The sequence below is a fragment of the Ziziphus jujuba genome, chromosome 4 (assembly GCF_031755915.1).
Source record: "Ziziphus jujuba cultivar Dongzao chromosome 4, ASM3175591v1".
In the NCBI taxonomy this organism is placed as follows: Eukaryota; Viridiplantae; Streptophyta; class Magnoliopsida; order Rosales; family Rhamnaceae; genus Ziziphus; species Ziziphus jujuba.
The window spans coordinates 28,063,710-28,205,193 of record NC_083382.1 but is presented as its reverse complement, the minus strand read 5'-3'; the positions used below and the strand labels follow the sequence as shown (position 1 = coordinate 28,205,193).

The following is a 141,484-nucleotide window of genomic DNA, read 5'->3' as shown; positions in this document are numbered from 1 at the left end:
TTTGTCCATTTGTAATTTATGTTTTTTGTTCTTGTATAGGATTGTCCAGCTGGTGATTCTACAAGCAAAACATAGCCCCTCAATATTGTCCCTTTCGAAAATAGGAAAAGTGAGGAGATCAAATTTATGAACTTAAAATTTGCGAAATACAAAACTTAATTTGTTATGCCTTTATTTACTTATCTACTTATTTTTCGGGACAAGGTGAGCTATCTGTAGATAAAGTAAAATGCTATGTACAAAGGTGTTCAGAGGTCACAGTAGGACAAAACAAAACAAAGCAAAATAAAAAATAAAAAAAAAAGTCTCTAATCAATAACTTTCCTAGAAGTTTTCATTCTTCCTCCCCTATATATAACAAGTTGATCATCACAAGACAAAGATCAAAAGCTTTTTGGTAATCAAAATGGAGAACTCACCACCATCAACACCAGTGCCCTCTTCAACATAGACTTCTGTTTGATGTTGACAAACCAGATACTAGAAAAGGTAGCTCCAAAGGGCTCCAATTTTGCGGCCTCTCCTTATATCCCTATATGTTATGCTAAGCTTGATTGCTGCAGGCTCAAAAGGCCAAACTCTGCAACAGCTTCTTCACTTTTTAGGATCAAGCAATGTTAGTGATTTAAATCTGTTGTCTTCGAAGATTCTCAGCACTGTTGCATCCCCAGATGAGAACCTCGAAGGTGGTCCACTTCTGTCCTTTGTCAATGGTGCTTGGCTAGATCAAAAAGACTAATCAAACATCTCCTCCCAATTGGATACTTCAAAACTGTGCTTGTTCTTGCCTATGCACTCTATTTTAAAGGAGCATGGGATCAGAAATTCGATCCCTCATAGCGTCTCAACTTCGAGAATTTCCTCTTCTAAATGGGAAAACTGTAAGATATATATATCCTCCACGGATCATTTGATGGTTACAAAGTTGTTCAAGTTCCTTACCAAAGTGGTCAATATGGCCAAAAAAATTTCCATGTACTTTTTTCCTTCCGGATGAGAATGATGATCTCCTCAACCTAGTCCAGACATTTAGCTCATAGATCCTGATTTTCTAAATCAAATATTTAAGATGTATCAAAAGAATCTCTCTGATTTTTGGATTCCAAAGTTCAAATTCTCATTCGTGTTCAAAGCTTTGAAAAGCATGCAGAAGGAAATGGGGCTAAATACTACCATTTGAGGCAGGGAGCTTACAGAAATGGTAGACAGTCCCAACAGTGATAGACTTCATGTTTCAGATATATTCCACAAAGTCCCATATTGAAGTGAATGAGAAAGGGACTGAAGCCGTTTCTAGCACTATTGCTGTTGAACGTCGTGAAAGAAGAGCCAGAATTCCTACTCCAAGCTTTGTGGTTGATCACGCTTTCTTGTTTATGACAAGAAAAGAGAGTCATTGGATGGCGTTTTTTGTTGGAGCCCAGCTTGACCCTCTCCTGGATGCTTAAGCTCTTTTGTACGCACTTTTGTTTCTTGTTTTGATGTCAAATAAATATATTTATGTATATATATACATATATTTTGTTTTTTTTGGAGATATCTCCCAAATTATCTATGTCGACATATGGGCTCTCCATGGATTGATAGAATAGTGCAGTAATCTTAAGTGAAAATAAAACATGATATGTGTTTATAATGAACAATAATATGTGTAGATATTGAACTAGTAAATAATAATGGAAGTACTTTGTGTTAGATATACATATTCCACAAAAAAATATTTTGTGTTATCAATAATAATAAATGAATTTTTTAATACTCTTTCCCTTCCAAAACAAATTCTTAAACCACCATTGAGCACCATTAACAAAATACAATTAAAAGCAAACGAAACCATTCACTTAAAAAAAATTAGGGATTTATACTCTCTCAAAAATAAATAAATAAAAATCAGGATTCACTTGGCGGGTACATTTCATTAATGAGTAAAACCACGGGGACTTGTTGGCAAAGTTGAACTTTGGAGATTGTAGTTTTTAACGAATTTTTTCCTGGACAGACCACTTCTTGCTTCGTGGCCATCTACATACCCACAGCTAGGAGCTCTTTGATTAGTTCAGGTATTATTGCAAATTAATAAAATATTTTTATCCATTATCAATATAGATATTGAAATAAAGCAAAATGGTAGTGCACACGGCCCATTACAATAGATGCCTAGATTTGCAATGATGTGGAGCAGAGCATGTTTAGAACATGCACATGGTAGGACCTAAATGGAATTGTTGACTAATATGGATGCTGCTGCTAGCTCTGCCCTGTTGGACATCATATTCTTCTGGTTTGATTTTGGTGATTATTGCTTTACAAAGGACTATAACTTTTACTGGAATAAATGTGTCCCAGATGGATCTGATATATTTTGGTACAAAAAGAAATTTAAGAAAAAAAGTTCTCTTTTCTTGCATTAACAAGTTATTATTGAGAACTGAAAATGCTGACAAAGATCATAAGGTCACCAGTAGATTATGCAAGAGGGTGGTTGTCTAGTTGAGGAGATGTCATAAGTTACGTTATGGTTCCCTAGAAGTTTTAGTAGTTTTACGGTGTGGTTTTGGCTAATAGATTAATAGAAAGCATTATAAGTTGGGAAAAAAGACACAATCAAGCATTTCAAAGCTCAAGGTCAGATAGATACCATGGGAAGAGTAGGAGTATATATATATATATATATATAAGTGCCTGTTCAAACAGTCTTATCCGTTATAGCTACGACAAACAACACACTCTAACAGTAACTGAAAGATAGAAAAAAGAGGACACTGCACCAGTTTTCATCCATAAACTACCATCAAAGCCCGTACCGTATAGGTTCTTCCCGTAATATGTTACGAGTTTACAGACCGATTATTTATTATATATAGGACGACAGCTTTTTGCATAAGTAATTGGCTGGTCCCTTCAACTGCCTATGCACAGAATGAATCAGCCGTCTGTCATCCATATGCCTGGCCAATTTTGATGTCCCACTGGTTGATTTTCCTCATCTGTGCCATTCCGAAGACACTCGCGGTTGTGATTTCGGTACTTCTGAAACCAAATATCAATTTTCTATCAGCTTCATGATTCAATAAACTATCATTTTTAAATGCTTACTTTGAATATCATGAAGAGCATCGGAAATCCACAAGTTCATATTTGACGGGAAAACCAATTGGTTCCATGGTGGTCAATAGGATGATGAAATATGGGTGTCAAAAATTTATTAGGAAGCAAAAAGCATTGTGTTTGCTTTTTGTGGATGTTGGTTAATGTGGGAATGCAAAAATAGAAAGCAATCAGACAATACAAAAGAGAAACAGGCCACACAATATATTGAAATCGAGAAAGCACCAATGGCAAGACTGCATATTTTGTACAATTAATCAGAAATTTCTATATGTATCACCTTTCTCTGTATCAAAATCACAATCAGAAGCTTACCTTATCACAGTTGCTTATAAAAACAACATGGATCAGTCAGAAACTTAGTCAAACTTGTCACAACGTTAAGCAAGAGTCAACACAGATCATCAGATGAAATTATGCAATAACCATGCGTTATATCAATTAATCAAATAAAGGAGAACAAATAAAAGTTGGCCATTGAACTAAAAGAGGGGGGGTGGGTGAGAGTCTTCCATTGAATTAATGGAAGGTAAACAAACCTTGTGCGAGGAAAAAGATCAGTTGGGCTAAGTTGTTCATATGAGCAAGTTAACCTTCATAAATAAACTTATTAGTGAAAAAACCTAAGATTAAAAAAAAAAAAAAAATACACTGCTTCCCTTAAGGCCTGAGAAGTACTATTTGGTTTATGCCATAGGAATCTCCCATCCAATCAGTCTATCAAATCGTCCTTTACGTTTTCTCGAGATTAGTCTGCATATCAGTTAATTACCAACATAAGCCTCACCGCAAGTTTATGCTTCAATTATCCGTTCCTAAAATGTATTGCCTGCTCCACTTGCTTATGTAACTAAAGTTTTTATTAGTACAGCTTTCTATAATATTTTAAAAACATATCTATATATATATATATATATATTTAAAAATTAATGAATATTTGATTGTAAATTATAAAAAAAAAAATTTGCGTTAAATGGTTTTTGGATTACCTGCATAACCTAAAAAGGAACTTTTACAAAGAAGTTTAAAATTTAATTTAATTTATTATTTTTTTTTTTTGTTAACTATTTTCAAACATTTAAATTTTTTTAAAAAGAAGAGCTTTTGGGTTAAAAAAAAATAATAAAGAAAAAAAGCCAATCAAACATACGCTAATTTACTTTTCCACGATGAGCAATTCAACTAGCAGATAAAACACCAACCCGATATAAACTTTGATAAAAGATTTTGACAACTTTCAAATAGGAACACCATTTTTTTTTTAACTAGAAAATTTATTTTTTTAACAAAAAAAAAGAAAAAGTAAAAAAAAAAAAATACTTGCTATAGGGAAGAGAAATTCAAATTAATCAACCTGGAGATGGCTTTTCACTTGGTCAGTAGTCAAGCCCTCAATTTGCATTGTCTCTTTAATTTGTTTTGGTGTAGCCACTGCCCAACAACAAAACATAGATATAAATTAAAAAAAAAAAAAAAAGAAAGGAAAAAAACAATATAATAATTTAAAATTAAAATAAAACATTATAACGGAATTGATTATAAGGAGAGAGAGAGAGAGAGAGAACAAAAAAAAAAAAAAAACTAAAAAACACACATATGTGTGATACATTGGAACGTGGCTTCTAATTACACCATCAGAAACATGCAAATTACCAATTTCTTCATGCATCATTTACATATACTCCAAGTTGTCAACCCAAAAGCTAATTCATGATTACCACCAAAAAAAATAAAAATAAAAAAGAATAATTCATGATAAAATTAGGTTTTCAAATTGTAATTTTACCATATGATCAACAAAAAGAAAAAAATAATAATAATAATAATAATTTTACCTTCAGGACCCCCAAGAATATTCAGAGCGTCCAGGAACCTTGCATGAAGGTCTGGTGTCCAGTATCTCCTAGTAATATTCCTCCAGAGATCAGTAGGCTCTGGCAACATTGGCTCTGCTTGTTGTCTTGGCTCTTGCTGATAATGTGGTTCTTCTGCAGATTCATTTCCCACCAAACTTATACCTTCATGATTATCCGAGGATCCGATTCTCGGATACTTGGTTTTCGTAACCACTGCCACCTCTCTCTCTACCTCCTTTCCCTTTCCATTTTCACCGTAGTTGTACGGCTAAAAAGATTTTGTAACAAAAAAATTTTCAATATTCTTTTTTTAGTTTTCATAGAAATCAAAAAAAAAAAAAAAGGAAAAAAAAAAGTGATTGTTTAGATGATGTTAGAAAAACCTGATCGGTTCTGTTGAGGTCGGGACGATAAGAGTCCCAAGAATTGGCTGCAGACAAAGGATTGACAAGGTATTGTCCATGTCCTTGTTCAACATTAGTATTATTCATTTGTTCATTCTGATTATAATTCTCATAACTCCTTTTGTTCCTTGCCAAAAGCTCAGAAATACGTTTCTGTTCTTCAGCATGTTCTTTTTCCTTCTCAGCCTTCCGGATTTCCACCTTTAACACTTCAATGGCTATACATATATATATATATATATATAAATTATTATCAAAACTTCAAAGAGAACAGTTATTATAACTTTATGAATTAAAAAAATTAATAAAAGGGATTTTGTTTCTTTTTTTTTTTTTTTTAAATATGGTTTTGATTTAGTACCGTCCATGAGGAGCAACATGCACTGAGGGAGTTCACGTTTGAAAACCATAACCCTGGCCAGCTCTTCTTCATGCTCACGCATGTAGTCATTCAGAACTGACCATCTCTGTGAGACATCTTGGACTTTTTGCAGATCATTGAGTAAGTTTGTGATGGATTTGGGGACATAAGACACTTTCAGACTAGCCATTTCTCTCTCTCTCTCTCTCTCTCTCTTGTGTATGATCTGAAACAGTAGTCTTTTTGGCTCTCTCTTTCTAAAACGCCACTATATATATATATATATATATATATATGTATAGATATAGATATCAAGATGAGGTATAGTCTCTGGTAAAGACTGTTTGATTTGGAGGTATAAATAAATATAAAATAAAAAGAAAATAAAAGTAGTATTAAAGTGAGGAGAGGTAGAAAGTGAAGACCAGAATCCGGAATACAAGAAAGAGCTATTAAAAAAGGTGTGTTAGGAAAATCCCATTAAGACAAATTAGATTACATAATATGACAGATTCCCATATGCATTTCCCTCAGATTTTGACAGCCAAGTATGAAATTCTGTTGCTTTTTAAAATGTTAGTTTGGTACGTTAATTATGTAAATAAGTAGAAAAAACCTTTTTTTTTTGAAAATTACAAGTTATTCCATGGATTTTCTTTCCGTTAATGTCAAGGCCATGCCCTTCTTTTGCGGGGAAATATCAATACTTTATATAACTACGTCAACAGAATTTTTCATTTTATAATTTTCTGAGCAATCTTATTCTAGAATATACTACCATATATATTATACATTAATTGCTAACTATTACATATTCCTTTTCAAGAAAAAATTCCATGGATTTTCTTTCCGTTAATGTAAAGGCCATGCCCTCCTTTTGAGGGGAAATATCAATACTTTATATAACTACATCAACAGAATTTTTCATTTTATAATTTCCTGAGCAATCTTACTCTAGAATATACTACCATATATATTATATATTAATTGCTAACTATTACATATTCCTTTTCAAAAAAAAAGAAAAAAAGAAACTATTACATATTCTACTACTTACTCTATTAATCATGCTTTGAAATTCTCTCTCTCTCTCTCTCTCTTATATTTTATAAAAAGCCAAAAAAAGAAAAAAAATTTCAAAAATTGTTGATATTTTGTATATTAGTATATGGATACCAATTGTAAATACCGGGATTTTTCACCTTCAAAACCGCTTTTTTTTTTATTCAATTGTTTTCTTTGTCATTATTAAAAAGGGTTTGGAGGTAAGCATTGTTCTAATTAAATGCATGAACAAAGAAACGTCTAACTTTTTTACAGGAATATTCAGCCACGTTGAGATTGTGTCAGTGGCCGTTGCATGCAATTTTCATCCCGATCCCGCCCCCCCCCCCCCCCCCCCCCCCCCCCCCCCCCCCCCTCCCTCTCTCTCTCTCTCTCTCTCTCTCTCTCCCCTCAATTCCAAGAAGGTTTTGCCGTTTTACATTTCTGAAATGAGAAAATTAGCTTTTTTAAGGGAAAAAAAATGAAAAGGAGGACGGTTTTTTTTCCCCTCTATTTTTCTAGACCAACCACATTACAACACTTTGTTTTGATGTTGGCTAAGTAGTTAAAATTGTTTTGATGGTGGCTAAGTAGTTAAAACTTACTCACAGTTGATTTACGTGGTTTGATACCCTGGCTAGAAATGTTGAACATAATCGCCATGAAATAACAAGGTATTAGCCAAGCAAAACGTTGTGGCGAAGAGTAGATATAAGTAAGTGACTGGTGAAATAAAATTAAATTAGTTGGTATGCTCTTATATCCACGTTTATAAAATTGAGAGTCTAAGATATGTATTTTTTTTCCCCCTAAAAAAAAGAATTAAAAAAAAAAAAAGAGCTACTAAAAATTTTTAACCATGTCTAATTTTACTAATTGTTATATCTATAAACTATTTCTCATGGCCAAAATGCTTTTAGCTACAACAATTCATTGTGTCTAAAAAAACGTGTGCTAATTGTCCCTTTTTTTTTTTTTTTTTGGGTGTAAATATAGCCTTCATCAGACCACGATTTTGCACCCTTGTGTGAAACATTATTTCTTAATTTCTTCTCGTTTGTCCTTATTTTCTGATTGAAATCAAAATGCGCGTTTCCTTTTATTAATTACTTTGTATATTTAACCACGAGCATATGTCAAAATAAAAATTAAATTTAAAAAAAAAAAACTATGAGTGTTTGCTTATGTTTTTTGAGAAACCAAGAGATTTGTTTTGCAACTTTCATCAATTTCTCGTAGGTTCCCCCCACCCACTTTTTTAGTTACAAATTTTTTGGTTCCTTTATAGAATTTGAAAATGTTTTTGTCTGTACAAAAATGTGCAGATGCATCACATATATTTCCTTTTGTATATTATATGGCCAAAGTGTAAAATTTTGGAGCTGGGAAATTAATGATAAGACTCTGTTGGAATCTAGTTTAGTGAAAATTTCCTACTTTTGATAGATTTTTAAAGCATCATTCTAGCTGTTTCTTCATCAGGCATGTAGATGCGATTGATGTTTTGCGGGTTCAATTGTGATTATTAAGCTATTCAATGTATGCATTTAGCAAGTAATATCTTTCATATCGGACGTTGTGTGGAAAATTTATATGAAATAACTCCTATCCTTTTAAAAACACATAGGTAAATGCCTTGAAAAATATTTTCTATATTTTGATTTATAATGATAGATTGGAAAAAATTAAAAATGATGTGAATATATAGTTCATTTGTAATAAAAATTAAACGTCTAATCTAAAAGAATAATGTTAAGCTCTTCAAATAGTGATTCAAAATTAAAAGCATATCTAATATTGCAATATACGGATTATTAAAAATTAATAGTACTCTATGTAGGTGTTATAAATATCTAATATATTTATAATCAATTCAAACATTGTTTTTCCAATATTATTATACAAAAAGGCTATTAATCAGTTACATATTTTGTTAACTCTTTGAAATTTTCTTAAATATTAATTTTCAATAAAAGTTTTAGCTTTTTAAAAAAATTAAAATGTCTTGATAAAGCTTTTCAAAATATGCATTCATTTTGATCATGTCTATTTTACATCCATATAATATTTATTTCACATATTAATTTTGATGAGTAATTTTTTTTTTCTTTATGAAAATAATGGAAAATTATGCCTTCGATCAAGCAACCAATCATTGAGGAGCTGAATAGCAGGCAATAAGATCATAACAAATACAATAAGATTAATCACCTCATGGTACCATGGAAGGAAAGAAATGATTCCCAAGTCATCTATAATCAATCATTGGATTGGTCATAACTCCTAGTCTTCTAAATGCATCGAGCAAACTATTCAGCTTCTGCAAGGAATCTGGCTGAATGACAAAGTCACATTCTGTTCAAAATGATAGTTTTCCATGATCAGGAAGAAATGTCATAGTGCCTTAGTAATAACATCGAACAAACAAGTTATATATATATATATATATACACACACTCAGTGAGCAATTTTCAAGTCATATTGCTTATATATACTAAAGAAGATAAATACCACAAGAAAGAAAGAAAGAAAAAAAAAAAAAAAAAAAGAAGGGGGAGGGGGGTTTAACATAGACCTTGCATTTGGTACACAGGACAGGTTCGGATCGGACAGAACAGGTCCGGATTAGACAGGATAGAATAGTGCAGTCCTGTATTTGGTATAGTTCCGGACTAAATGGTAGACTGGTTGTAACACCCCGTCCCAAAGTACAACGGAAATTTTCCAACTTTGGCTGAGGTTGTCCGTTGACCGTTGACTTTGACCATTGACCGTTGATCGAAGGGGTCAAAAGTTGACTTTTTGTCTTGGATGGAATTCCCAGTTGACTGAGGTACCGTTACGAAGTACACATTGGCATGAGTTCGTAGACTAGTAGCACGTCGAAAACGAAGCTACGGTTTGAAAGTTATGGGCAAAACAAGTCGAGATTCAAACTGTCCAAAAGGTGCCAGGAGTTGACTTTTTATGGTTGTAGAATTTTGCTTTGACTTTTGTATGGTTGTAAAGTGCTCGTCGATACGAGTTCATAGACTAGCGGCACGCTTAAATTGGACATCTGGTTAAAAAGTTATGGACGTGTGAAGTTTTCCGGCTACCGTAATATTTTAATATTTTTGAATAGGTGAACAGTGAAATGCCACGTGTCGACATCTGAGAGGTCCACGTGGGTGAACATTGTCACCCACGGTGGTTTTTATTTTGGCAAAACGGGGGGAAGGAGAGAGAGGAGAGAGAGAGCTAGAGAGAGAAACGACCGGCCACCACCGGTTGGCCACTGTCCAGCCACCGGAGGGCCACACGCACTAGCCAAGAAGGAGCGCCTCTCCATTTCCGACCCACCACCCAAATCTCACAGCCAACAGACCGGCGACGCGTCCGGATCCGAGCGTTTTCTGGCGACGGCAATTTTTCCCCTCCACCACCGGCCACCGCCGATTTGCCCAGTTTCCAGGCACCCCAAGCTACACGCGCCTGACCGGTCTCTCACCCGTGCGAATTCCGGCCTACCCACCAAATTTCACGGCTACCGAACCTCCAACGCGTTGGGATCGGAGTATTTTCCGGCGAGGGGCCGAAAATCTTCAAACCAAGATCTATTCGCCGTCCGGCCTCCGTTTGCCTCACCGCCGGTCCCGTTGGAACCCTCTCCCCTCGATCTACAAAACCCCCAAAAAAAATCTCAGCCACCGGGCACCTGACGCGCCGCTGCCGGTGACCGCGGCGGCTCGCTGGAAATCACTGTTCCGGCGAGTACCCAGTTGCATCGCCGGTCCCTCTCCACTAGTTCTGACCCTCTGAATCCAAATCTGGTGTCCTTTTCCTCCAATTCGCGACGGTTTTGGAGAATCGAGGCTCTAAAGGCCGAAAGCTTTCCGGCTAGATTCCGGCCACCTCGGGTCCGATCTCCGGGAAGTAAGACCGGATTCGTAATCCTCGTCACTCAAACTTCGATTCGGTATATAATTTGTCAATTTTGGTTAACGATTGTGTTAGACCCCCCGGGTACCGAGTATTATTTATCCGAATAAAATATTAATTTATTTGAGATGTGTAATGTTGTTGTTTTAGGAGCACGGGTGAGTCGTGGAATTGATCCCATGGAGGATCTTGGATTAATTGCGTGCTTCAGGTGAGTGACCCACCTTTAAAAATATTTTGGGGTAATTAATTATATTTAATTGGTGTTTAATTGATATTTGGAATTATGCTCATGTGGTGCAATTTAATTATAATTGTGGAAAATTATTATTTTATTGTGATCTAATTTATTTATTACGCATGAGCAAGGTATTTTCAGTAATAAATCGTATGTGATTTTAATTTATTTTTTTTTGGGCATAATTGGTTTAAATATTTTAAGAAAAATATTTGTTTAATTGGTGGTTTAAATTTTATAATTATGCCCGTAGAATATTATTTGTTGAACCTCGTGTTACGAGAAAATTTATTTTTATATTGTTATCGATGGTTTCGTACCGGGTATGTTAAAGGAAAATATGTGGGATGGTAAATTTGAAAACTGATATATTTCCCACGGTGATTTTTGAAAATCGGTACGGTTATAATTAATTTAGTAATTATTTTAGATGCACTCATACAGTATTGGTGTTCCGGTGTATATGTGGTTAGCGCGCAAGTTATTATGTCTCCCATGAGTTCCCATTGGACCGAGGGCAGACAAGTTTGATATTGGCCACAGCCGCCCCCCTTCTTGGCCGGGATGACGGTTTCAGCAGCGGTACTGTCGGGATGCTGAAGTGCCGTATGCAAGTTTCTCTCTTTAATCTCCCCGCCAGTCGGTGCTCGGGACGCTGGGTATCGGAGGGCATCACTAGTATATGGTGTGGTGCATCAAGTATAAATTTTGGGATGGAAATTTCAAACCCCAAAGTGTTCAAAAATTATTTATTATATTTTATTACATTTTATTTATATTTGGGGTATTTATCTATTGTTATTAAATTAATTGATCCCTTGGTTTTCGAGAAGTACGAATATCGGGTTTTGTGAAAATGTTTTAAAAGGGGAACATTTCCAACAGAGTGAATAGTGAGGATTTTGAGTGAAATTATTACTTCAATTGTTTATTATTTATTTATTTATTTAATTGTTGGTATTAATTAAATTTCTTTATTTGTTATACTATTAATATTAAAAGTGTTCAGTAGATAGGGTCACTCACTGAGATGATTAGCATCTCGCGTTTTTAAATTCTGTTCCCCTAGGTCCAGGTTGGGTGACGTTGATCGTCCGGGGTGAGCCCAACGTTTCAGTTTATTGCCGAAAGTCCAAGAAGTATTTCTTCCCTTTTTCCTCTCCATCTTGTATTACTTCTTTATCTGTAGTTGTACTAATTCCACATTTATTTGTATAAAGCTCTGTATACTGTCTCAGACATTTATGTATTAATTATGCACTGAATTATTGTTATTCATTTGGAGTGCTGCAAATTTATGGAATCAAACTGTAGTAATGTGGGAGGAATAAGGGGATGTGTATAGAAGTGTGTTTTCAGTGCAGAAAATTTGTGGTAAGTCCAACCCTTAAGGGAGGTTCTGCCGGATTTTCCATTGGAGGGTCCGGTAGGGTTTCCCTGGGATCAGGGCTTGTCTAGGGTTCCGGTGTGGAATTTTGGACGGGTCCTGACAGTTGGTATCAGAGCTCTAGGTTCTAGTATTCCTAAGGGACTGTGCATTGTTGTGCATCCCATCCGCATCTAATCTCTCGTTTTACCCTTCTTAAAGCTTTCTTTCCTTTTGTCTCGAAGCAAATTCGTTGCCCGAGTTTGAATAACTCTAATCTTCGAGGGTGTCAATTAGAATCATCTATCCTAATGGGGAATTCCTATGGCCTAGTCGATGCTCAAGGATTGCCTTTTCTGTTTGAGGATCAAGTAATGGGGGCAGATCGAATTCTGTGAATCTTTTTGGGAATCGAAGTGGTCCTAGATATGCATTGAGTAGTTCTTATGTTTATGGACCGCTAGCATAAAGGGATAAAGTTAAAGTGATTCAGCTTACCTGAAGTGGTGCTTCGTGGAGGAGTTAGGAGGCCTTTGCTGTGGTTAATTTCTATCCTCGTCTCCAAGGAGCTATCAGAGAATGGTTGTTAAGGGTCTATGGCCCAGGTGGTTGATGCCAAAGAGGATGGTGAGCGTTGTAACCGCTAATGGTGGGAAGCAATTCGAAAGCATTTTCCCAGCAAGTTATCTGGATTACGACTGTAAAAAGGATATCGAATCATTATTGAATTGGCTTTGGACATCGATCTATTTCAGTACCGCCATGCCGTGCGACTCCATTAAAGTTAAAGAACTTAAAGGCTTAGCTGCAAGATTTGGTGAATAAAGGTTTCATTAGGTCAAGCTTATCATCGTGAATGGCATTTGTTTCATTCATGAAGAAGAAGGATGATTGCCTAAGGGTGTGTATCGGCTATCAATGATTTAGCAAGGTCACCGCCCATAATCGATACTTGTTGTCGAGTATGGATGTGTATCGATCAACCTCAAGGTGTCAAAATATTTTTTCCGATCGATTATTAAAAAAATTAAATGCTTTTCAAAGTGATATTTGAAATTAAAGGTATTTTATTCAAGTATTTTTTTTGTTTATGTTCGTACATGTATTTGTATGTTATATTGTTTGATATTATACTGCATATATTGCACCATACGGAGGCGGCGAACCAATGTAGTCCATGTAGAGCTAGCCCCATAATCATGTTGCCTACGAGTCCAGGGGATCGAACGGCCAATATAGGCAACCACCCTGGTTTGTATTGGTAGCAGAGTGCCGGCGACAGCTGGAATCATGGATCACGTAGCATGTTAGAAGGTATCGTACGTACCTCCATTACGAGTGTGAATATTTCATTTTATGCTATGGATTTTAAGATATGATTTTATGCATTTATTCATGTTTTTATTATTGTTCCAATGTGGAATTTTAACAATTGCCTATGCAAGTTAAGGTATCTTAAACTAATTAAAATAATTTTTGTATTATTTATTATTTCATTGATTTAATTAGTAAGTTTCATAAATTATATTTTGATTTTTGAAGAAGTTTGGAAATTTAAATTGGGTTGATAAATTGTGTATATTTTATGTTGGTGGTATATTTGAAAAAAATATTTTATTATTTGCTTTATGTTATGGTTTTTCCCAAGAGCGACTTAAGGTTTAAGTGTCGCCAATTAAGAGTCCAAAGTAGGATATCGTTGAGTTCAAAAAGGAGATCCTAAAGGAAGCACGTGATTCAATGTATGCGATACACCCCAAGGGTACAAAGATATATGGAATGCTCACTAGATGACATTATGGTTTGGCACGATAAAGGAAGTTGTAGGATTCGAATAAAGGCACTTAAGTCACCGACAAGTAAAAATGGGGAATAGAAACGTTTGAGGTAGTTTCAATCCTTGCCCATTTCCGTGTCGGGTGGGGAGATGTAAACATGGATTTCGTGCTTAAACTATCGTTCACAAAGAGAAGGTACGACAGTGTTTAGAGAATCAAACAAGATCCGGATAGCGATTAAAGTTCTACTTGGTTGTTAATTTAAGGATGCATGCTTCAGAAGCACTTTATGGTTAGCGTTCGACTATGACCAAGACTTGTAGATCGTGTTCTCGTGGCCTAGTTTGAATATCCTTAATTAGTGGGCATGAGGAGGAAAGTTGCACAAGAGGAAAGTTAAAATTCACTTAGGCGTGATGGTAGTGTAATGATAGTGGAAGAGGTCTCTATTATACTTGCTAAGTTAAGCTGCTCAGGTTCGGAAGAAGAGCTATACAGTTGTGTGTATACAGATACATTTGGAGCGAGACTTAATGACTGCATCACCTTCCACCACAGGTCATTGGACAAGCAAAGTGCAGAATTCACACTCGGAAGTTATGCTGAGACCGTGCATGATGTAATATCGAATGAAGTGGGAATAAGCAATTGTCGTTGATAAGGTCCGTTGTAACATTAGCTACAAAGCGAGCATCGAAATGTCTTCGTACGAAGCTCTATATAAGAGACAACATTGAACTCCACCATGTTGAAGTGAAGTGGGTGAGGAGAAGCACCATACGACGACTAACCTAAATTGGATGCAAACACCTACGGATGACTCTGAATAAGGAAAAGGCCTTCCGAGAGAGTTTGAAAGCTGCTCAGGAATCGACAAATGAGTTAAGCCGGTGTGCATGGAAAAGATCTTGAATTCAAAGTCCGAGATTAAGTTTTTGAGATTATCTCTGTAGAAGAGAGTCGTATGCTTTGGCTGACAAAGAAGGTTAAGTTCTCATTACCTTAGTTTCTACGAGGTTATTGGAAGAATTGGTTTTGTGGTATGCAAGTTAGTATTTTCGGGAAAGCAGACATGGGTATGCAGCGTAATTCACGTATTGTTGCTACGAAAGGACATCAAAGACCTATCATGTAAGGAGCGACCAGTGTAGATTTTTAAGTCATGAAGAATGTGTATGGGTCAATAAGACTATTTTCTCAGATCAAAAGTCTTGTGGTGAATTAATCTAGTCGAGAAAGCGACGTGGAAACTCGAGGCACAAATCCGCAATCAATATTCTTATATGTTTTAGCGACGTAAGAAATTTCGAGGAAGAAATTTTTGTGAGGGGTGAAGATTGTAACACCCCGTCCCAAAGTACAACGGAAATTTTCCAACTTTGGCCGAGGTTGTCCGTTGACCGTTGACTTTGACCGTTGACCGTTGATCGAAGGGGTCAAAAGTTGACTTTTTGACTTGGATGAAATTCTAGGTTGACCGAGTCACCGTTACGAAGTACATGTTGGCACGAGTTCGTAGACTAGTAGCACGTCGAAAACGGAGCTATGGTTTGAAAGCTATGGGCAAAACAAGTCGAGATTCAAACTGTCTAAAAGGTGCCAGGGGTTGACTTTTTATGGTTGTAGAATTTTGCTTTAACTTTTGTATGGTTGTAAAGTGCTTGTCAATACAAGTTAATAGACTAGCGGCATGCTTAAATTGGACATCTGGTTAAAAAATTATGGACGTGTGAAGTTTTCCGGCTACCGTAATATTTTAATGTTTTTGAATAGGTGAATAGTGAAATGCCACGTGTCGACATCTGAGATGTCCATGTGGGCGAACAGTGTCACCCACGGTGGTATTTATTTTGGCAAAACGGGGGGAAGGAGAGAGAGGAGAGAGAGAGCTAGAGAGAGAAACGACCTGCCACCACCGATTGGCCACCGTCCAGCCACCGGAGGGCCACACGCGCTGGCCAGCGGCAGGAGTGCCTCTCCATTTCTGACCCACCACCCAAATCTCACGGCCAACCAACCGGCGACGCGCCCGGATCGGAGCGTTTTCCGGCGACGGCGATTTTTCCCCTCAACCACCGGCCACTGCCAATTTGCCTAGTTTCCGGCCACCCCAAGCTACACGCGCCTGACCGGTCTCTCACCCGTGGGAATTCCGGCCTACCCACCAAATTTCACGGCCATCGGACCTCCGACGCATCGGGATCGGAGTATTTTCCAGCGAGGGGCCGAAAATCTTCAAACCCAGAACTCTTCGCCGTCCGGCCTTCGTTTGCCTCACCGCCGATCCCGTTGGAACCCTCTCCCCTCGATCTACAAAACCCCCAAAAAAAATCTCAGCCGTCGGCCACCGGACGCACCGCTGCCGGCGATGGTTTCCGGTGACCGTGGTGGCTCGCTGGAAATCACTGTTCCGGCGAGTACCCAGTTGCACCGCTGGTCCCTCTCCACTAATTCTGACCCTCTGAATCCAAATCCGGTGTCCTTTTCCTCCAATTTGCGACGGTTTGGGAGAATCGAGTCTCTAAAGGTCGAAAGCTTTCTGGCGAGATTCCGGCCACCTCGGGTCCGATCTCCGGGAAGTAAGACCGGATTCGTAATCCTCGTCACTCAAACTTCGATTCGGTATATAATTTGTCAATTTTGGTTAACGTTTGTGTTAGACCCCCCGGGTACCGGGTATTATTTACCCGAATAAAATATTAATTTATTTCAGATGTGTAATGTTGTTGTTCTAAGAACACGGGTGAGTCATAAAATTGATCCCATGGAGGATCTTGAATTAATTGCGTGCTTCAGGTGAGTGACCCACCGTTAAAAATTTGGGATAATTAATTATATTTAATTGGTGTTTAATTGATATTTGGAATTATGCTCATGTGGTGCAATTTAATTATAATTGTGGAAAATTATTATTTTATTGTGATCTAATTTATTTATTACGCATGAGCAAGGTATTTTCAGTAATAAATCGTATGTGATTTTAATATTTTTTTTTGGGCATAATTGGTTTAAATATTTTAAGAAAAATATTTGTTTAATTGGTGGTTTAAATTTTATAATTATGCCCGTGGAATGTTATTTGTTGAACCTCGTGTTACGAGAAAAATTATTTTTATATTGTTATCGATGGTTTCGTACCGGGTATATTAAAGGAAAATATGTGGGATGGTAAATTTGAAAACTGGTATATTTTCCACGGTGATTTTGGAAAATCAGTACGGTTATAATTAATTTAGTAATTATTTTAGACGCACTCATGCAGTATTGGTGTTCCGGTGTATATGTGGTTAGCACGCAAGTTATTATGTCTCCCGTGAGTTGCCATTGGACTGAGGGCAGACAAGTTTGATATTGGCCACAGCCGCCCCCCTCCTTGGCCGGGATGACGGTTTCAGCAGCGGTACTGTCGGGATGCCGAAGTGCCGTATGCAAGTTTCTCTCTTTAATCTCCCAGCCAGTCGGTGCTCGGGACGCTGGGTATCGGAGGGCATCACTGGTATATGATGTGGTGCGTCAAGTATAAATTTTGGGATGGAAATTTCAAACCCCAAAGTGTTCAAAAATTATTTATTATATTTTATTACATTTTATTTATATTTGGGGTATTTATCTATTGTTTATTAAATTAATTGATCCCTTGGTTTTAGGGAAGTACGAATATCGGGTTTTGTGAAAATGTTTTAAAAGGGGAACATTTCCAACGGAGTGAATAGTGAGGGTTTTGAGTGAAATTATTACTTTAATTGTTTATTATTTATTTATTTATTTAATTGTTGGTATTAATTAAATTCATTTATTTGTTATACTATTAATATTAAAAGTGTTCAGTAGATAGGGTCACTCACTGAGATGATTAGCATCTCCCGTTTTTAAATTCCGTTCCCCTAGGTTCAGGTTGGGAGACGTTGATCGTCCGGGGCGAACCCGATGTTTCAGTTCATTGCCAAAAGTCCAAGAAGTATTTCTTTCCTTTTTCCTCTCCATTTTGTATTACTTCTTTATTTGTCATTGTACTAATTTCACATTTATTTATATGAAGCTCTGTATACTGTCTCGGACATTTATGTATTAATTATGCACTAAATTATTGTTATTCATTTAGAGTGCTGCAAATTTGTGGAATTAAACTGTAGTAATGTGGGAGGAATAAGGGGATGTGTATAGAAGTGTGTTTTCAGTGCAGGAAATTTGTGGTAAGTTCAACCCTTAGGGGAGGTTCTGCCGGATTTTCCATTGGAGGGTCTGGTAGGGTTTCCCTGGGATCAGGGCTTGTCTAGGGTTCCGGTGTGGAATTTTGGACTGGTCCTGACACTGGTTATTCCATATTTGGTACAGGATTAGACTGGATTGGACAATTTTATAATTTTTTTTAGTGAAAAATTATAAAATTCGATTTATAATTATAATAAAAAATAATATACTTAATTAATATTGTAAATTGATATATTTGTATTTACATATAAAATTTCAATTTTTATTACATCCACAAACTATATTAATTTATAATTTTAAAAATAAATAAAAATTAAATTATAACATAATATTTTATAAATAATAATTCATAAAAAATAAAGATAATTAATGAAATTTTGTAATTGTAATTTTTTCTTTACATTGTAATTAAATTGTTATTTTTTTTTTACACCCACAAATTACTTTTAATATATGGTTTTAAAAACTAATTAAATTGATATTATAATATGTTAAATCATATGTACAAATAAAAAAACATAACATCATATTTAATTAAGAACTTGTTAATAACTACGATTTCACATACTTGTCTGCATACAAATGAATATATTTGAGTTTACACCGATAACTAGTTATATGCTAAATAAATAAAAACACACATTGATAATAATCCAAATAAATAGCCGATTATACAACCATTACGCCACTCATTATTCAAGTTGGCACGTGTATGTGCAGTGGTATGTTGTATTGGATTTGCCTTATTTAGATTCCTCATCATTTGTTCTACATACTCAGCATATGCTATTTCAGCTTCTTCGGTTGTATTATAGACTTGATATAAATTATCCTTAAATCCTTAGACTTGTTGATGACATTCAGGCCAAGAATTATATATCCCTGGTTGTCTACCTTTAAACATAACATAAATTCTTCTCCTTACCATTGAATATTCCTGCATATTATATTAAATTATAACATAATATAATAATATAATTAAATAAAATACCAATGCATTAAATCAATCAAGTACATATTAATACACTAAAACATAACACATGCTTCATAAAAGTGTCCTTACATGCATAATTAGATACCAACATCCATTACCATACCACATATGTCCATAAACAACCATACAACATATGTCCATAAAGTTCAAATATAAGTGTTCCTAAGTATCATCCCCTCATACATAGGCTTAAACATATGATCCACAATGATATTTAGTAATTTAAAAATTTCCTAGCAAATTCAATCTTGCCTGCATCCGTCCTAATAATCTTAAACACCTCAACGTTCGATGAATCCAATCTCATTGCCTTAGAGATTTCAAGATTGTCATTAGCAGAGAAGCGCCATAGCTAAGTATTGTGGATAATTGGCTTCAGATTTATCTAACTTTGCAGCCAATTTATCAAATAATTTCTCTGCTACATTGCCAAACCCGCTCACAATATCATCATCCTTCAATCCAGATTTTCTCTTACCTCTTGATTTGGGTCGGGTGGACGGTTCACTATGTATTTCATTCATAGACATTGGAGAACACATATCATTAAATTGTTCATTTCCACTATCCAAATTCAAATCATTGACCATATCAATTGGAGTTTGTACTCCATGTCCTGCTGCCCGATCCTTTCCAAAAATAGTAGCAAGCCTCTCATACATCGGAAACGGTTTACCTCTCCATGCCTTTGCACTTGGATTACTCTAAAATAAAATAAAAAAACAAACTTTTAATTGTAAACAATAGAAAAAAATACTTCATATATCAAGTTAAAAAATTCAGTGAAAGAAGATGTCTAATGTTTCAAAACCTGCACATATGCTTTCCAAACTTTGTCACTATCAACTTCCACACATTTAAAAGAGTCATTCCATCCGAACCCACTTTTGTTTAGCATATCGTATATTATACCGTATTGTTTCTTCCACTTTTTCAATTTTGACTCACTGTGTGGATTTGCTCGCAACCTCGAATTATGACATATCTCAGCCAATCGCCTCTCAATCATAGTACTTGTGCCAGGCTTGAATGATCATGTGTCACACCGCTGCCCACTAGCTACAACTTCATCTAAAATAAGCAGCAAAGCATTTTCCTCCCTTTTACTCCATATTCATCTAGATTCAACCCCTCGAATATCATCACTGCTACCTCCAACCTCCATTTCTATCGAAATTCACATTTTAATGATTTCAATAATACAATAATAGCAAGCAAATAACAGCAAGCAAACAAGCAACAATCATTCACGGTTGATAATAATGGCACAGAATATATATTGGTTTTCATACAAATGATCTAAGATGTTTAACAAATAGTATAAAATAAAACAATTAGAGAAGCATTAAAGACAACAATCGACCACTAATGACCACAACGACATCTCCACTCATCAAACATTTGCTTAGCTAAATCATCTCTCCAGTGGGTCCATTGGTCCGATGAAGAAATCGATCCTATAAAGTCATCCTCGATACTAACGTCAACATTATCATTCCTATCAAACTCAACTTCCCCAGGATCAATTATCATTTCTCTTCTAATAAGATTATGTATAAGGCAACATGCGGTAATTATCTTGATTTGTGTTGCAATAGGATAGAAAGATGGACTTCTTAAATTGCCCATCGCTTTTTAAGAACCCCAAAATATCTTTCTATGACATTCCTAGCAGATGCATGCTTCATGTTGAAATACTCTTCATGATTTATGGGTGCACAACCATCTCTCCACTCAGAAAGGTGATATATTGTTCCTCTATACGGTGCAAGAAACCCTTCACCATTAGTGTAACCAGCATCCACTAAGTAATAACAACCTAAAAAAAGAAAAAAACATATCTCCTATTAGTGTATGCAATGTTGACTACTACAATGTAAAACTTGAGAATTAGTCTTACCGGTTTGTACTTTTAACCCATTTGGCTTACTTAATGCATCTCGGAGTACTCTTGAATCCGAAACAGAACCTTCCCAACCAGGTAATACAAATATAAATTCCATATTTGGATTACATACACCTAAAACATTTGTGGCTATCTCGTCCTTTCTTGTTCGATATCTTGGTTTATCGTTTTCTGGGACATTCACCTTAATATATGTTTCATCTAAAGCTCCCAAACAATTCTACGTCATTAACAAAGTTACTAACATCAAATAATGTTACAAATAATTGAACTATAATATAAATAACCAAACAATTCCACAAACATACCTTAAATACTTTCCATCTATCATCCAAATAATTATCTGATACAGGTTCTGGTTGTCTTAACAAAGTCTTATGTAAGCACAATACTCCATGCAACACAAAATTGAAATATCTACTAACTGTCTCTCCCGATCTAAAAAATCTAGTGATAATTGTACAGTTCTTTGTATGATGAGCAATTATGTGTAGAAATATACACACTTGCTCTTCCAATGTAACAATGCCATCACTTTTAACATATCCATCCTCGCGTAATAACTAACACAAAGTATCAAATGTTCTTCTATCCATCCTAAATTGACTAATACAATTAACATCATTGTCTAACAGACTATTTAGAAATGACATATGCAATTCTGCATTCCTAGGTAGTTGATTCCTATAACCTCTAGCATGTCACCTTATATATGCTCAGTACATATACATAAACAAAAGCAACATAAATGCCATACAAAAAGACTCTAATTGTGAATCATTTGGAAGCAAAAAGAATGTAGCAACTTTTCTTCGATCCATATGTACTTAAAAAAAATAAAAAGAAAAACAAATAAATCGAAAGCACATTATATTTAAGACACATAATTTATTTTGGATGAAATAGAAACAATTATTTCTGGAACTAAGAAAAGATAAAAGAAACATAATCATTTCCAAACTTTTTTGTTTAATTGATTATGGCAATGAGGTAGAATTAAAGATTAACAAAAAAAATATGAACTTCATATTTAATATTTATTTATATTTATGTTCTACTAATATTTTTCTTAACATTTGTTCATTTGTAATCAAATAATATATTTCATAATTGTTATATTTAATACGTATTTTATATATTTTTATTTGTTTATAACATGTTTTAAATAAATAAGGCATCAATTTCATAACCTCATTTCAATAAAGTGGATCGACTCAATAGGATGTGTTTGATTTGTGTCAGAGAGGCGAATTTTTAGGTGACATGGAATTAGTTTTATTAGGCCAATATATATAGATAGTATATTAATATATAAGGAATTTCATAAGAGTGTTGTACAAGGTACAAACAACTAAATCCAATTTCAAATTAATGGCTCGGGTAGCATGCCAATGGAAAACTTCAACTGTAGCCAAACATCATCAATAGCAATCCAATGGAAAATACCAAATGAGCAAACATGAGAGATTTTTCCAAACATAAACTGTAACCAAACATCATCAATGAAAAGTATTAAATGGAATTATTTTCCACATCCAAGGAACAGAGATAGATTTTCTTCAACAAAATACAAAGAAAAAAGACTTGGCAGGAAAACCAACAAAGAGAAAATTAAAACATTTGATCAACGCCACTTTAAATATACACTTTTCGGCTAACCAAACTTTTTTGGCTGTCAGGGACCGAAGTTTCTCAACCACTCATAAGCTACACTGCCTCGTTGTCCAACCGATCCAAATCACAAGATAAGTCTAAACTACAGAAAAAGAAAGGCATTATTAATAACAGATAAGCTCTAAAGTACATAAAAGAAAAAGGTTGTATGCATAAAAGATAAGCTCAAAAATCATAACAATAATAAATGAACAAAAAAAAAATAAAAAATTTAAACTACAAAGGAAAAGAATATCCATCCTAGGATGTATATATAAGAATCCCAAAAAGTTGCAATGACTATAAGAATCCCAAACACAATCATCTCAACATATCCTAAGCCGCCCACCCACTACAATAACAAATGTCCAGCACTTAAATAAAAGTGCCACCAAACAGTTAACTAAAAGCCACTCAAACACCAAGGTAAACCCCAACTTCATCCTGTGATCCACGTGTCAGCTTAAGCATAATTTAGCATGCTAAAACTTAACAATAATGAAATGTCCTATATGTCACAGGCAGCAGTTTCATTTCAAGCATATTGCACATTTGCACTACAGCATATTATAAGTAATAGCTGAAGGCATGAAGTTTATGTAATTGCTGATGCCACGTTGATGTTATCTTAAATATATATATATATATATATTTCAACAGGGCAGGGCAAGGAAGTAAGAGAAGAGGATGAGGAGGGACACTGGGAGAGAATGTAGAAAAGAAATTAGGCTAAAATAAAGATGGACAAATAATTGAAATTACGAACCTGCTCAGATAATTTTTTCCTTACAACATTACGACTAGAAAACTTGCCTAATGCAACAATTAAACTAGTTTTCCAAACACCTGGGTTACCTTCCAATAGAACTGGAATTTATGAGCAAAATTAAGGGAGTCAAATATTGAGATTCAAGAATATATAAGCAGCAAAATTTTGAGCCAATTGAAACCATAGTATATGTTTTATGAACTGAAATAATATAGTAGTTGACATGAACAAAGAAGTAAAATAAAATCAATGGTTTTCTACTTTTTTTTTTTTTTTCTTTTCCTATCTTCTCTATTTAACTTGAAAATTTGCTCTAAAGGGTAAGGAAAATTGTGGGATCATATAATCTGTAAGGTCGAGATTGGACTTTTTTCTTTTGAGGAATGACCATGATTGGACTACGATGGCCAAAAAACATGTATACAGGTTGAGTAATAATAAACCACAAAGATATCCAAAGTGAGTCATACTGCCATATCTATCTTCTAATAAAGATCAGATAATTTTTTTTTTTTTTGTCCCTTTAAACTTCGAATTATCGGATAAAGTGAATTTAATAAACAAAGATTTTCAAACGAAAGAATTTGCAATCAACTCTATGTTAACAAAGATTAGGCTTATGTGCAACAACTGCATACTTAAAACAAAATTCAACCCCAAATAAACGCAAAGAAAAAAAAAGGAAGCAGAGCAAATGCATAAAAAGAGCAAGCCAATGAGAAATTTGCTTGTGAGAAAGCTTAAGCACTCGAACCCTTTTGGCCTGAGAATCATCAGAGCAACCAATAACGGCTAGTATTCCACACATTTTGGTGGTTCAAAAATGATTCCAATAAAATATGAAAATAATAGTTCCAAGTTGTAGAGCAGTGAGAAAAATAAATGGTTAGAGAAAGAAAGAAGGGATTTTTTAGGGTAATAAAAGAAAAAAAGAAAAAAAGATGGAGAGAAACATGCAACAAAAAATTTGTTAAAATTTGTTCCATAGTAATACAAACTACAAAATTGCCCAAATCGAAAGAACTAACATATTGCAAAAGAGTATATCAAACAAATTTTCCCATACCGTAATAAGCAAAAGACCCATATGTTAGAGAAAAAGGACAGATCTAGTAAGATCGATTTTTATTTCAACAAAAAGGACAAGAAGAAAGGTCAAGGAAGAAGAAGAATCTATAGATTCAGATATGCAGAGATGGAGGGTCCTCACCGACCGTGTCTCTTTCTCCCAGAGATGCAGATGTTCGGCGAGCTCCTTCGACTTTCCACCGCATTCCAATGAGGTCCTTCGGCGAGAGAATAGAGTTATTTTCCAGTTCTAGTCAGATCTACCTTCATTTCAACAAATGACAAGAAGAACAGACAAGGAAGAAGAAGACTCAACAAATACAGAGATGCAGAGATGGAGGGGACTCACCAACCATGTTTTTCTCTCCGAGAGATGCAGATGTCTAGCGAGCTCCTTTGATTTTCCACCAAGTTCCAGCAAGCTCCTTCGGGCGAGAGAGTAGATTAGGCTTTCGTTTCAGTTTGGGATAAGAATGACCCGAGGGGGGAGGGGGAGGACGAGTCAAATGAGTCTCAATCGTTTGGGATTAAATCACTGTTTGGGTTAAATTGTCTCAAACTCAAAATTGCAAACAAAACACTATATTTGGGATACAATCCCATCCAGTCCTGGCTGATCCCATGAACCAAACACACCCAGAAAGTATGTTTAGATTAGGACAACGTAGATTCCATTATATGAGATATTCCCATGCATCTCTAAGATTTGACAGTGAAATGTACTATTCCAAATGCACTTCTTAATTTGTTAATTAATGGTTGTATTTGTAAAATAATTGAAAATTTATTTTCTAATATATTGAGCCCTACATAAAAAATTCCTTCCTTCTTAATGTAGAATATACAGTAATCTTTTGCCTTAAAAAATATTAAATTAAATTTGAAATATTATAATTTCGTGAATAAGAGTTGGTAAACTTTGTATAATTTTTAAGTTCATTGATTCATATAATAATCACTGCAATAAATTGGTTAACTGAGATACTTTTAATGTAATAATTTTCTCTGAACAAATATTTTTTGTTTTTTCACTGAAATTTATTAACCAATCTTTTTCTAGAATACACTTACTATATTAATGGCTAGGCATTACAATTTCTCTATTTATATACGCAATACTATATAAATATTATATTTAAAAAATAACAGAAAAAATCTGTTCATCCTTTAAGCATCTCTCTCTCTCTCTCTCTCTCTCTCTCTCTCTCTCTCTCTTTCTTTGGTTAGTCTTTAGAAAAAAAGGTAAATTTTGTAAATAATTGTAACATAGTTAGTTAAATACGGGATGACAAAAATACATAAACAATATATTTATGTATATAAATCATTTTATTTATTTAAAAATCTGACCATAAAATACATAAAGGGAAATTATAAATTTTGGTATGTGCATAATACGTTATAAATTAAAAAATATGGAACAAAATATGGAGGTATCAAACATATATTAGAATTAATTATTTTTAATATATATGATAAAAATAACTATTAGTAAGATAATAATAATTCAATATATTAACAAATAATAAATAATAAATAATTAAAAGAATAAAATAAAAATAAAAAATATTTTTATACATAATTTTTTATGCTGTCATAAAAAATAATGAAATTATTTTTAAAAAAATACAATTTTTTTCATTTGTATGATACGACAATATGTTTATATATGTATTTTAATTTATTTTTTTTCAAAAAAAAGGCATATATTTTCGTACATATTGATTTCAATATTTTTTATTAAATTTGCTAACATAAAGATCCTTTTTTATTATTAGCGCTTGGGGATAGTCGGTGTCATAAGTAGATACATGAATGAAACGCATAGCTTATGCACCGAAACATTCAACCGCACAAAATGTCTCAGTCATCGACCGTTACATACACATTCTCTCATCTTTGCTTTATAAAATACTCTTATTTGCTCCAATTCCAATATGTTTTTACCACATATCCGCCATGACTAAAGCAGGTTTTTATTTTGTTTTATTTTATTTTATTTCAAATTTTAGAAAAATTCCATTTAGGTCTCTTGTGGTTTACCCTAATTATAAGTTTCGAGTATGATTTTAAAATTTCATCACTTAATTCTCTTTGTTTTTCATAATATATCAAATTAGATTTTTTTTTCATAATATATCAAAATAGATTTATATTTCAATTTTACCAATATTAAGAAAGAGGGTAAAATTTAGTATTTATGATTGAATAATATTCAAATACAATTTTAATCTTTTAACTATCAAAATTAATTGGTAAAAAAAAAATAAATGATTTTTTAAAAATAAAAGTTGACATTTAATTAAAATAAAATTGAAGGGTAAGGGTGAGTACGAATTTATCCAAATCGATGAAATCAATCAAATCGAATTGATTTGGTTTATGCTTTAATATTATTTAGTTAAATATATTAATAATACTAAATTAAAATAAGAAAAAATAATAAATATTTTTTTAAAAGAATATTAAAAAGTAATAATTTTGACCAAATTGAACAAGTTGAACTAAGCATGTTTTAGTTTCTCACCATGATTCCATTTAGTTTGCTTTGGAAAAAACGTAAAACATCGATTGAATCAAGCTGACATCCTACCATGGGAGAAAATCTTGGGTACCACGATGGTACCACGTCATATTATACCACGTCAATACATTTATTGCCACATGTCACCTTTTTATTTTCAAATATTAAAATTTTGAAAAAGCTTTCTGCATGTTCTAGAAGAACGGCGGTTTGTGTTCCAATTTAAGTTTCTCCTCCAGAAAATAAAGTTTGGCTCATGAAAAAGCGTGTTTTAAAAAAATGGATTCATTTACCCATTGTTAGCTAGCTATGTTTTAGCGTGAAAGTCTCTTCTTCCAAAATCATCTTGCATCTTCCTTTAACTTGACTTAGGTATTATGCATTCTTCCATTTCTCTTTGGGCATCTTCCAAAACTATCTCATACTATCATTCAATCAACCTGGAAGGTATGATAATATCACTACTCATATAGAATCTTCATTTATATAACCTCCACTGCTTCATTTATGTTTCTTTATTTTAAGTTTTTACTTTTTAAATATTGGATATGCTTTAGGACCTTTGAATTCAAACACCTTTCTTATGTTCATTTTTTTAGCTAAATTGTAAACGATACACTCATTATATCCAATAGTTGTAAGCTTTTTTTTTTTTTTTTAAATATTTAGTTAGGGATGTTGTTTTAATCTGATTTATGTTCCTACATTATAAATCATGTCTATGCATTTTATATAGGATGGATGAGTTTATTGGAGGGATAGATGATGGTGAAGGAAGTGGCAATATACACCACGATGATACTGTCATTTGGACTACAATAAAGGTAGAGCTCATATATGTTACTTTTTAATATTTAATTGATATTATTCTTGTGATAATTAATTTTTTTCTATCATGTGTGATTTATATAATTAATTCAAATATTCAAAATTTTGTACGAAATATACTTTTTTTTTATCATTTTTTACAGGGAGGATTGATGAAAAAGAACTTGATGATGAAGAACTAAAATTGGGAATTGAGGTCTTTTCTGAAGAAGAAGCTTATAATTTATGCAACATGTATGCTTTGAGAAAAGGTTTTAGTATTCGCAAAAGCACCATTCGAAGAGATGCACAAAGGAATATACGACAACGAGAGTTTTTGTGCTCAAAACAAGGACTTCAACATGATGGAGACTTAGGTGAAGTGAAAAAATTAAGAAGATTAGAGACAATGACAGGTTGTAAGGCTTTAATTTGATTCACTATGGATAACAGTATATGGAAAATTACCTATCTTAACCTACAACACAACCATGAGTTTGCTAATTTTGAAGAAAAACAATTTTTGAGATCAGGACGAAGAATACCATAAAGGCATGCATAGGTTATCAGTTCTATGGTTGATGCCGGTATAAGAGCAACAAGATCATATTCATACTTAGCAAATGAAGTTGGTGGCGCTGAAAATGTTGGGTTCACTAAGAAAGATTGCCAGAACTTCTTACAAAAAAGGAAGGAAAAAGTGATAGAAGGAGGGGATGGACAAAGTTTGATAAATCATTTTAAGCATAAGCAAGCTGAAGATCCTAATTTTTTTTACACTGTACAAGTAGATCAACAAAATCGGATGACTAATTTTTTTTGGCGAGATGGTAGATCAAAATTGGATTATGAGTGCTTTGGAGATGTTGTTTGTTTTGACACTACCTTTCGAACCAACAAATATAATTTAATTTGTGCCCCGTTTGTTGGAGTCAATCATCATTGGAAAAATGTTCTATTTGGTTGTGCATTTTTATTGGACGAAAGCATCGACTCATTTGTTTGGTTGTTTGAAACATTTTTAGAAGCAATGGGAAATAAACAACCAAAGACTATCTTTATGGATGAAGATAGATCAATGGCAAGTGCAATTGAAGTTGCACTTCCAAAAGCATGCCATCGGTTATGTACTTGGCATATTGCTAAAAATGCTACTATACATCTTGCTAGCTATTATGGTAATCCAGAGTTCAAGAAGCATTTCAACAAATGCTTTCATGGTTGTTACAATGAAGTTGAATTTCAAGCTGCATGGGATGACATGATTTTGAAATTCAATCTTGATAGTCATCCATGGCTAAAAAAGCTTTATGCACTTCGGCAAAAATGGTGTCAAGCTTTTAGCTTAGATACATTCTCAGCGAATATTAAATCCACCCAAAGAAGTGAGAGCACAAATAATGTCTTCCACCAAATTTCCACGAAAACTATGGATCTTGTGGATTTTGTACACCATTATGAGAATAAAATAGAAGAAATGCGACTAGCTGAGTTGGAAGAAGACTTCCATTGCAAGAATGGCATGCCTCATCTCAGAGTAAAGAGTGGAATTTTTAAGCATGCAGCCAGTGAGTATACAATGAAAATATTTTCATTTTTTTAACAAGAGCTTATAAGTTGTTTTGGAGTGAGGATGACTGAAATTAGTAACAATGGTATTGATTATATTTATGAAGCATTTGAAGAAGGTTGCAAAAGGATCTTTAAAGTTCAGTTTAGCTCTCTTACTTCTACAGTTTCATGTTCATGTAAATTATTTGAATCAATGGGATTATTGTGCTGTCATGCTCTTAAAGTGCTAGATTCAAAAAATTTTACATGTATACCTGAACAATACATAATGAAGAGATGGAGCAAAGGAGCAAAAAAGGGAATTGTGGCTAGTTATGATTTGTCTGACTCACTTGATAAAGAGAAGAAATCTGCACAATCATTGCATTTGAGTGAGTTGATGCATCAAGGAAATTTTGTTTTTAGTGTAGGTTCCCTAAGTGATTTGGGAACAAAGATCGTCAAACAAAAGTTAATGGAAGCCATGAAGATACTTGAAAATGATGAGGAAACTGCAAATGTGATGGGAAACTTGAACAAAAAAGATAACCAGATAAATAATAATGTGTCATCCAATGAGTGTCCGGTGCTTAATCCCCCAATAATAAGAGCTAAAGGTGTGACAAATGCTCGAATAAAAAATAGCTTGGAGAAGAGGAAAAAGAAAAGTGCAAAAGTTGGGAGTTCATCTCAATCTTCAAGGCCTAATACTATGAGTTTTGGTAATTTCATTTTATTACTCGCTTTGATGATTTAGTAGGTATTAATTCTTTGTTAGTTTAATATACACACACATACACACACACACACACACATATATATATATATATATATATTTGCAGGGAGAAACAATCAAGGGATAACTAGTGACGAATTTCAAGCACCCACTAATACTCCAAGTCAATTGCCAACATTTCATCCATTCGGTGTAATTATTATAAAATTTATTTTTGAATTTTTTTCCAAATATTAGTTAAACCTATTTAATTTTTTATTTTTTCTTTTTCTTTTTTTTATTTTATTTTAGAAAACTTCAAATTGGCATGTTGAACATCCTAACCTTCTCTTTATAAGAATGCTTTCAACAACAGATCAAATGCCTTACTTAACTCAGGTATTTATGGGAATTGAATGTATGTATGTTTACATCGTCAAATAGTTCCATATATTATAGAATCATCCATAATGTTAGCTACTATAACATAATTAATTTAAATGATAATGTTGATGTTATTGTGTTGTAGGATCCACATTTCTATGGTGTTCATCATTTTCATGGACAAAAAGATTGAAATTGATCGAAGTTATGCTTGAGGACGTGTTGCTGCAAACAAATTTGTTTTTGATGTACTTAGTGCTTATTTAGATGTTTTCATACTACAGAGGTTGTATGGTATCAACTGCTAGATGTAACACATCCATACTGAGTACTTACACTGAAGCTTTTATTCTTTTGGTTTGAAAGTTTATAGTTAATTTATAAGCTATTGTTATAGCTTTCCTCAACTGTCCCTTTGTGATGGAGGTGCAGAAACACAATAACAGTTTGATGGAGGTGCAGAAACACAACAACGGCAGCACGATATACAGAAACATGCCAACAGCAGCAGCACGGCAGCAATACAGCAACACCAGCAGCACGGCAGCACCAGCAGCAACACAGAAGCACCAACAGCACGGCAGCACCAGCATCAATACAGCAGCACCAGCAGCAACAATGGCAGCAGCAGCAGCAGTAACAGCAAGCTCAAAGAAGCAACAACTTCAGCATGAACAGTAACAGCTGCTAAAACAGGGGAGAACAAAGTGCTACAGTACCAGCCAAATATAACCCAGTTTAAATTTTGTTGCTGTTAGCTTGCATGTGTCAAGGTTTACATGAACCAAAGTACCAACAAACCAAAAACACACCGTTTTAATCTTTCTAGATAATTGTTTAAAGTGCATCGTTTTCATCCTTTCGATTTATATACTTCATTCCTTTGTGCACCTCTTCGAATGGTGGCTTTATATATGAATGCTAAAACCTTTCCTTAAAGCATACATGTTACATAAATTATATGCTTCTTCTTTGAAAAATACCTTAATTAATTCCCAATTTTAATTCCTCATCAATTTCTTTTTCATCAATCTTTCTTGTAAAAATAATAAAAAAGAAATATATTTCATATAAAATTTTTAATATTTGAATTAATTACATAAGTTATATATATAAATATTAAAAATTAACATATATGAGCTTTGCCTTTAGTGTAGTACAAAATGACATTATCATCTTGGTATATATTGCTGCCACCATCATCTATCTCTCCAATAAACTCATCCATTTGTATAATTGAATAATAGTGTGAGATAGTTTTAGAAGAAACCCGAAGAGAAATGAAGAATGCATAGTATCTAAGTCAAGCTGAAGAATAACTTCTCTTAGAGAAGCCAACTAAGCTCCAGAAAAATCGTATTTGCCAAACCAAAAATGTTATTGCTCTTTCTGGGTTAAATGACTTGCAAGATAATTTTGAAAGAAGAGCCGGACACTTCCACGCTAAAATATAGCTAGCTAACAATGGGTAAATGAATCTATTTTTTTTAAGCACGCTTTTTCATGAGCCAAACTTTATTTTCTGGAGGAGAAACTTAAATTGGAACACAAACCGCCGTTCTTCTAGAACATGCAAAAAGCCTTTTCAAAATTTTAATATTTGAAAATAAAATATGACATGTGGCAATAAATATATTGACGTGGTATAATATGATGTGGTACCACCGTAGTACCCAAGATTTTCTCCTACCATGGAGAAAAACTTCAGTGTATCAGTGGTAACTTCCAATGCATTGTTGACATATATTAAAAGAGAATCCTACTATTATTCTCTATCATCATTTAAAATATTAAATATTAAAACATTAAATATGGAGAGAAAAAATATAAAATATAAAAAATAATAGTAAAATATTTTTTTAAGAAACTTCCCCTTAAATCTATGAAGAGAGAAAATTAACTCTTCTTTTTTTTTTAATTGGAAAAAAAAAAGAAAAAATAGAGAAAATTCAAAAAAATTAAGAAAAAATTCAAAAGGCATAAATGTAAATTCGACATACAGAAGCAAACGCAACAAAGAAAAAATTCAGGGGATTTTTTTCTAATTAGGTAAAAATATGAGGACTTGTTTGCAAACTAAATGGAACTTGGGGATTTAGGGCTCCGTGTCAGCGAGTTAAAGTCCTGGAGTAGTAACTCTTGCTTCTTTCTTTGCGGCCTCCATTTGAATATCCGATCATGGTAATTTCCCGATTTCATATTTCATTCGCTTTGTCAATTATTTTATGTTAATTTGTATTCAATTCATTTCTAACACTGAATTTTGAAGTTAGTTTGCATAATAGATTGTTACTCTGTGTTCTGTATCTATAAACGACGAGCTATATCTTTTTTTTAAAAAAAGGAAGTGTTTTTTGAGAGAGTTAAGAGATTGTCGTATTTTATTTGTGGAAATGTTAAAAGTTTAGATCCTTGGCGTTACGAATGTCTGATTCCTTCTTTGAAATTTGATTCACAAATTCCATGTTCCCAATAAATCCAAAACACTTAAATGGATATGTAGTTTTACAAATTAAGATAAAAGGGTTCTTTAAATTTTGTAATTTAAACCCAAACCAAAAAAAAAAAAAAAAAAAAAAAAAAGGGGGTCTTTCTAATATATGCATAAACAAGTTCTTTTGCTTATAAGTGGAGAGGCAATATTTTAACAGTTTTTTTTACTGAAAGATGATATAATTGTTTAGGTTGATTTGGAATGGTATTTGAACTTTATCCCTTTTGGGTTTTGTTTCTTTGACTTTTTCTGACTTTTATAGGCTCCCAAAAAAGGTGGGAAGGCCACTGTTGCTGCAAAGAAGCGTCCCGTAAGTAATACTCTCTCTCACACGCACACAAACATCCTACTTAAAATGTATGTTATTGATACATTTCAAGGTTGTTTACTTGCGAATATTATACTTGTTTTTTGCTTGACATTGTGTTGGGGTGCTTATCAATTTGAGCGATATAGTGTTTCTGATTCTGAATTTTAATGTCATGTGAGCTGTTTCTGAAGTATTTATGTGTTGTTGTTGTATATCCTTTAAATGTGTTAAAAGAGCTGAAGTTATTAGTTGCCTTTCTTTAGTGGAATTGATAGAATCTTTCCCTCGTTGTTTTTGTTTTAACATGGTACTTTATTATGCTTTTAAATTTGTCGTTGTGGTGTATATGCTTTTTCAAATACTTGTAATTTTGTATTTGTTAATGTTTTACATGTTACTCTTTTTTGGTTTGTAGTTTGTAGTTGCAGAATGTCTGCTTTTTCACATAGTAGTAATTTTTTTAATCTGCTTTGTATGATTACAGGAAAAGGTTGTAAACCCCTTGTTTGAGAAGAGAACAAAGCAATTTGGTATTGGTGGTGCACTGCCACCAAAGAAGGATTTGACTAGATTCGTCAAATGGCCTCATGTTGTTCAAATTCAGAGAAAAAGGAGGATTCTCAAGCAGCGTTTGAAGGTTCCTCCAGCTATTAATCAGTTCACAAAAACGCTTGACAAGAACACTGGTGATTATTACATCTTTTTACTGTTTAAGGTCTTCTACATCTGTAATAATTCATATAAACAGTGACACTGTTTTCTTCAGCAGTATATAAGTGCTGCACTGATAAATTTTAGAGTTGTAACCAATCATGTGTCTGAGTTATACAGAGATAAATACATCTGGAAATGTGGTATTTGACTTCTTGTTCTATTGTGTTGCAGCTACAAATCTTTTCAAGTTATTGCTTAAATATAGACCTGAGGACAAGGCTGCTAAGAAAGAAAGACTTCTGAAAAGAGCACAAGCTGAAGCTGATGGGAAGAGTGTAGAGACAAAGAAACCCATCGTTGTGAAATATGGGCTTAATCATGTTACCTACCTCATTGAGCAGGTCTTGATATATTGGCTAGTATATACCTTATTATGTCAGCTCTAATAAAGTTCTTGGATAAGAGTAGTTCATGATTTGCATAATGAGGTATATTTAGTATTAGCTTTCCAAGTTTGGTGTTTCAGCTTGGTGCAAATTAAAACTTACCTATGCCTGTCTCCTTTTAGCACCTTAGTTTATTTGATAAATATGAATATTTTAGCTGTGATTTTGGTACCCATCTTCGTTTCAATTACTTGTTCTATACTTTGAGAAACAGAAGAATTCCATATGGGTACAACTCTTAAATGAAGTAAAAAAAATAAATAAAAATAAAAAATGCTATCTTTGTTCTCTAATAGAGCATAGAGCACACACTAATATGATTTTGCTTTGGATGACTCCATTTTGAATGGCATGCAATGGCATTGTAGTTGTGCGTCTTCTAAAGGGAGTTTATTTTTTCATGCAGAACAAGGCACAGTTAGTGATCATTGCACATGATGTTGACCCAATTGAGCTTGTTGTTTGGTTACCTGCTTTATGCCGAAAAATGGAGGTCCCATATGCAATTGTGAAGGGCAAGTCGCGGCTTGGAGCAGTAAGTTTTGAACATTTTTTTTCCCCTTTAAATATAGAACAACTTACAATTTTTGAAGGTTTGAATACTGACTCCTTACACCTTTTGGGGAATTTTAATAGATTGTCCATAAGAAGACAGCTGCAGCTTTGTGCCTCACTTCAGTTAAGAATGAAGATAAGTTGGAGTTTAGTAGGATTCTGGAGGCAGTTAAGGTAATGATCTTTAAACAACAGTAACACTAGATGTAGACAGTCTATTTAATTTAGACATTAATGCTAAGTTCTGTTGTAATGCTCAATTCTTGTCTTCTCTTTTGTTAAATTTCAGGCTAACTTTAATGACAAGTATGAGGAGCACCGTAAGAAATGGGGAGGTGGCATCATGGGTTCCAAATCCCTGGCCAAGACCAAAGCAAGGGAGAGAGTATTGGCTAAGGAGGCTGCCCAAAGAATGTCTTGAACTCCCAACATTGAAGTAGAAAGATCTATGCATTTGTTTTTGTTTTAGATGCTATTTCAGACAGTATTGGTAGCTTGGATCTTCGCTGTTATAAGCGTGTGTTGTCTTGACCAATGTTCATTTCATATAAATTATTTTTAGTAATAGTATGTTTGATTGGAGAAATGATATTTAATCTTCTTAAAATACGCTGAGATTGATGCCTGATTTATTTTGCGTTGGTCACGCCGGTTAACACTTACAATCATCTTTGATCACATCTGGATTCTGTGCATATGATTGAATATTCTAGCTACTTTTGTTGCTATTGGCACTTTTTCGAAAGTGGGTTTGCCTGAAGAGGCAGGAAAAACACAAAGTGGGTCTACCTGATTGAGGCAGGAAAAAAAAACAAAGTGGGTTGACTCGTAGTCAGCTGTGTACAATATGATATAGGGCGTAAATTTAGTTTACTTGCTGAGATGAATTGAAATCGCTGAGATGATTTAGCAATTTTATATGCACTGTCTTGAGAAGTGTATGAAGTCTAAATTGCTGCAAAGATAAAATAGAGTTAGATGTGTGTGAACTGGTTCCAATGTGTAATTTGTTTTATAAGGTTAAAAGATGCGAAAGTCACCGCTGGAGGTATAGAATTATAGCCCTTAGTTTAGGCCATAAGTTATTCTTTCCTCTCTCAGCGATAACCCAAAAAAAAAAAAAAAAAAAAAAAAGAAAAGAGCTCGTAATCATTTTTCTTATGATAATTATTATTTTTTTATGTTTTAATTAATTAAATTTTGAGTTCCAAACCAAGCAGGAAATGTAATATAGCACATGACAATAATGACTCTACATTATTGTAAGGAAAACTTATCAAGGCCCACCAATTGATCCTTTTTCATCATGAAAATGAAAAAATATGACTCAAAATTGATTTGATTGACTTGTTTTATTTATGCATGGTCACAAGTCTTTCCAAATAATCCAAGCTTTCCTTGCTGTCTCAACTTCTATGTGCTTGATATAAGTTTGACTTAGGTGCCATTTATGGTTGTGAGATTATGGTTAAAATACATTAGATAGGAGAAAATATTATTGTGAATGATAAAAAAGGAATATATGAAATTTCACTTTAAAAAAAAAAAATTCATTTTTTTTTTATTGTTTGAAAGAATTAGAAAGAGGAACAAAACCCCCTAAACCCCAAGAATCGCTTTAACTTACAAGGAAAGCAAAGAACTTTGTACCTCATTCTCTCTTTTGTTCTCTGCTAAGTTGTAAAGCATAGCACTTTTTTTACTTTTTAGTCCATTATCTCTATACCCTATGATATCGTTTCATTTTTACTTTTCTAATTTTCATTTCTCTTTCGTGTCCAAATTCCCTTTATTTTATTTTTGTTCCTCCAGAATCCACCGCCTTGTTACATAATTGACTATCTTTTTCACCGCCTATAAACCTTCTACAAATTGCTATACTTTGCCACATTTCGGTTTTTCATCTCAGCTACGCGAAAAAACAAGCACACAGTGTGAATCTCTGTCTTTTTTTTTTTTTTCTTCATGCACAGAACTTTTCTATCATCGCCATGGCCGAGAGCTTGAACAAACTCGCAGACGCTGTCTTCTCGGATAGCAAGCCCTTGTCGTCTAGCGATCTCCTTCACAGGCTTCGTTCCTCCTCCGATGACTCTATCAGACCGGGCTTAGAGAAGCTTTTTCTGATTCTTAAACACGGTGTTGAACCTGTTGAAGACGGAAAGTTAGGGCTTCAATCATGGAACGGCTCGCAGATTCAAGCAGTTTGTTCGCTATCGTCTGCGATCGCTTCCGCTTCTCGATCTCTATCGGGTACTTCGCTTCGTTTCTTCTCAATCTTTATTCTTGATAATTGAGTTTTCATTTTATGTTTTCGTCTTAAATTTTCTGCTTTTTTTTTCTTATTTGGTTTTTCGAAGCTTGAGAAAGTTTTTCTTAGATTCTAAGCAAGGAAGTCTTAAATTGGAAGTAAATTAGTATGTGAGAAGTAGTTTGTATTGTTAATTTTTAGCTTTGAAATTTCGATTGAGAATTGCGCTTTTTTTAAATGCTAGTGGTATCGATGTTGTTGCTTAATTTTGTGTGTGTTTTTGAATGTGGTTTCTATGGATAGTGGAGCAAGCAGAGGCCATACTCATTGCCGTTGTACAACAGTCACTGGAATTTGCTGTATGTTATTTGGAGAAGTCAGAGTTCAATGCTGATGATTTTAGTAATCAGGTTTGTAGCTCCTTTTGGCAACTTATGCTGGATGATCTTGTTAATTCTTAAACCAGTTTAAAATCTATGGAAAAGACTTTAAATTATTTTCTTCTTCTTCTTCTTTTTCTTCCTCGTCTTTTTCAGATGTAGATTGAAAATTGCATCATTAGCTTGTACTTTTGGCTGTCCCGCGATACCTCATATCTAAGAAATGAAGTTAAATTTTCCTTAAATTGTACTTGCTTGGATTAAGATTATAGTTTAGTTGGAATGTTAGCAATTTTCCATGGTTGGTTTTATTGAAAATGATTTTTTTTTTTTTTTTAGTTTTTTTTTTTTTTAACATGCTTTTAAAGTTAATATGCTTGAAGATTAAACATGTGTATATGCATCTGTAGAGGTCAGAATATCCAGTTGCTGCGTCTTTTCATATACTTTAGTGGTGTGGTTGAACTTTTTTAGATGACAGAAATGCAATTCTTGTTAAATTATCTTGTTCAGTTATTACTTTTTTTTTTCTTTTTTTTTTTGTGAAAAAGATTATTTAATTGTGTACTTGATTGAAGTGCATTACTTATTAAAGTATGGATGCCTGGTTCAATTTTTAATTACAAATTATTTCTCATAGTTATAGTTTTTTTCTCCAAAAGTTTCCCAAATGCTTTTTGAGAGGTTTGATTATTGCATCTAATTTATAGATGCTTGTAGATGCCATGGGCATGAGAATTAGAACACACTGCGTGAGTATGATTGAGGAGTTCAAACTTTCACGTGTTATACAGCAGTAGTGGCAGTTGCATTTTCTTTTAATTACCTGATATTTATGAATTTATGTACTCATTGCTTTTTGTCATGTTTATGATTCTATTTGAATGTCCTAAACAATAAATTTCTACAGCTATTTGTATATGTTTTCTTCCATGTGTCCTATGTTGATATTACTTATATGTGTGGCTTAATCTTTGTTTAATTTTCAGAGTAATGTGGTACACCTTTTGGAGACTGCACTGGTTGATGGATCGGATAAACTATCTGATCCCTTGCAACCTTGTTCTGTAAATAGTCTGGTAGACATTTTACCATCGGTCTCGGGTAATTATGGTGGTATTGATTTTGATAACTGCATTAGATGCAGTCGTCAAGGTATCTTTCTTTTTTCCCTTCTTTCTCTTTCTCTCTCTCTTTTTTTATTTATTTATTTTTTTTAATCTTATTGGATTTTTTGGTGGGGAGGGGAGGGGGTAAAGTGTTGTTCTCTATTGTATTTTTCTCACTTTTCTATTCTGCTAATTACTTTTTGCACTTCTTCCTTGGTAGGAGCCAGTTGCTCACGGGAGGAGAAGCTGGTGGATCGGCTTTTTATAACATTAGCATCTGAGTGCATGCAATCTGATAGGCAGATCCCTGGGTTAAGTGAACCTGCTTTTCCTCAAGATTTGAAGAAATTGATCTTCCTATACCAACACTGGGCAGTTGCTCATGTTGGTTGCATTCGCCATTTGATTTTGGTCTGCAAAGAATTGATTGTACTCCCAGATATTTTTGATGAGAAGATGGCGGGCACAAACTTTCGCAAGAGACTATCCTTCAGTTTGAGGATTTTAAAGTTACTTGGAAGTTTTATGAAGGACATTCCATATATTGAATATGATACTTCATTGGTGCAAGCAGTTGCTTATTTTGCTGATATATTACCATGCTTATTTAGATCTGGATTTGAATTTGTGAATAGCAATTCTGCAATTGACGGTAGTTTTGAGAGCCTTGTGCTGTTGCTAATGGAAGAATTTCTTGAACTTGTCCGAGGTATATTTTGCAACAGCCATATTTTTGTGAATGTTCAAGCTTGCATGGTAGCTTCTATTCTGGACAATTTGGACTCGTCTGTTTGGAGATATAATAAATCTGCTGCTAACCTGAAGCCTCCACTAGCTTACTTTCCCAGGAGTGTTATTCACATGCTAAAAATCCTTCGTGACCTCAAAAGACAAACCAACAGGGTCCTTAATTGGAAGGTTTTGAATACAGAAGTTGGTGGTATTAATGTCGATCAACCTTCATGTCATGTTCATTTTGAGGAAGTTCCTTTGCTTAAAAGGTACACGTTCGAGCAGCTATTGGAGAAGATATTCCCATCCTCTATCCAGTGGGTGGATAATTTGATGCATGCTATCTTTTTCCTTCACTCTGAAGGTGTGAAATTAAGGCCAAAAGTGGAAAGATCATCTTCTAGTGGTGCTAAAACTAGTTGCACCTCTGAGTTGGAAAGTGCAGTTTGCCATGAAGATGAAGCCCTCTTTGGAGATCTTTTCTCTGAAGGCGGTCGCTCTGTTGGATCTACAGATGGGTATGATCAGCCACAAGTGGCTGTTAATTCTAGCTCCAGTCATTCTAATATGCCTATTGAAGCTGCTGCGGAGTTATTAAGCTTTCTCAAAGAGTGCATCTTTTCCCCTGAATGGCATTCTTCTATTTTCGAGGATGGTTGCAAGAAACTTAGCAGAAACCATGTAGATATTTTGTTCTCCTTACTCCTGTGCCAGGGTTGTTGTTATGATGATAAGACTTCTGATAGCTGTTACCCTTTATATGAAGAGAAAAAGGCTGGTCGTGTCCATGGAATCTGCTTTGAACTGTTGCAAGATCTTCTTACACACCGTGCTCTGTCTGATTCACTTGAAGAGTACTTTGTTGAGAAAATTTTGAAAGTTGAAAATGAAATGTTTGTTTACAATGATCAGACCCTTATATTGTTGGCCCACACTCTTTTCTGTAGGGTGGGTATGGCTGGCAGCCAATTGAGAACCCAAATTTTCAAGGGTTTTGTGGGTTACATTCTTGAGAAGGCAAAAGTTGTTTGTTTAAAATGTCCTAGCCTGAAGGAGCTGCTTGCCACCCTTCCTTCTTTATTTCATATTGAGATTCTTCTTATGGCATTTCACCTATCGTCTGAAGGGGAAAAAGCAACATTTGCAGACTTAATATTCTCTTCCCTCAAATCAATTGATGCTCCAACATTGGGTTTTAACAGCTCACATTTGTCATGTTGGGCTTTACTGGTTTCAAGGTTGATTTTGGTGCTTCGTCATATGATATTTTACCAGCATACTTGTCCTTCATCATTGGTTCTACATGTGCGGTCAAAGCTGAGGGAATTCCCACTCTCATCTCCAAGTCTGCCTGACTATGTGAGTGATCATTTGTCATCATGGGCTTCAATTGCAGTGAAGAATGTAATGGGTTCATGGGTTGAGGAAGAGCCTGCCGTGAATAGCTTGATAAATCAACTTATTGACATTTCAGCTCTTCCTGCTTCACTTTCTAGGGATGATATGGCTGTTGACTGCTTGCACTTGAATTGGGATGACATTTGTTCAACCTTTTCATGGATTCTTGGGTTCTGGAAAGGTCAACGAGCTACGGTGGTTGAGGACCTTATTATTGAAAGATACATTTTCCTGCTTTCTTGGGATTTGCCTACCATGGCATCTACATTTGACCAAATGCTTCCCTCCTGGTTGGGCTCAGAGGCTCCTGACAGTTCTAACATGGTACATTTCTTTTACTTCTGCCACTCAATTCTGGGCCATTGTGATGCCCTTGAAAAGGGTTTTAATTATCCAGAATTTGTAGTTACTTTGCTTCAGCTCTTGAATGCTGAGCATATACCTGAGGACATTGATGAACTAGGCTGGGACTTCTTGAGAAATGGGATGTGGCTGTCTTTGGTAGCCTCCTTGCTTAATGTTGGTATATGGAGATATGGCATGAAGAATACAGTCCCTGGAATTGGTTCGACCTGGATTGACAACACGTCTAAGGACAATGAGTATATCACTTTTGCTGAGGGCTTAATTTCATCCACGTTGGAGGCTGGTCAAGTTTCGATGTTGGTGAAGGTGTTGTCAACCATGTTGATTAGATATTTACGAGTTTTTCAAAATTCCTTTTTAGCTGCCTTTGACAATAGCCTGAAGATTGCTAATAGGTTTTCACATTTACTGCTCCTCAAACATTCTGGATTTGAAAAATGCCTTCTGGATGAGATTGAAAAGATTGGGTCTGATTCTGTTCAGCTGGAGTCTGTTTTTGACCTCTTACCTAAATTGGATGCTACAATTGACAAAAGAGCTTCAGGAATATTATCTAAGGCCTCTTTGGAATGTACATTGCATGGTTTCCCCTTTAATCTTCGAGTTCCCACTGGAATCCTTCTTTCATGTGTTATTGGCATAAGAGGGATTATTTCCATTTTGGATGGGCTTCTCAAAATAAAAGATATAAGAGAGAATGTCAGCTTGGATTCTGAGGTACTTCGACAAATTCTTGATGTGGTAATGGCTATCAAGTTTGATAGGATCTTTCATAGCATTCATGATAAATGTGATGCTATTTATCATAGCTTGAGTGAGGGATTAGGAGGATCAGACTATGCTGGATTATTTCTACTGACTCACATGGAGGGATTTTTAAGGGACATGAATGCGAGAGGTGTAAGTCATAACAGTATCCGTGAGTGTGTAATTACCAAGGCTGTTGAGACCATGGATAGCCTCAGGAAAGAGCCTTCAAAGTTTGTTATATTCAAATTTTATCTTGGGTTGGAAGATGTTTCCCAGCAGATGAAGGAGCTTTTTGAGTTGCAACGTGGTGATTTATTGGTTCTGATTGATTCACTAGATGATTGTCACTCTGAATCAGTTAATGTGAAGGTCCTTAATTTCTTTGTTGATCTTTTAGACGGAGAGTTTTGCCCTGATTTAAAACAAAAGATACAAAATAAATTCCTTGGCATGGATTTGGTTAGACTATCAAAATGGTTGGAAAAGAGGCTTCTAGGTTGCATTACGGAAGCTTCTGATGGGGTCAACAGTGGAAAAGGGTGTGCTTCTTCTCTCAGAGAATCAACTATCAATTTTATTATGTGCCTTGTATCCTCACCATCTGAATTGAAAGCAAAAGAACTGAAGAGTCACATTTTTGAAGCTGTGCTGGTTTCGCTTGACCATGCATTTTTGCTATTTGATATTCATGTGGCAAAGTCCTTTATCCATTTTGTTGTTCAACTATCCCAGGGGGAAAATTCAATGAAATTGCTGTTGAAAAGGATTGTGATGCTGATGGAGAAGTTGGCTGGTGATGAACATTTGCTACCAGGGCTGAAGTTTCTTTTTGGCTTTCTTGGATCTATCTTGAGTGATTGTGGCTCTGGTAAGAATAGACCTGAAGGGTCTATCGGGAAGTCTTTGTCTGGCAATATCCTTGGTATGGAATCTATCACTTCCAGGACTGCAGGGTCAACGAAAAATTCTGAAACACTGGTTCTTTCTGCTAATCAAGAAGGGGAATCCACAGCTCTTGAATGTGATGCAACTTCTTTAGATGAGGATGAAGATGATGGAACTTCTGATGGTGAGGTGGCTAGCCTTGATAAGGATGAGGAAGAGGATATTAACAGTGAAAGGGCTTTGGCTTCCAAAGTTTGCACATTTACCTCTAGTGGTAGCAATTTCATGGAACAACACTGGTACTTCTGTTATACATGTGATCTAATTGTCTCAAAAGGCTGTTGCTCTGTGTGTGCAAAGGTTTGTCATCGTGGTCACCGTGTTGTTTATTCTCGTTCAAGTCGATTTTTTTGTGACTGTGGAGCTGGGGGTGTTAGAGGCAGCAGTTGTCAATGCCTAAAGCCACGGAAATTCACTGGAACTAGCAGTGCACCAGTCCGTAGTTCTAGTAGTTTTCAGTCATTTTTGCCATTCACGGAGGATGGGGATCAGCTGCCAGAAAGTGATTCAGACCTTGATGATGATCCTTACGTGGACATAGATAACTCCCTCAGGTTATGCATTCCAAAAGAGCTTCAAGATCAGATCCCACAATTGCTTGAAGAACTCAATGTTGAAGGTCGGGTGCTTGAGCTTTGCTCTTCATTATGGCCTGCTATAACTAGCAAAAGAGACTCTAATCTGTCAAAAGACAATAAAATCATTCTTGGTAAAGACAAGGTTCTTTCATTTGGTGCTGATCTCTTGCAATTGAAGAAGGCATATAAAAGTGGGTCATTAGATTTGAAGATAAAGGCAGATTATTCAAATGTGAAGGAACTTAAATCACATTTAGCTAGTGGGTCTCTTGTCAAATCACTGCTTAGTGTCAGTCCTCGAGGTCGACTGGCTGTTGGAGAAGGTGACAAAGTTGCTATATTTGATGTTGGGCAATTAATTGGACAAGCCACCATAGCACCTGTGACAGCAGACAAGACCAATGTTAAACCACTGTCTAAGAATGTTGTTCGCTTTGAAATTGTGCATCTTACTTTCAATTCAGTGATGGAGAATTATCTTGCTGTAGCAGGTTTCGAGGACTGTCTGGTCCTTACCTTGAATCCTCGTGGTGAGGTGACTGACCGTCTTGCCATTGAACTTGCACTGCAAGGTGCTTATATCAGGCGGATAGACTGGGTTCCAGGTTCTCAGGTTCAGTTAATGGTGGTTACCAACAAGTTTGTTAAAATATATGATCTATCACAGGATAACATCAGTCCAGTGCACTACTTCACCTTGCCTGATGACATGATTGTTGATGCAACACTATTTGTGGCTTCCCAGAGAAGAATGTTTCTTATTGTTCTTTCAGAACATGGAAGTTTATACAAGCTAGAGTTGTCGGTGGAATGTAATGTTGGGGCCACACCATTGAAGGAAATAATTCAGGTACAAGGCAGAGAGATTCATTCGAAGGGCTCATCTTTGCACTATTCATCAACTTATAAATTACTCTTCCTATCCTATCAAGATGGGACTACTTTGGTAGGCCGACTAAGCTCAAATGCCACATCTCTAACTGAGATTTCTATCATAAATGAAGAAGAACAGGATGGTAAATTGCGGCCTGCAGGATTGCACCGTTGGAAAGAGTTGGTGCCTGGTAGTGGTTTATTTGTTTGTTTCTCAAGTGTAAAATCGAATTCTGCACTTGCAATTTCCATGGGAGCTGATGAGTTATTTGCTCAGAACATGAGACAAGCAGTGGGTTCAACCTCTCCTATAGTTGGGGTAACTGCTTACAAGCCTTTATCCAAAGATAAGATTCACTGTCTTGTTTTACATGATGATGGTAGCCTTCAGATATACTCGCATGTCCCAGTGGGAGTTGATGCTGGTGTTAATATCACTGCTGAGAAAGTTAAAAAATTGAATTCTGGTATCCTCAGCAATAAGGCTTATGCTGGTCTCAACCCAGAATTTCCACTAGACTTTTTTGAGAAGACAGTGTGCATTACAGCAGATGTGAAACTAGGTGGTGATGCCATTAGAAATGGTGATTCCGAAGGAGCTAAGCAGAGCTTGGCATCTGAGGATGGCTTTTTAGAAAGCCCCAATCCATCAGGATTTAAGGTATTGTTGCTCAATGGCAATTTACTGGTTTTGCATTCTATTCTTTTGGGTCTAGCTGCTGGTCTTTTAATTCTTATTATCTATGACCAGCCTTCATCTTGTTTTATTTTTTGTTTTACAACTTCTTCTTTTTTCCCTTTTTTTTTAAAAAAAAAAACATTTTTTTAAGAAATATTTTTATGTTTTTGGTGTTTAGCTTTTCTATAATGATTGATTCAGAATAGATTTCACCATTTTGCATTTCAAAAAACAGCTAAAGTTGCTCAGGACCATAATTTACGACCCCGCAACGTTGTCCCCATCTGGACTGTGTTATTATATGCCTGTATAAACACTTTTGTGCATGAATTTATAGCAACTAAAACTTTAGGCAAGGCTGTGAGGATGAAAATTCAGTTTTTCAAAGTTTATCTCTTGAAAACTTGTGTATGCTGGTGTGGATATCTTTGTCAAGTTAAAGCAACTTTTAATGCAGAAAATGAAAAATATTGATAAGAGGATTCATCTCATTAGAAACGATTATTCAATATTAGTTCTGCATAAAATTCAGCTTTTAGAATATTTGTAGTTACTTTCTGAAGCTAATTTTATCAATCTTAGCAATGTAATTCACTTTTAATGTTTGGTTTAGAGATTAGGTGATGGATTATGAATTTTGATGCTACTACTATGGTGGTTTTGCTTTAATAATTGATAAAATTTACTTCAGATGTAGAAGAAACATTTACTAAATCTTTGGATAGTGGTGGAACTGTTCATATTTATTATGGATGCTCATAATCTCTCATCCTTGGTTAATATATGTCATAAATTCTTCTCCTGGATGCACTTTTTCTGGTTTTCACATTTGATCTTTATTACATATCGGGTGCTTGGTAATCATTTTTGTTGATAATCTTGTGTGGCTTCTTGTCTTTAGCCTGAACTTTTCTTTGTGTCTTAATATTTGCAGATATCGGTCTTCAACTCAAACCCTGACATTGTCATGGTTGGTTTTCGTGTGCATGTGGGTAATACATCAGAAAATCATATACCTTCTGAAATTACTATTTTCCAGAGGGCCATTAAATTAGATGATTGCATGCGGTCTTGGTATGACATACCATTTACAGTTGCAGAATCACTTCTTGCTGATGAGGAGTTTACAATTTCTGTTGGACCCACTTTTAATGGCTCTGCTCTGCCTAGAATTGACTCTCTTGAAGTTTATGGTAGGGCAAAGGATGAGTTTGGTTGGAAAGAGAAAATGGATGCAGTGTTGGACATGGAAGCTCGTGTGCTTGGTTGCAATTCCTTGCTTGCTGGATCTGGTAGAAAACGCAGGTCTATGCAGTCTGCTCCTATTCAGGAGCAGGTCATAGCAGATGGTCTTAGGGTCCTATCCAGGCTTTACTCATTATCTAGGTCTCAAGGGAGCTCAAAAGTTGAGGATGTGAACTTGGAGTTGAGAAAATTAAAGTGCAAGCAATTATTAGAAAAAATATTTGAAAGTGACCGAGAACCTTTGTTGCAGACTGCTGCTTGCCATGTGTTGCAGTCTGTGTTTCCCAAAAAGGAAATCTATTACCATGTAATTACCTAAATTGACGGTTTTTATGACACATAAAAACTCTACTTTATGTGCCAATGTATTCATTTTCAAAATGAATTTAAGCAATATTCAGTCACTAAATGGAATCTTCTCATGTAGGTTAAGGACAGTATGCGGCTTCTCGGAGTGGTGAAGTCTACCTCTCAACTCTATTCAAAGGTTGGAGTTGGTGCCAACACTGGAACATGGATAATTGAAGAGTTTACAGCCCAGATGCGTGCAGTTTCTAAGATTGCATTACACCGTAGGTCTAACTTGGCTACCTTTCTTGAGATAAATGGTAATGTTGTTATCCTGATCTGCCCCTTTTTTTTTTTTTTTTTTTAATCTTCATCTTGCACATTCTTTTTTTCTTATTGTAGAGGTAGTTCATCTTCCTAAGGCATCTTCAATTATTCATGAAAATAATTCATAATGGACCATACTCTTTCACTTAATCTCCTGTAATAATAGAGTAAGAATCCGGACTTTAGAGTCCTTTAAAGGTGAAATAGAGGCTTTCTGATAGTTGTGTTTAGGTAACTTTGCCTGTGCTAATATCTTAGGCCAACTCCTGATTCTAAGATGTTATTGTGGAATATTTAATAATTTATTTTTGTTCAATGCATTGATTTTTTCTTTAATTGTCTTGTATATTTACTGAGGTCATTTTTGATAGGTTTTTATATAAAATGTATTGATACTTAGACCTTAACTTTTCTTCCTTTTCCTTTATACTATTGTGCGGGGTTTGATCTTGCTGCAGCAGTTCATTTCATCTTTGGCATTGAAACAACACCTATCTGTTACCTTTTGGATTAAATAAGCTCTGATTCCTATAAATGGTGTAGGTTCGGAAGTGGTTGATGGGCTTATGCGAGTTCTATGGGGAATCTTGGATTTAGAGCAGCCTGACACTCAAACTATGAACAACATTGTTGTCTCCTCTGTAGAACTCATTTATTGTTATGCTGAATGTCTGGCTTTACATGGAAAGGATACAGGAGTACATTCTGTTGGACCTGCTGTTGTATTATTTAAAAAACTTCTGTTTTCTCCCAATGAAGCTGTTCAGACTTCAAGCAGGTAATTACATTTTTTTTCTTCTGTATTGTAATTACAGATTTCTGTTTCTGGGTCTTTGTTAAAATCACATTCCTTTTCCAGCTTGGCTATATCCTCAAGGTTGCTTCAGGTTCCATTTCCAAAGCAAACCATGTTAGCTACAGATGATGCTGTAGATAATGCAGTATCTACCGCTGTTCCTTCTGACTCAACTGGTGGAAATGCTCAAGTTATGATTGAAGAAGATTCTATTACTTCATCCGTACAATACTGTTGTGATGGTTGCTCCACTGTTCCTATACTTAGGCGGAGATGGCATTGTACTGTTTGTCCTGATTTTGATTTATGTGAGGCATGCTATGAAGTACTAGATGCAGACAGGCTTCCTCCACCACACTCAAGAGATCATCCAATGACTGCAATTCCAATTGAAGTGGAATCATTAGGAGGAGATGGCAATGAGTTTCACTTCACACCCGATGATGCAAGTGATTCAAGCATGTTGCCAGCCATGGTTGATTCTAACACCCAAAATTCAGCCCCATCAATTCATATCCTAGAAACCGATGAATCTGGAGAATTTTCTGCCACAGTGAATGACACTGTTTCAATATCTGCTTCAAAACGAGCTGTGAATTCCTTGCTTCTCTCTGAGCTTCTTGAACATTTAAAAGGATGGATGCAATCAACTTCTGGGGTGCGGGCAATCCCTGTTATGCAGCTTTTCTACAGATTATCATCTGCTGTGGGTGGACCTTTCATAGATGTCCCAAAACCTGGAAGCTTAGATTTGGATAAGTTAATTAAATGGTTTTTGGATGAGATTAACCTTGACGAACCTTTTAATGCCAGAGCCCGCTCCTCTTTTGGGGAAGTTGCAATTCTTGTATTTATGTTCTTCACCTTGATGCTTCGAAACTGGCACCAGCCTGGCAGCGATGGGACCATGCCAAAACCCAGTGGAAGTACAGACACACATGATAAAAGCATTACCCATGTCGCACCCGCTTCTACTGCTGCTTCATGCTCCTTAGATGATCAAGAGAAAAATGATTTCGTGTCCCAACTGCTTCGAGCTTGCAATTCTCTTAGGCAACAATCTTTTGTTAATTATCTAATGGATATATTGCAGCAGCTGGTGCATGTTTTCAAGTCCCCTGCTTCTACTTGTGAAAGTGGAGGCACTGGTACTGGTTGTGGGGCTTTACTAACTGTTCGGAGGGATTTGCCTGCTGGTAATTTCTCCCCTTTCTTTTCAGACTCATATGCCAAGGCCCATCGGGCAGATATTTTTATGGACTACCATAGGCTATTGTTGGAGAATACTTTTCGGCTTGCATACACCTTAGTACGACCAGAAAAGCAAGATAAGACTGGGGAGAAGGAGAAGATTTTCAAGATTTCGCCTGGTAAGGATTTGAAACTGGAAGGATATCAGGATGTTCTCTGCAGTTACATCAACAATCCTCACACAACTTTTGTTAGAAGATATGCAAGAAGGCTCTTCCTGCATCTCTGTGGAAGTAAAACTCATTACTACAGTGTTCGTGACTCTTGGCAGTTCTCAAGTGAGATGAAGAAGCTTTCCAAGCATGTAAAAAAATCTGGTGGTTTTCAGAATCCAGTACCATATGAGAGAAGCGTTAAAATAGTGAAGTCCCTCTCTACTATGGCTGAAGTAGCTGCTGCACGGCCTCGGAACTGGCAGAAGTACTGTTTGAGGCATGGAGATGTTTTACCCTTCTTGATGAATGGAGTATTTTATCTTGGAGAAGAGTCTGTTGTTCAGACTCTGAAACTATTAAATCTGGCCTACTATACAGGAAGGGATATAGGCAATTCTTTACAGAAAACTGAAGCTGCAGATACAGGTATAAGTTCAAACAAACTGGGTACGCAATCTCATGACCAGAAAAAGAAGAAGAAAGGTGAAGATGGAACCGAGGCAGGTGCGGAGAAGTCATATCTGGATATGGAGTCAGTTGTAGATATCTTCTCTGAGAAGGGAGGAGATGTCTTAAAACAATTCATTGATTGTTTTCTACTGGAGTGGAATTCAAGCTCTGTCCGTTCAGAGGCCAAGTGTGTTCTTTATGGGGTCTGGTATCATGCAAAGCAGTCATTCAAGGAAACCCTGTTGGTTGCTCTCTTGAAGAAGGTAAAATGTCTCCCAATGTATGGTCAAAATATTGTTGAGTACACTGAACTTGTCACATGGTTGTTGGGTAAAGTACCTGATATCAGCTCAAAGCAACAAAGTGCTGAACTTGTGGACCGTTGCTTGACCTCTGATGTAATTAGGTCCATCTTTGAGACACTTCATTCTCAAAATGAGCTTTTAGCTAATCATCCAAATTCCCGGATATACAACACTTTAAGTGGACTAGTTGAATTTGACGGATATTATCTTGAGAGTGAACCTTGTGTTGCCTGCAGCTCTCCTGAGGTACCCTACAGCAGGATGAAGCTAGAAAGTCTGAAATCTGAAACAAAGTTTACTGACAACCGCATTATAGTGAAATGCACTGGGAGTTACACAATACAGACAGTAACCATGAATGTTCATGATGCTCGTAAGTCTAAATCAGTGAAAGTTTTGAATCTGTATTACAATAATAGGCCTGTGGCTGATTTGTCAGAGCTGAAAAACAATTGGTCTCTTTGGAAGCGTGCTAAGAGTTGTCACCTTGCTTTCAATCAAACCGAATTGAAAGTAGACTTCCCTATTCCAATAACTGCTTGTAACTTCATGATTGAACTGGACTCCTTCTATGAAAATCTTCAGGCTTTGTCTCTTGAACCTTTGCAATGCCCACGATGCAGTCGACCAGTCACTGATAAGCATGGGATATGTAGTAATTGCCATGAGAATGCATACCAGTGTAGGCAGTGTCGCAACATCAATTATGAAAATTTGGATTCTTTCCTATGCAATGAATGTGGATACAGCAAGTATGGTAGGTTTGAGTTTCATTTTATGGCAAAGCCAAGTTTTACATTTGATAATATGGAGAATGATGAAGATATGAAAAGAGGATTGGCTGCTATAGAATCTGAATCAGAAAGTGCCCATAGGAGATATCAGCAACTTCTGGGCTTCAAGAAGCCTCTCCTTAAGATTGTATCAAGTATTGGTGAGAATGAAATTGACTCACAACACAAGGATTCTGTGCAGCAAATGATGGTCTCATTGCCTGGACCTTCATGTAAGATAAACCGTAAAATAGCTCTTCTGGGTGTCCTATATGGTGAGAAGTGCAAAGCAGCTTTTGATTCTGTGAGCAAAAGTGTGCAGACACTACAAGGTCTACGTCGGGTTTTGATGAATTATTTGCATCAAAAGCATTCTGATAATGGAGTGGCTGCTTCCAGATTTGTTATTTCCAGATCTCCAAATAATTGTTATGGCTGTGCAACTACATTTGTCACACAATGTCTTGAGATATTACAGGTGTTGTCGAAGCATCCAAATTCGAAGAAACAACTTGTTGCAGCTGGCATCTTATCGGAGTTGTTTGAAAATAACATCCACCAAGGTCCTAAAACAGCTCGCATCCAAGCTAGGGCAGTTATTTGTGCATTCTCTGAGGGTGATATGAATGCAGTTACTGAGTTGAACAGTTTAATACAGAGGAAAGTCACTTACTGCCTTGAACATCATCGGTCCATGGACATTGCTTTAACCACCCGTGAAGAGTTGTCATTGCTTTCAGAAGTCTGTTCTCTGTCTGATGAATTCTGGGAATCAAGATTGCGCATAGTTTTTCAGCTGTTATTTTCTTCTATAAAATTGGGTGCCAAACATCCTGCCATATCTGAACATATTATTCTTCCTTGCCTGAGGATTGTATCTCAGGCATGTACTCCTCCAAAACCTGATGGAGCGGACAAAGAATCTAGCATTGGAAAATCTACCCCTGCTTCACAGAGCAAGGAGGAAAATAATCCAAATGTGCAGGGATCTTCGGGTGGACATGTCAGTGGGAGCAAGTCTGCTCCAGAACCACCAGAGAAAAACTGGGATGCTTCTCAGAAAACTCAAGATATTCAATTGTTGAGCTATTCAGAGTGGGAAAAGGGAGCATCATATCTTGATTTTGTTAGGAGGCAGTACAAGGTATCCCTGGCAGTCAAAGGTGGTAGTCAAAGAACTCGGCCTCAAAGACAAGACTTCCTGGCTCTCAAATACACACTTAGGTGGAAGCGGCTTGCTAGCAAGACTGCTAAGAATGACTTATCCTCATTTGAACTGGGTTCATGGGTTACTGAACTAGTTCTTAGTGCTTGTTCTCAATCTATAAGGTCAGAAATGTGCATGTTGATAAGTTTACTCTGTGCACAAAGTTCATCAAGAAAATTTAGGTTGTTGAATTTACTTGTGTCATTGTTGCCGGCAACTCTTTCTGCTGGTGAAAGCGCTGCTGAGTATTTTGAGTTGCTTTTCAAAATGATAGAGCCAGAAGATTCTCGTCTATTCTTGACTGTGCGGGGATGTTTGCGTACAATTTGTAAACTCATTACCCAAGAAGTGAGCAATGTTGAGTCACTAGAGAGGAGCCTGCATATAGATATATCACAGGGATTTATCCTTAATAAGCTCATAGAACTCCTTGGTAAATTTTTGGAGGTTCCCAATATTAGATCCAGGTATGAGTGTCACTATTTCCATACATGTTTTCCATTTCGTGATGAACATCTTCTTTTATATCTTACATAATTGATCTTGAATACCAGATTCATGAAAGACAATTTGCTCTCTGAAATTCTTGAGGCTCTTATTGTCATCCGGGGCTTGATAGTGCAGAAGACAAAGTTGATAAGTGATTGCAATCGGCTCCTGAAAGATCTTTTAGATAGCCTTCTGCTTGAAAGCAGTGAAAATAAAAGGCAGTTCATCCGTGCCTGTATCTGTGGTTTGCAAATCCATGGAGAGGAGAGGAAAGGACGAACTAGCCTGGTATGGTTGAGCTGGCTTATATGTTTGTTTGTTTGTTTTTATTTATTATTTATTTATTTTATAACTTCCATCAATTTCTGAAACTTCCCTCTGTAGGATTTGAACTTATGATGGACAAACCATTAAACAATGGTACCCTATTAAGTTTTCTTCAATCCAAAATCTTAAAACGGATAGGAAATGGTTCCAAACATGTACATAAGGTCAACATAAAACAAACTTCAACATATGTTTGTTAGTTGTGCTTTTCATAGCTCCTGCTTTACATTTTTCTTAAATTAACAGTTTGAATCTGCTTTAAAATGTTACATTGTAATGTCAGATTCTTAGCTTCTTGCTGATTAAATGACAAAAAAGCCAAAATTTAATAAATAAAAGCTTAATTTTCAAAAATTAAAAATAAAAAGGCACAGAGCTTAATTTTGGCATTTGTACTTCTTTTATGTGCTCAGAGCTCAAAGAAACCTAATGGTTAGAAGACGTGATTGAATAAGTTACTATTTGTTTTTCTCTGTCTTCATTTTGCGTTTTCTTTCACTTGAAATAAAAGAGCATAATTTTGCCACTTTATTCATTATGGTCTGTTTCAATTTTATGTACAGTTTATCCTAGAGCAGCTCTGCAATCTTATCTGTCCATCAAAACCAGAGCCTGTATATCAATTAGTTTTGAACAAGGCACATACTCAAGAAGAGTTTATCAGGGGATCAATGACAAAGAATCCTTATTCTAGTGCTGAGATTGGCCCATTAATGCGTGATGTTAAGAATAAAATTTGCCATCAGTTGGATCTGTTAGGCCTTCTTGAAGATGACTTTGGAATGGAGTTGCTAGTTGCAGGGAATATTATCTCTCTTGATTTAAGCATAGCTCAAGTTTATGAGCAAGTTTGGAAGAAGTCAAATCAATCTTCAAACTCCCTGTCTAGTACTACTTTGTTATCTTCTAATGCCACTGCATCAGGCAGAGATTGTCCACCCATGACAGTTACTTATAGGCTTCAGGTTTGTTTGGACTGTCATTTAATGACTTTTTAGTGTATAACATACGTAACATTATTTGTCTTCAAGATATTTGTTTCTTTTGTTTGATGTGCTTGGGCTTCCCATTTTGTCTTCGGTGATGATCTTCATTAATATCTTGAAATGAGTCTGTTAAATTTACACTATTCGGTGGTAGACCATTATGGTGGACTTCTGAATTACCTACATCCTTACTCATATATTTTTGAGAAGCAAAATGAGCTTTCTTCATAAAGTTGTCATTCTTATTTTGGTAAATTTGCAGGGACTAGATGGTGAGGCAACTGAACCTATGATTAAAGAATTGGAGGAAGATAGAGAAGAATCACAAGATCCTGAGGTTGAGTTTGCAATTGCAGGTGCAGTGCGTGAATATGGTGGGCTTGAAATTATATTGGGCATGATCCAGGTGTGCGAATAGTAATCTTATTGTTTATTCGAGTGCTTTTACAACTTTAATTTCAATGTTTAGCTATTGGAATATTGGATAACTGAGGAAAATCATGACTATAATAGGATAGTAGGAATGTAACCCTTGATTGCCCATTTTGTTTAAGCAAGTACTTAATAATTGCATGGTCTAGTTGTAGTGTTATCATGTGTTAGTGTCATTCAAGTTATGGAGACCGGTAGTTCCAGTTATGCTTTAGGAAGGCTACTATGGAGTTCTCGTTGTTCTCACCTAACTTAAATCTTACTTTAATTTAAATGTACAGCATTTGCGGGATGATTTTAAGTCCAACCAAGAGCAGTTGGTGGCAGTTCTCAATCTTCTCATGCATTGCTGCAAAATAAGAGAGAACAGACGGGCATTATTGAAGTTGGGAGCTTTAGGTCTACTTCTTGAAACAGCAAGGCATGCTTTTTCAGTAGATGCTATAGAGCCAGCTGAAGGGATTCTTTTGATTGTGGAGAGTTTAACATTAGAAGCAAATGAAAGTGACAACATTAGTATCACACAGAGTGCTCTTACTGTTAGCAGTGAAGAAACAGGTGAACAAGCCAAGAAAATTGTTCTCATGTTCCTGGAAAGGTTGTCCCATCCGTTGGGCTCTAAGAAATCAAACAAACAGCAGAGGAACACTGAGATGGTTGCAAGAATCCTACCCTACTTAACATATGGTGAACCTGCAGCAATGGAAGTACTAATCCAGCATTTTATTCCTTACTTGCAAGACTGGAGTGAGTTTGACAGGTTGCAGAGACGACATGAAGATGATCCAAAAGATGAAAATATTGCTCAACAGGCCACCAAGCAGAGGTTCACACTGGAAAATTTCGTCAGAGTTTCAGAATCTCTTAAAACCAGTTCATGTGGGGAGAGATTGAAAGACATTATCCTTGAAAAAGGAATCACTGGTGGTGCAGTTAGGCATCTGAGGGATAGTTTTGCAGTTTCAGGGCAAGCTGGCTTTAGATCTAGTGCAGAATGGGCATTGGGCCTAAAACTGCCATCAGTTCCACTGATATTGTCTATGCTGCGGGGCTTGTCTATGGGGCATTTGGCCACTCAAAGGAGCATCGACGAGGGAGGAATTTTACCATTGCTCCATGCTCTTGAAGGAGTTGCTGGAGAAAATGAGATTGGGGCGAGGGCTGAAAACTTGTTAGACACACTTTCTAATAAGGAAGGAAAAGGAGATGGTTTCTTGGAGGAGAAGGTGAGGAAGTTGAGACATGCCACCAGGGATGAAATGAGGCGCCTAGCTTTGAGGAAGCGAGAAGAATTGCTACAGGTACTTATCCTTTTCACTTCTTGGTAGTTCAGTTGAGAATTTTCTTTCAAGTTGGAAATGGTAGATTCAAGTAATCTAAATGTTTAAGCAGATAACTTCAATAGCGTAGCTGCATAGAATAATTCTTCATGGGGGTTTAGTGGACATATTGTTTAATAGTCTGCTTGCTCTCTTATTTTTGTAAATTGGTTCTGGTAGTGTACCTTTTAATATGGTAAAAGTTACATAATTGTTGTTATGTTTTGTTTTTTGTTTCTCTGTTTATTTATTTATTTATTTTAGTTTAGTTTTTGTTATTATGAAATTATGAACATTTTGGAAATTTGATTAATGGTCGGAGGTCAAAGCAATATGATAATTAAGAAATATAATGAAGTTAAGGCTTTCTATTTTATGATGGTTATAGTAAGTTAAGATATTCTTTTGCTTGTCATTTTTTTACTGCTTGCATATTCTGTTAAGAAACTATTTTCTGTTTCTAGAACCATAAAACTATTATTTTAAAATAATTCTGTGTTTTAACGGCCATAAACAGTCTTTTAAATACCAGGCAAACAAGGACTAACTCTGACATGTTCTCTACCCTGTTCATCAGCATCTAAGTCTCTTATTACTTTGCCACCAAGGAAAAGAAAGTGTATTGTAACCTGAATACTGATATAACTGCAAAAAGAGGGGAAAAGATTACTCTCTTTAAGTAGTAAAACTGACAATCCTTTTTTTTTTTTTTTTTTTTTGGGTGGTAATTTGGTTCAGGGCCTTGGAATGCGACAGGAGCTAGCTTCAGATGGTGGTGAACGTATTGTGGTTGCTCGACCATTTCTTGAAGGTTTGGAAGATGTGGAAGAAGAGGAGGATGGTTTGGCTTGCATGGTCTGCCGTGAGGGCTATAGTTTGAGGCCCACCGACTTGTTAGGTGTTTACTCGTATAGCAAGCGGGTGAATCTAGGTGCTGGGACATATGGAAGTGCTCGTGGAGAATGTGTTTATACAACAGTTAGTTATTTCAATATTATTCATTTCCAGTGCCATCAGGAGGCCAAAAGAGCAGATGCTGCCTTGAGGAATCCAAAGAAAGAATGGGAGGGAGCCACTCTCAGAAACAATGAATCTCTTTGTAATTCTCTGTTCCCTGTGAGAGGCCCGTCTGTTCCACTAGCACAGTATATTCGCTTTGTCGACCAGTACTGGGACAATCTCAATGCTCTCGGACGAGCTGATGGAAGTCGACTTCGGCTGTTGACTTATGACATTGTTCTGGTCTGATACTATTATCTCTTTTGTCTTTTACACTTTCTGTACAATATTATTGCATTCATTTCATAAGCTTGAATTTATAGAATGACTATTGCCATTAAAAAGTCCTTTTTTCGAGGTTGGATATCTTTTTGAATATATGGAGGGATTATTATTAAATTATAAACTAGTGCAAATGATTCTCACAGTTGATTTATTACTTATTTTAAACAGTGAATAAATCTATTTAATAGATGTCAAGAATAGGTCTACTACCTGTGTTCAATTTCACAAGACCAATGTCGTTTTATAATTTTTACTCACTGGTAGTAATCTAATAAAATACTTGTGATTATCAAAATACTTGTGATTATCTTTTCATCCCATGATTATGAGTTTCTTTGCCGTTGTTATTCTATGGGATGGGGTTAATGACAGCATTTGTGGATTTTATTAATTCCCTCCTCTTCTGTCATGTAGATGCTAGCTCGGTTTGCAACAGGAGCATCATTTAGCGCAGAAAGCAGAGGCGGTGGAAGGGAAAGCAACTCTAGATTTCTGCCTTTCATGATCCAAATGGCTCGTCACCTCCTTGATCAGGGAAGTCCTTCTCAGCGTCATACCATGGCTAAGGCCGTATCAACTTATTTAACATCTACCACTGTCGAGTCCAGACCTTCCACTCCTGGAACACAACCTTCTTTGGGGACTGAAGAAACTGTTCAATTTATGATGGTAAATTCACTTCTCTCCGAGTCCTATGAATCTTGGTTGCAACACCGGCGTGCCTTCTTGCAGCGTGGCATATACCATGCATACATGCAACACACACATGGTCGGTCAGCAGGACGTGCATCTTCTTCAATAGTCAGAATAGATTCAGGAAGTCCCAGCAGAAGCTCTGCTGCAGAAACTGGGGGTTCTGATGAGCTTTTGGGTATTATTCGACCCATGCTTGTCTACACCGGCTTGATCGAGCAGCTGCAACATTTCTTCAAGGTTAAAAAATCAATAAATGTGGTGTCAGCTGGGACAGAAGGAACTTCGTCAGTGTCAGAAGGAGAGGATGACAGTGGAAGATTGGAAGCTTGGGAGGTAGTGATGAAGGAGCGACTGCTAAATGTGAGGGAGATGGTGGGGTTCTCTAAGGAGTTGCACTCATGGCTTGATGAGATGAATTCTGCCAGCGATTTACAGGAGGCTTTTGACATCATCGGCGTATTGGCTGATGTGCTATCTGGTGGGTTGACAAAGTGTGAAGACTTTGTTCACGCTGCAATCAGTGCAGGGAAAAGCTGAGAAGATTAGTCTGATATTAGGAGCATCATGTGTTTTCTGCTTTTACGGATTTTATAGGTTATATAAAGGCTGGGTTTTCTGTCTATGCAGCTATTGATGGACCGCATATGTGAATTTTATTAGGCATGTGCTTGAGACCCCCTTGAACGAATGGGGGGTTTAGAACTTCATGTTATATCCAACCTGAGTCTCTGTTAAACACAAGGCTCCTAATGAAATTCATTTTTTCCCATTAAGGCTTTTCATCGTAGAATGAGTATTTTTTATTTACAAGTTTAGAAGAACAATGACTGCTTTGGTAATTTAGAAGAACAAGAAGTTTAGAAGAACAAGGACTGCTTTGGTAATTTAGAAGAACAATGACCGCGTGTGTGGGATATGCATGTAATGCATATTGCTTGCTAAGAACTTCATAAGGCCCTCAATTTACCAGGAAACTATCAAGACTTGAAAATATATTTGAAGAACACTTTGCAAAATTTGCCAGCATACAATAGAGCTCTCAAGAGTCTGTTCTTAGAATTCTCGAAACATAATTCTATCTGCCACTCATACAAAATAAGAAAATGAAATTATAAATCAGAGTTGGTTTAGAAACCAAACCCTCTCCTCAGTTCATCGCATCATAATCATCCAACCTGTCATTGTACTCGAGCACTTTTCTCTTTATCTTTGATGAATCTACCCATGTGATAAAGTCTTCCATATTCCTTGTTACAAGGAATGCTGGGTCTGTAACTGTCTCTGGACCCACTCGTATGTGACCTTGCTCAATGTATGTGACGGCCTCTTTCAAATGCTCAGCAAACTTCAACTGCACCAAAATAGTAGAAAGCCTTCGTCTACATTGGGGGTGAAGGAAAGAACAAAAGCATGAAAGTTAGTAAACAAGCTTGAAAATCATACAGCACAATTAGCAACAGAATAGAACAACCTTTTAACTGTTACATTACAAATTTAATTTGAATGCAAGGAAGGGGTTGTTGTCCTACAAAACAATTACCTACAGAGGGAAGAGACTTTCAAGCGCTCACACAAAACCAAACTTTTCTTGGAAGGTATCACACCAATATCGTACCTGTCATGAACATAAACTCTTTTTATTAAAAAATAATAATAATAATAATAAAATATAACAATTCAATAAAAATAGATTTAGAGATTTAAAAGCAGATAAAAATGAAAATATTGTTAATTCACACTGTTACACTTATAAGTACACAACAAGAATTCTCCAAGCCAAATGAGATGAATTACCGACCTATGACTATCATTGCCATCACGCTACTAGGGAAAAGTGTCACATTTTCAATCAACTACCAAAGATCAATTACATTCGGAACCAAAACCAGAAATCCTAGGCAAGATCTATAAATTACATGCCTCCAGATATGCTCGCAGAACAAGCTTCAGTACCAGCAGGATATATCATAAGTCCCAAAAGTATATTCATTTCGTATCAAAATAACTTCCAATTACCAGTGGCACATATCATAAACCTATTTTGTCATGTCAAAGTTAATTATACTTAATATCCCACAAGGATCTGCTACAAGGTAGACAGATGTGCATTAGCACCATTCACAATTGAAAGATATACAATGCTATCACCCTGTTCATGCTGTTTCACTTTGAACACATACAAAGAACCCACAATATTCACATTTGACAATAAACAGGCGTAAAGAATAATGTAGTAGCTCCTCCACATCCCCATCACCATACTAGTTCGACCAATTTAGAAACTACACAGTGTAGGACACACTACGATACTTCTTTTATGTACCATCATTTTAACTCTTTTTTCGTAGCTACCTAAATAATAGCCAAACATCCTTCTCATGCAGCACCAATTATATGGCACCAATCAAGTTGTTCACATGCATGCCAAACTCTTGCCTGATGATTCTGACCCACCCTCGGTTATAAGTTAAAAAATGTCATGGATTAAAACTAGCAACCAGTTGAGCTCACTTTTCATAAAGTTTTGATTTTTCTTCTTTTTTTTTTTTTTCCAATAAATTAAAGATCTCTACTACAGTCGTGAGGGACTATTTAAAAAAAAAAAAAAAAACAATTAACCCATTTTCTTATGTTTGCTTTTGTGAATATAATTTCCTCTATTCATCATTAAATAAATAAATAAAATAGCAGTTAAAATAAATGAAACAAAAATAAAATAAAATAAAAAGAGCACTCACAGCTTTTCCAAGAGCATCCTAGTCATGTCAATGCGAAAAGGGTCATTCCCGTCGATCCTCATCAATATGTTCACTAGCTTCTGCACCATCCGGCACAAACCCGAATATCTATTTCCAAATATTTTCCCCAAAAAAAAAAAAAGGAAATTTAGATTTTAAAAAAATAAAATAAGATAAACCCAAATTAACAATTAAAAAACAAAACGAAAAAAAAAAAAAAGAGAAAAGAAATTACTTCTTGTAATCGTCACGACCAGTGACATGGAAGCGTTGCATGACCTGGGCTTCTCTGTGACCTCCTTCCCTCTTCCATTCCAAGAAGTTGACCTTCTTTAACAGCTTCTTTTCGTGAAACTTGAGCTTCCTCATGCTTCACCTTCCCTTTCTTTTTGCAAAAATACTCAGCCAGCCAGCCAAGCCCTACCAACCAGACACCCTTTCGCTCTTCTTCAGCTGATGCTTTAAACCCTCGTCGTTTCTTTGTTTTCTGTGCCTTCTATTGGCTTTTCAATCTAATCTGGGCTGGGCTGCAAAAGCTATAAGCCCAATTTCTCTTTTCTACGTTCTCTGGGCTTGGCCCAAAGTAAGTAAACACTGTATGTCACATGAAGTTTCCGAAATATCCCCCCATCAATTTTAGAAAAATAAAATAAATATATATATATATAATAATACTAAAATATTCAGTACACATCAATCAACAAGCTAAACATGTTCAATAAATCATAATGAGCTTATATTAGCTCAAATATTTTATATTACTGCCACTGGAATTGATGATCACAAAGATTTGAATAATGCTGTTGCAAGTATAACGTGAAATAAAATATTAGAAAGCATAACTTAAAAATTTTAATAATAAACAGGTACATATGGACAAAAATAGGTATGTAAATAGAAACCTCCTTCTTTTTTTAAAATATATATATATATAGATATTATTTATCACTAGTATGATACAATATATATTGTATTTTATATTATATGGTGATTTAATTAGTTTTATTAATTATAAAATTTATTTTTTCATTCTAGCTTTTTAATATTAAAAAAATATAAGAATAAAAATTAAATGCCATCAATCAATAATTGCTGCTAATTTTGATGATATCTGGAGATGTAAAATAAAAGAACCTTTTTTGTTTTTTTTTTTGGGTACTACATCATTTTTATTTAAAGCATAAAAAAGAAGTCCAAAGAGTTGTAAGATGTAACTTTATGAACTAAAATAGCTAATGATTTTTAAAATTTATAATCCAAATAGTTACATTTTCCTGCAACTCCCTATTTGCTTTTCATTTTCTAGATAGGTAATTGTTACACGCACACAAACTGAAAGTTAAAAACAAAAAAAGACTAATGATCTTTCATTTCTCAATATCTATTATTTTATTTTCAACAAATATCAAAAGCATATTTTCATTTGATTGTCTATGTTTTCCATTCAATTTTGTAATTTATACCAAAAGATAGAGTAATAGAAATAGGAAAATATATATATATATATATATATATATATATTTGAAAGATACAATAAAAGGAATGAACACTAAATGAAAGTCTTCCCATTTAAATAAGAAAAGAAAATGCATTGGTAATATCAAACATGGAAATAGAATGAATGTATATTTAAGTTGACAGCTGTGGACATGAATGAAGCTTCCACATCAAGAGAAGTTGGACCTGCAAAATGGGCATGTGAGAGAGAGTAAAGAAACTCTGCAGCCAACAAAAATTAAAAATGGATCATTAACTCTTCCACCAGATCCAAAGCCACAGAGCAGGAGGACCATGAATGATATCACCAATTGTTGGAGATTCCAAATGAAATGAAAAGCCATACTCAACATATACGCATATACATACACATAAAAATAAGCTAAGCTAAGCTAAACTAAGCTAATCTAAGCTAAGGAAACACCATCTATCTTCCTTGTTGTATAGGGAAAGCAACCTTTGGGACTTGTATCATTGTGATTTTATCACAAGCTATCCAAAAAGTCATGCTCTTTCATGAATGCCCTTCAATATTATGTCTACCTAATTCACCTTCTCATGTGCTTCTAACTGCATCAAAGCTTTTGTACCAATATTTTCATGTGGTAAATAAAACATTCTTCTCTTTTTCTTTTTTCTTTTTTTTTTTTTTTCACTTTTTGCTGTTTTTCAGTTTTCTTTAGAAGAACATGAGAATTTATTGTCTGGCCAAGTCTCAAATGAGAGCACCGCTTACTTTTTTGTTATAGTGAAATTGATCAAATACATATGAAGCAAATAAAATGGTCATGTGGGTATTCTATATTTTGGCCATAAAAGTGGCCAGGGAGAATTATATATATGCATCCAATACATGAAGACCTCAAACATCTTGATGTTATTGTATGGTGTGATTTGTAAGATATACAATAGGGGTATACATGCAAGTTAGATCAAACCCTATTAGGAATATAATCAATTACAAAATGAATTCCTAGAAGCAATGCACAACCGTATCCTAAGATTATACAGCATTAAGTCCTATGGTCAATGCCTAATATTATAGACTGTATAAGGCTAACATAGATGTTGCTTAATTGAATCTTTAGAGTCTGCTACTAATATGAACTAGAATTAGAAAATTACATGCTTGTTTCCAAGTATTGCAAATTGCTTAGTCAATAGTGACTATACCTAGAATAATCACGCGCATTTATTACATTTTTAAATTTCAATACTATATATATATATATATATAGGTCCTTTCTTATATCTTGTCCAAAAAAGATAAATTATATTATATAGCAGTCATAATTTGACATTAGATAACATGTATTCTTCAAAAAATCAACACTATTATATTAGCTTTGCTTTTCTTTTCTTTTCTTTTTCTCTGTTTATCTTTTGTTTTCAATTGATTAATTATCTTTTCTAGTACGATGTCCATATGGACGATGGAACACCACTTAAGCCTGATTAGTGCCTTTTAAGACATACCCATCAATGATTAAAAGTTAAGCAAAAAATCTTTTTTCCCAGGCACACCTCCCACTAATAAAATTAAGTAGCTTTGTATACTTCCCTTGCTGTTCGTGAGAGAATTGTGCAATGTTGTAAATATTATGACACAATTATTACAACATTAACAAACAAATTATCAAATACTTTGTAACAAGAAGTTCACGCTACTTCTATACTAGTAGCCATCCAAACTCCAAAGTGCTTATATATATATATATATATATATATATATATAATTATGAAATTTTCTATTAATCATTATGTTCTATTAATTGGGTTTTATGTATGCATTTACATGGATTTTAATGATTGTAGGGAGTGCTGTAGATTGGGATATATGGTGATTGTTTGGTATTGTATTACATTTCAATCAGTGAATCTCAACACATTCAGACGTCTATCACTGTCCAATTCTACCAGCCGACACTATCAAAAATGGGATTAGGAACTTTGAACTCTTCAATATATTTCTAGTACTAATTAAATACATAATGATGTGTAGGAGCATTTTTCTAAACGAGGGAAAATGATACTTTGTATTATTGAATTGAGCACGGATGAACCTATTTAAATCCCAAATCAATCTTTCTAAAAGAAACCCATTACAAGTTCGTCAAGTTTATCTATTATTTATTTAGCGGAATTTAATAAATATGAATCTCATTAAACATATAGAATTTAAAAAATATATTTTTAATATGATTTTAAATAATTGATAGAAATTAATTATGCTCTTTCCATTAGTTTTAATTTTGAAAAAAATGGTTAGATATTTTCTACATCTAACCATTCATCCAATGTGCTGCATTGGTATTTATTTATGAATGTAAAGTTGCAATAATAATTAATGATGAGTATCTCATCAATTCTTAATGCATAGTAACTAACCATATCTTTCCACTTTCGTCCCAAAAAAAAAAAAAAAAATCCATATCTTTCTACCTGCAAACCGTGGGCAAATATATATATATATATTTGAAGATGGGAGGGTTTTACAAGTGAAAAAGAAAACTATAATACCACTCATACTAGCATCCTCATAATTCAGTCACCATAATTTTGGTGCATGTTTAAAATTGAAAGAAAATATATATTATATTTATTTTGAATTATTGGAGAATTCGTATTTGTAAATATTATTCAATGAATTAAAAATTAATGATCTTTTTTTGGACATCGAAGATTAATGATTGTATACACATGTCATATAATTCTTGAAACTTGTGCAAAAATGGTAAAATATATATTTGAATAAAAAATCACAAATTAATAAGGAATCACCGTACTTGACATGCCAATTTTCTTTATAGTTTTTGTTAATTTTTCTAAATTATGATTGTGAATACTCAATTTGTTCAAGAAAAAAAAAAAAGTAATTTAATTTCATTTTGTTTGAATTTAAACTAATATTCCATATGAGTCAAATACAGCACACAATGCAATAGCTATGGTTTTACGATGATACTGAGCCAAAAAAAAAAAAATAACAATAATAATAAATAAATAAATAGTTAGTCGATCATATATAATATCTAAAATCTTTGACTTATAACAGAAAGTTGTAAATTTTTATTTTTAATGTTAAAATCTTATCACTGGATATTATTAGGATAGACTTTAACAATAATATTAATAATAAAGAATTTAAATGTAACAAGGATCCTATGTATTTTATATAATAACTATAAATATACTAAGAAAATAGAAGAGAAAAAAAAAAAAAATCCAAAGTGAAGAGACGGTAACTTTTACGTCTCTTGAACCTTAATTACAGGGCTTTACAGTTTCAGTTTTGCTATTAAAACCCAAGTATCTGTGCCTCTGTTTCTTTCATTCTCTGCCTTCTACACTTGGGTTTTTGGCTTAGAGAGTTGGTTTCTTAGTATTAAGAAAAAATATAGAATATATATATATATATATATTATATGTAAATATAGCTCGCTCATGTCTGCAGAATTTGAAGAAGCATTGTATTCTTCAAGTTCTGAGAGAGAGTTTTTTTCAAACTGCTAAGAGTGGGAATCAGAGGAATGGTGTTTGCGTTTCACAATGTATCTGAGGAAGAGATTGGAATAAAGCTTTTAAGCAAGGGTGAGAAATCAAACACTTGTACAACTAGTTCTCCAAATTCGATGATGAAGATGTGGATGATTCGGGCGGTTACCACTATGGTCATCTGGACTTGTGCTGTCCATCTAATGGCGCTTGGTGAATTATGGAGCCTGAGATTGTTAAAGGGTTGGCCTTCTTGTTTCAATCATCATCAGAATTTGTCCCAGTTGCCTGAACCGTCTTCAATTCCTCCCAAACTTGTTCTCCCGCCAAAGAGTGAGTCTTTCATTGCTTTTTTTCTTTTCATTTCTCTTTTTAATCTTTTCTAACCTGCTGATCATAAAAGAAAACTTTTGGTTTTTATTAATTTTCCATATGATTCTAACTCTTTTTTATCCGTTTCCCTTTATTCATGGGGGTCCAAAATCTATGGAATCCAGAACTTGTTATTCTGTTTTTGACTCATTGGTCATTTAGCTTTTTTGAGTAATTGGGGTTCTCTCTTTTTTTTTTTTTTTTTTTTTTTCCCTCTCTAATGGGTGGTTGAATATGATTTTCAATTCTGAATTTGATGGTGTTTTTCATTTTTTTCAGGGATTTACAAGAATAATGGTTATCTCATGGTTTCTTGCAATGGAGGACTCAATCAAATGCGAGCAGCGGTGAGAAATTTAGCTTAGCAACTCTACTTGCATTACCAATTATATGACACTATTGCCTTCCCCTATCCCTTACCACATGGTTTTTGAAGCTGTCATAATTTTTGAAGCTATTTCTTCTCCGGTTTCACTTAAGTTTCTTTCTGCATTCCTGCAGATCTGTGATATGGTTACCATAGCCAGACACTTAAATGTTACTCTTATTGTTCCTCAGCTCGATAAGAATTCATTTTGGGCTGATAAAAGGTAACTATATTTTTGTATAAAGAATTTCAATATTAAATGGCCTCATTTTTCAATATTTCTTTCTAAGCATATATCCCTTTCATATGGCAGTGAGTTTCAGGACATTTTTGATGTTGATCATTTCATTACATCATTGAGAGATGAGGTTAGGATATTGAAGGAATTGCCTCCAAAGCTCAAGAAAAGAGTTGAATTGGGGAAGTTTTATTCCCTGCCACCTGTTAGTTGGTCTAACGTTTCCTACTACATTAATGAGGTCTGGCGCTAGAACAATAAGTATTTTCAATTTTCTGCTATGTGACAATCCCTGCCAATAATGAAACTAATCCTTAAAAAAATGATTGCTTGTCCAACAGATTCTACCTCTGCTGAAAAAGTACAAAATTGTGCATTTCAACAAAACAGATGCAAGACTAGCTAATAATGGACTGCCTATGGAACTTCAAAGGCTGCGTTGCCGGGTAAATTACAATGGATTAAGATTTACACCACAGATTGAAGAATTGGGTAAGAAGGTCATCAATATTTTGAGAGAAAAGGGTCCTTTTCTAGCCCTCCATCTTAGATATGAAATGGACATGCTGTCTTTCTCTGGCTGCAGCCATGGCTGCAACAATGAAGAAGTAAAAGTGCTTACAAAAATGAGGTAACACTTAGGTCATATAAATATATATATATATATATAATTTCTTTTATCCATTTAATAAACTGGTTGAATAACCTTATGCTAATTACAAGATATCAAAAAATTGTTAGATATGATAACAAATTATGGAAAGACAAAGTTATAAATTCCGAGTTGAAGAGGAAAGAAGGTTCTTGCCCGTTGACACCTGAGGAAACTGCTATATTATTGAGTTCCTTGGGATTGGATCACACTGTTCAAATCTATATTGCTGCTGGAGAAATATATGGTGGACAAAGAAGAATGGCAAATTTGGAGGCTGCTTTTCCTAATCTGGTTAGTTGAATGAAGTTAAAGCAATCTCTAACAACTGCTTTTCCTAATCTGGTTAGTTGAATGTAAGTTAAAGCGATCTTTAAAAATTAATATTCAGTTGAAAATTTGATTTAATATTATATGAACAGGTCAGAAAAGAAACCCTGTTGGATTCCTCAGATTTGAGGTTTTTCCAGAACCACTCCTCCCAAATGGCAGCATTGGATTATCTGGTGTCCCTAGAGAGTGATATGTTTATTCCTACTTATGATGGGAACATGGCCAAAGTTGTTGAAGGCCATCGAAGGTATCAATATTATATACATTTTTAACAACCCAATTCTCACTTCACACAAATTTTAAATTTATGTGTTTGGCTTTTTGTTCATATTTCAGATTCTTGGGTTTCAAGAAGACCATTTTACCAAACAGAAAGCTTCTGATTCGTTTAGTTGATAAATATCAAAATGGGGAACTTCAATGGGATATGTTGTCTCGTTTTGTGAAGGAAGCACATAGAAATCGAATTGGAAGTCCAAAGAAAAGAGTAGCTATTCCGGGTAGACCAAAAGAAGAAGATTATTTCTACTCCAATCCCCATGAGTGTTTGCAATTGCTAGATGATGAACCATTAAGATCTAATGGTTAATTGAATCAAAAATTTTACTTCAGCAGCTGTTTCCTACAACAAGGTGCTTGAAATGCTCTTTTCATATTGAAAATTGCAAATTGTTAATATTTGTTCATAATTTTTAATAATTTTTTTTCATTTAGTAAAATATAATTCTATTTCAATGTCACTAGGAAAGCAGCCACATATGAAGAGTAAATACCTCATTTCTCAATGCTAGAATTCTTGGATAATTTACTTGTCCATGTACTTCGTTTTAGTTTATCTATTTATTATTATTTTTTGGACTGCAACATTATCATTGTACTTGGCAGTCTATATGCCAACTACAAGACAATTTTATTGCAGGTAGAAATACTATATTTTGCAAGTTTAATCTTTATTGGTGGTCCTGGACTACTGTTAGGCACCTGGACAACATAATACCCATAAGCGTCCAAAAGCATTTTCATTGTGGGGTTAACAAACAACAAAATATCATATTTATTAGTTTGTTAGGTGACAATACCTTGCATATCCTCAAGTTTTTCTAGTTGTCATTACATGATGATACATATTATGTTATAAAATGTATATTCTTTTTTTTGGGATGTGAAAAAATTCAAAAAAAAAATAAAATTGTAAAGTTATGATCCCAAAATTATTGCCAAGTGGTATACCATATTTTTTTTGGTATATGCCGTTTGGTATACTCGAAAACGAGCAGATGATATTATTCTATTCAAAGTCCATAATTTTGAAATCCCAAGGTTCTTTTGGTGGGATACAGAGAAAGATGCCAATTAACAAAATAACAATCAGAAAATTGCGGTGGTTGAGAGGTAAAGGTGAATGATCCAAGAGAGCTTTTTTTGACTGATCCAAGAAAATTTTTTTGTTTGTTTGTGGGTGATCCAAGAAAACTCTCGCAATTAAGGAACTAGCTTTTGGGTTGCTAATACTTACCATCTGGGTTAACTACTTTGGGATTCCAAACTTGCTCTCACAGCAAACCACCAATGACACCATTGAAATGGGAGGTTGAAATTTCGAAGTTCTCATGGAGTTTAATTAAAATAGCAAGTTAGTGAAATACTTAAATAATCCCTTTTATGTCTTATGTTACAGAGTTCATATTGTTGTAACTATTAATGTTTAGTGATACTTGTTCAGAAGATAATTGATCGGATTGAGAAAATGTAATGGAATTAAGTAGAATGTCTTCTATGAATTACTCGGTTTTTATACTAATTTTTTCTCCTACTTTAATTTACAAAATTATTAAATTCCAAAGCCATTGTAATGATGCTAAGTTTCAGGCTTTTTTTCACTTTCTTTTTCTATGGGAATAAGTTTCACTAATTGCCATTCTGAACACTAAAATTTTTAACGTCACGCAAATCAAATTTTGATTTATTGTATTAACAAGCAATAATATAATTTTCTTAACCTTATAAGGTGTCCAGCGCCTATTAACCACTACGTTTGAACAATACATTTTTTTATTATTATTTTTTTGTTTTGAAAAGAAAGACAGAAAAAGAAGGAGATCACACGTTTTCCACCATGCCAGAATGCTGCACAGGAAAAGAATGAAAAACAGACTTGAACTATGAACAAAAAAGGGCAAGTGTTTTTATTGGACAATCACCAGCTTCTTGTGTGCATAGCTGGTTTCCTGCCTCTTAAAACTCATTGTGGCAAATGATAAGTTATCGAACTATAAGTTCTGCAAGTACCATTATGCCCTTGCATGCAACTTTCAGCAAGAATGTTGACCAGATGGCTTCTTTCAATTCAGGTCTAGCAAAGCAACCATCATTCTAAAATCTGACATACTGATTGATAACACAGAGAAAGACTCAGAGAACAACAGATCATGGCAAGAAAAATTATTAGGAATGTGAAAGTTGCTTCTCAACATACGCTATGCATGGAGTTCTCTCTCTGAATTTCAGGGTCCAAACAGATGAATAACTGAAACTTTCTTCTAAGATAACCCATTCAGAGCATAAACATGTACAATTAATCAAAGATCTAGTTGTCTGTGGACCATGACATTGAAAAAAAATGACCCACAAAATCTCTCCTCCCCCAGAACCACCCCATATAAAAAAAAAACAAAAAATAATAATAATAGAAAGTAAAATAAATAGACTAGCAGGAAAAATGGGAAACTAGAATAATACACTAGTTTTCTTCTGTTCTGAGCCGCTTATGAGCTTGTTCAAATTGATCACTGGAGCTGGTCACTTGGGTATGCGCCATTACTTGACTGTTCATTGTTTGGTTCACATGATCCTGGACAAACAATAATTAATATATAAGTTCTATCAGATTCGTAAGTCCTAATCTTGAGACCTATGAAAATAGGACAAACTACCAGCATCCTAAATTTCTACTCTCTATATCCCTGCAACATGGAAGGTACATAGGAGAGCTATTATGAAGGAGCTTTTATAAATTCAGTTGAAGATTCTTGAAAAACCTTTGAACTGGATGCCATAGAAGTCACTCCATTATCTGCCCCATTCCCAACATCAATTTGCACTGAGATGCTGGCCTGTGACAAATCCATACCTGAAGATCGCAGCGCTTGTGTCAGGGTATCCAGTATCCTGCTCAACATCATGATAATCATATATTAGCATATAATTCTGCATGGAAAACCATTTTAACCATCCTGAAGAAATTGAACAATAAATTCCTATTCCAAATGTAGGACCACACCATTGCAAAAAATAGTTCAACATTCAAGTTCCTAGGTAAGAATAACTAGTACTTTTGACTCATAAGAAAACAATAATGGGAAAATTGCACCACTGGCAACCCATGTAGAAAAATATTGTAACCTCTTTGCAGATGCTCACCCTTTAGAATAAGCGCTTGAAATGCTAACAGATCTACTTTTCTCCTGAAAATTTGGTGTATTGTTTAAAACAGAACAGTCAGTTGTATGTCTACCCGACCATAACTCAGGCTGTTGGGGTTGCAAATCAATGTTAACAGCATCAGATACAGATTCCTGCAATGGCTGTGTAGGCACACCGCCCCTCCCAATAGAGTCAAAAATTGGCTGCTGCACATTGAGAGGAGCGACCTGACCAGCTGACCCGGGCAGGTGATCCAGTGATTTGTAAACCACTGTAGAGCCCAGCTCAGTTTCAACTAAGTTTGGTGCATTGCAGAGCATTGATGGAGAGACAGAAACATTATTCTGGAGACCAGAATCACTCTTTATAACTTGAGGGTGATCCACAAAACTTTCCGTGGGAGTGGGACCATGTTGATTTCTCTGTTGGAAAAAAAAATAACAAAGCATCAACAAGTTACCATTATAAGGATTATAGTCAATATGCAAACAATCATATTTATTTAGTCAGAGACTTAAAGCTGTATTCTAAATTACATAAAACAGGAAGCACAACCATGCTTCTGTTCTATCAATCCTTTCTAGGAATGTCAAATAACGTGTATGCATTTTCTCAGAAGGTTTCTCAGAAGGGAAATTATTTCCCCTTTTCCCTGTTAGTAAAATCAGAAGCATACTCCTAAAATCTAAACGGGCCCACAAGTCAAGTTACAAATTACAAAAGGTACTTTTTAAAAAGGAAAAGTATAAATAAACCTACTTCTGGACAAAAGTAGTTTATATCAGCAAAGATATGCCAAAGCATTTGCAACAGCCTGTTTCATAGCTGTCAACATGCAAGCTTGCATATACCAAGTACCTGACCTTTGATTCTGAGTCTTCACCATAATTACCAATTTTTCTATATGGAACAAAATCCAATTTGAAATAAACACTCAACCGATATGCAAAGAAGTAAGACAGATAAGTGTTATTTTAATTTATTCACAGGCAATGAAACAGAAAATGTTAAACATTTCATGCTCTAAACAATAACAACTAAAGGTAACTAGCAACATAAATCAGTAAGCAGCGCTATCAAACTTAAATGACTAGATGTTGAAACTACAAGCAAGCATGTATCTTCATGAAAGGTGTCAAACTTAGTTTTGGTCTTAATTTTGGTTATTCTATCTCCCGTCAAACATACCTGCATTAACGGATGACAATCAAACACCTTACGAACATATATATTCTATCCACACATCTCATTTCCAGGTGTCAAAATAATATAGCATTAATATTACAAGCTAAAACTAACATAAAACAATCCAGGCAAAAGGACGAAATCTTCAACGCAATAACATGTGCATGCCACTCTGTACAATAATTACCCATGGTGTCAATTTTGTTGGTTCTGAACTCCATCCTGGGTATGATCCCTCATACATATTTAACTTCTCCTGTAAGAACCGAATGTACTCTATAACCTGCACATATACAAAAAATACATACATATATATTTGTATATAAATAATGGGAATGAAATTCTAGCAATAAACGAGTAGAATATTGGCAGATGAATACCTCCAACAAGAATGAAGCCTTATCTTTTTTTTGATCATCTTGAGGTATGAGATCCCTCAAAATCTGAAATCTGCACAAAGAACGTCAGGTGCTATTAAACAAAAAAAGATGCCCATGGCATATTAAGCAGCAAAGGAGGATACAACAGATTTTAAAACAAAACTTCGATGAAACCAACACTCAAAACTTAATGTGACAACAAATAAGAACTGAAAAAATAATAAAAGCTAGAGGAAAAAAAGATTATAAAATTTATAGTTATAGATACTGTCCCTTCAGATGCATAAAGTCAAATATATGATAAGAATAACAATACTAATTCAGCCCGCTACTTACCCTTCAAAATTTTTTTACAACAAAATTAATAGCATACAGAATTTTAGAAACCAAAGCTAGCGACATACGCTCATATAGGGGGGAAAAAATGACTGAAAACTCTCCAAAATACTGCTGCCCTTGCTTCAACAGCAGGACATTTCTAACTAGAAAAATATCCCAACAGTGTCAAGTACTCTTTACAATGTCAGATAACCATGCAATATATTTCTCCTAGTACTAAAGAAGAAGAACAAAGAGACCACAAGATATAAACATTACAACTCAAGTAACCACCCAAAAAAAATCAAAAACAAAGAAAAATCAAATTTTTGTACAACAAATATCACCATGCCATGCAACAATTTTCAAGTGACGGGTTAACAGATTGGGAAAATCCATTATCAATGTTAAACAACACTTAATAACTTTGAAATTAAGGTTAAAACACTTGGTTCAAAGACAAACAAAATCCAGAATATGCGAGTAACAACAAATAGAAACGATAGTTATAGGTAGAGAGCTCGCCTCTCATTAATTTTGCTTCTTCTACGCTGCTCAGTTTCTGAATGCTTGGAACGATTCTTTTCCCTGTTCTTCCCGTCTACCTTCACTGCCAAATTCCCCCTTATAATAAATTAACATGTTAAAAAATGAAGCAACATTTTTTTATTATTTTTTAAAAAATTTGTTGCTGATTAATAATTAAAAAAACATTTTTTTAAATTTTTTTGCTGATTAATAATCAAAAGAACAATTCAACCCATGAAAAATCAACCATTTTGAAACCCAAGTAGTAACCAGCTCAGAGTTTAGGTTCTCTCACACACATGTATTTTTTGTTTTTTTACGCTCGGTCAGAAACATATATATACACATATATACACATACAAATACAAAACAAACACACACACACACACACACACACACACACACACAAACATGCAAAATACAAAGAGGGCGATAGAGAAAGACCTCTATGAGGCACTTCATCATCGTCTTCTAATTCTTCATGGTGACCTTTCGAAGGCTTCACCATCTCCAGCAGCCACTCTTTAACTGCCAAAAAAAAAAACAATCTTCCATAAAAAAACCAAAAAAACACTTAAAATTGAGCACCAAAGCGATGAGAGAGAAAGAGAGAAACAGTGCTAGTACTTGGAAAACGATGAGAGAGAAAAAGCTGAGAGCTTGATTAGTGATGGTGGAAATGCGAAGCTCCGACGAGGTAGGTCCGAAATGGCTCCGACGGGTCTGGAGAGAGAGAGAGAGAGAAAAAAAACTCTGCTTTTATTTTCTTTTTTTTATTTTTTTCTTTTTTTTTTGGGAGGGGGTTTATAGTTATTTTGTTGGCATTGTTAATGTACAGTTGGACTGCAATGGAGCCCTAGGAGACGAGTTCCTTTTCACTCCTTAATACCCACTTATTATTATTTTATTAATTAATTGTTAATTATGTTTAATAATTAAATTTTTTTAATAATTCTTTTTTCCCCATTATTATTCAATTTCGGTGTTGGTCAATGCTAACATGCGCTTGTATAGTGATCTCCACTAATCTGCACTCACTGCTGTTTTCTCTTTTAATCGTCACGCGACGTTTTTTGTTTGGTTATTCCAGGAATGGTGTGCGGCTTCTATTGGATGCATTATTTATTTATTTATTATTATTACGGAATTCTGATTGGGCCTTTACTACTGGATCTGATAAGAATTTGATTGGGCTTCACCGTCTTTTGAAAAAATAATAATAATAATAAATTACTTTTTTCGTTTTTAATTGTTTAGTTAGAAAGTGAATAATTGAGAATGAATTTATAACTTTTTAAGGACAAAAATTCATTCTTTTTCACTCTTATTCATATGCTTTTATCCGGTGCTTTTGCTATATGAAATAGTTTCTTGCAAAGCAAAGACTAATAAATCTTTTCTGATAGGCATCTTTTTTTTCAAGTTTATCCATTAGAGATAATCTAAAAAATACAAAGTGCTATTATATGCCATTTATCAAATACATTTCTTTTTCATTGACCCAATATTTTTTGATTTGTTGATACATCCCACAAAACAAGCATTAATATATGGAAGGTGCTTTGTTGCGCAAATCTCTGGTCTTCCAGAGCTAACAGTTAGGTTGGTAGTTCATCCAAATGACTAATATGAACAAAGAAAAAGAATTGATTGATATTATTCTGGGGATCAAGAGAGAACATCATTATTGCTCTTCCCTTGACCATTTTACATAAAATTCCAAAGTCAGAACATACATAGGTAGATTAAAGAAGTTTTCTAGAAGAGAATAAACAAATCTATGATTTTCAGAAAAGCACATGTTAGCTGCATCAAAATTGGTTATGGGTGGGTTAAATCATTTTTCTCTTTTTTATTTACCTAAAAAGGGCTGGAACCTAATGGTACATAATACCAAAGCTGATGAATCAGAAAGGCTTAGCTGAAAGCAATCTGAGACACCATGCTATTCTTCCTGTTGAAAGTGAAGCCAGAGGTTCCAAATCTGTCTATAGGAATAAGCAAAGTTAATTTTATCATTGATGAAAGTACCCCTTTTTAGAATTTAGAGACTGACCCTGCAAGTCATTTTAGCTTTCCATTATCTTTCTCCACCCTCAAGCTCTTCTTGATCCTCCAATGGAGCTTCTTCTTTGTTATTCGACTCTACACTTCCACCTTCATCAGTTCCACCATTCCGTTGGAAAAACAATCCAGATGCGGAATCATCTTCGTCAAAATCCTCTTCATTTTCTTTCTCTTTTGACTGCGATATTAAATCATTGTCCATCCAGACGGGGCACCGATGAACAACTTTGAGAGCATCCAGGAGTTGGGAGTGGTTAGAACTTGAAGCATGAGCTGATGTTTCAGCAGAACCACGCCTCATGCAAGAACATTCAGGGAGTGGATGAGATATAAAAGATAGGGGCTTGGATTTTGTTGATGCTTCAATCAATCCATCAACCAATGTCTTTCTCAAATGTCTACGAATTGAAGTTAGCAAAGTATTGTTTGCTTGATAGAGGTGCTCACGTATTTCGCCTAAAAGCTTAGCAACTTCTTTTCTGTGTTGACAAAAATACACCAGAAAAAGAAATATACAGTAAGCAAAAAAAAATACTTTATGCTGACCCAAATTGGCAGGAAACAAATATATTTTACAAACAGCACAAGAAATGCCATAGCAGGAAGCTCCACAACCATTGAAAATCACACATCAAGTAATATTTAAAAGAGAGGAAAAAAAAAAAACTAAAATTGTTTTTGCATTTTGTAAAAGCCTTTAACAAGCCACCATATATGCCAAAAAGCTAAACCATAAAGAAACAACATCCACATATAGAAAATTACCTGTCTGGTCGGTATGTTTTTGATGCAGCCGACTGATATAGCCGGTGCCCCATTACCAAGCTTGCGAAATTTGGATGTCCCTTACCATCACGATCAAATCCTGGGATGAATACATCAGCTTCAATGCATATTATATAGTCAATGGCTTCCCATAGTAATTTATGGGCATTGGTCCTCAATTCCATAACTGTACTCTCAGGCTCATTATCACTCTCAGCCACCCAACCCCACCAACCTTCAATGTTATAGGATTTTGGTCGGGCTGGAGGAGGTGGAAGTGGGCGTGGACGTGGACCTGCAGTTTTCCATGCTTCAAGCTTCATCTCTTTCTCAATTGTAGGTGGAGCAATCTGATGACTGTCTACAAGGTTAGCCTCACATCCATAAAGCCTACTGAGCTCCCAAGGAGTGCTGAGGGAAGTTCTATCCACAACATTCTCAAACATTGCACGAAGAGGAATCAACGTCCTTTGGCCGCCAAAGACTTCACCCCCAGAAACGTATATGATCGTGTCCCATGAATATCCATACACACGAAGAAGAATACCAACCTGTTGCAATCCAAGAGAATCAGATTGAAGGCTCAATTAGTTTCTATTAAGAGATAGTCCTTTTAAGTATTTTCCCTTGCTATAGCTAATGAAAAAAAGGTGCTGATTAGTAATTTCTTATTATAAAAGAGTTTTATCTGTTGGAAATCTATGCTGCCGTTATGGAAGATATCAGAATTAAATTAGTAAAGTTTTCCATCCCCAATGCTTAGATATGATCATAAAAATTCTGTATACAATGTTCAATGGAGGATCAGATGGTGAAATAAGTTCCAAATTACGCAGAGTTCACCCAAGCCTGATTTTCTGTTTTTGCAGTGTAAAGGCTGAACAAGTTGAATTCTAAGTTTAAAGCCTTCGATTCTGTCTTTGTTAAATTAAGAGAACCAGATTTCCACCGCTTCTTGTATTTTCTTTTCTTATTTTATTTAGGAGTCCTCCCACTCTCCAAATTCCATAATGGCTTTCTCTTAATCAAATCACAGAAGAAACCACTTTTAAGTCAGGTATTACTGCACAATATTAACATCATGTAATCTTGTACCTCTTCCGGCATTAGTGGGCATGAACCTTTAAGACGTTGTGCTGCTGTATTCACCGAAAGCTTTCCCTTGACAATTCCACGCTTTATCATCCAAGCTCTTTTGTGCTGAATAAGTTCAGTATGCACATCCTAGGAAATAGATTAAAGGAACAAACAAACATATCAAATGCTGGAAAAAAGTTCCAAAAAGCTAAGGATCAGTTGGGAACTTGGAATCTATTATGGGAAAGGGGAGAAGGAAAAAAAAAATAATATATATATATAACATTTGAGTTCTCATTGTTTGGATAAGTAAACTGTTAGATGAGGCTGACATAACATAAAAATGAGAATAAAATATATATGTTCTATAAGGTTAAAATTCCTCGAAAACATGTAAGATTTTTCTCTCTCCTTTTTCCTACCCCAGTGGATTCCAAGTCCCATATAAATAACCATGTTACCGAAGTACAAAAAAAATACCTGGAAGAGTTCAGCACAACCATGGTATGCTAATGCATCTCTAGTCATTCCAGGGTCAAATGCTATAAATGGCTGTTCTGGATCCCGCAACCTAAAAATATCATAAGTAAAAACCATGAAATTAACAAAGAGAGAGAGAGATAGAGAGAGAGAGAGAGAGTTAATGATGATTGATCAATGACCGATGTAAAATTTTGGTAGCAAGTTCCTGGATCTCCTGCCGAAACCGAAGGGCATGAAAAGCAACCCTACATCTCAGCCTCTGGTACTCTTCAAGATCAGGTGGAAGGATAGCCTGAATCAAATAAAGAAAAGCCATATCACATGAAAGAAAGACTACAATTGAGAAAAATAACAATATCACATCTTGAACATGGCATACATGGAACAACAAGATCTTGTTAGCTATGAAAAAAAAATGGAAAGAAAGGTCAAAACATCAAAACCCCAGAGATATGATGGAAAGGGATCAAAAAACATGCCAATACATTATATGCGGTTACTAATGGTTGCAAAAGTTTGCCTGTGGATTAGTCCAACTTCTGTTACGTTACCGAGAACAGACACGATAATTCATTACCTGCAAGCATCCACCATCAGACACAACTAGTTCAACCACAAGATGTCTCTTTAGCACTGGGAGAACATGGTGCTGATAATAATAAGGTGAAGCAGAGTAAGGCACTTTAAACACAGGAATGTTCTTTTTCCTCCTTTGCCCTTTGAGATCCTTAGGAAGGGTTTTTATAACTTTGACATCTTTTTCCAATGCCGCCATGAACTGGTCCTCATTGTAAAGGTAGGCAAAACTCTTGAACTGAGAACTTCATAAAACATAGAACACAATAAGTTGATAAAAAACAGGCACTAATTAGATTGAGGTCAAAATTATAATTAAAAGTAAAAAAAATGTATTGATTTAGGTTAACAAAAAACTAAGTTGAATTGGTAATGATTGTCCAAAGCAAAGCAACCTGATTCCCTTACTGCTAGTGGTGGATTGGATCTCAGGAATTACTAAGGTAGCATTCAGAAACCGTGCTACTACTACCACATCAGATATCTGGAAAAGCAAAAAGGTATTGCACAATAAATAGATTGGTATTGCATGATAAATAGATACATTCATACATACATGTATATTAATGCAATGATGTTCAGGCAAATTTAACATGAAAGCCTCACCGAATTCCTAATCTCATGGAAACCTCCTTGGATTCGGACAAAGATAAATCCATTTGTTTGTCGAACCGGATCTGTAATACGCACATTACATAAAAAGGAGTCTTAGCGAGAAAAAGAAATTAGTAGATAATAAAAATTAAAAATTTTAAAAAAAAAAAAAAGAAAAAAAAAAAAAGAAAATGCACAATTTTATGGATAAGTGAATTATAAAAACCGGTGCTAGTTCTTTTCAACTCCCTACTCACAAAGCAGTGGACTATGTCTATCATTATATGTAAATGGAAGAATATATTGAATGCGATATTCAAGGGGATTCAATGAAGAAACAGAGTTGCTCTTCCAAATATATGATTGTAGTTTGCATCTTTGACTTGCTTATGCTTTCAGGTGCTTTAGCGTAAATTTTGGAGAAACTGTCGAGAATGGTCAAAACTTTCACAGAATCAAGCCTTTTAGATTTCAGTACCAATCCATCACAGCAATACATATGACAAGATATTATCGTCCACATTTTGGTAGAACTAGTTTTTCTTCGCAGCACAGAGAATTTAACCAAGAAATTTTCCACCACAAAGCCTATGAAATACATTGAAATACTACAATATCCATTAGCAAGATGAATGTGAAAGCTTAACCAGGATAGTATATTCTGGGATTTGCATCAGGATGCAAATATTCTAGCCGCCTTACTGGACCCCATAGCCTTCTATACAAGGGACTCTGCACCACAAATTGCGAAAAGAAGGGATAAGAATCCATAAACAGATAACGAAAAAAAGAAAAGAAAAAGGAGACAGTAGTATAAAGACAACACAACGGTGAAATCACATGGTTAAGTAACATAATGTTCAATGTGGGTTTCCTTCAAAAAGTTTCTAAAAGTCCCAAAAAGCCCCCATCATAGCCAAAACCCAGGAATCCAATTGAAAACTTAGTATCCCCACTTTATTGCAAAGAACGAATCTTGCCCACAAATCGGAACAAAGCGAGAAAGCAATAGACTAAAAATTACAACCCAGGAAAAAAAAAAACAAAGGAAAATAACCAGAGCAGCGAAATGAATCGGCTTAAAAATTTGAACTTTGCACAAACATTTGAAACATAGAGACCTGAAGAGAAAAACCCACAAGAAAGGTAGTGACAAAGTTGCAACTTACAGTTCTCGATAAATCTTCAGCAAAGGATCGTCGGGAAAAGATTGTAATGGTGGATTGGTAGTCTGCTATACCTTCATCAGTAAATCTAGCAAGTAAAAAGTGAACGAAGAGAGAGACAACCGAAAGAACAAGACCAACCAGACCAATCCATTTCATTTTGGACAATACCATTTTCCCTTCTCCTTTCATTGACATAACCCACTCACTCTCTCTCTCTCTCTCTCTCTCTCTCTCTCTACCTCCTACAAACTTTCTCTTCTCTCTTTCAAAAAATAACTCTTTGCGATCTCTCTCTTTCTGTCACTCTCCAACAAACTCGAACAAGCAGAGAGAAGAAGAACATGGAGCAGTCGAAGAACCAAGTGAAAGAAAAGACTTTTCTAACAATAAAAATATATATAGAGAGAGAGGGGCAGAGAGACAGAGAGAAATAGAGATAGAAGAGAGTTTTAAGCGACACGTGCGAGAACTTGTATTGTACGACCCTCTTAAAGTCGGATTGACCAGACATGTTGTATCAAAACAATGTCGTATTCAAACAATGAAAACCAATCTCTTCTTCAGCGCGTTTCACGCACTGTCCACTGAACTGTCTTTAAAATGGTTTTTGAAAAGGACAGGAATGGATGTTCTGGTATTAATGTATTATATACGAATTACTATTTCCAAAAAATATCATGTCAAAAAAAATATATATATATATTTGTTTTTCTTTCTACAAAGTTTAATTTGAGTGTATTTTTTTAATTAAATTAAATACCGGAAAAAAGAAAATTATTTTATGGATCATGTGAAGGTAGACTTTTCTCACGTGAGGTGAAGTCATCTTTGCCAATGGGGGTCTGTGAATGTGACTACCACTTCCATGCTAGTGTTTCTTTGATGGGACATGAGACAGTTCAATGTGTGATACAGGAAAAGTAAGAGAACAAGAATGGGAATGATTTGGAGTAATCGAAAATCAACTTTTGAGAGAAAAACCTAAAATATCTTTGTTAATTAATGGATGATATATGGTAATGTTTTGTGGTTGGGATTTAGAGAACTGGGAAAATGTAGTTAGGTTAGCATTATTGCTTATTTTGAAAACGAACAAGAATGAACTGTTTTTTCAGTATAAAGTCTAAACTTCAATTTGCTATATTACAATCAATCCACTCAAATATTTAATATTACCTTCCTATGTTCATGACTTTATGTCAAGTTTTGGCCCCAAAAACAAAAAAAAAGGGTTCCTTTTTGCAATTATATATGTGGTTTTTGTATATTTAAAGTCCGTATAGGTTTAAATGAATCTTCTTTTAATAAAACAAAAAATTCTTTCAATGATATTCCATTGGAATTATATTTTATCATTGTGAAAATAAGTAATTTGGTCCCTTTTTTTATAATAAACTTGTACTTTTTCGATTTATTATTCTAAAATATATTTTTTAACATTTTATCAAGTAGTAATAATAAACACATTCAACCAATTGAAAGATTTTTTTTCTTCTATAATAAGCCAAATTGCAATGACTAAAGTGATAATTTCCATACTTTAGATTTGATTATCATTGTATGTGTATATTAATATTAAAAAAATAATTATTTTATTACTAGAATTATTCAAACTCATAACCTTATATATAAAAAATAAAATAAAAATAAAAAAAAACATGAATTTTACCATTAAATTATCTTTACACGGATATTAAACAACATTTGAAATAAATAAGCTACACATAATTAAGTAAAAAAATAAAAAATAGAAACTAAAATGTTACTTTATTATACCCAAATTAACTGCTAGTTTCTTCATCCTAGGTGACTAAGAAAGTTACAAGATTAATACCATTGAGCACGTTATTAACAACCATACCATAATTCATCTCAACTTCCAATTTTTGTAAACCTATACTTTAAGCTAAAGAAAGGTTGTGATACAAGTACAAAACTTCAACCACATTGCTAAACAAGCTCTCCACATTTACAATAGGATGGAGCAACCATATATATAACATTCCCTATACCAACCATACTAATATATCGAATCAAAACTATACTAATATATAATTATAGATTATATAGTAGATGTAACCAATCGTCTACTGAATAATATGACAAATGTATGATGGAATTTTATTTATCTTTTTTTATATTAAAATGATAAGGTCTGAACTTGAGATTATTATAAAAAAATAATAACTTTGCAAATTAACCATCTTATCCTTGTAGAGCAGTGTTGGAAAATTTATAGCCTTTAATTTCTACATTGCAAAGTTTTTAATGAACATTTATGGTTGTTGAGGACTGTTGTATATACGTATACATATATCTTTCACTTCTGAAAAAAAATTTGGATATAAAAATTTATAGCCTTTAATTTCTACATATACGTATACATATATATTTATAATAATTGTTGTTTAAATAATTACTAATAATTTGGAAAGGAAATAGAGAAAATAATAACAATAATCAATCAAGTTTATATTTTTTAAAAAAATACTTTCTATATAAAATATTTTAATCAATTTGCTATTGAACATAATTTTGAAAGAAAAAATATTTGTTTACTCACCAATGTAAAGGTACTTTTCCTTACTTTGATAATATGTCAAAGTTTTATTTGTCTACTAATTATATGGTGAGTTCCATAAAGATATAATAATCAATAATTAAATTTGATTATTTTAATATATATGTGTCCTACAAACTAATTTTAATAGTTAAAAAATTTTAATCGAGCAATGATAATATGCTTTGTGGAATTAAAAGGAATTCCTCCACACCAGTGTAGACACGAGTATTTAAAAGTTATAATAAATTATCTTCTTTTCCTACCCTTTTCCATTAAATTTGAATATAAAAAAATAGATAAGTTAAAATAGGGATAATGCAGCCATTTCCTTTCCTTCCCTTTCATTATTTATCATTTCCTTTCTATTCATTTTAATAATGAAGCAATTAATTGAATTCATTTCACCCAAAAAAAAAAATATATATATATATATATATATATCCTGTATAAATTGAAATAAATTAAACTTAACGTCCTTGAAGTTGTTTGAAGAAAATGAATTTCAACAATAAACATTACAAGTCTTCATCAAGGAAAACTATAAACGGACAAGATAATCACCATGAATTTGTCTTTTTTTTAGTCCTAGCTATAAGCTAAGATATCATTTATTCATTTATTTATTTTTATGTCATAAGCTAAAGCTATTATGAATTGGATATTTTAATATAAAATTAGGGTAACCAACCTCAAGGCTAGATCTTAGTGATGCATTTGTAAAATCTTTGGTATGTAGAAGGAATAAAATAATTATTCTATAAGATTAACTATTTAATATGTTTTCTATATTAAGAATATCTATTTTATATGAATAATTTATTTATTTATTTTGTTAATTTCATAGGAATATTTATTCTTTTATTTCAAGAAAAAATATATATTAAAAAGCTTAAAAAAAAGATAAATATTCTTATTTTATTTAAAATATTTTTAAATATATATTGATTGTCTTATACTAAAAGTAGAAAAATAATTATAAAATTTGAATTTGAATTAAATTTTACCAAATTAGTTATTTTGGAAATAAAAAGTTTAATCCTTTTGTCTTTTTTTCTAATCAATAATGCTAGAGTTAACTAAAATGTTTATCAAATGATATGATAATATTTAATTAATTTTTTTAATTCATTTATTCATTTAAGGGTTCATTTTTTTCTATATTTAAATTATATTATATGTTAATTAATAATATTTTAACATATATCATTTGATAAATATTTTGATATTTGTAATATTATTATTTTTTTATTTTTGTAAATCTTGAGCTTGCATCCTTTATTTATTTATTTATTTATTTGTTTAATCTTTATCTATGCTTGATCTCTCATCATAGTCTATTTCAAAATCATTTAATCTAATAGTCAAATAAAGGACATTGATTGCGAATAATTTAACATCGCAGATCAATATTTCACTTATACTTTATTAGGACATTAAGATTATTGTTCAACCCATTCAAAGAGAATGTAACCCTTAATTCCGACCTCTTGGTATAAAAGAATTTTGATTTTAATTACATTTTAGGAGAAAATGGTTTTGAAAATAATTTTGCAATTGCACTTAGTTGGAAATACTAAATTGCTTACATACTTTTTTAAAAAGGATTAAGCCACCGTAGTCCTTAAAAAGAATTTGATTATTTGTTTAGAAAATTTATCATTGAATTATGAAAACTTGAAAATTTAAAATTTTGGATAATTTATTTGAGAATTTGAACTGTACATAGTGTTGGATTAGGCTGCATATGTATCATTTGTGAAATCAAGTTGACCATAGTTCATAGAAAGATTTTGGAAACTTTTGGAATTTTGAAATTTGATTGATTTTATAACTAAAAAAAAATATTCACTTGGGTTATTTGATTTGAGAAGATTTTTTTAAAAGAATAATTTTATTAAGTTTTAGGCTAAAAGACTTAAGCATCACAAGAACAAAAAGACATCCAACTAGACAAATCTCGATCATATGGAATCATCTCTTAGCATTTGTTTGATTATTTTTAATTTTGTAGAGATAGTCAAGTAATCAATCATATAATCATCCATTAGCATTTCTTTGATTATTTTTAATTTTGTAGAGATAGTCAAGTAATCAATCATATAATCATCCTTTAGCATTTCTTTGATTATTTTTAATTTTGTAGAGATAGTCGAATAATTTTTAAATTGCTAAATTTATTATTTGACGACACTTTATTTGGGTTGAATTTTATGCCAAGTAATAAATTCATAGTTAATCATTTAAAAAATAATTTTACTTTTATTAATTAAATTTTAATAGTCATTAATTTGATATGACTATTAATTTTAAAAGTCATTTTTGGATTGTTATTTAATAATCTTTGTACTTTTATTGGACTATTAAAATATTTAACCATTAATATTCTTCTAAATTAATTATATATTTGACGTTTGATTTAATTGTATGCCAAAATGAATTCAACTGGCAACTTTGGATTTTGATTGGTAGAAAGCTAATTAAAACCAAATTAAAAAGTCTGTTTGATTTATTAGACAATTTAATTTAATTAAAACAGTCCTAAAATCCGATTTTAATAATCTATAATGTTTAATTAGATTTTCAGATTATAGTCCATTAAAATAATAGATTATTTTGTTTTAAGAACCCATTTTATTTAACTGGATTATTAAACTTAAAATTTTAGATTAAATTACTATTTATTTAAAACTTATTCTAAAATAACATCCGATTGATTTTTTAGTATTTAACCGTAAATAAATCAAATTACCTTAAATTAATTAAGCAATAATTTAAAAGGTAAAATTGAATTTGGGAAAACATTCCATAAGACAGATAAAGAAAGTCATTTGCATAATAGGCTCACTTTAAATAAAATCCATTATTTTATTGGATTTTAAAAGTGGATTAAAACGGAAATAAAAAACTGAAATTTTCTTCTTCGATAGTTTCCTTTTTTTACTTGGTCCTTTGAAATTTTTTTGGTTTTTATCTTTTTTTTTTAATTTAATTTTCCTTCCCTGATTGCCATTTATCCATTTATGCCCAAAATGCCAAAACACATAATTTCATATTTGAAGATTAATATTTTGAGGACTTTGACAATTATTTGGTAATTTACAAAAATTGAATATTTTTGGAGATTGAATCTAGATTATTTTTTAAATCCTTCAACACTCATATAGGTAGGTTAAAGTAATTTCTCTATCATTGACCATAATAGAAATGTCCTAAGATTAAGGTATTGGTAAAAAAAATATATATATATATATATATATAGATATATATAATTTAGAAAAGAAATAAATTCATAAGTATCCACATAAGCGTAAGATAATTCTTAGATCATTGATCTTCACAGAAATATCTTAAAATTAAGACACTGACAAAGAATATCAATCCATCATAATCAATAGGTCGAAAGTAATTCTTAGTTCATTAACTTTTATAGATCACTTTAGAATTAAAGTATTGTTAGAGAATATAAATTTACAAACACCCATAAATCTAAGGTAATTATTAAATTATTGATTTTTATAGGAACACATTATGATTTCTAAGTTATTGACCTTTATAAGAACATCTTAGGTTATTGAGCTTTATAAGAACAACTTAAGATTAAAGTACTAGATTATTAACCTTTATAGAAACATTTTAACCTTTATAGAAATGTTTTAAGATTAAAGTACTGATAGGAGAAGAGAAGAAAATTCATACAGAAACATATATATATATATATATATATATATATATTTAATCTCTTTCTTCTAGACTATACATTCTTATTACTCCAATCTCATTATGATCTTTCCCTTTATAAATAGGGAAGGGAGATGCAAAGAAAATAATTTTAAATTTCAGTTTAATTTTTATTTGTAATTTAAATTTTAATAAATTTTCAAAATCTTTTATCTTTTTAACTAAAAGCTCTAAATATGAAATTTAATTGGGATAACTAAATTCGCATAAATATCTCTCATTATTTATTTTGAACTTTATTTTCTTTTTTTAGAAATATATATATATATATATATATTTTTTTTTATTTAACAGACATATCATTTAATATAGCATGTGGGAGTCACATTTTTATTATTTTAAATTATGCGTTGCACATGAATGGAATGAGTTTTAATATTTATGTGTAAATTATGTACCATTAAATGATATATTATATATTATAACCATTAAATGATTTTAAAAAGAATTAATCCAAATTAAAAGAATTTTATTCTTTCAATAGACAGGATACAAAAAACATAGGAAGGTTATCTAGGCCTCATTACCTTCAAAATACAATAAGGATTTTATTTTCTATTTAATAAAATGTATTATAAAAAAATAAAAAATAAAATAAATGTATAATGAGTGTAATGGGTTCCAGACTTCCAGATCCTTCATCTGGAGGCAGAAAGACAAAACGGCCCCTTTGTATAAAGTTTAATCCGGGACCCAGAAAGAGAAGTCCATAGAAAGCGAAGCCCAGACCAAATTCCACCACGTCATGGTAACTAGCGGCAGATACGTTCACGTGTCAGAATCAGCGCGCGCATAGTATCAGTTCGGGTACTGAGTTCGAACAAAAAAAAAAAAAAATAAAAAAATTTATTATTAGAAAATTAATAAAAATGAAATTTTAGGAGTGATCGTTAAACCCCTCCGCTTCTCGCGAAAGGGAGTTTAAAAAAAATGGTTTGGAAATGTCTCCGAAAGCGGGAGAGTATCATCAGATAACTGATTTATATTTTTTTTATTATTATTATAATCAATCATCACTTCATCGCTCAATCTCAACCCTTCCTCACTCTCCTCCTTCAATCTCCGCCGTCCATCCTCGATTCCATCCCAACTCATCGGCGGTGGCTCCCCGGAAGGCTCCGCCGTCCGATTTCTGATCTCTTTCTCTTTCTATATGCATCTCTCTCTCCGGTGAGTCTACACCCTCGCTTTTATTCCCAGTTTTCGCATCACGATATGTTTTTGCTTCTCTGGTTTTCAGGCATAAATTTAGCTGAGAATTTTCTTGCATTTGATTTTTTTTACTTTTGGTTCTTGGACAATCGCCGAATTTATTGGATTTTTTTTTTTTTTTTTTGGTTTTTATTCTTTGAGATCTTGTTTGATATATTGATGATTTTACGGAACAAGTAGAAAAATTGTGAATTTCATGAAAAAGGTGTTAGTGATGGACTTGTATTGCATGGGGAATGGATGTATTAAAATATATTTGTTTGAACTATATATATATATATATATATCTTTACTAGATATGTTTCTATTGGGTATATTGCGATTATTTTGTTTACTTTCATTTTCCTCATCAATTTGTCCAACATTTTTTGTTTAATTAAAATTCGAATTTCTTAGTTGTTATGACGTATAAATTTGTGTGTTGTCTATGCCCAAAGTGGCAACTAGAGCGTAGAGGAGTTTATAATAATAAGTTTTTAGTTTAAATAAGCATGGCCGATTTCCAGTGTGAGAATTATTAAGTTTTTGTTTAATTAGTTGACACTTTTATTTATTTGTTTATTATTATTATTATTATTATTATTATAGCTGGGTTATGCTTATGTAGTTTTGATCTATTAAATACTTATTTCGAAGAGATTTTGGAGATGCATATCGCATTTACTTTGCTTATGTAGTTTCTGGCATGGTTACATGATGTTAGCTTATTGCAAATTGTTGGACTGTACCGATCAGATTGGTTACCCGAATGATAAAGGTAAGTTTGTTAGAAGTATTTAGCAAATATACTGTATTTTTACATGTATAATTATTAGATTATGACCCATATCTTCACAGTAATTGATGTTGAGAAATTACTTGGAACTTTCACGAAGTGATTTTGCTTCTTTGATTTTTGACCTAGTTGGATAAGAAACTGAAAGTTGATGCTGATTTGGATTGTAATTAATGCACATTGATTTGGTTGTAAGGACTTACAGAGTAAAAATAAAAAGAGAATGCCGGGATTTTGTCTAATTCCTGAAGTATGATGCTTCATTAGACTTTAGTTTACTATTTTTTTCAGGCTAAATGGCCTTTTCGATTCATAGGCAATTTTACATCTAAAGAAAAAATTGTTTTCCACTATTATTGTGAATGCTTGTCTTTTTTTTCCTTTTGGGACTTCTTAAAGAATTCATTATCACAAGGCTAATGCATGAATATGTATCATATCACATTTGTCATCGAATGACTGACATTTCTCCAAGGGCAAGTCTCTTCGTTTCCTTCAAAATGTGTCCGGGGGGGAAAACGAAGGACTTTGTTTCATGGGAAAATGTAAAAAAAATATATATCTATATATGCGTCTTTTCTTTGTGAATCACTCTATGCCAGTGAATTTATTTAGTTATTTCAATTTTCTAATAGCCAGCATTATCAGGTGGCCTATCAGATGTAGCAATTTTACCAAGTGTTCTGCTCTGTTTACCATCAAGGCTGTTTCAATGTGAGAATCAGGGACGCACGTTGTCTTCTTGGTTGATTATGATCTTTTACGTTAAAAGTAATTATCTCCTACAGTTAGTGCCAGCTTTTGGGTTTGGCGTCTGCTTGAGAGAGAAGCTCTCTGCTGCTGGCGCCTTTATTGCTGGCCTTGGAGTTTGCCACTTCTCCTCTTGTTTACATGTCTCCTGAGGTAGACAACCTTGTACATAATCAAATGGCGCTTGCAACCTTGAAAGGACCTCTTAGTGGTGAGTGTTGTGGGAATAAGAGAATGGAAAGAAAACCTTCTGGAAGAAGGCGTGTGTTTGTGCAGACTGAAACTGGCTGTGTTTTGGGTATAGAGCTAGAGAGGAGTGACAATGTGCACACAGTGAAGAGGAAATTACAGATTGCCCTTAATGTCCCAACTGAGGAGAGCTCATTAATATGTGGTGACATGGTGTTGAGGAATGATCTTAGCATTGTTAGGAATGATTCTCCACTTCTTCTCACTAGGAATTTCTTGCACAGAAGCTCTTCTACCCCATGTCTCTCACCTACTGGGAAGGATCTTCAACAGAGGGATCAGAGCTGTCCAATTGAAATATTAGGATACTCAAATCAATATGCTAGAATAAAAAAACTGGTTATGGATATTGTAACAGCAATAAAGAATGGTATTGATCCAGTTCCTGTTTGTAGTGGTCTTGGAGGTGCATATTATTTTAAAAATTGTGATGGTGACAACATTGCAATTGTGAAACCAACAGATGAGGAGCCTTATGCCCCAAATAACCCAAAAGGTTTTGTAGGCAAAGCAATTGGACAACCGGGTCTGAAGCGCACGGTGCGAGTTGGGGAAACAGGTTTCCGAGAAGTTGCAGCTTACCTGCTTGACTATGACCATTTTGCTAATGTTCCCTCTACAGCCCTTGTCAAGGTCACACACCCAGTATTTAATGTTAATGATGGGGTAAAGGGTAACATGAAAAGAAACTGGAAGCAGGTTTGCAAGATTGCATCATTGCAGCAGTACATTTCTCATGATTTTGATGCCAGTGATCATGGGACTTCTAGCTTCCCTGTTTCTGCTGTGCATAGAATAGGGATACTAGATATCCGGATTTTAAATACAGACAGGCATGCAGGAAACCTTTTGGTGAAGAAGCTTGATGGGGTTGAGAATTTTGGTCAGGTGGAGCTTGTTCCCATTGATCATGGTTTTTGTCTCCCAGAAAGCTTGGAGGATCCATACTTTGAGTGGATCCATTGGCCACAGGCTTCAATTCCATTCTCTGAGGATGAGCTTGAGTATATAAACAATCTTGACCCTTTTCGAGACTCCGAAATGCTTAGAATGGAGCTGCCTGTGATTAGAGATGCATGCCTGCGGGTCTTGGTTCTTTGCACTATTTTCCTCAAGGAAGCAGCAGCTTTTGGTCTCTGTCTTGCTGAGATTGGTGAGATGATGAGTAGAGAGCTTCGGGGCCATGAAGAGGAGCCAAGTGAACTTGAGCTGTTATGCATGGAGGCAAGGAAAATTATAGAGGATAGGGAAAAATACAATTTCGAGGTGAATGCAGTAGACAAGGAGGAGTTTCAATTTGACATAGATGATGAGGTAGAGGATTTGGATAGAGCTTCGTACCTGGAAGAGGACTTAGCAATTGAAAAAACTCTCCATTTTAGATCGAGAGTTGAAAATGGAAGAAATTTACTTGCTAAGCTAGAGGAGAATGAGGAGGAGGCTGAAGGGAGTGAAGGGGATAATGTGCCAGCAAGTTTAGATGAGCATGTTGGTCTTGTGCGGAGTCGTACCTCATATATGTCAAAACTCTCCAAGTCTCTGAAGAACACCAATATTGGAGAGAAGAGCTGGCGGCATGCTGGTGCAATGCAGAAGAGTGGGTATGTGGGTGGCATATCATCTGGAAACAGAAGTGTAAATGAGCAGCTTCCTGCAAGCAGTAGTTTTGTGAAGCTGGCAGATATGAATGAAGAGGAATGGGTGCAATTTCTTGACAACTTCCAGAGATTACTGTACCCTGCCTTTTCCAATCGCAAAGCAGGGAATGTCTATCAGAAGCAGAGGCAGAGACTTGGTACTTCATGCCAGTTTTGAGTTGATATTAACAGATATCAAAATTATAAGAGTATTTGTAGCCTGTAGGAAAATTGGTCCCATGAAGAGAGGATGATCTTTGCAGGAGAATGGACCGTATTAGGAGGAGTTGGGAGTGACTTGGGAATAATACTATCCCCAGATAAAACAAGGTTGAGATGCTCTTGCCATTGTTGGCCGGTTAGGGATGAGAGCCTTCTTTCCATTTGTTTATAGTATTACTTTCTATTCTACTCTTCTGCTTTTATGTATTAGGGGATGTTAAATAAAGCCGAAAAAGGGAATGTAAGGAGAGAACTACAGAATCTATGTATATAAACTCTTAAAATGTTGGATAAACTATCTACAAGCTTGCTTGTGTTTTTGCATCCTTTTTGTTAGGTGATGATGAACTTCTTCTGTTGAACATATATTTTTTTCACTATCATCACGTAGTGCTATTGCAGTTTTTTCTAAAATCAACAAATGATGTAGAAATAGTCCTCATTTATTAAATTCTGGTTCAATTTTCTATTTTACCCCTTTTCGTTTTGGGTTTTTTTATCTATATCCTTGTGAACTAGCAGGGTATGGTTTATGATTACCAGAAAAGAAAAAAGAAAAAGAAGAGAAGAGCATGGTATGTTTTATCATTGAGAAATTGGGTCAGGCGTGATCTTGTTCTGTCGTGCTTGGAAGTTTCTGAGATTTATTTTAATTTTTGGGACAATATCTGAGATTTACCCTATAAAATAATATTGCAAGTTGTCAATATTATTATGATTGGTATAGTGTTTGACATGTCTGGACCACACTTTGAGGAACTAAAGAAATGAAAAACATTGCCAGAACTGGCGAAGTAGGAAGTGAAGGAATTCTCTGAGCTGGGTTTTGGAAAATATCCCTACAGATTTCATTTGCAACTCTAAAAATTACTCTCAAGACCCAAAAAAAAATAAAAAAAATAAAGAACAAGAGCTGGATTTTAAATAACCAACCAAGGCTTAAACAAAAAATCAACCAATAAGTAAGCCAGTAATTATATCTCAGGTGAAGGCTTAAACGAAAAATCAACCAATAAAAAAGCAAGTAATTATATCTCAGGTGAAGAGTGCGCAGTCTGTTAATTCCAAAAACAATGCAAACCAAACCTGTAGAAGGATGTCAAACGTCATTAAGTTTGAGAATGAGAAGAGGTTGCTTAATTTGACTGTAATCTCTCCAAGCCGAAGTAGGTTTTGTTTCTATGATTCTTTCAAAATCTGCAAAAGCTCATTGATCATTGGCATTACTTCTTATACGGTGTATTCCATCAAAACAGTAGTCTAACAAAAGAGGTTGGGAGGGAGGAGGTGAGAGCTAAAAGAAAACAACATATAATTTCTATGCAGTAAAGGAAAAAAAGAGACCCAAAAAAAAAAAAAAAAAAAAAAAAAAAAAAAAAAAGGGTGATCATGCTACCACTCTTTCTTTAATGCTGGTCATCAAACTCAACTCCACCTGTTGATCAGCTATTCTGCTCACTGCTCGTGAATAATCTCCACAGGCCGAGGACATGGTATCTTCTTTCGTGAGGCGTCTCTGTTTTATCTTCAAAATAGCCTGTGAAACTTCTCCTATTGACGGTCTCTTTCTTGGTAACTTGTGCAAGCACTTGTGAGCAATGCTAGCTAGCCTCCTTACTTCTTCAAGGTTGCATTCTCCAGCTAATTTCTCATCAAGGATTTCATCAACACCATCATGACTCATACCAGCCTTGGGAAAAGAAAAGTATTATACGTTTAGGGTCAGAAAAGCTCAGTAATCCAAGAAATTAAAAAACCATGGTCTGCACTGCTGAGGGTAAAAAACTCACTAGATTAATGTATTCCATTAGGTTTTGCTGCGGGTGGATGGCTGTGATAAGTTCGAACATGATAATACCAAAACTGTAGATGTCACTCTTCATTGTGAACTTGTTTGAGGATATGTACTCTGGGTCTATGTAGCCGTATGTTCCTTTAAGGCCACTATTCCGGCCGTCAAATACCTCTTCCTTTGACAATCCAAAATCAGCAACCTATCAAGTGCACACTGGCAAAGGTCAATCACTGGAAAACTAGAGAACACTGCATCCACAATTAACTGCCATGTATATGCAGGTATGAACACATAAATTAGTAGAATTGCAAAAATTATTGTTGATCTTTTTGGTAATTATATTATTGTTGATTTGTTATTATTATTATTATTATAGTGAATATTTTCATCAACCAAGCATTCATTTGTATTTTTCTCATCAGTAAGGACATTACAACCTTACGTAGAGATTAGTGATGATCATATTTACTCTACATTTTGCAATATCTAACTAGTCAAAAGATGATACTGATCTAAAGGCAAGTTTGAATATTATCATACCTTGGCTCTCATTGACCGGTCTAACAATATATTAGCAGATTTTAAATCCCGATGTATGACAGGTGGCACTGCCTGTTAAAAGAAAAATCAACATAAAACAATTAAGCAGAAATGCCTTTCACCAAAAATCCAAGAGTATGCTTCTGAACATACCCCTTCATGAAGGTACTCGATTCCATGTGATATATCAAGAACAATTTGGAGCCTTTCATCCCAGCTCAAAATTCTTTCTTTTTCACCTGTGTGTACATAAAACAGGACAATTCTTAGAACAACTACAAATCCAATACAATGATATGCCACAAAGGAAAAATCCAATCTTATGAAAAAGAAAACTACATAAGAACCTCTGTAAATGGTATTTAGCTGACTATTCAATATAGTTCTAAGCAAAACATGTCTTTAAATTCCAATTTTCACTTGAGATTTCTTTTCCTAGCAAAACAGACCATAAAGACAGAGACTTAAGGGGCTTCTCTGGACTTACCATAAAGAAGGTTTGCTAAGCTTCCATTACTCATGAACTCATAAATTAACATATGCTGTCCTTTTTCAACACAATAACCAACCAGATTCACCAGATTACGATGATGCAGCCTTCCTAGCAGAGATACCTGTAGCAAGAGCACACAGTTATGAATCACCATTCACCATATAGGTATTGACACAAATATATGCAAATAACATAGATGATGCAATCTTGTGCAAGGTGGAATAAAGTGAAAATCTATAACCTAGTTTAAAATACTAATATAATAGCGATCCAGAATACAAATTGGGAGGAAGCATAAGCCTCAATAGGCCACACTATTCTCCCTTTTATATTCTATCTAGTATCGAACTTCATGAGTAAGTATTTTGGCAACATTTCATTTGGATGAATTTTCAAGATATTACAACATTTAGGCATAATTTTACCATTCATAGTGTTATCATCACATTGATAATCTCTTAAAACAATTCAGATTCTCATTGTAAAATACAGAAGTATTCCTGGGTTATTTTGAATCTGACTCCAGTAGTGCAGTCTCCTTAAAGTCCATTCAGTGACATCATTTTAAACTTAAAATTTCACCTTCCTTATTTCTTTGGACCAAAAGAAAATAAAGAGCTTTCATCTATGTTCTATGTATTAGGAATAATTTAATATTGTGTTACTCGTACCTCAGTTTGGAACTCTTTTTCCCCCTGTTTAGAATTAGAAGCAAGCACCTTCACAGCTACTACCTCTCCAGTCTGCATATTCGCTTTATACACAGGACCAAATGACCCTTGTCCTAAAATAGTTGTGAAATTTTGTGTAGCTTTCTGTACATCCCTGGAAAGTATTAGATGAACCATATAGCCTATCAACTCAATACTTTTACAAATTTGATTATGCATTTGATATGTTTTGCTTTCTGTCTGAGCTCGTGAAATATCATATACATGAAGGAGAGCACGTATTTAAGAAAGAGAAATTAGAAAATGTTTCATATTTTTGGAATAAATAGGAAAAAATTGGTGCTTGGTTCCCTTTAAAATGATTAGCTTCATGCTACTTGAAGGTAAATATATATACAACATGAAAGGCAACTATAATTAAACACTTTCCCCAAACAAAAAATTGTTAAGAGTTAGGTAAATACACTTCAGTTTCAATTTAATTAATTTTGGGTTTGCTCACTGCTGAAAGAGTTCCACCTTCAAGTCCTTGTTCTCAACTATTCCTTTTCTGATGAGGTCTCAACTTTTAATATATTCGTTTCTTTAGGGGGTGAAAACGAGGTATGGAAGAACCTTCATTGCAGAGACTTGATCATACAACTTTGTCTCATGTGACCCTCTTATTCAAAGAAATGCCTAAATAATGTATTAATGGACTCAATGGTTGACAAATACTTTTAAAATATGAATCCATAACTGTAATGGAAAGAATTGTTGGCGACAGAAGAATCAAAAATTCCTGTAGTATGGAAAACATTGATATACCACCCAAAAAAAAAAAAAAACAAAAAAAAACTCAAGCTCATGAAATTCAGATATATACATACTTGTATGAGTATCTAAGTATGCCTGATACAGAAGTAAACCGATCTTTGTTATGATGGTTCCACCAGGATGACAGCGAATTTTTGTGCTGGATCTCTGATACTTGAATGGGTACTGGATTTGAGAGAGATGCGCTAAAGTCAGTACTCGTACCAAAACCATTTGTGCGTATAGGAAGAGCTGTTACACTACGCTCATTTGCACATCTTCGAAGATGAGCATGATTTTTATACCACCTTATGCCATAAAAGATGAGCAAAGCTACCAAAAGACCAAGTGCTAAGCCAACAGAAATGCCTATAATAACTAGATCAGCTTTATGAGCCATTCTTTGGTCTCTTTTGAAATCTTGACAATGAAAACATCTTGCAAGGAAAACGTGCCACAGGTTTTCTGTCATAAGATGAACATATACATCATTATTTTATATATCTGTATCTAAAAATAATGGACTACAAGTCTCCCATGACAATTCAAACGGCTTCTCCTTCTTGTCGTGGTAGAAAAAAGTATTTTCTTTCAGATAAATTGCAATAGTTGAATAACAAAGGAAACACCAAATAAAAAAATAATAATAGATAATCCTGAAAAAAGCATCACGCTCAATAATCAAGTGGTGACTACAATATATGATTATTGATGAAAATACAAAATTTTCACTCGCAGCAAATAAAGCGAAGATACATATAGTTGTTCTGACTTTCAGTGATACAAATGTATAGGAACCATCGAGCCAGCTAATGGTGAATAAGCATTCATTATAACATGTTGCGTAGAACAACTTAAACATATCCCAGAGAAGAAATTTCAAAATGGAACAAGGTAACCCTTATAGATACATTTTCAAGAATAACCCAGAAAGTACATAATTGTAGAACTCGTAAGTTATTAAATTGTAGTCCTTCGAGTATGGCAATTTTTCATGGGAAACCAAAGAGAGAGAGAGTTCAGATATTTCCGGGATCTGATTTTGGTTCATTCACTATCTAAAGTCGTTTTAATTCTTTAACTTTTCAAGTCACTACCTACTTCTCAAGATGTTTTGGTTCTTCTCTTTATCTGTATCTGTTTACATTGGCAACAATCCATTGTATGCAGAAGTCCATATAAATTCTAAATTCTAATATCTTCACTTGCAACAGAAACAATAATTCTGCAAATATTCAATTTAACAAAATCAAATTAAGCTTCAAGTGCAACCCTTTATTACCATCTAACATCAAAATCACAATAACGATTAACATAACAAAATCAAAAGTTTAAAAGATAAAAAAAAAAAAGAAGGGAATTCCATAAAACACCCTAAACCCAGAACCAGAACATACCAAAGGTCACAAAAAGCATAAAAATTCTGAAACCAACAAAGACCTATTAACTTGATGATCAACATCTCCATAACTTACCAGCAGAAAACCCAACATAATTCGAAGGCCATTTTCCCCAACTCTGTCTCTCCTGTTATAGGTCAAGAACGATGACTCAAAAAAGCAGACACTAGACCCTTCCTCCGGTTCATAGGCGAAACCACACAAATAGAGAAGGGCAAACATTAACAAGTAAAAGACAAAAACTGAAAACAAAGAAATTAAAAAATAAAATAAAATAAAAGTTTCCTACTTGGGGTCATTTGTAGCATAGTGGAATAAAGAAACTTGGTTTTGTTGGGATTAAAGTGAGAAATGAGACCCGGGTTGGGCAAAGGAAAGCCGGTAAATGAGAAAGACTATGGTCGCCTTTGGCCGTACATGGCTTTGTTGGACTTAGACATATCCGCCTTTCAATGTTTTATAACTTTATACTTCTTTTTTGTTTGATTGGGTCTACAACAACAACAAATCCAATAAAGATTTTTCCAATGCTTACGTAAATCCCATTTGTCTTGGTCGTCGGATTTACGTTAACTAATTGTTATTTACCAACTTAGACATCCCATCTCATCTCATAAAGATTGGATTTTTGGAGTCTATGGTTTTGTTTCAGGGAATGCAAAATTATAGGCATTTCAAGCGATGGCTTTTCTCATCCGAAACAGTAGAAAGTTGAATTAAACAACGGACCAATTGAGAATTTGCTGGTGAATTAGACTATGATAGAAAAATGAAGGAGACAGAATATAATTACTTTTTGGGCAACGAAAATTTTAATTAATATGGCAACCTTTAATTTACCTACTCTATTAAGTTTTCTTTTAAGTTTTGCTTATATTGGTTGGTTAGATTATTTAGTGAAATCTAATATTAAGGTTGGTTGACATGCTTTGAGTTGATATTTGATCCAACTTTTGAAACATGTTTCCATTTTCAAAATATTAAAAATGTATTCCTTAACTAGTTATAACCTTGATTCAATCAGGCTCGATGATAAATTTCCTCACTCAATTTATCAAAATTTTTTTTTTATCAACTCGTGTATATACCATTTTATTATTATTTTTTTCTTTCCTTCAAGTTTTCTCTTCTAAATTAAGGAGGTTTTAGAATTAATCAGCAGAATATTATTGATAGATTCCATTTGTAAAATACTACATTTCTTTGTCTGATGGGCCAAAGTTTGCTTAATAGTACATGTTTTTCACACATTAAACATAGCATAGCATTGTTTCATATAGACAACAATATTAAACTACAATTTTGGCATAACAAAACTTCATTATGGTGATTTTAATTCAAAACCTTACAGGAGTGAGCATTACCACCATGCAGTCCTTGCAATATTGAGATCGCATTTAACTTCATATATATGTATATTAGTTAAGTATAAAATTAACTTAATTTAGAAAACTATCTCATTGGGATAGTTTAAATTGGCAATAACCACTTTTGAATTATGATAATTCCATATTTTGCACTCAGGCGTTAAAATCTTTCTTTCCAATTTTATTAAAAAATACTTGATTTAGAAAACTTGAATTGGTAGGTCTGGATATTAATAATATCTATAATGATATATATTTATGTGTGTGTATGATAAATGTATATTATATATGTGGTAAAGGGGCAGGTACCTTAGGGCCAAGGCTGCTAGAGTTGATGTGCATGTAGTTGACTAGTTCTATGGGCTGGAAATTCATCTACATATATGGTCCCCCAGCTATCCACCTGTAAAATAAAAACATACGGAGTTAGAGACACATACAAATCATAGCATAAAGGTTATACCATACAAATCATAGCATAAAGGCTATACCTTTTGCAATCATATGTTCTTTCACCATTCAATTTGCATGAAAAGAAAATCAACTTTAACATTTAATTTTTGAATATAGGAGCCACATGGATTCAATTAAATTTCTGATTTTTTTTTTTTTTTTCTGAAGACCGATCTCGGCCCATGAAGAAAATTGGACAATGGTGTATAGAGACTTTTCTGTAGGTTGAATTTAGAAAATGTCTTTTCAACCCACTAGTTTCAAACCACTAGTCCCAAAAAGCCCAAAGCTCTAAAATAATCATTTTTTTTGGGGGAATTTGGCCCAATATCCTCATAGGGACGAGGTTAACGATTTTTGCCCCCTCATTTAATATCTTTTTTGTTCTACCCCTTCAATTTTTGATAATCCCAAAATACCCTTATATCCAAATTAAATATTTTTATTCATTTTTTTTTCTATGTTTTTTTCTTTCTTTTCTTCAACCGACTTTTTTCTTCTCCTTATAATCAATATCCAGCCCATTAGGAGCCCTCTGTTTCCTTTCGCATCGGCCGGATTGTAAGCTTGGAGACTGTGCATTTTGAAGGAAATTGTGAAGAGGCGACTCAGAGAGAAAACTACAGGGTTCTAGAGAGCCCTAGGAGCAGAAGCAGAAGCAACAGGTAGGCAACAGCGAAGTAGGAAAGCATGAGGCTCATTCGATCAATCACTGGTAATCTTCTCCTCTCCATTTTCAAATTCTTAAGCTTTTCCCCAGACATTTTCTTACTCGTTTCGCTAATAATGAAATAGTTTTTTTTTTTAAAATAAATAATATATTTTAGATTGTTATAATTCAGGGCAGCGTAATTTATTGCTGCGAGAGGTGGGACGGCGATACTTCAGTGCGGTTTCAACAGAGGAATACGCAAGCAATGTCTCTGAGTATAACACTGTTATTGGTTCTCTCACCGCGCAGAGAAGGTAGATTCTAATTTTGATTTTCTTTTTGTGGTTTTGGGATTTTTTTTTTTTTTTTGGGAGAGATTGTGAAAGTTGTGTTCTTTTTTTTTTTCTTTTTTTTTAATAACGGTGGTGGTAGGCATTTCTTGCTGAGAGATGTGTATGATGATATGATGCTGGATGGAGTATAGCCAACTAGGGATACATTCCATTCTTTCATCGTTGGAACCATGAAAAGCTCTTGCTTGCAAGACGCTTTCTACTTTTCTGACCAAGTGAAATCCATGGGTTTGGTCCCTGATGTATGTATTTGTATATATATGCTTCTTTTTTTTTTTTTCGTTTTTGTTTTTTTTCACATGGATCTGCATTCAAGATTGGAAATTTTGTATAAAGTTACATTGTGTTTTTTTTTTCTTTTTTTTTTTCCCTAGCTATTACAATGTATTGCTTTGTGTTATAGGTTACTTTATACAATATTTTAGTTTCTTGATGTAGTGCAGATGAACTCTGTCACTGTTGACTCAAGGCCAAAGTGCTTGGTTGGTATTATTTTTTATGGTTACCCTTCTTATTCTAGAATGTATGCAGAAGAAACAAGTTACTACTTTTTCTCTAGGTGATTGATGAAATAGATGGAGCTCTTGGTGATGGCAAAGGTGTTGTGGAGGTTATTCTAAAGATGGTAATTGTGTGTTTTATATTATTATTATTTTTTTGGGTCTTGTGTGTTTTCCATTATTGAATGCTGCTTAGTTATTAAATTTAATTGTCTGCACATTTATTTGTGTTTTAATATAATTGTAGTTATAGTTATTTTATTACTATAATTGCTGTTGGTGATTAAATATAACTGCTTTCGTTGTTATCAGTTATTGTTGTCATGTATAATTCTTGTTTTCCTTAATGTTTAATGCAAACTGTCAGTTATTGCATTTACTTCATTATCAACATGAGAATCATAAGGGAAATTTACTGTTTAAACTCCATGGTTGCACATTCTATACGTTAACAGAAACCTCCATTTCTACCGAGGGTAATATATTCAGCTATGGTGGTTTTTATTTCCCAGTGCTCATTATATTTTTCACTTTTATTTTATGTTGTTTATATAGGTTTCTGCAGATAAGAAGTCTGATACAGGGAAGGAGAATTTTCCAAATGAAGAAAATCATGAAAGTACATAGAAAGTTTATCATTCATATGGAGTTTCCTTTTCATGATTCCCTGGAAAATGGTACTTAGAAAGTTTATCATTCATATGGAGTTTCCTTTTCATGATTCTTTTCATGTAAACTAGATAGTATTTTTTGCTTATTGACAACTACTTGCTTTCTGTAGGGTTCATATATTTGTTCAACCAACAGTTAATCATGTTGTTAGCAGGTGATCCTTGACTACCATGGCTGATGTTTAATTGCTGTGACAATTCCAAGCCTTTCCATTTCTGATTTCATCTGTTTTATAGACATTTTAGATACTTTGTTGCTTTCATGATTTCTGAAATTTCCTTAGAATTTCTGATATGAAGTCAGTGAATGGAAATAGGATCTTTAGATGGAAGACTTAATTATTTTGATTATCCAATTCAATCTTTGGGACAACATATCCACTTGCATACTTACTACTTACAAGACAGTTTGATAATGACTTGCTTTGTGATATTTTTCTTCCTTTGTTGATGTCTAGACCAATAATTCTACTCTTCGCAGTTTGCATATAGCATTTATCGCATATGAGGATAGCTAAGGTCTTCGGTTCTCATTATATTTATTTAAAATTTTTTTGAGGGAACCCTTATTTTATTAAATCAGAGATGCTTTTTTGTCAAGTATTAAAAAAAGTTAGTCATTTTTTTAGGTTGAGATTTAAAACAAAATGCTTTTGTAATTTTCCTTAATTATTTACAATAATTATTTTCTTTGAAACTTGTATGCTAAATATTGTAACTAACTGCAGATATTTCGTTTGCTTTCATCCAGGTATCAAATCTGTCTCCGTTTTAATGGAGGTGCCCCGTATGCTTTTAATGCTGTCACTAAAGTTTGGCATTATACCAATTGTGGTGCCAGTTGGTGTTCGAGATTTTGACATTGATGGGGAACATTGGGTCAATTCGGGATTGATACCAACAGAGGCTTTTGTAGGAGCTGTAATATTTTCTAGGAGCTGTAATATTCTCTAGTTTTTATTCATAAAACACTTGTACAATTTCCTCTTGCTAATTCAGATTTTGTTTTTGGTTTTTGTACATGATTCTCATGTCAATATGATGTGTAAGGATCCAATTTCATTATTAAATTCTCCATATTATTTGATATGTGGAAAAGCAATAAATAAGAAGGATGATAATTTAAATGGATGGTAATTGAGTTCTCAAATATTGGCTCTAGTTTCTGACCATTAGAACTTGTTTGAATGGTATGCATTGAAGTGTAGTTAGTTTTAGATTGTAAAATGTGATTCCCAGCTTGCAAGCTTCTTCCAATCACTTTTACCTGAACGGCTCCATGGTAGTATGTCCAAATGAGAGTTGTTAGGAGGGAATTAATTGTACACTTGTGGAAACTATTTAAATAAATGGATATGAAAGTGTAAAATAAATGTAACAGTTTCCCATTTCTCATCTACCCTCATTTCTCATTGACTATCGAATAAAGTGGAAAATATTAAAACAATTTTTTTGACCATCTCTCATTTCTCATCTACCCTCATTAACTTCTATCCCTCTCTCTTACTCTCCCTGCTACCACATTAAATGAATACTGTGTGTCTTCCTCTCTCTTTCTCTTTTGTTGGTTACGTATTTTTCAGCCTTTCTTTGCATTGACGGACATTGCAGAAAATCCCAAAATCTCTTCAGTTCAGTTCACTCTCCCTGCATACCCCCAACCTTTTGTGATAACAACAAGACTGAAAATCTTCATTGTAGAGCTCATACACTTCAAAAGGATGTAATTAAATTGTACGTTTCTGCAGATCAGAGTTAAAGATTACCTGGTATGTGGATATATATACATAGATATATACATAATTTGGCTTTATGATACTTCTTTACATAATTTTTTTATCATTTATAATAATTTTTTTCCATCTTAATGTTTTGAAATCATGAACTCCCAACAGTAAACATAAATGGCTTAATAACTAAGCCAAAAAATAAATACAATATACTTCATATTAATTTTGTTAAGTGATTTTACGAAAAAAATTTCCTAAAATATATTTTATGTATAGCTGATAGATAAAGTCAAAATCAAATAATGACTTAGCTTAGCACAATACTAGCAGTGAGGAAAAAGTATGAATTGGTACGAACAAAGGACGCGTTATAAACTATAAACAAAAAATTAAATATAATATTATAAAAATGAATCAAAAATGTTTTGTTTGAATTCAGAGAAAGATGATATCGAGGTCAAATTTAGAGCATTAGACCTTTCAATGGATCGATTTAATTAATAAATATATATATATATATATATTAGCCTAAGAATAAGAATTTAATTAGTCAATATTGTATTAAAAAATAACCTTTACATGGTCAGAAAGGGAAAACATTGACCAAATATGAAAACCCGTTTGTCTTCTCTATCCAGCAGCTAGTACCTTCTATCAGCTTTCACAGGGTGTGTTATAAATATAAATATGTGTACAGATATGTATACATTTTTCCCTTATATTGGATTCATTGTTTGTCACGTTTTGACATGATATATAAGTGCAAGTTCTATGTTGGTGCTATTTTATGTAAAACAATCCATAAATGGTTCGAAAATTTCCATTTGAAAATTACAACTTTTGTTTGTTACATACTGTCAGGACCCGTTCAGAATTCCTCCCCGGAACCCTAGACAAGCCCTGATCCCAGAGAAATACCACCGAACCTTCCAACGAAAAATCCGGCAGCACCTCCCCTAAGGGTAGGACTAACCAAAAATTTCCTGCACTGAAAAAACATTTCTATAAACATCCCCTTATTCCTCCCACATTATTACAAGTTGATTCCACAAATTTACAGCACTTCAAAAAATAACAGCAACTCAGTGCATAATTAATACACAAGTGTCCAATACAGTATACAGAGCATTATACAAATAAATATGAAATTAATACAATGACCGACAAGGAAGTAATATAGGATGGAGAGGAAAAAGGAAAGGAGATGCTCCTTGGACTTCGGCAATGAACTGAGACGTCGGGCTCGCCCCGGATGATCAACGTCTCCCAACCTGGACCTAGGGGAACGGAATTTAAAAACGTGAGATGCTAATCATCTCAGTGAGTGACCCTATCTACTGTACAATTATAATACCACGATAATTAAGTAGATAAATAATAATTAATTGGAAATAATATTTTCTCTCAAAACCCTTACGATTCTCTCGGTTGGAAAAATTCCCCTTTTAAAACATTTTCACAAAACCCTTTATTCATAATCCCCGAAAACCAAGGAATCAATTTATTCAACTAAATATCAAATAAAATATAATAAATCAAGCATCCAAAATTTATAATTAAAAGAAATTAATTTATTGAATAATTAAGTAAAGGGAAAATTAAACCAATTTAAAATCCCCATTCAAATAAATACCAAAAATAGCATTAATCATATTCTTAATTCCAATGCAATTTCAAAATATTTATTTTAAAATCCCAGTTCTGAAAATTACTTGATGCACCCACTATATACCAGTGGCGCCAACAGTACCCAGCGTCCCAAGGTATCGCTAGACAGGAGGTTATAGAGAGAAACCGGCATACGGTCGCGTGGCGTCCCACCGCGCCGCTGCAAACAGGTGTCCCGGCCATGGAGGGGCGGCCTACCCTCATCCGATGGCAACCACAGGACAACCCCATAAAATCACCTGTGCGCTACTCACACCCACCCGCGCGCTAATCACATCCGTGTGCACACTAACCATATCACATATAAACAGAACACCAGTACGTGTATGGTGCATCTAAAAATCATAAATCAATACATCTCAAATTTTTCATAAACGTATCGGGTTTATTTCCATCCAATTAAACTCGAAAATTCTCCACAATTTCTATATAATCAACGTCATAAATTCCATGATTTTCAAATCCACCAACTCTCAAATCCACCAATTTAAATATTCACATTTTTTCAATGGCATAAATATTTTTGAAATATAATAAATTAAATCACATAATATTCCACGGGCATAATTATAAAAATTGAAGCCACCAACTTAAACAAATATTTTCCTTGAAATATTTAAAAATTAAATCATGCCCAAAAATAATATTAAAACCACAAGAATTTCATATATAATTGAATTTCACAATCTTCAATACCATAAAATAATTTCCACATGCATAAATTTATATAATACATATTTTCTTTAATCAAAATAAATCCACCAATAATTTCCACAATAAATCAATTAATATCAAAATCACAATGCCTGTATATATCAAATTTCCATAAAAATCCAAATTTCCATAATTTGTCAAAAATCAAAATATGATTTAATTTACTCAAATATGGGCATCAAATTTTCCGCATATAAATCCACTAAATATTTGACACATAGAATATAAATTTCAAATATTCAATTCACACAAAATATTCACAATTTTAATTCCCGAAATTAATTTGAAGGTGGGTCACTCACCTGGAGCACGCAATTAAACCACGATCCACCATGGGATCAATTCCACGACTCACCCGTGCTCCTAGAGCACAATTCACACACAGTCAAATAAATTAATATTTTATTTGGGTAAATAATACCCGGTACCTGGGGGGTTAAATACAAACGTTAACCAAAATTGTCGAATAATATACCGAATCAAAGCTTGAGCGACAAGGATTACAAATCCGGTCTTACTTCCCGGAGATCGGACCGGTGGTGGCCGGAATCTCGCCGGAAAGCTTTCGGGATTCAACTCTTCGATTCTCTCAATCCGTCACGAATTGGTGGAAAAGGACCTCGGATTTGGATTCAGGGGGTCGGAATCAGTGGAGAGGGACCGGCGGTGCAACTGGGTACTCGCTGGAACAGTGACTTCCAGCGAGCCGCCACGGTCACCGGCGGCGGCGCGTGAGGTGGCCGTTGGCTGAGATTTTTGGGGGTTTTGTAGATCAAGGGGAGAGGATTCCAACAGGACCTGCGGTGAGGCAAACGGAGGCCGGACGGCGAAGAAATTGGGGTTTGAAGATTTTCGCCGTCTCGCCGAAAAACGCTCCGATCCCGGCGAGTCGAAGGTCCGGTGGCCGTGAAATTTGGTGGGCAGGCCGGAAATGAGGAGGTGGTAAGGGGTGGCTGGCACGTGTGGCCTGAAAATGGCCGAAAAGGGGTCAAACGGCGGTGGAGGGGAAAATCGCCGCCGAGCTTCGCCGACTCGATCTGGGCGCGTCCGGCGACAGGCGGTCGTGAAATTTTGGGGTTTGGCCGGAAATGGGGAGCCGCTTCCGTCTGGCCGGCGCGTGTAGCAAGGGTCGGCCGGAAAATTTGTCGATTCTGGCGGCTGGTCGTTTCTCTCTCTTTCTCTTTCTCTCTCCTCCCTGAGATTTTTGCCAAATAAAAGCCACAGTGGTGACACTGTTCATCCACATGGACCAATCAGGTGACGACACGTGGCGTTACTGTGCACTTAAGCCAAATATAATAAAATATTACGGTATCCGGCAAACTTCACACGTCTATAACTTTTTAACCAGATGTCCGATTTAAGCGTGCCGCTAGTCTATGGACTCGTATCGACGAGTACTTTACAACCATACAAAAGTTAAAGCAAAATTATACAACGATAAAAAGTCAACTCCCGGCACTTTCTGGACAGTTTGCACCTCGACTTGTTTTGCCCATAACTTTCAAACCGTAGCTCCGTTTTCGATGTGCTACTAGTCTACGAACTCGGGGCATCATGCACTTCGCCACGGTACCCTGGTCAACTCGAAATTTCAACTGGAATAAAAAGTCAACTTTTGACCCACTCGGTCAACGTGCACGAATTCCGATGTGGTTTGGGACGGGGTGTTACACATACGGTCCATCACTAATTATGAAACACTTGCTTGTTGGAAAATTTAATGGCGGTTCCATCGGAATAGTTAATTTTTTCATTTTCTAAAGGCAAACTGACTGGACAATCAAATTTGTCCACTTCTCTATTGTTATTGTATACGAATGACATGCTAAATGTAACTATATTTATGATGTTTAACAAAATAATCCACAGAACACCACATTGTCAACATTGCATCCATTCAAGCTAACGTTATGTTATGATTTAGCACATGTGCCATAGATTTGACATCTTGATCTACTATGTCTGTCAAGAGTAGCTATTCTACTAGGTGTTAATATGCAACATTTAAACAGCATTTGTACTCATTTACATAAAATGCATTTGTATTTTATCTTTACTCATTTACTGAAAATGCATTTGTATTTGTATTTAAAATGCTATTGTACTCATTTGCATTTAAAATGCTATTCCACTAGGCGTTAATAACATAATTGTTTGGCTTATTTTCTGTACTCATTTACTGAAAATGCATTTGTATTTTTTCATTACTTTTGCTTCAGGATTATAGTTAAACCTTCCAGCAAAGATTCTACGATTGCAGAAGTAGATACTTAGTATGTTTTGAATTGGTAAACCCTTTGTGCTCAATGTCACAAATTTTAGTTTTACTGTTCTACGATGGAACATGGAGTGTATGTTCTGAAGGTACCTGGAGATACCAACGTCAAAGAATGAAGATTGTACGTATCAAAAGGAATTGTACGTTGGTCGAACTTGAAGATGTTGTCTACAACGCTCTCAACTTAGATTCTACACAACATCAATTAATCTTCAAGTTCATATACCCTGTGTGTTTGTCATGTGAGCCATACGTTGTGGAAAATGGTGAAGACCTACAAAGTTTTATAGAAGAGTATAGTTCACACAGACCTCAAGACAGATCTCCACTTATTGTTGATGTGTTATCCAGGGTTCTAAATAGTATTAATACTGCTAGATGTGTTGTGAATAGGATACCTACAAGTTCAGGATTTATGACTACTGCCCCACTATCTGCAGTTCCCGAGACAGCTACTTGTACCTCTGATGCCGACATGCAGTCCCCAGCGACCGAACTTCATGTGCCGAAAACTCAACCTGGATTCTCTGAAAATCAAATTTGTGAAAACAATGTGCAATCTGTGGAACATGATCATGATAATGAGCGCTTCGACATTAATGATATGAATGAATATCGTGGACATGATTATGATCAAGATGAACAATTTGAGGTTGAGGTCAACACTGATCGTAGTGAAGATGGGTTACGAGACATTTGTTGGACCCAACATTTGGGACTTTCAGCTGGTGATAGTCGACATGGTGAGTCTCCTTATGGTAGTAGTCCAATTGATAATGTGAATGATGATGTGCTTGCCTCTCCTTGTACTGAAAACCATTTGGACATTCGACAGGATTCTACCACAACCATGGCTGAACTTAAGGTTAACCATCGCTTCTCATCCGTCAATGCCCATGAAATCATTCGAATAAACCAAATCTTTGCGAGTAAGAATGCGCTACAGAAGAAGATTAGTCTTTATGCACTAAGGAAAAATTTTGAATTCAAGGTCAAGAAGTCAGATAGAGTCCGATATGAGGTTGTATGTGCAAACGACAATTGCATGTGGCGAATGCGTGCTACCAAACTACAGGGTGATAATACAGAGGCCTTCATGATTAGGGCCTTCAAGGATGAGCATATTTACTCTTTAAATATCATGAAAAGGGATCATCGTCAAGCAACAAGTTCAGTTATCGGAGACATCATCCAGCCAACGTTTGATGGGATTTCAAGGCAATACAAACCTCGAGATATCGTGCATGACATTCGCTCTAATTATGGAGTAAACATAAGCTACAACAAAGCATGGGCTGCTAAGGAAGTTGCACTATCAGGTTTGTGGGGCACGCCAGAAGATTCATATGCAAAACTTCCTTTATGGAGTCACGTTTTGAAGAGCAAAAATTCAGGCACGTTTACTCGAATTGAAACTGACGATCAAAACAGATTTTTATATTTTTTCATGGCACTTGGAGCTAGCATTAGAGGGTTTCAGCATATGCGGAGAGTCGTAGCTGTCGATGGAACTACACTGAAGAATAGATATAGAGGTTTGTTATATATTGCATCATGTTTGGATGGGAACAATCAAATTTATCCACTTGCTTATGGAATAGGACCTGGGGAGACGGATGCAGCTTACACGTGGTTTTTTGAGAGCTTTAAAGAAGCGTTTGTGGATGATCCGAATATAGCTTTTATATCGGATAGACACAAGAGCATTGCAAAAGCAATACGTACAGTTTTCCCTAATAATCACCATGGCCACTGCACATATCATCTTGGTACAAATTTACGTGCTAAGAAGTTTAAAGGTAATGTCAATGCGATTATATCGACTTTTAATGATGCAGCTAGAGCATATATTGTTGAGGATTTTGATAAGGCCATGCAGCTTTAAGAAGGGGTTAGTATTGAAGCTGTACAATATCTCAAGGATGCAAGTCCTTCAAAATGGGCGAGATCACATTTTCCGGGCAATAGATACAACATAATGACAACTAACATTGCAGAGAGCATGAACTCTGTGCTTATTGATGCTAGGGATAAACCTGTTTTGCCATTACTAGATCACATTCGTGATGTCTTGCAAAGGTGGTGGTATGAACGTCGAACTAACGCAGCTGCAATGCAAACTCCTATTACTAATTGGTTGGAAAAAATCATGCAGGAGCGCTCAAATAATGGCAGAGGCTTACGTGTTATGCCAATGAACTAATATGAGTTTCAAGTTGTTGGCCATGGCATGTTCGTTGGAGTTGTTAACTTAGAAAATAAGACGTGCTCATGCAAGGAATATGACATTGATGGATTTCCTTGTGTCCATGAAATTGCAGCATGTAAGCATCGACATATTTCTCCATATTTTCTTTGCTCAGCGCATTACTCAGTTGACTCACTCCGTGATGCATATTCGGAAACCGATATATCCACTTGGAGATAAATGTCAGTGGCATGCTCCAGATGATGTCATAAACTAGGTTGTACTTCCACCTCAAATTGGCAAACAGTCAGGAAGACCGAGAAAGAAAAGGATTCAATCTTAAGGAGAGGAGCATCATCAATATAGATGCAGGAGGTGCAAACAGGTTGGTCACAGCAGCCGATCATGCTCCGCTGCCGTACCTCTTGATAGCACTACCAACCAACAACACCACTGAAACGAAGGCCCATCAATCGCGCGATGCTATATTCAGACAATGGGGCCATGTTATGCGATATGCGTGTGTATGCAATGTAGTCAGGAATGCAATTAGTTGCTCAACCGCGTAACATGTGTTTTGGCATAATAGACGTTGGCTTTATGTGTTCTTTTGTTGTCAAATTCATCTGTCGTATTGTTTTGATAACATATCATTCCGTGTTCAGTTTTTGGTTCAGTTGTTTGTATGTTTCTTACTATTGCACGGATGATATTACTGCCCAATGGTAATGACCGATGCATCGTCGGTAATTGACATTTGTACACCGTCGTAAAAGAATCACCACAATTCCATCTGACAACTTCAATCATGTGTGTTCCAACCAATAACATGCTAAATGTAGCATTATTAATGATAAATTCTGACAAAGTAAGCAATCAAACGGCATTAAAAAATGACAACGTTCAATTTGTTTTTGCTTCAAAAATTACCCAAGTTTTCGTCGGTAATTACAATTTGTTTTTGCTTCAAAAAACCCCTATGGCGATCACATTTTATCAATTTTTGGGCCCCACAAGTCCCCTTACGTGTGTTAAATGAAAAAACATGCAACATATGGATTATAAAATGATCTTAAGGAGAGAAAATCCTAAAATCTCTGAAAACTTTCTCAAATTGGCCAAAAACAATATGCTGACTGTAGACCTTCGATAATTCCCGATGAAACCATCGGTAACCGACATATACTATCTGGAAAAATTACCGTAGGTGTCATCGGTAATTACCGAAACCCCAGTGGTAATCACATTTTACAAATGTTATGGACCCCACAAGTCCCATAATGTGCGTTAAATGCAAAAACATGCAAAATATGGATTCTAAAATTATCCTAAGGAGAGAAAATCCCAAAATTGCTTAAAAATTACTCAAATTGGCCAAAAAAATACGATGACTGTAGACCTTCGGTAATTCCCGATGAAACCCTCGGTAACCAACATATACCCTCTGGAAAAATTACCGAAGGTTTCTTCGGTAATTACCGAAACCCCTATGGCAATCACATTTTAGCAATTTTTTGGGCCCCAAAAGTCCCTTTACGTGTGTTAATGAAAAAACATGCAACATATGGATTATAAATAGGGATGTCAATTTGCCCCGCCCATCCCCGAAACCGCGGTGCACCGCCCCTAACGGGGCGGTTTTTCCCCGCAAAAACGGGGTGATGGGGCGGGCTTGGGCTTACTCTCTTAGACCCGAAGTGGGGATGGGCCGGGACCGAGTATTAAAGACCCCGGCCCGAACCCGGCCCGTATATATTATCTTTTTTTTTTTAATATTTTGAAAATTAAAATTAAACTCATTTGCTTAGAATTTGATGAGGTGGTAAATTGAATTTATTTATTACAAAAAATGTTTATATTAAATTGTTTAAAATTTTTTGATATTATTTAATATTTTTGTCTATTTTTGTAGCAATCAACTCTTACGGAACATTCTTTCATGGAGACTTAAGGAAATGAGAAGTAAAACTTTATTATGTGTGCATGTGTATTTTTATAAATTTTATGTTTATGTATTTGGATTATATTATATTGTATTTTTTGAAAATGTATGTTATTAAAATTATAAATTTGAACTTTGATATCTTTTATTGTATTTTTATTATATTTTTGGTCATTTTATTTATATTTTGCTTATAGAAGAAATTTTTTTAATATAAATTTATCAAAAGAAATTATATCAATTATATAAAAAAAAAAACAAATGGGGAAACCGTCCCTGCACCGCCACCGATTGGGGAATCCCCGTCCCCGCCCCGCTTCTAAAAAAACGGGGAAAATTGCGGGGATGGGATGAAAAATCCCATACGGGGATGGGGACGGGATTTTAAAAACCGGCCCCGCCCCGCCCCGTTGACATCCCTAATTATAAAATGATCTTAAGGAGAGAAAATCCCAAAATCTCTGAAAAATTTCTCAAATTGGCCAAAAAAATACGATGACTGTAGACCTTCGGTAATTCCCGATGAAACCCTCGGTAACCAACATATACCCTCTGAAAAAATTACCATAGTTGTCATCGGTAATTACGGAAACCCCAGTGGTAATCACATTTTACAAATGTTATGGACCCCACAAGTCCCATAATGTGTGTTAAATGAAAAACCATGCAACATATGGATTCTAAAATTATCCTAAGGAGAGAAAATCCCAAAATTGCTTAAACATTTCTCAAATTGGCCAAAAAAATACGATGACTGTAGACCTTCGGTAATTCCCAATGAAACCCTCGGTAATTTTTCCAGAGGGTATACCGACGATTTCATCGGTAATTACCGAATATCTACAGTCATCGTAATTTTTTGGCCAATTTGAGAACTTCTTCAGAGATTTTGGGGTTTTCCCTCCTTAGGATACTTTATGAATCCATATTTTGCATGTTTTTGCATTTAACACACATTATGGGACTTGTGGGGTCCATAACATTTGTAAAATGTGATTACCACTGGGGTTTCGGTAATTACCGATGACACCTACAGTAATTTTTCCAGAGGGTATATGTTGGTTACCGAGGGTTTCATCGGGAATTACCGAAGGTCTACAGTCATCGTATTTTTTTGGCCAATTTGAGAAATTTTTTAGAGATTTTGGGATTTTCTCTCATTACGATTATTTGATAATCCATATGTTGCATGTTTTTTCATTTAACACGTAACGGGACTTTTGGGGCCTAAAAAATTGGTAAAATGTGATTGCCATAGTGGTTTCGGTAATTACCGAAGAAACCTTCAGTAATTTTTCCAGGGGGTATATGTTGGTTACAGAGGGTTTTATCGGGAATTACCGAAGGTCTACAGTCATCGTATTTTTTTGGCCAATTTTAGAAATTTTTAAGCAATTTTGGGATTTTCTCTCCTTAGGATAATTTTAGAATCCATATGTTGCATGGTTTTTCATTTAACATGCATTATGGGACTTGTGGGGTCCATAATATTTGTAAAATGTGATTACCACTGGGGTTTCGGTAATTACCGATGACACCTACGGTAATTTTTCTAGAAGGTATATGTTGGTTAGGAATTACCGAAGGTCTACAGTCATCGTATTTTTTTTGCCAATTTGAGAAATTTTTCAGAGATTTTGGGATTTTCTCTGCTTAGGATAATTTTAGAATCCATATGTTGCATGGTTTTTCATTTAACACACGTAAAGGGATTTGTGGGGCCCAAAAAATTGGTAAAATATGATTGCCATAGGGGTTTCGGTAATTACCGATGAAACCTTCGGTAATTTTTCCAGGGGGTATATGTTGGTTACCGAGTGTTTCATTGGGAATTACCGAAGGTCTACAGTTATCGTATTTTTTTTGCCAATTTGAGAAATTTTTAAGCAATTTTGGGATTTTCTCTCCTTAGGATAATTTTAGAATCCATATGTTGCATGGTTTTTCATTTAACACACATTATGGGACTTGTGGGGTCCATAACATTTGTAAAATGTGATTACCATAGGGGTTTTGGTAATTACCGACGCAATCTTCGGTAATTTTTCCAGGGGTATATGTTGGTTGCCGAGGGTGTCATCGGGAATTACCGAAGGTCTATAGTCATTGTATTTTTTTTGCCAATTTGAGAAATTTTTCAGAGATTTTGGGATTTTCTCTCCTTAGGATAATTTTAGAATCCATATGTTGCATGGTTTTTCATTTAACACACATAAGGGGACTTGTGGGGCCCAAAAAATTGGTAAAATGTGATTGCCATAGGGGTTTCAGTAATTACCGACGAAACCTTCGGTAATTTTTCCAGAGGGTATATGTTGGTTACCGAGGGTTTCATCGGGAATTAACGAAGGTCTACAGTTATCGTATTTTTTTTGCCAATTTGAGAAATTTTTCAGAGATTTTGGGATTTTCTCTCCTTAGGATAATTTTAGAATCCATATGTTGCATGGTTTTTCATTTAACACACGTAAGGGGACTTGTGGGGGCAATTGGAGAACATTTTCGGAACATTTGGGGGCATTGATGAATGTATAATTTGCATGTTATTGCCAGAAACACCCCATTAGCTGAGTATTTGGAGAAAAAAAAATGTTAATTCATATTACTAAAAGTGTTTCTGTAATTACCGATGGTGAATCGAGAATTATTGATGCACCATCGGTAATCATCTTTGCTTTAATTTTTATCACAACCGAGGGTCTTCTTTTCTCTTTTTTTTTTTTTTTTCAACGGTTATCATTACTAAAGATAGGTTCAGCACATTAAGATAACATTAGTATAGAGTGTCATAACATTAAACATACGATCTACATTGAAAGTTTATTAAAGTACAAATCAACAACATATTTTTTTCTAAAAAACATAATATCTTGCAGGCCAAATGAAGGATTCTCCTCACTACTCTTGTATTCAATAAATTTCAACGCGTAGACGCCACAATCACCCCTGCAAAATAGCATTAATGATTAGCATTAATGAAAACCAACCACATGTATTTCCACACGTAACCACAATAAAACAACAGCAATAGAAGTTGTTTGAAATGACAACACATTCATACCCATTATCTTGGCGGGGTGCATCTTTGATCATGGTCATCGTGAATGGATCTAAAGTGGGAGGCACGTCCGGATTCTTCTCGTAATATCCCCCATCCCTCAATAGGTAAGCCAACATATACGTAAGGCATTCCACATTGTTCAACTCTTTATTCTGGACATATTTATTTCCCATATTTGGATCGTATAAATCAATATGTCGGGCCTTCAAGTCCACACATGCTGCCAACCAATGCGCGCCTCCATTGTTGACAGGGATGTACACCTGCAAATTAGAACATAACCTCATTATCCACAAAATGGGAAACTTAGTGAGAATTTTTTTAAATATATGTAGGGACTTACATAATCACATATCCGCCATGGCACGTTAGGTTTGGGTGACTTCCCACGCACATATCTACAAAGGGTCGCATCACATGAATATGTGCTACGAGATGCCCTCCATATGGGATAACACCCTTTGATGGATGACTGCCAAATAATGAAATATATACAATATAAAATATCATCAATATAACATTAAGCAACACAGTAACATCCCATCATATTACCCAAAATAACACTTCTAATATGGCACAGGTGTAGGTGAACATCTTCTCCTTCTCAAACCGCCTTTTTTCGTATGAAATACAAAATAGTGTCATTATGCTGCAAAACCACATTAAAGGAAATAAGTAACAAGTGCGAGGTGATAAATAAAACATCATTCCAAACGTAGGAACACAATGATTTTACATGAACATAAAGCATATAACTTACATCGGAATTCAACCATCCTTTAGAGGTAAGTAGCTCAGCAAAAAATTTCTTTCCCACCATCATATAAGATGTACACACGGTTGCTTCCTTCGGTGCCACCCTATACCACTCATCGAACGCCCTCTCCTTCGATGCATCAATATGTCGATTAAGATTAAATTTGACCTTCTTTTTACATGGGTCAGTGTAAGGAGAGATGACGTGATGTGACTGGTGGTAAACTCTACCGAATCAGCTTGTATTACCAACGTTATGCGTCCAATCTTCCACCTCAACTCAGCTGATTGGTCATGATGTGGACTGTCAGCTGAAGCATCGATATCCCACCCGAAATGCAAAGGCCGATATGGCACCAAAGCCCAGGAATCCTCCACATAGGGTCCTCCAGGTACGATAGGCTCAAACGGTGTAGTACAATCATCATCCTCCTTCCTACCATTGGAACCATCTATGGGTGCATCAAATTCTTCGGCTTGCTCTCCAAATGACGGTGCCACAGGGGATGATGGTCGAACCGAAGATGACGGTGAATGGCTGTGCATATGATGTTCGGCCTGCAAAACACAATGGTTATTTTGCAGTTCCCAAACTCTAACAACAAATAAGTGCTAAATTACAATATATAATTTAATAATGCTGAAACACTAAAGTATACTAAGTTATCTAAATGATACCTGATGCTTTTGTTGGTCAATAACAGAACTAAGCATCTTCCTTAACGCTGCCATCTCTTTATTTAATTCATCAAATTTTGCCTCTAAGCAAGCAAGCTAATCAATATCAATATCCAAAACATAAGTCAACATATATTAGTACAACATATGAAATACAAATTTGCGTGCAAGTAACAATTGCATACCCTGAAATTAGCATCTGGAAGGCCAATAGAATGCTCCTCAGCTTTGGACGCAACTTTAGCGCCAACTATTGGTGCTACAAGTGGAGGTGACGTGTAGCGAACTTCATGTATGTCAACTGCTATTGTTCGCCAGTAATCCATAGTCTTCTCCTCATCGGTAGCATCTAACCTCCAGTGCACAACATACTACATGAAATGAAGAAAGGACAAAAAAGTAAATTTGGAAACTGACTATGGTAATGTAACTTGAATGTAGTCGTACCATGTAGTCTAAAAAAAATTTGCCTTACATTGCTATTTGAGGTGAACCAATTATGGACAGCAAAATGGTTCGGTTGACTTGTAGCATGCCATCTAAGGATACTCGGACAACGGGTTTCCCACCGGTCGGCAAATTGGTTACCAAAATTAGGGATTGCTTCAAACCCCCACAACTACAAAATATAAATTATAGGTTATTAAATATAATTTTTAAGTAAACGCTACATGTATTAAATATATTACCATACCTGAAACGCCAATGGAAAACCTTTTAGGTCATAATACTGTGATTTATTCTTTACTGCACGTCCTCTATGCTGGAATGCATTATGGAATGAGTTGATCGTCTCCTTGTAGCTCAGAATGCCCCAAGGGTAGGAATTAAATACCTTGATATCAGCAACCAAATCAATGAATTTTCTTTTTATTTGAACTTTCGGATCCATTCCGAGTACACCATGAACTAAGAAATATAGTAACGCAATTCTTACAGCATCCCAATCATCCACAAAAAGTGTATCCTTGAATAGTCGTTCCAGTTCGGGTGGTTTCAAGTCAGTCCTGTCATCTAGCAACCTCGTGAGCAGCTCCTTTCCTTTGGAAATTTGCATATCATACATTGAAGGGTACCTACAAAACTTTAAGCCACTAATGAGTGCGAATTCCCACTTCGTAAACTGCACTCCAGATTCGCCGAAGTTAAACTCTAGTACTTTTGGATTGTTGGCCACAACTTGTCTGCAAAGCAGGTGATGCACTACCTGACCAGAGAACCGGAGGTTCTTCATGTCAAGTAAGTGTCCAAAACATGTTTGTCTATACTTTTCCAGCTGCTCACTTGTGAGGACACTTGTAATTACTTTGTTCGCTTCTATTGGATTCCCGAATGAATGTGCCCTAACTTTAAATATATCGGCATCCTGAAAGATCCGTTCCTTTGGAGCATCGATGGGCTGCAAAATGAATTACATAAATGGAACTGACATCAATGATTTAATCATACCCTATTTTTCCACCCTAACTTGATAATAATAATTTCCAACTAAATCTTAAGACATATGGTTTCACATTTTTGCACAAGTGTTAATTACCGATGTAACCATTGGTAATCAACCTACAATGAACTAAAAAAAATCCCGATGGCCTATCGGCAATTATCGATATCCATTGGGTGAAGTTTTTCTTGAGTTTTCACATTCATGAATAAATACTGACAGATGTCTTATCATTTACCGCACAAAACAACATAAATGAATATAAAACTTACCATATCAGATGGGGGAGAGGAAAGTGGAACATGCCCTCGAAGTTTGGCGCTTTCCGTCTCAGCTTTGGAATTCTGCCTAGTAGTTCGTCGACGCTTAGAGTCGGGTGCTGCTGTGCTACCACTGCGTCTCTTACTTTCCACCTTCTTAACTCCCTTCCTCGGTTGACGTCCCAAGTTCCTCTTTGGTGCCATTATAAAGTACAACCTACAAATGTACATTGATAACATTAATAAACTTTTATCTACCTTTAACAACATTGTCAACTATGTATACATACATATATAAATATCCGCAATCCTCAATTTCATACGCTCTCTTCCTAAGGATATTGTGTATGCCATCTACAAAACATTTACTGAACATTTACTGTATAGCAGTGTGTTTACTTCTAAATCTTTCTATCTTCTTCTTCTTTAATTTTTTTTTTCTTTTTTGGGGATAAAGTGTTTGCGTGTTTGCTTCTAGCTAACCATGTACCTAAAATTTTATGCACTGATCTTCTCTCTCTCTCTCTCTATATATATATATATATATATATCTATACCTTTAGAAAGTACTAACTCTGGAATTCTCAACTTCAATTCTAATTAATCATAAAGTATTTTTCTCTTATCTCCAAGTACTGATTTTTAGTAATAAATTACCCTAGCAAAAAGGAAGAAGAAAAAACTTAAAAGAAAAAAGAAGGTCTGAAAAGCAACTAAGATTTCTAATGCAGCTATAGTCTAAAGTGGGGTTTTAATAGAGCAACCCACAATTGTGGCCAATTATGATGCTACATGCAGAAGCAGATAAAGTGAAATATTGAAATGACTGGAGAGGAAGTAGTCAATTCACCCAAAATGGAAAAACAAGAAAGTGAAGTATAGAGGTGGAAGACTACATAGAAGCTACGCAATAGACAGATTGTTATAAGCCAATCAAAAGCAGCCCTTAGACTGTATATATACATATCATATTCATGTTATATTTAATTATTTCTTACCATGCAATATATGTCTAAAAAATGTGCACAGAAAGTTGCAGACTATAATCTGAACATATAGGTTAAGCTGGACTGCAACATGTCCACCACTTCTATATGAGTATGTAAACGAATGTAGCTACATCTCTTCCCCATACTGCTTGTGTTTAACCTGATTTGGTTATAAAAGCTCAGACCTACCGACACCTATATATGCTATACAAATCATTCACTTTATATTTATTTTATCTGTATACAAATCCAAAAAGAAATATAATTAGTTTCTTAAGGGTCAAGTATGTTTTTAAAAAAATTCTTCTTTTCAACCCACAAAAGCAGTTTTCTAGACAGAGTTTGAGTATCATGCACTAGTGAGATAACACCTTTAGCTTAAGGATTTAAACTTCGATCAGGGTAAAAATCCTTATATCCCTAAGTTGTAACAAATATATATATATATATACATATATTATGTGTTTTTATTACAAACTAACATTATTCTTCATCAAATTCATTGATTTCCCTATCTTCATCCTTTGTTTATTTTCCATGCTCAGGGATGTCGATGGAACCCAAAAAAATTTAAAAAAATTAAAAACGACGTGTCGTCTGGGTGTCGTTCATCTCAGACGACATGTTGTTCGATCCATCTTCAACCTTTGTCCGGGTTGACCCGAACCCACCTGAACCGATCCCAATCCGATTCTTGACCCGGTTGTTTCTCCCACCTCCGACCATCGTTCAAGGCCAAACCGGTCCCATTTTTTTCCTCTCTTCATTTCCTACTAATATCCAATATCAATCTATCCTAAAACCTAGGTTATAATCACTTCCATACAAAAATCTAAATCTTCAAAAATTCCACATTTTTAACCGATTCTAAATACTAAACACAAATCACAAGTTTCAATGTCTCATTGTACTAAATTTGTAAGTATTTAACGGTAAGGCAACAAATAAACACAAAAAATAAAAATAAAAACGCACACGGGTCCACGGCAAGGCAACAAATAAACACAAAAACAAATCCACACCGGTCACGGCAAGGCTAAAAATCCACACAAAAACAAACCCACACCGGTCCCACAGCAACAAATAAACAAAAATATTCAACCAATTACCTCGGACAGTGCTGAGATGAGATGAACTTTTGTTTGGCTTTTCCACGGCAACTTTGGTTTTTTGTATTTGTGTGTATTCGTGTAAAAACAACTTTGTTTAGAAAAAGTAGATTTTTGTTTTGTTTAAAATATAACAGGATATGTAAGTAATTTTTTTTTATTTTAAGGTTAAAATAGATATTGAAGGGTAGAAAAAAAAAAAAAAGATATCAAATGAGGGGGCAAAAATCGTTAACCTCGTCCCTATGAGGGTATTGGGCCAAATTCCCCTTCTTCTTTTTTTTTTTGTTTTTTTGAAAAGTAAAAGAAGAGTAATTTGAGTCCATATAAAATTGCAACTCGCGGATCAACTTGCAATCTAAAAGCTGCCCCATTATTACAGATGGTCCGTTACGTGTAAATGTCATAATTGATATCATATTCCATGTGAACTCCACTTTTTTCTTTCCAAGATTCCTCCCAACCAAACAAACGTCCCCCATTTCATTTATAAATTGTATATATAACGTGCGTACGTTTAACTTGCACTTATAGATCATATGAGTTTGTATAACATATACGAGTATATTATGTATATTTAGTAGATTAAATGATGATAAAGTGTGTTTTGTGGTTCATTATAAGTGTGTTTCAGTTTGTGACATTGGTGAAAATCTCTGTTGCTGTTGGTAATTTGCCACTCGCACCCGCTTTATATGTGTTTGGGGATTCATTGTTCGACAATGGGAATAACAATCTTCTTCCAACAGTTGCCAAGGCTGATTTCCTGCCTTATGGTGTTAATTTTGCCACAGGAGTTACTGGAAGATTCACCAATGGCAGAACAGTCGCGGACTTTATAGGTATATGCATATTTATATATGTTCATAACTCAATACATGTATTATATGATCTTTATAGTTAATTATGAATGGATTATTGTAATATAGAATATGACATGTATGTGTATTTGTGTGTTTGTATACAAATAATAAATATGCAATGGAAGCTGAATCTCTTGGGTTGCCATATCCTCCACCATACATAAGTGTTCGTCTGTCAACGGGACACGCCGGATTCAATTATGCATCTGGCTCTTGTGGGATTCTCCCTCAAACCGGAAGCCGATATGTAAGTAAATTTATATATAATAATAATTGAGTTCGACTATTATCTGGATCATCTGCATGCGGACTGTCATCTTTTCTTTTGGTCCATATATGGATGATCCGGATGGTAGAATTGCCCATATTTTATATATATATATATATATATAATATATATATACATACATAGAGTTAATCTCTTGTTTGGTCGACTTGATATTGGTTTGTGTATATATATTTATATATTATAAAAATGGAACCCACTTTCTTGAACCAAAGATCGACGTACGTGTAATCCACTTGTTGGTAAGTTGATGAAGGTGGGAATTAATTTTATACATTTCTACAGGGAAAATGCTTGAATTTAGAAGAACAGATAGATTTGTTTGAGAGGACAGTCGAACCAGATCTGTTGGCAAGACGCCTAAGAAACTCAAATGGTTTAGCAAAATATTTCTTGTCGAAGTCTATATTTATATTTGCCATTGGCAGCAACGACTTCCTCAACAACTATCTTAATCGACCAAATACATTTGCATCCACAACCAGAAATAATGGTGACCCAGCAGCCCAATCATTTGCCCAAAACCTAGTGGATTCATTAGCTCACCAATTAGAGGTAATTAAGTCCATTTATTATTCTCAACAATATTTGATTTCTCATTTCTTTATTAATATCCTGAATTTGTAATGTGCAGAGGCTATATAGATTAGGAGCAAGGAAGGTGATCATGTTTGAAATTGGTCCCATTGGGTGCATCCCATCAATTATAAAGAAAAGTAATAATGAAAAAGGAAAATGTGTGGAAGAAATAAATGAATTAGCATCATATTTCAACCAAAGGCTTGGTTTAATGCTTAAGAATCTGACATCCTCTCGGCAAGGCTCAACCTTCGTTCTTGGTCAAGCTAATTGGCTGGGCTATGATGCAATAAACAATCCTTCAAAATATGGTATCGTAATTAATTAAAAAAATTTAATAATTATAACAAGCTCTATGTAAATTTGGTCTAATATTATATTAATATTTGTCAATTATATAATTAATATATACATATATACATATATGCGTGTGTGTATATATATATATATATATATATAGGGTTAAAGGATTCAAGCAATCCATGCTGCACCACATGGAGAAATGGGACATCATCGTGCATACCATGGCTGATGCCCTGCAGTGAAGCAAGCAGTCACTACTTTTGGGATGCTTATCATATGACTGAAGCTGTGTGTTCGGTCATTGCAAACCGATGCTTTAACGACTCATCCGTCTGCTCTCCATCCATTTACCAACTTCTACAATTCTGAACAATTAATGTTCGATGTTATAAATTATATACCTAGCTAATTACTCATATGTACCTCCTATCTAATAGTTATTAACTCATTATATAATTTTCAATAATTTAAATATACCAGCTAATTGTTTATATATATATATATATAATCACTTTTTACTAGGCGACATTGGACATTTATATATATATATATATAGGCCTACAGCCTGTATAGATTACATGTAATTCATAAACGGATTACATATAATTAATAGGATATTGAGCAATATAATGTAATTTATATAAATAGATATATTCTATTTATGTCATATAGGATACATTCAAATTAAAATAGTTAATATATTTGATCAATTATATATAATATTAATTGTGATGGTTTACATATGATTTGATTCTATATAACTAACGGATATAACTAATAAATTATATATAATTTGATTAGGCACATCCATCTTAATTTAGATGTGCCTGCATATTATAGCAAAATTATATATATGTATATATAATATAAGATTAACCTCGAAAGCATAAAGACCTTCTAAACTAACTAGTTATATTTTACATCTATATATATATATATTCTTTATTAGGTTGATATTAATAAATTGTGGTACGGCCTTGGAAAATAAGCTGTATTAGTAAGCTTGCTTGTTTTAGAGATCAATGAAATTAACTAGACATCTCCACAAGCATCATTAATATAAGCTTAGGAACGTTGTTGATCTTTAGCTATAGCTCGTTCTACGTATTTGTATAAAATGTATATAAATAAAATTTTCGATAAAAGGGGTATTTATATGACAAATGTTAGAATTGGTACATTATATATAGGCTTTTAAATTTAAAAGTGTTAACTGCACTTAGTATTTTTTTTTTAATTTCATAATATTGCAATTTAAGATTTCAGTTTTAAAACCATTGAGCCTTTTATTTTTGATTTGATACATACTGAGCCTTCTATAAAATAAATTTAATAATTATGTTTTTTAGCTCCTAATACAATTATAGAGTATGAGCTGTGACTTTCGCAAGTTCTATTGGATGTTTTACATACTTTTCTAAGTTATATTTAGGGCTTCCTAAACATAATTTTTTATTGGTTAATATTGAAGAATTTGGTATTAATTGGATCAATGTGCACCAAAATAAAATTAAATGAAAGATTCAATATCGAGGATTTTAAAATAAAAGGCTTAAATTATAATATTTTGAAACTAAAAGATATCAAAGTGAAACTAATTTTATTTACATTCACATTACACTTGTAACCAACGGAATTTTTATTTTTTTTGAATGTTAAATTGTAACCAACGAACTTATATAATTTTCCCCAAAAAAAATGAGGACCGCTTGGTGTATACATATCTGCTTAAATCTACAGTACTGTTTTATTTTGAAGTCAAACAAATGATGAATTGCAATAGGAAATTAATAGTACTTAAGAAGAACAAATATATATATATATATATAAGAAAGAACGAAAAAGATCGAGAAAAAAAAAAAGATGAGATTGCATTATATATATATTATTTCACTGTAGGCAAAGCAAACGACATATTACTAAAACAACAAAGCACACTTTAATGTACATCACTTTATAGAATTCTACCTAGCTACTTTCTAAGTGTGATATTGAAGAAAACAAAACCATCTTAGTTACTTTTTAGTTTTCTATGCTTAAAGTTGATGTGCTAGTAATTAACAAAATAAAACAAAAACAACCATAACCCATTTTACAAAAGGCTTCTTGGTTTTGGCAAAACTGTGGAGGCTAGCTAATTCAAAACCCCATCATCGAAAAGTAGTTCTTCTCAATGCTTTGGTTCTTGATTGTTAATAGGTGGCTTGCGCCGACCCATTCCTTTGTAATCTTTGCTCATCAGATTCACTATCTCTTTTGCTGCCTCCAGAAGACTTCTTGTTTCATCTTTCTGAATAATTTCTTCATTAATGTCAGATGCAGAACTTGAGGAATTATCCAAGCTTGGCTGCTCTTCCTTGGAATCTTCATTATGATTGTAATGGTACTGATTGGGGTTGGTGTTGATGTTGGTGTTTCTAGGAGTTCCCAAGCTCACAGATTTCAATGTTTGAATTGGCTCCAATATAGTGGCAATGTCCTGTACGGTAAAAAAAAAAAAGAAAAAAAAAAAAAAGTAAATCCAAATTAGAATATGGTAGAGTATGATCATAAACTGCAGCTTTTTCCGTGAATAACCTAGATATATATATATATATATATATAGAAAGTTTGAAGGGAGAGAAGCCTAACTGGCTAGCTCATTATAGCTAAAACTGGGTAAAGCGACTAAAAAGTTTATGACAGCTAAGGCATCAATGTAGCGACCACTAAACTAAATACATCAATACACATGCCCCATATATATATATATATATATACATGTAACTTTTTTTGTGTAACTTTGTCTGTCTGTTTTGTGTGTGTATGTGAGTGAGAGAGAGAGAGAGAGAGAGAGAGAGAGAAACCTCTGTGTTCAATTTTTCTTGAGGACTTCCGAGAGAATCATCAGCTGAAGCTTTGCTATCCTTTCCTGCAATCATACACGCAAAAAAAAAAAGATCTGAAAAAAATGAACCATTTTAAACTTTTCCTTCCACACAAACAATATCAGAAATTCGGCTTCAAAAAGTTACAATTGAGTCAATGTTAATCTCAGGTAAAAAGTTGTTAATTGAAATATAATAGAGCATGATTATAAACTGCAAGCATTAAAAAGATAAATTGCACGCTCAAGCAATACCAAATTAAAGTAAAAAATCGAATTCCTTCCAAACTTCTAAGTGTTCCAAATACATAGAAGTACATATATATATATATATATATATTATAATATTTTACATTTATGATTTCACCTAGATATAGCTGCTACAAGACTAAGGAAAAAAGGCGGACAAATGGGATATTCTTGGAAAGCTTATAATGATAGCTCCTTTTTTTCATTCAATTATGTTTAGGAGGGTGGTGTTTAGGTCCATGATAATCAGCACTGAAAGCTACAAAACGACCTACTACTGGTTTTTCAGAACCAATATTTTTACGTTTTACACTAAAATCCCCTTTTCCTTCAAACCCAAAATTCCCATCAGAACTTGTAGTTGCACCTGAAATATCTGAGTAGTCACTCCCTCCATTAATTGGTCCTTCTCTCAGACTAGTCTCTTTCCTCATCGACTCTTGCTTTCCCATTAGTTTTCTTCCTCCAACTCCTATATTTTTGTTCACACTGGTAATAGCGCCATCAACAAGTACCTATATATATACATGTATATAACCAATTAATGCTTCAGGATCAAAATTCACAATAATTTTTTCTTTCTAATAAATTAGGAAGCTGGGATTTTAGCACCAGCCATGACCGGACCAGGACCTGGAAGTTATCACCAGTGATCGTGCTTCAGGCATGTCTAATACTTCAAAGCTACTTTATAAAAACAACAATTAATCAGAAATTAAACTAAACTATACCTTTTGTTTAGAGGCTACATCTTTTCTAGTCAGTGCAAGAACTGCAAGAAAAAAGAATACTAAGTAAATCACATAAATATATGGTGATATTGTTGTTTGTGCTGTTTTCAATCAGATAAAGTTGGAGAAGAAAACTAAATAATATAGCTTTACCTTGATGAGCAAAGAGAAGTGCTAGTAGTATTGTGCCTGTAAACCTTTTGCACAACATTTTTGTGTTTCCTGCTTAATATTCTGATGGAAGTGGTGAATGCTATATAGCTAGCTAGCTATAGTTTATGTTCAACTACAACAAAAAAAAAGAGAGATTTGAAGAGAATAATATGTGGAGTTTTATAGAGTGTTCAAACCTAAGTCAAAACCTAGGGCTTGGACACACCTATATGCATAAAATAATTCTACGGAGTACAGACAGAACTTGGGAGAACTAAAAATTGGAGAGCTAAAATTAGTAAACTATTCAAAATAAGACAAATGGTAAAAAACAGTTGTTGTTCTTCATTTATTTTTTTATTTTTTGAATATTTTGGTTAATTTTTCATACATATAAAGTAAAAAAAGTGAACATATTTAAGAAAAGTTTTTAAAGACCAGGTGTATAATATTTGGACAGAAAAATAATAGAGTTTGGGTTTCTGCACATTTGTCTGCTTCTATGCATGCAACTATGGTGGCTAATCAAATATTATATATGCTGCTATAGTGATCACTACTCAGTAAAATTAGGGTTTTCTGCAGAGGATTAATTATATCTTAGGCCTTGTTGATTCCTATTTCAATGAATTGCAAACCCTTCTTTGCTAACTGTGTAATTAATTAAATCTTGTTTGAAGCTTTTATCAATTTCTAATGGTATTTTCAAGTCCCTGGCCATAACTTAGAAGCTATGAGTAATACTATATACAAACATCTTGTGTGGTGCAAAAGAGAAAAGGAATTGGAATTACAATAAACTAAGTTTGTTTGGCGCATATTGCCAATTTAGCATATTATGCTAGTATTCGATTTCTGATATATTTTATCCGTGAAAATTATCAAACTTTAACTACTAGATGTTAAATATTCAGATATTAGCTGGTAACGTCGATATAATAAACCAATTCCATTTCAAACACCTTATGGTAATTGTAAAATGATTAGATAATTGGGTCAAAACGGCCTGAGTCAGAGATTCGGTCCGAATAATGATCAAAACTTTCAATTAATTAATATTATTACAGGTAGGTAAACAAGAATGTGTATATGTTAAAATTATTAAAGCTAGCATTTGTCCTTCTTTGGATACTCTGTCAGGGCTTTTGATCATTTTTTTTCTTTATTTCCCAGATACTGAAATCTATTTTTTTACCTGGAAACGTCCACCTAGCTATAGCCTATACCTTATTCAGATATATATATCTGCTCTGTATTTACCAAAATATATGTGTATATAGCTACTCTAATACATATATACATATAGCTATATCAGAGATACATAGATAGTAGCTGGTTTCTGTTTTTTACCATACACATGTATCAGATGCTGATTAAGTCTGTAAACCTTTCAATCAAATATCTAGAGCTTAATTAACAACGCAAAAATTTCAAGTATAATTAAGTAGAGGAAGTAAAATAATATTAGTCATAGTGAATGGTTTGGACTAAGGTGGAGGTGGGCTAATACTCCTAATAGCTGGCTAGAAGATGAGAGAGGCAGAGTTCCCAAAGGAAGAGCATGAGCTAAAAGAGCATAAAATTAAGAGCCTGCAGAACATTGACAAGTGATCACACATAGAATTACTCAAAAAGAAAAAATAAAAAAAATAAAAAAAAGTTTCAGGTACCCAAAAAAGTAAAAAAGTAAATAAATAAATAAAAAAAACAAAGGGTTAAGTTAGGAGTTTAGGACACGAGGGCGTGGCCTCCAACTTTGTGCTACACTGCTAGTGGCTTCACATTGAGAACAGTGTGTTTTTTTTTTTTTTTTTTTTGGTTACAATTAAGTCGGTTAACAAGCCAAGACAAGGCGGCAAATATTAATTGGCTAATTAAAATTAATTAGCCCCACAAACCCACCTTCTACGTAATTTCTGTTGGAATTACTTTTACTCAAGAAAAGAATCGACCTAACTTAGTTTGCAAGAAATCTTGGTGAGTCATAATATGATATACCCATTATTGGTTTTGATTTGCTTTAATTGAATTTATATACGTTTTATAATAATACCTACAAATTAGTCATTTATTTCATCTAGATACAATGAAATTATACAAGTTAATATACCAATTTTATGTGAAATTGTATGAAAAAAGTAGTATATTTTTATTAGATTTTCTAGTATACCATGCTAGGAAAGATAACAATTAGCAAATCGAAGAGCACCGCCATAGAGAAATTGAAAAGTGGGCATGCGGTGACCGTCAGCTCCTATTATCAATGCCTTGTGATCACATTGATTAATGATGGTTATCCAAACAGCACACTAATTAATCTAGCTATCAGCACTAATCAGAACCTTAAAGTATAATAAGGGAGAGTTTAGTTGATTAAACACATTAATCCATTAAAAAAAAAAAAACAAGAAAAAAGTGGGATTAGCGATAAACGTCCTCATGATCATCATGAAAATATGGTCCTACAATTCACACACACATGTACGGCAAATGGAGAGGCTTTCGATGTTTTGAGAACATTGCGTAAATAAATGGCACTTTTATTTTAATTTTGTTACCTCTGGGAGGGGTTGGCTGGCTGTTGTGTTGTGTAGCGGGACTTTAATAGTTCAGTTTTCAAAGAAATGAAAATCTGTTTGGCTTTTAAGGACACAGTCACATGCTTTTGTATGCCACCAACTTGATACATTGTCATTATAATGTGATTAGAAGCATGCTTATTTCAGAATATATGATTTTTCCAAGAGATCTATTTGAGAACCCAAGAAAAAAAAAAGATTCCCCTTTACATTACATGGCCTTCCTTTCTTCTTCTTCTTTTTTTTTTTTTTTTCTTTTTTTTTTTGTTCTTTGGGTTTGTTTTTTACACGAATGAATATTTTTCTTTCATGGAAAAAGTTACCCTTGTAGAAGAAATATGTCCTTGGCAAAATCATTAAATGCCTGTCATTTTTTGTTTGAACTTTATGATAATTGTGCCACTTATATTTTTATATTTTTATATATGTAACGTTATAAGTGGTGGGCGAAATAATAATACCATGTACGTATATATATATATATATATATATAGTTTTACGATTATCTTGATCATAGACTCAAGTCATATCTGTGGAACTATAAACATAAATATTTATAGATTATCTGATCGTCATGGATAGATCCACTACTTGAGATTGGAAGGACATAGTTAAAAGTCCGCCTACTCCTTCAACCTCTTTTTATTATTATTTATTATTAAAAAAAATATGAAAAAATGGTTTTGTACACCATTATGGTGATTTTAACACTTGAATGGGTAACACATATCTTATAACTATAATACAAATCTACTACAACAAAATTATGCATATATATACATATATATATAATATTATAATGGGAGTCTAGCTTCATTCAAACACTTACCATAATCTGTGCATTGATAATAGAAATTAAATACGTATGTATGTATGCATGTATGTATGTATGTATGTATGTATGTATTATTGGATGTAAGGATTCGGCTGGAATTATTGAAGTATATCACAGAAAAAAAAAAAGAAAATATTATATTCACATACTTTTTGTATTTCATTGTTTCATTCTTTGTTTTTGGGTGTATACAGTCATTTTAACGTATCCAGAAATAGGGCCAGCTTTGATCAGGTTGAAAAGACTAGGCCTGACCCAGCGTTGGTTCTTCCTCTCGAGGTTGGGAAGTGGCTCTTTTTGAGCACAATGCAGGCCTGATCAAGCTTGAGTTATGCTACCGTCCATTATGATCACACAACAAACAAGAAGGTCAACTTGACGAGTTGGCAAGCAACTTTCTCCTCATTTTTTGTTTTATGATATCATCAGGGGTTATTCGATCCTGAACCACCTCAGGGACCTAGCAAACAACTTTCATTCACATATTTTCTCTCCTTTTTCTTTCGGTCTCTGTGATGTGTTTATTCTCTGACAGCCATTGTTGCGGTTGTGGTTACAAAATAACCTTCCTTGTTCATTTTATTCAAATGGTGAATCCTCCTTAGCAGCAAAGTTGCTACTCGAATGGAATGCAATCGGCTAGTCAAATGGTTGATCTTCCTTAGGCACTGCTCACATGTTAATTTGCCTAATAATGATGTTTTAAGGTTTTGGAGCTTATTAGCACTCTCAGGGCTAGCCTTTCCAAGTGCATTTCTTTCTAACATTCTTGGCCATCCATCTAGAAACAGCTATTAAAAACGATGACCCTCCAAATAATCCTCATTATAGTCAGATCACGTTCGTGATGACTATTTTGATTTCCAGATGTCTGGGGCACCTAACACAAACCCTTAAAATGTAATCCTGAAAACCTTGAATTGGAATGTTTTTTGGATACTTTTCCATCTAATACAGTTCATAACAGATTACAAAGCAGATTTATATATATAAATAAACGAAACTCTATTTTTTGAACCAAATCCCAGTTATATCAAAAGCAAAGAACAAGTGTCGCTGCCCTGCAGGAGGATGGGGGGTGGAAAATTGCTTCGCACATCACAGCAATTTCACAGCCATTGCAGCAAAAAGAGAAAAACCCACCATTTGTTTGCTGACATACATTATTTCAACTCATGCAGTAGTAACAAAAATAGTTAGAGCAATAATATAATACAACTTGGTAATCTAACTTCAATGTGCCAACATCTAGACTAGGATCATGATCATGCAAACATTTTTGAAAAATCACAGTAATAGAAAAACTTCTAAAATATACACTTTTATAATAGTATCAAATAGTGTACAGGAGTCGCAAGAAAGAAGAATGCCTTCTAACAATTCTTCCCCAGCCAATTTACATTCTTATACAAACCCACCCCTCATCAAACTACAACCTTGCTCTATCTTTTGCATCACAAAACCCTGACACAAGGTGACACCCTAAGGCTAACTGCAAGGTATAAATTCCGGCTGACAAAACTGGTTAACTGGTATGCCCCATATTGCATATCCACAATGACAAGGAACTTAAAATTATTGATCAACAAATCAGTAAGAGGAAACCTCACATGTCAATATGTAGAAGTGGGGAAGGACGGATGAAGAAAAAGAAGATGCCTACATTCCCTCGTAATTCAGTCATTAATAAATAAAAATTGTCATGGCAAAGCAAAATTTCCAGCTTAGTAGATGGACGCATCGAATCTTGGCTCATAAAAACAGACCTGGCTGTTGTATGACTGGAGAGCACATCCACCAATCCAAGACCATGCCTTTTTATCCACATCAAAAAGCAGGCCCTTTCCTTGGTTCCATGATGTAAAGCAGATTAAATTATCCTGTCCAAAGCACTCAAATCTTTCTGCTGATAATCTTAACAATGCTCGAAAATACTTTGGTGGCATTCTACTAATCTCCACCCACATAATTTTTGCATGATCCAACTCCCAAATTCTCATACTTTGAAGGGTACTGTAAAGACCAATTCTTCCAACAAGAAAAAGACGCTTCTGTGTTCCAGCAACCAAATATCCATCCAATAAAGACCGTGGGAACTTAGCAGGAATGTGCTCCCAGTACCCAGTATCCAGCCGATACATCATCATGCCAAGTGGTGACAGGGTTTCCAGATACAACTTGGAGTCACAGTATGCCATCTTTGAGGAGCATAGATTAACTGCAGGCATTATCTGGTGAATTGACCAACTATTCAGCTTCGAATCATATACTTCAGTTGGCAATGACTTGTCCCCATAGATATCACTAGTGGCTATAACTTTAAACGAGCGATCCTTCCTATCAACGACCATGATCAGCTGCCTTTGCTGATTATAATGCATATTTGGTAATGTCCTCCAAGTTTGAGTGAGGGGATTACAAATTAAGGTTTTGAAAGTTAGTCCATCAAGCCCAGAAAAGCAAACTAGCCCACCTGAAGAACCAACCAACCAGAACGCCCATGGTGGCAAAAATGTGAATGGAATCCTATACCATGTCTTTAATGGCAAGCTGAAGACTGAGCATTGTGGAGTCTGTGAGTTCTTCCAAAATGTGAGAAGACAAGGCCCATGAGAAGGCACCTGTGAATGGAATTTAAGAAAACTACCATCTTGAAGAATTGAATTCCAACGTTTGCAAACGCAACGCAGCCGAAATATCATAAAGGGTGGAACTCTGGCTAAGATCTCATTCAACAAGTCCTCGGGCAACATTGCCCAGATGTTATCTTCCATTTGAACATCAGGGTGTACAGCTTTCCCAAATGTGGCAACCGTTTCCTCATCTAGTCCCCGTGGTTTTGTCTTTACCACTTTCTGCCTTGAAGGGCTAGTGTTCCTAGATCCAACACGACCTAAAGGACTCGTATTTCTCGAACCTCCACCTCTAAGAGGCGACACTTGCTTCACATTTCTATCTTCTTCACGAGAACACTCGGTTTTCCCTGATTTTGGACTAGATATTCCAGACCCAGATTTAGAAGATTCCCCAATATCATCCATGATGGTCAAATTTCTAAAACCCTAATTAACCCAATAGCAAAATTTTTGCCACTCATCAATTTGCTAGCTCAAATTCATGTCTCTCACCCCCAAATACCCAAAAAAGGAAAAAAAAAAAAAAAAAATCAAATATTTTTAGTCCGGATACTGATTTCCAGTAAACCCATATATACAAATAGGAGCTCCCAACAAAACCCATTGAACAGAAGCGGCATTACAGTTCATATCCAAAAAAAAAAAAAAAAAACCAATTCCTAACTCAGATCCAAGTTTGATAATCATGTAATATTACTCAGATGCTTCAGAGAAAAATCTAAACTTTTTTTTTTTTTTATAAGAATGAGGTTAAAGATCAGAAAGCTAGAGCTTTGTGGACGGAGATGTTTACCTCATGAATCAAGAAACCTCTGAACATAAAGGGAAGCTTGCGAGAGAGCTTTGGAGAAGTGAAAATTTCTGACATAGAAATGAGGGAAAAACCTAGCTTCAAGATTCTCTCTCTCCTAACATTGTTTAATAATTTTTTGTGTTTGATTTATTTTGTCACTATTTGACAGTATTATATTAATATAGACAATAGAAAAATCAGTAAAGTACTTATAGCTGTGATCTGCTACAGAGTCTGTTGGATGAGGTTGGTGCAGGCCACTAACAGACATCCACGTCAGAAATGAAACTTGTCAAGTCAATGGTTGATTTTTCCCATCTTACCACCTGATAATATGATTTCTTTGTTTGACAATAAATGTTTAGTACGAATCTTATTATTTCCTAGCTAGGAAGTAAGTTGAAGAGACTAATCACCATGTTTGAAATATGAAGAGGATTGTATGCTGAAAGACAGTTTTATTCTTATTTTCTAAAACTAATATATATATATATATATACATATTCCTTCTTTTTTTCTTTTTCTTTTTTTTTTCTTATTCCATTTTTTTGTTAGAATTGGGCTCCACGAAATTGTTGGTATTTTGTTACTTGGCTCCAATTAATGTTTTGGTGGTTGCTGTGCCATAGTGCAGAGAATCTACAGATACAATGCAGTGGTTGCCCCTTATTTTATTTACTGGGTCCTCCAATTCTTTGTTTTTTTATTTCTATTTTTTGAAGAAAATGGGTCCTACAATTTAAATTGAATTGATCCCTTGAGTTTCTTAATATATATATATATATATATATATGTATGTACGTGTTTACACACGTAATACATTTATACTTTCCTATGCTGAGAGAAGCACTTTACGTGAATTTTATGCAATTAACTTCTAATAATTTAACATTTTCTATGTATTTAACAATCACCATAAGCAAGTTTTAAATTTTGAATAACAAGTTCATACTATAGTAATTCATATAAAAACTATTGAACTAAGCTGTTATCTTATACTAGCTGGTTACCTCTTATTTATGGGTTTTGTGCTATAAGTGTTAACCTATTAAGTGACCAGCTGGTTTTCTTTCATATGTGGAATGAGTTTATTAACAATATTAAAATATGTTGTTTTTGAGTTTTGCACTTTCATTCCTCATTCTTAGAAATATGTCAAAAAGATAAAAAGTTAAAAAATAAGACTTTTATACAAACAGCCTACAGCCTAGTAGCTAGCTGGTCATAGGCAACAAGAAGATAGTTGATATTATTGATAATGGCAATAGGTGGTTGCTATCAAAACTACTCGTGAACTTGAAGGACTTTTGTTGCCTTTGAAGAAAACAAATCCCATAAAAAAGAACATCAGAAATGATGAATTTATAAGGCACAAAAGCACTTTTATATTTTATGAAAAAGAATACACAATTAGATTAATGCTTAAAGTTTAAAAGTATTTTAGTAATGAAAAATTAAAAATAACTTTTAAACTTTAAAAACTAATTTTACAAATGCCAAAATCAATAAAAAAAAAATTAAAATAACTTTCTCAACAAGCATTTTTTATTTAAGAAAAAGAAAAACAAAAGCCATGCACAGCAAAGATCTTGGCCTCTTATCAAAATCGATCTAAAAGAAGCCCATCAAATTCAATTATTATTATAGACATTACATAATATTATCAATCCCACAAGAATTGATGTATATATAACGATACACATGCTAATCTATTACATCAACCACAAATTGGGAGATGGAGTAGAAGGGTAATCTTTCACTTAACAAGTTAGGGATGTTCACAGGCTGAGGCAGCTGGATATTGCATCCATAACCAACTTGAACCAAGATAGAGTTGAATTTTCAATTTTCACCTGCAAAATTCACCAACCAAATACCATCAATCAGTTAGATCGTGTTGGGCGAGTTTGACGTTTCTTTGTACATGTCAAATGTCAACAATGCAAAGGTGCCTTATATGGCTTTTTTTTTCTTTTCTTTTTTTTTTGGGTGATAGGCTTATACAGCTTTGTTATTGCACCATTTTTACTGAGTTGAAAGCTCAGTACTCAATCAAAGGTGAAGGCAGCTGTTCTCTGGGCCTTGAGAGCTGATCCACTGTTGAAAGGTTCTTAGGCATGGCAAGCCCAGAAATTCACTTTCGTTTTGTTTTTTTCCCAAGCCCACTTTTGCAAATCCAATACCACACCAACATTTAGAAGTTATGTTTTGGGAATTTTCCAATATTACATGGGGGGGAAGATCTTACGTATTATTATCCAGTGGGAAGATATTTCTGTGTAGAAATTTTATTTGTCCCAAGTCAATCATACCAGTGGTTGGGAAGGAACTTCACTGCTTTTATTCCATTTTGGTTCCTAGACTTTTGTAATGATTATACTAGCAAACAAATAGTTCAATCTACTCATTTTGGTGTATATATATATATATATATATATATATATATTTTTTTTTTTACATCCGGCACCCATGTAAAAAAATATTTCTACTTTTATAATATTGTTTGCTTACTTGTTATATTAATTTTGAGAGCAATTTATTTTGATGAATTTTTGAAGTCCTTACAATTAAAAAGGGTGTCTTCCATTTATTTGAATTGAACAATTATTGGGTTTTTACAAGGTGAATCAGTACAAATAGTTGACTAGTTAAGAAATTGTTAAGAATGCTATTACTATCTCTGTTGCATTTATGATTTCGTCTGTAGCACAAGTGAATGTTTGCTCTTCAAGTTGCACTTATCCATAATCTCTCAAAAGAAGGGTAATAGTCTAATTTGATGGCTAGTTTAATGTTTTTAGACTTTAATGGCATTATATAATAAAACTAGGTTGGTCACCAACTTGGTTTGTTGGCCCTGTTACTCCACTTATGTATCACAACAAACTTGCAATTAACACATCAACTAATTAACACAAAACACACAGATACACAGAGGAATCCTTTATAGCTAGCCTCTTTAAGACACATAAACAATAAGGTTCTTCAAATTGACTAATAATAATAATTAATAAATAAATAAATGAAATAAAACCCACTAAAGTCTAGTTGAACCACAAATTAATCTGGATTCTCAAATCTCAATCATATCAGAATGATATTTTCTAAGTTTGTTTTAGAAATTTTTAGCCAAAAAAAAAAAAAAAAGGAGTTTGTTTTAGAAATTAAAGGGTGTGAAAACAAATTACATTTTTCTTTTTCTTTGTTCAAAGTGTGAATCGAGGTGGTCCAAGTCATCAAAAGGATTTGGAATGTTGGGCATAAATAAAAAAATATGGTCCTTGAAATTGAAAGCTAACAACTTGAAAAGATAGAGAACCATCATTTCCATGTTATTTTCTTGTTGATGGTTTTGAGGACCCTGTTCTGTAAAGAAATTCTTAAAACCCCACGCAAAACGTTGAACATAATAGAGGCAAACCAGTTATAATAATTAGTGTGACCCTGTTCCTTTTCTTTCCTCCAACCTGACCCCAATCCTTTTTTTTTTTTTTTTTTTCTCTTTCCAATTTGTCCAAACTTCCCAATCCCCACTTTTGTGACATTTGCGAGTAGATCCATGTGTTTGGGTTTGAAATTTTGGCTTTGGATGGAATTTCTAACCCATTTTTATATATCACCCCTAAATTTGGAAGAGAATTCAAAATTTTCATCAACAATGTTTTAACTTTTGGGTGAAAATTTCACCTAAAATGATTGGCTTTGAAATTCATCACCAGAAAAAGGGGGAAAAAAACATAAAGAGGTGCATAATAATTGGAGTTTGGAGTTTGTTAGAAGTACCATGTTTTCAATGTTTGAAAAGGTGAAACTTTCACCATTAAAGCAAAGTCGTGTCAAGGTGTTATATAAAACATTCAAATAAACGACAAAGTATCAAAGTATTATCGTTATAATATGAATATAAATCTTAAATTGTAATAAATTTTGAATCCATATACATAAATCTTTGAGCCAGTGAGACCAAATTGAAAATCCAAATGTATATATATGGAGTATATATATTTTTGACAGACATAAAATGGACAAAAATTAAAATGTTCCATAAATAGTTGAGAGTAGCAAATATAATTATGTTGTACAGTACATATATAGTGGTACGGATCAAATAAAAGAGCAAATATGAGTTAGGTAATAAATATAACACTAAAACTTCGCTAGTTCATCAACCTTTATAAAGAACATTTAAGAAAAGAAAAAAATTTATTTAATTTAAATCCTATACAGAAATTAATTATATATATATAAATCAGAACCGTTTAAAAATTTGAATTAAATTTTATAATAAGTTTGAAGAACTATATAATATTAAAATGTTTTTAAAAACAGAATAAAAAAAAATAACAGTTTCCGTCCGTGACGGAGACCTCATTATATAGACACCCGTTTCCAGCTTTGCAATTTTTTTTTTTTTTTTTTTTGGTTGTTGTTGTTGTTGTTTTTACCATTCACAACGTCCAAACAAGGAACCAAACGCTGTCTTAAATTTTTTTAAAAAAATATATTTCAAAAAATAAATAAAACAGAAAAAAGTGTTAGCGTTCTGATCTGACACGAAAAATTAAGCTGGCAGTGAGACCGAAATTGTGAAAAAGAGAAAAGAAAAGAGCGGTGTGGGGGCCCACAGTAACGATTACCCTGAGAGGACACGTGTCGGTGCAGCAGATTACGTGTACTTTGGTAATTGTATTCTGTATTCTTTGTCTACATCGCCATCAGCTAATCGCCGCCCAACACTTCATAATAATTAAAAAAAAAAAAAAAAAAACCACACACATTTAATTATTTTCACACGTGCTGATTCCTTTTCCACGCCGGAAATTCCTCCACACTCTGTTTTCTGTGTGTTTTCAAAGAAACCCCGTTCAGAAGTCACGGTTCCCAAAATGAAAACTTTGCCAGGAAAATCCGAACCCTAGAAGAGAGAGAGAGAAAAGAAACTCTTTTCTTTCACTTTCTCGCCAGACAAACACTAGCCTCTCCAATAGCACCGGGATTTAAAGTCTGTCCTTTTCATTTTTATTATTAGTTATTTTTTAAGACACATTTTCTAGTGGGAATTACTGAAATAGGTTTTGAAATTTGGCTATGACGACGAGATTGAGTTTGAAATAAGTTTGTGGGGTTTTTATTTATCTCTTTATTATTATTATTATTATTATTGTGAAATAAAGTTTTTTTGGGGGGATAAATGGGGGCAGTGACGTCTTCAATGGCGGCGAAGTTTGCGTTCTTCCCGCCAAACCCGCCGTCGTATGGATTGGAGGTGGAGGAAGGGAGTGGCAAGCTGAGGTTGACTGGAGTGACGATGAAGGAGAACGTCGACGTTTTGAAGCTCTGCACCAAAAGAGGGAACAACGTCGTCGCTGTTTACGTTAAGCACCCCTCTGCTTCTCTCACGCTTCTTTACTCGCACGGCAACGCTGCTGATCTGGGTCAGATGTACGAGTTGTTCGTCGAACTCAGTTTTCAACTCCGAGTCAATTTGTTGGGGTCAGTTTTTATGTAGATCATATATATATATATATATATATTCTTGAATATGAGATTCTGAAAGGCGTTAAATTTTACTTTTTTTTTTTTTTTTTTTTTTGGTTTTTTTGTTTTGTAGTTACGATTATTCGGGGTACGGACAGTCTACTGGGAAGGTATGGGGATTTGGATTCATTTTTCGTTTGGATGCTAAGAAAAAGTGCAACTGTAATAGAAAGGGAAAAAGAAGTTACTGGAAAGTTTGGAAATTTAACCATTTCTTTAATCAATTAGAGTCTTTGGTAAATCAGAGTGAGCCTTTTTTATTGGGTATCTGAGGTGTTTAAATTTGGCAGGGTGAATTAGGCATGAATTTCCAGCCAAAGAAATCTATAAGATGAAATTCACATTTATTGTTTCTTTTTATCCTCCCAGCATAGTCCAGCAAGAACATAATTCGGTTTAAATAAATAAGAAATTTGAGTGAAGATAATTGAAAACAAATGCATATGTTCTATCTTTTGGACAGCCAAGTGAGCAGAACACTTATGCAGACATAGGAGCTGCATACAGATGTCTTTTGGAGACGTATGGCACAAAGGAGGAGGATGTTATCTTATATGGGCAATCTGTTGGTAGTGGTCCTACTTTAGATCTGGCTAGCCGGTTGTCGAGATTGAGGGCTGTTGTTCTTCACAGTCCCATTATGTCTGGACTCCGAGTCATGTACCCTGTGAAGCGAACATTCTGGTTTGATATTTACAAGGTTTTCTACTTCAATTGCTAAGTTGTAATTTCCTCAGCTGTTTTGTTCAAAAATACTTGGAAAACAGTAATGATGTTTTGGTTGTGTATGGTGCAGAACATTGACAAGATACCATTCGTCAATTGTCCGGTTCTAGTGATCCATGTGAGTACTCTCAATACTAGTTTTTAAGTGACATACTTCATTCCGAAATATTATTAGTTCTTATGGTTTGATTACACGACATGGTGGTTACATTATCAATCTATAAGACATGATCGATGCACTTTTGGCCCCTGAATTCTGTTTGTTCTTATTTTCTAGGTTACAGCACTACTGTGCTGGGTTTTAAGCGTTGTTAGGGGAAATGGTTTGTATTTAAGGGAAGATTGAAAATTCATCTTTCAATTGAATACAGACAGTGGGTATCGAGATGGCTGTATCTTTATACTTTTGGTGAAAGTTAGTGGATAGATTTTAGTAACTTTATGATTACTTAAATGGCATTGATATATGAATATCACATTTTGTCCAGCTTATGTGACAATTGCATGTGTGTAAATGCTTCCTTGAGAACTTGGAATATTGTTAAGACTTGTGATCTGTTATTTATATACTGAGGGAGTTGCTTGGGGATAAGACAACACATTAGAGATAATTTTCTGCCTAGAAGATTTGATGTGGTTCCAATCGTGCCACGTTTTGAAAATTCCTTGTACTCTAATTATTTGGTCAACTAAATCCATGTTTTGAAACTTCTTTTATGTTACTTGTTGAAGTTGCTTTTTCAATGGATATTATTTGGATGACCTAAGGTATCACCAAGCGTATTGATATTGAATTTAAGTATCTTGAATGGCTGTTTCTCTCATGGTGAGTGAGCAACTATATCATATTCAGACAGGCATTCTATGGTTAATACTTAAGTTTTGTATAAGGTTTGAGTCCAAGAAATATCTAGGTTTCTAGACTGTTTAAGTGGATACAGACCCTACTTACAATTAGCGTTGAGAATGAACTTAAACATGAATCTTGAGGCCCCATTGTAAATGTTATATAAAAGTTTTTGCTGCTTAACTTTTATTAAAGATGAGGTCTCAATATTAATGGTTTGATTGCCTTTCTTCTGAATTAAACTTAGATTCAATAGAATAGCATAATATCTCAAATTCGATATGCAACAGTTTCAGAAGTACTCATATGCAGAGCTTGTTGGTGGGTTTGCTTGTTGTCTGCAGGGAACGAATGATGATGTTGTAGATTGGTCCCATGGCAAGCAACTTTGGGAGCATTGCAAGGAGAAGTATGAACCATTATGGGTTAAAGGAGGGAATCATTGTGACTTGGAGCTTTACCCACAGTACATAAAGCATCTCAAGAAGTTCATATCAGCCGTTGAGAAATCTCATCATCTGAGAAATGGATCTCTGCCAATCATTGAGCAACAAGAAAATCCCCCTCGTAATAGTACAGATGCTAGAGAAAAAGCTAGGCCCAGTACAGATCAGAGAGAGAAGTGTAGACCAAGTATTGATCAAAGAGAAAAACCCAGGCTAAGCACGGATAGAAGAGAGAAGTCAAGAGTCAGCATTGACAGGAGAGAGAGATCAAGAAAGAGTGTGGATCGGCCTGAGAGAGTGGGTAACAGCACAGACCAGCCAGAGAAAGCAAGGAATAGCATTGATCGGTTAGCCATTACTTTGACTGAATAATAGCTTTCTTCTATTTATGATACTTCTTTTGAGAAATATAATCTTAAGAAATGCAGCACATAATTGTTTGCAAATTTGATTTTCCTTTCTTGAATTTGATTGTGTTTTGCAGCTTCGGAGGCATAGTCAGATCAGTTGGATTGTGCAATATTGATTGTTTCAAGCCAACAGCAACAGCTATTTGAGGAAGAAATTAGAGGGGTCCATAGATGGAGTTTGTATTGCGTTCTTTACTTCTATTTATTTGATTGGTTAGGGTTTGGCCTGGGGGGTGATAGGAAAGAAATGCCACTGTTTCATATACTGAGAAAAAGAAAATAGGAAATGTTTTATAAACTTTATCCATGCAGATTATGTAGATCTTGATTTGTTCTCGTTCCAACTTAATAAGTTTATTAGAATTCTCTCTCCAAATGTGCAGATCCAAGTATACGAGAAGTTCTTTTGTCAGGGACGCCTTGATTTGCCTAAGATCCCCAAAAAAAAAAAAAAAAAAAAAATCTTATGTTATATTTGTTTTTATGTTTCACTATCATAAAAATCCATATACAATATAAACATAAGCACTATCTATTTTTGGGTAAATAAGCACTCTCTGTTATACATTCATGTATATATATATATATATATAATATATATACACATTTTGGTAATTGCACTATCTGATATATCCAATTCATATGTGCATATTTATTTTAATTTTTCTATGTTTCGCTCCTAACTGCGGTTTATCTAGGTGGGGTGACGTGGTCTAGCATAGCATGGTTGTATTTGAGTTTATATATATCGAAGTTAAAGTTAGTAGCACCAATTCAATTGGTGAAAGCATTAGAAATACAACAGATATACATCACTCAAATCTTAGTTAAATAAACCGTGAAGGCCCTTATTTTAGGCCATATTTAGATTACTGTAGGTCTTGTTTTTTCCCAAATCAATCGAATATGATGAAATGAAGATACATTGTCAAGTTTGTAAAAAATTTGATACTGGTTTTACCAGTTCCCTTTAGTTATTCAATAGACTATAGGCTTAATTTGGGGCACCATAGCTAGATTCACACCTCATTTACTGGTCATGACTAAACTCCAGTTTCTAGCATACCAGATACCTCCCAAATGTGAGATAACTATGATGGATGGAACTTTTAATTCTTCAGATTATAAAGGAGGTATAGATATTATTGCTTGGTATCTATACACATCATCATCTAATTATTATGGAATTACACAGTACTCAACTCAATAACAATATCTCACCTCA

General features: G+C 34.3%; 15 protein-coding genes and 1 long non-coding RNA gene across 24 annotated transcripts; 7 read left to right on the top strand and 9 right to left on the bottom strand.

The window, feature by feature from the left end:
• Positions 1–2,657: 2,657 nt before the first annotated feature.
• On the bottom strand, positions 2,658–6,004 carry LOC125422176 (transcription factor HHO5-like). The gene is made up of 5 exons (XM_048472701.2): positions 5,730–6,004; positions 5,348–5,586; positions 4,944–5,232; positions 4,463–4,539; positions 2,658–3,030 (listed from the first exon to the last, which is right to left on the bottom strand). Exons 1-5 carry the CDS (start codon positions 5,917–5,919, stop codon positions 2,926–2,928), a joined length of 900 nt encoding a protein of 299 aa, XP_048328658.1. The 5' UTR covers positions 5,920–6,004; the 3' UTR covers positions 2,658–2,925.
• Positions 6,005–19,614: 13,610 nt separating this feature from the next.
• Positions 19,615–21,684, bottom strand: LOC125422174 (uncharacterized). Its single transcript, XM_048472689.2, has 2 exons — positions 20,094–21,684; positions 19,615–19,986 (listed from the first exon to the last, which is right to left on the bottom strand). The coding sequence occupies exons 1-2, from the start codon at positions 20,289–20,291 to the stop codon at positions 19,615–19,617; spliced, it is 570 nt and encodes a 189-aa protein (XP_048328646.2). The 5' UTR covers positions 20,292–21,684.
• A 500-nt stretch (positions 21,685–22,184) lies between these two features.
• Positions 22,185–25,183, bottom strand: LOC112491252 (uncharacterized). Its single transcript, XR_007240565.2, has 3 exons — positions 25,028–25,183; positions 24,825–24,896; positions 22,185–22,939 (listed from the first exon to the last, which is right to left on the bottom strand). It is a non-coding gene; the product is annotated as an uncharacterized LOC112491252 (long non-coding RNA).
• A 3,856-nt stretch (positions 25,184–29,039) lies between these two features.
• LOC107416275 (protein FAR-RED IMPAIRED RESPONSE 1) lies at positions 29,040–31,340 on the top strand. Its single transcript, XM_016024752.3, has 3 exons — positions 29,040–29,577; positions 29,686–30,282; positions 31,057–31,340. Exons 1-3 carry the CDS (start codon positions 29,040–29,042, stop codon positions 31,338–31,340), a joined length of 1,419 nt encoding a protein of 472 aa, XP_015880238.1.
• A 1,391-nt stretch (positions 31,341–32,731) lies between these two features.
• On the top strand, positions 32,732–35,746 carry LOC107416277 (large ribosomal subunit protein eL8y). The gene is made up of 7 exons (XM_016024755.4): positions 32,732–32,840; positions 33,416–33,463; positions 33,948–34,149; positions 34,349–34,518; positions 34,970–35,098; positions 35,200–35,292; positions 35,408–35,746. Exons 1-7 carry the CDS (start codon positions 32,838–32,840, stop codon positions 35,537–35,539), a joined length of 777 nt encoding a protein of 258 aa, XP_015880241.1. The 5' UTR covers positions 32,732–32,837; the 3' UTR covers positions 35,540–35,746.
• A 1,116-nt stretch (positions 35,747–36,862) lies between these two features.
• LOC107416276 (auxin transport protein BIG) lies at positions 36,863–58,282 on the top strand. The gene is made up of 14 exons (XM_016024754.4): positions 36,863–37,371; positions 37,673–37,779; positions 38,739–38,904; positions 39,079–45,161; positions 46,114–46,731; positions 46,852–47,032; positions 47,583–47,817; positions 47,899–52,443; positions 52,531–52,753; positions 53,356–53,757; positions 54,041–54,184; positions 54,492–55,511; positions 56,268–56,771; positions 57,228–58,282. The coding sequence occupies exons 1-14, from the start codon at positions 37,110–37,112 to the stop codon at positions 58,044–58,046; spliced, it is 15,309 nt and encodes a 5,102-aa protein (XP_015880240.3). The 5' UTR covers positions 36,863–37,109; the 3' UTR covers positions 58,047–58,282.
• Positions 58,283–58,471: 189 nt separating this feature from the next.
• Positions 58,472–60,729, bottom strand: LOC107416278 (uncharacterized). The gene is made up of 4 exons (XM_016024756.4): positions 60,483–60,729; positions 60,248–60,355; positions 59,050–59,124; positions 58,472–58,888 (listed from the first exon to the last, which is right to left on the bottom strand). Exons 1-4 carry the CDS (start codon positions 60,614–60,616, stop codon positions 58,657–58,659), a joined length of 549 nt encoding a protein of 182 aa, XP_015880242.3. The 5' UTR covers positions 60,617–60,729; the 3' UTR covers positions 58,472–58,656.
• A 4,264-nt stretch (positions 60,730–64,993) lies between these two features.
• LOC107416281 (rhamnogalacturonan I rhamnosyltransferase 1) lies at positions 64,994–68,031 on the top strand. The gene is made up of 8 exons (XM_016024762.4): positions 64,994–65,572; positions 65,891–65,958; positions 66,113–66,201; positions 66,292–66,457; positions 66,558–66,847; positions 66,958–67,162; positions 67,291–67,448; positions 67,538–68,031. The coding sequence occupies exons 1-8, from the start codon at positions 65,275–65,277 to the stop codon at positions 67,788–67,790; spliced, it is 1,527 nt and encodes a 508-aa protein (XP_015880248.3). The 5' UTR covers positions 64,994–65,274; the 3' UTR covers positions 67,791–68,031.
• A 1,597-nt stretch (positions 68,032–69,628) lies between these two features.
• Positions 69,629–73,904, bottom strand: LOC107416279 (transcription factor BIM3). Of its 2 annotated transcripts, none has more exons than XM_016024757.4 (8): positions 73,663–73,904; positions 73,480–73,563; positions 73,033–73,117; positions 72,190–72,259; positions 71,997–72,092; positions 70,622–71,046; positions 70,240–70,369; positions 69,629–70,052 (listed from the first exon to the last, which is right to left on the bottom strand). In XM_016024757.4, the coding sequence occupies exons 2-8, from the start codon at positions 73,541–73,543 to the stop codon at positions 69,942–69,944; spliced, it is 981 nt and encodes a 326-aa protein (XP_015880243.2). In that variant the 5' UTR covers positions 73,544–73,563; positions 73,663–73,904; the 3' UTR covers positions 69,629–69,941. The 2 variants fall into 2 exon arrangements, with proteins under 2 accessions (XP_015880243.2, XP_015880244.2); XM_016024758.4 differs by having other exon boundaries at positions 73,033–73,112.
• Positions 73,905–74,664: 760 nt separating this feature from the next.
• On the bottom strand, positions 74,665–80,172 carry LOC107416285 (O-fucosyltransferase 27). Its single transcript, XM_016024768.4, has 10 exons — positions 79,767–80,172; positions 79,245–79,329; positions 78,610–78,680; positions 78,399–78,487; positions 78,005–78,248; positions 77,607–77,719; positions 77,425–77,515; positions 76,963–77,091; positions 75,868–76,418; positions 74,665–75,581 (listed from the first exon to the last, which is right to left on the bottom strand). The coding sequence occupies exons 1-10, from the start codon at positions 79,959–79,961 to the stop codon at positions 75,116–75,118; spliced, it is 2,034 nt and encodes a 677-aa protein (XP_015880254.1). The 5' UTR covers positions 79,962–80,172; the 3' UTR covers positions 74,665–75,115.
• Positions 80,173–86,857: 6,685 nt separating this feature from the next.
• LOC107416284 (phosphatidylinositol 4-kinase gamma 5) lies at positions 86,858–91,236 on the top strand. 6 transcript variants are annotated; one of them, XM_016024765.4, is made up of 3 exons: positions 86,858–87,237; positions 87,983–88,036; positions 88,703–91,236. In XM_016024765.4, exon 3 carries the CDS (start codon positions 88,946–88,948, stop codon positions 90,866–90,868), a length of 1,923 nt encoding a protein of 640 aa, XP_015880251.1. In that variant the 5' UTR covers positions 86,858–87,237; positions 87,983–88,036; positions 88,703–88,945; the 3' UTR covers positions 90,869–91,236. The 6 variants fall into 6 exon arrangements, with proteins under 6 accessions (XP_015880251.1, XP_048328352.1, XP_015880252.1 ...); XM_048472395.2 differs by having other exon boundaries at positions 88,690–91,236; XM_016024766.4 differs by having other exon boundaries at positions 87,957–88,036.
• Positions 90,845–97,046, bottom strand: LOC107416519 (calcium/calmodulin-regulated receptor-like kinase 2). Of its 2 annotated transcripts, XR_007240483.2 has the most exons (10): positions 96,682–97,046; positions 95,281–95,671; positions 94,412–94,565; positions 93,735–93,861; positions 93,401–93,486; positions 93,248–93,319; positions 92,703–92,906; positions 92,309–92,602; positions 91,999–92,109; positions 90,845–91,751 (listed from the first exon to the last, which is right to left on the bottom strand). XR_007240483.2 is itself a non-coding variant. In XM_025072701.3 (9 exons), exons 2-9 carry the CDS (start codon positions 95,604–95,606, stop codon positions 92,092–92,094), a joined length of 1,281 nt encoding a protein of 426 aa, XP_024928469.2. In that variant the 5' UTR covers positions 95,607–95,671; positions 96,682–97,046; the 3' UTR covers positions 91,827–92,091. The 2 variants fall into 2 exon arrangements, 1 of the variants encoding a protein (XP_024928469.2); XM_025072701.3 differs by lacking the exon at positions 90,845–91,751 and having other exon boundaries at positions 91,827–92,109.
• A 22,940-nt stretch (positions 97,047–119,986) lies between these two features.
• LOC112491369 (GDSL esterase/lipase 7) lies at positions 119,987–121,913 on the top strand. Its single transcript, XM_025072926.3, has 5 exons — positions 119,987–120,261; positions 120,408–120,529; positions 120,854–121,123; positions 121,203–121,458; positions 121,608–121,913. Exons 1-5 carry the CDS (start codon positions 120,009–120,011, stop codon positions 121,817–121,819), a joined length of 1,113 nt encoding a protein of 370 aa, XP_024928694.3. The 5' UTR covers positions 119,987–120,008; the 3' UTR covers positions 121,820–121,913.
• A 1,385-nt stretch (positions 121,914–123,298) lies between these two features.
• LOC125422187 (uncharacterized) lies at positions 123,299–125,617 on the bottom strand. Its single transcript, XM_048472750.2, has 5 exons — positions 125,450–125,617; positions 125,297–125,337; positions 124,933–125,080; positions 124,297–124,361; positions 123,299–123,929 (listed from the first exon to the last, which is right to left on the bottom strand). Exons 1-5 carry the CDS (start codon positions 125,505–125,507, stop codon positions 123,621–123,623), a joined length of 621 nt encoding a protein of 206 aa, XP_048328707.2. The 5' UTR covers positions 125,508–125,617; the 3' UTR covers positions 123,299–123,620.
• Positions 125,618–130,156: 4,539 nt separating this feature from the next.
• Positions 130,157–132,456, bottom strand: LOC107416527 (F-box/kelch-repeat protein At5g15710). The gene has a single exon (XM_016025027.4). The coding sequence runs from the start codon at positions 131,902–131,904 to the stop codon at positions 130,588–130,590; it is 1,317 nt and encodes a 438-aa protein (XP_015880513.1). The 5' UTR covers positions 131,905–132,456; the 3' UTR covers positions 130,157–130,587.
• Positions 132,457–137,064: 4,608 nt separating this feature from the next.
• Positions 137,065–140,629, top strand: LOC107416503 (uncharacterized). 2 transcript variants are annotated; one of them, XM_048471857.2, is made up of 7 exons: positions 137,065–137,294; positions 137,494–137,785; positions 137,904–137,940; positions 138,294–138,530; positions 138,627–138,674; positions 139,748–140,196; positions 140,334–140,629. In XM_048471857.2, coding segments are annotated over exons 1-7 (1,137 nt in total). In that variant the 5' UTR covers positions 137,065–137,293; the 3' UTR covers positions 140,407–140,629. The 2 variants fall into 2 exon arrangements, with proteins under 2 accessions (XP_048327814.1, XP_048327812.1); XM_048471855.2 differs by having other exon boundaries at positions 137,066–137,785.
• Positions 140,630–141,484: the final 855 nt, after the last annotated feature.

Bases quoted from the DNA above. Each gene is read 5' to 3' on its own strand.
- LOC125422176 (XM_048472701.2), bottom strand. From the start codon at position 5,919: ATGGCTAGTCTGAAAGTGTCTTATGTCCCCAAATCCATCACAAACTTA. The intron at 5,233-5,347 runs GTTTTTCTAACA...AAATCTTTTTAG, and splicing joins ACCTCAACAGAACCGATCAG to CCGTACAACTACGGTGAAAA. The intron at 3,031-4,462 runs GTTGATTAATTT...ATTTGGTTTCAG, and splicing joins AAGTGAAAAGCCATCTCCAG to AAGTACCGAAATCACAACCG.
- LOC125422174 (XM_048472689.2), bottom strand. From the start codon at position 20,291: ATGATTGAGAGGCGATTGGCTGAGATATGTCATAATTCGAGGTTGCGA. The intron at 19,987-20,093 runs GTTTTGAAACAT...ATTTTATTTTAG, and splicing joins TTTGGAAAGCATATGTGCAG to AGTAATCCAAGTGCAAAGGC.
- LOC107416275 (XM_016024752.3), top strand. From the start codon at position 29,040: ATGGGAAATAAACAACCAAAGACTATCTTTATGGATGAAGATAGATCA. The intron at 29,578-29,685 runs GTGAGTATACAA...ATATTTATGAAG, and splicing joins AATTTTTAAGCATGCAGCCA to CATTTGAAGAAGGTTGCAAA. The intron at 30,283-31,056 runs GTAATTTCATTT...CTATTGTTATAG, and splicing joins GCCTAATACTATGAGTTTTG to CTTTCCTCAACTGTCCCTTT.
- LOC107416277 (XM_016024755.4), top strand. The intron at 34,519-34,969 runs GTCTTGATATAT...TTTTTCATGCAG, and splicing joins TTACCTACCTCATTGAGCAG to AACAAGGCACAGTTAGTGAT. The intron at 35,099-35,199 runs GTAAGTTTTGAA...GAATTTTAATAG, and splicing joins GCAAGTCGCGGCTTGGAGCA to ATTGTCCATAAGAAGACAGC.
- LOC107416276 (XM_016024754.4), top strand. From the start codon at position 37,110: ATGGCCGAGAGCTTGAACAAACTCGCAGACGCTGTCTTCTCGGATAGC. The intron at 52,444-52,530 runs GTATGAGTGTCA...CTTGAATACCAG, and splicing joins GTTCCCAATATTAGATCCAG to ATTCATGAAAGACAATTTGC. The intron at 54,185-54,491 runs GTGTGCGAATAG...TTAAATGTACAG, and splicing joins TTATATTGGGCATGATCCAG to CATTTGCGGGATGATTTTAA.
- LOC107416278 (XM_016024756.4), bottom strand. From the start codon at position 60,616: ATGAGGAAGCTCAAGTTTCACGAAAAGAAGCTGTTAAAGAAGGTCAAC. The intron at 60,356-60,482 runs GTAATTTCTTTT...ATTTGGAAATAG, and splicing joins GGTCGTGACGATTACAAGAA to ATATTCGGGTTTGTGCCGGA. The intron at 59,125-60,247 runs GTGAGTGCTCTT...TGTTCATGACAG, and splicing joins AGGATGCTCTTGGAAAAGCT to GTACGATATTGGTGTGATAC.
- LOC107416281 (XM_016024762.4), top strand. From the start codon at position 65,275: ATGGTGTTTGCGTTTCACAATGTATCTGAGGAAGAGATTGGAATAAAG. The intron at 65,959-66,112 runs GTGAGAAATTTA...GCATTCCTGCAG, and splicing joins TCAATCAAATGCGAGCAGCG to ATCTGTGATATGGTTACCAT. The intron at 66,848-66,957 runs GTAACACTTAGG...AAAAATTGTTAG, and splicing joins AAAGTGCTTACAAAAATGAG to ATATGATAACAAATTATGGA.
- LOC107416279 (XM_016024757.4), bottom strand. From the start codon at position 73,543: ATGGTGAAGCCTTCGAAAGGTCACCATGAAGAATTAGAAGACGATGAT. The intron at 72,093-72,189 runs GTATTCATCTGC...GTATATGTGCAG, and splicing joins AGGCTTCATTCTTGTTGGAG to GTTATAGAGTACATTCGGTT. The intron at 71,047-71,996 runs GTAATTATTGTA...TTTTTCCAACAG, and splicing joins CAACAAAATTGACACCATGG to AGAAATCAACATGGTCCCAC.
- LOC107416285 (XM_016024768.4), bottom strand. From the start codon at position 79,961: ATGTCAATGAAAGGAGAAGGGAAAATGGTATTGTCCAAAATGAAATGG. The intron at 78,488-78,609 runs GTGAGGCTTTCA...TTGCTTTTCCAG, and splicing joins TCCATGAGATTAGGAATTCG to ATATCTGATGTGGTAGTAGT. The intron at 75,582-75,867 runs GTAATTTTCTAT...TTGTCAACACAG, and splicing joins AAAACATACCGACCAGACAG to AAAAGAAGTTGCTAAGCTTT.
- LOC107416284 (XM_016024764.4), top strand. From the start codon at position 88,946: ATGTCTCCTGAGGTAGACAACCTTGTACATAATCAAATGGCGCTTGCA.
- LOC107416519 (XM_025072701.3), bottom strand. From the start codon at position 95,606: ATGGCTCATAAAGCTGATCTAGTTATTATAGGCATTTCTGTTGGCTTA. The intron at 94,566-95,280 runs GTATGTATATAT...AATACTTTCCAG, and splicing joins ATACTTAGATACTCATACAA to GGATGTACAGAAAGCTACAC. The intron at 93,487-93,734 runs GTAAGTCCAGAG...ATGTACACACAG, and splicing joins CTTAGCAAACCTTCTTTATG to GTGAAAAAGAAAGAATTTTG.
- LOC112491369 (XM_025072926.3), top strand. From the start codon at position 120,009: ATGATGATAAAGTGTGTTTTGTGGTTCATTATAAGTGTGTTTCAGTTT. The intron at 120,262-120,407 runs GTATATGCATAT...ATGCAATGGAAG, and splicing joins AACAGTCGCGGACTTTATAG to CTGAATCTCTTGGGTTGCCA. The intron at 121,124-121,202 runs GTAATTAAGTCC...TGTAATGTGCAG, and splicing joins CATTAGCTCACCAATTAGAG to AGGCTATATAGATTAGGAGC.
- LOC125422187 (XM_048472750.2), bottom strand. From the start codon at position 125,507: ATGTTGTGCAAAAGGTTTACAGGCACAATACTACTAGCACTTCTCTTT. The intron at 124,362-124,932 runs GTGCAACTACAA...GTATGATTGCAG, and splicing joins TGACTACTCAGATATTTCAG to GAAAGGATAGCAAAGCTTCA. The intron at 123,930-124,296 runs GTTTCTCTCTCT...TTTACCGTACAG, and splicing joins AAGAAAAATTGAACACAGAG to GACATTGCCACTATATTGGA.
- LOC107416527 (XM_016025027.4), bottom strand. From the start codon at position 131,904: ATGGATGATATTGGGGAATCTTCTAAATCTGGGTCTGGAATATCTAGT.
- LOC107416503 (XM_048471855.2), top strand. From the start codon at position 137,484: ATGGGGGCAGTGACGTCTTCAATGGCGGCGAAGTTTGCGTTCTTCCCG. The intron at 137,786-137,903 runs GTCAGTTTTTAT...TTTGTTTTGTAG, and splicing joins CTCCGAGTCAATTTGTTGGG to TTACGATTATTCGGGGTACG. The intron at 140,197-140,333 runs GTTAGCCATTAC...TGTGTTTTGCAG, and splicing joins GCAAGGAATAGCATTGATCG to CTTCGGAGGCATAGTCAGAT.